General features: G+C 43.3%; 1 protein-coding gene and 1 pseudogene across 1 annotated transcript; both read left to right on the plus strand.

The window, feature by feature from the left end:
- Window positions 1–1,271: 1,271 nt before the first annotated feature.
- On the plus strand, window positions 1,272–81,658 carry RNF144B (ring finger protein 144B). Its single transcript, XM_047102700.1, has 8 exons — window positions 1,272–1,524; window positions 13,113–13,310; window positions 40,538–40,642; window positions 52,555–52,615; window positions 70,765–70,969; window positions 73,002–73,146; window positions 76,510–76,599; window positions 77,990–81,658. Exons 2-8 carry the CDS (start codon window positions 13,146–13,148, stop codon window positions 78,128–78,130), a joined length of 912 nt encoding a protein of 303 aa, XP_046958656.1. The 5' UTR covers window positions 1,272–1,524; window positions 13,113–13,145; the 3' UTR covers window positions 78,131–81,658.
- LOC124528390 (60S ribosomal protein L32-like) lies at window positions 62,020–70,848 on the plus strand (annotated as a pseudogene).
- Window positions 81,659–144,179: the final 62,521 nt, after the last annotated feature.

Here is a 144,179-nt window from a genome sequence, read left to right on the forward strand (position 1 = left end):
TATTACTCTGGGTCCCTCCTCACTTTGTGTTCTCTTACTGTCTTATTTCCCTTGCCTGCCTTCCCTTCTTCCCCTACTAAGGGACTGGTCCAGGTCTGTCCTGCCATCACCCACCTAGATAGCTGTGTTCTTCAACACTTGGATTCGACCTGGAGGTTTTCTTGAACACAGAGGGCTGAGAAGCAGTGTACTTGTGTTGGCTGGCCCGGAGCTCACTGCCACTACTTTGTTGGCACGCTCAGATCCCTTCCACAAAGGGCGTGTGGGTCCCTTCCTTTTAGGAAGCACATTCCTGACGGCCTTTGTAAAAGCACAGTGAGCTTGAGTCTCGAGTACCGAAAGATTCCTGAATCAGAGCAGCGACATTTCTAAATTGCAGCCGTTCGACAGATTTGGGACTATGATTGTGACCTGGGCTGGGGGTGGGAGTGGGGGCGGCCTGGTTGGCAGGGACTGAACAGATAGATCATCATGTTTTCCACATCACACACAGTAAGTGTCCAAGGTTTGGCAGTGAGGAAGGCACACCATAGCATACCCTACAGTTTCTGGATATTTGTGTCACCTTTTCTTTAACGTCATACAACCTGTTAGGTTACAATGGGCTCCCACATAATTTTTCCGTAAAGCACTTCAAGCAAAATTATAGTCATCAAGGCGTGCCTCTAATTTTAGGAGGTAAGCGAAGCCTGTGCTGATTCGATTTGCCTGCGTTCTGACTTCCTCACCGGCCCCCAAAGGCCAGAATCAGGTACAAGGTGTTTTTTGAGAAGACGCGCGCGGGGAAGCGTGTCTATACAAAACCGTTTTCTGGGAAGGCAGGTCGGGGGTTCCCGGCAGCAGAAGAAGGCGAGTTAAAGAGCCGGGGCCGGGAGGGAGGGCGAAGGTGTCCCGGCAGGACAGGCGCAGAGAAGCAACAAGCTTGGGAGGCCAAGAGGGGAAATGCCCCGGTCTGGGCAGGATGAAGGACGCGGAGGGCTGCAGCCCCACTCCCTGCCCCGGATTTCGGCGGCAGCCGCCCCAGAAGGGCGAGCGGCAGAGGTCCCGGGGCGGCGGAGCGAGCGCAGGAGGGGCCGGCGGCGGGGGGTGGGGGGCGGCGCGCTGGGGGCCGGGCCCGCACGGGGTTAAAAGAGCATCACCTGCGGCTCCAGGGCGACCCAGATGGGAAGTAGGAAGTGCCGCGCTTGAGCTTCCTGTATAAATACACGCGCGGCTCCCGGCGCCGCCGCTGGTGAGCTGCGCTCCACGCTCCGCGGGGCCCGGGGCGTCGCGGCCGCTCGCCGGGGGGCGGGGGGGGCAGCGGGCGCCTGTCGGACCTCCTCCCCGCCTCCCCCCTCCCGCCCGCGGCTGCACCCCCCCCCCCCCCCCGCCCCGGTCCCGCTGCCGTCCCGCGGGGTGCAGAGCTGGGGCCGCGGAGCCCGGAGGACCGCGGAGGGAATGAGCCGGCTCCGCCTCCCCGGGGCGCGCGGGCCAGGCTGCTGAGAAGCCCCGGCGGCGCCCGGAGGAACCGAGCCCTCCCGCCAGGTAGGTGTCGCCGAGCGCTTGAGCCGCCGCGGGCGGGCGGGCGAGGACGGAGAGACCCGGACTCCATGGTCTGTAGCTTTCTTTTCTGCCTCCTCTGCTTAACAGCGCACAGAGTGGGATTCCTTCCGAACGCCTGAGACACCTGTTAACTTTGAAAAATAGACGCCCCTGGAAAAGGTAGAAGAGAAACCGGTGTCGTTTCCAGTAAAACGGCCTCTGCGAAATGTACCGATTGGCAAATGCAAGATTAGGTCAGACCTCCCCGGTGTCTTTCTTAAGGGGAGACCAGAAGTTGGCATCATCTCAGATGTTGACCTTCCGTTGTTTGGAAACGCACACAGCACGGTGTTGACGCGCGTAGATGGGAATGAGATGGGATCTTGGCCATACGTTATAGCGATTATTTTGTCAGGCAGTTGCTGATAAGACAGAGTGAAACTCGGATCCTGTATTGCCGTTCCCAAGTGTTAGGTTAAAATGAAAGGGATTCCTGTTTCAGCAGAGAAAAGGGATCTTGAGCTTTCTCCTCTCGGGGCACCTTTTGCTTTCCTTGTGACTTTGGGGGGTCCTGCTGTGAGTCTACTCCTGATGCATGCACGTCTTACATTCAGATTTCTCAGAAATGCATTTCCCTGTCTGGGAAAATGTCCTCTGTCTTCATGCTCTCACTACCGTGGGTCATTTTATTTCTTTCTGCTGCAGGTATCTGATTAGACGTTAGCTGGGAGTCCCCATAGGACTATCAGTGTTCTAAGGTGGCATTTCTGGATGTTTGTTTGAAGTCTGCAAGGTCTGAATTAAAGAACAATGTATCTCACATTTATGAAACAGCAGATGGGGCGGGAGGGGGGTGGGGTCTAGGCCCAGAAGCAAAATAAATGAACTTTGAGATGACTCAGTTTTTAGGGTGTGGGTAAGAGGAAAAAGGAACCCAGCCAGCCTTCACAGAGTTGCTGGCTAATTAAAGTATCTGGCTGCTGCAGTGTGCACTGAGATGAGCCTCCGGGTCCCTGGTCCCTTTCAGATCTCACTGCTCTGTTGGTCCCTGCATCTGCTGACCCTGTCCCCTCTTCCCAACCCTAGTCCTTTTCCTAAGTAGCAGCCCCGTAACTATTTCTGAAATGATCTTGAAGAGGGGGAGGGGGCAAGAAAGATAGATGTAGCAGAACCATGGGCCCCATTGGGATAATTGTATTAAACCCAAGGCCACGTTTTCACAGCCCTCCTGTTTTACCCTGGCACACCTGTGACTGGTCTTTTTTTTCCCTTGTGGTGGGCACACACTTGGAGAAATAGGAAAGAGAAAAACCCTTCTGTTTCTAAAGTAGCCTCTGATGAATTGAAACTGTCGTGATGAGTAAACAAATACAATGTACACATGTATATAGAGAATGTAAGTGTAAAACAGATGTCAAGTCGCGGAATCGGGCTGCTTGAACTTTTCATTTAAAACAAACAGGAGAAAACATAACCCCCCAAGCCCCCAAACCAATCACCCTAGATAACTTGCTCCTACACTACTGTGCTGGAAGTGAGGTGTGAGTGTGGTCAAGCACTGTCCATTTACCCAGAGTTTTACAAATATTTATAGTCGTCTGTGCCAAATATCTTTGCACTGAGCCCCACAGAACATTCTCAGCATTCAAAAGCTCCATTCTCATGAATGGCTTTAGTTCATTGGCAATTTAAGGGCATCCAGGCTTTCAAAGTAGGTCAGTTTAAGACACGTCTTTTTTTTTTTTAATAATTAGTTTTTGGGTCTCCCAGATTGTGAACCAGGTTTTCTGAGCCAAACTTGACAGCAGAGAGAAAAATTATCCTTTATCTAGAAAGAAAGAGGAAAAAAAGCTTGTTTTATCTATATAATAAGACCACTTAGCTTCCTGAAAACTACCTTTCTCTTCAAGAAGATGAGTACTTTTAATCTGAGAAGGTAAATTTAAATTTTCGATTTTGAGAAGCAGGTTTAATGTGTTAAGTATTTAGGAGCATTTATAAGGACCTCAGAATCATTGCTCCGTGGTGTTTCTGCTAATTCTGGCTTCTGTGTTTCCCGTGGCCTTGACTTATGACATTACTTTCTTGTTCAGTGAGGTTCTTCGTGTTTGAAATCACCAGTTTGAGGTAGAGGTCAGGAATCATGCTGAACCCAGATGTTGGTGAAGGAACAAAGTCCAGACAGTTTTGGGACTAAACCTACTTTGTGCAACTGATTATTTTGGATATGGGAAAGGAGCCAAAATGCCACACAAATCCTCCTTTCCACTTTGAGCTTTGGGGAGTAGGCATCTGCAGTCATTAGTCCTGAGTGCTAGGACTGTTTTCCAGGGATGCCTGCTTTAATTTCTGGAAGCTTCTATTCAGTCATGTTGTTTTACCCGAGTATGTTAGATGTTTGTCATCTTGACTTTTTTTTTTTTTTGGTAATGTTTCCCATATGTCATCTGAGTGTTAAGTAACCTGAAGAGGCGTAACCTCACCAAAGTTAATTTAATTATTTAATTTTTAATTTGCTTTTTCACCTTTAGGTACAGGCAGGAGGTCTGTACTAATGTTCTATTTTTATTAACTTTGGCATTTGCTTTTGCTGGGTCGATGCATATTTCTAAACCCAGCACATCGCATTTCAATGGTTATTAAGACACGGAGGCTATACATTAAAGAAAGTAAAAGCGGCCAACGTTTTTGCAACACGGAATGAGAAACTTCTCGTTTACGAGGAGACCTCTTTCCTTGAACTGAAATCACAACAACCTGAGTGCAAAATACTTCTCTTGTTCACAGCTGGGGATACTGCTGATCACATGGCTTTTGTAGCATCTGTTAAAGAACATACTCTTAAACCCGTGTCTCCTTGGTTCCCATCTCCTCTGCAGTCATGAGTTTGAGGGCCAGACTTTTACTCAACTGGTTCTTTGTCTTTGGGGGAAGAAAGAACACATCATCTCTCATTTGTCTCTTTGCTGGACTTGTGGTCAAAGCTTCATAGAAACCCACAAATTGTCCTCTGTTATCATTATAGAACATTATCTGTTGACAACCTCCTCAACAAGTTTACTCCTTGTAAGTGGAGACTGGGTTCGGTCACCTTTACATCACTAGCACCTAACGTGTGGAATTCAGAATTCAATTCTTTGTGGGGTTGACTTTGTTTCCTACATTACTGGGTTTTTGAGAAAAGGATTTGGCAAAGGCGAATGAAAACATACCTGTTTAGTGTGGGATGCACCTTGCTTAGTGTGGGATGGAAGGGAGTCCTCTCCCAAGCTGCTTTTAAATTTGTTTCTAATTAAAGTTTCTATAGGAAACTTCTGACATTCAGAAGAGAGGGTAATACAGATACATGTTTGTATCCATTTGGAGCAAACATTTTGATTTAGCTATGTGTGCCTTAGCAATTGTAGTTTCCTGGTAATGTCACAACCCAAGAAGTCAGCCCATCTCTTTCTTTCTGTATGGGGCTTTCTGAAATAACACGTCTCCTTGATCTGTTCATTACATCATTGTCTGACCTGCCTTTAAGTGGCGTTCTTCCTGCTTCTGAGCTTTGTTGTTATGCCAGGCAGAGGGAAGACGAATTATTCAGCAGGGCTGCATGAATAATTGTGGGAGGCAGGGAAGCACTGATTAAAAAAACGGGGTGGGCAGGGCACTCTGGCGGTGTTGAGTGGGGAGCTCCCACGAAGAGTGTAAAATTACAGTGCCGAAAATATCACGGAGCTGTTATTCTCCTATTCACGCCTGCCTTCTCTGATAAGTTTTCATTGTTAGAAAAGCCAGGGACGGATTTTCTCCTCTTGGGCCTTTCCCTGTAGCGGTAATGAGAATGTGGAAACAGGGAAAGAAAAAAAGGAATGTACTTTTTAGAAAAAGGATCAGCATTGTGCAGATGTTAGAATTTGCCGTCCCAGATGCCTGTGCCCTGAAGGATTTAGAGTTAGTCATCTGCTTTGTTAGCCGTTGTCCCCATAAATCTTTCCGTGTATTTCTCCTGAATATTTTGTAGGAAAAAACATAAAAATCAGATATTGTTCTCACCATAAAAAATTGTAACTGTGTGAGGTGATGGGTGTGTTAACTAACCTTACTATGGTAATCATTTTGAAACTTGTGTAGACATATGTGTATATACACACATCTGTGTCTCATCATTACACTGTATACCTTAAACTTATACAATGTTACATATCGATTATATCTCAACATAGCTGGAAGAAAATTAGATCTTAGTAATAGCTGTAACAGACTTTATACATAACAATTTCAAATAGCAAAGAGACTGTTTAGAAAACAATGCTAATAATATTATTTGCTGATTTCGGCTCAGGTTATGGTCTCGCAGTTCATGAGTTCGAGCCCTTCGTTAGGCTCTGTACTGACAGCACGGAGCCTGCTTAGGATTCTCTCTCTCTCTCTCTCTCTCTCTCTCTCTCGCTGTCCCTCCCCCCTACCCAAAATAAATAAACAAACATTAAAAAAAAAAAAAAGATATTCCTCCTAATGGAGTGTCTGTCCTTTTAACCTGTATATGAGTTAATAGGGATATATTTGCACATTAGTTCCATTTTTAGAAGATTACAGTCTCCGGGTTACACATTTATAATCTTGTTGACATCTTGGTAACTGTTGGGATGAATATGTTAAAGCTAAGGAATTACAGACTGAAGTACTTTTTCATTTCCTGGGGGAAGAAGACGTAGTCCGCTTTCCTATTGCACAAGGCACGATGGTAAACAGTCTTTTACAGCAATGCTGCTGCCTCACAAAGCCTGAGTAGGTGAATATTTGCTTCCATCACACCTAAGAACTAAGAATGGCTTGGATTTGTTTATACTCAAGAATAGTGTCTAATCTGTCTTGTTTTTGCATATAATGATAAAGTGTCCCATATGTGATGCCAGGTATCTGTTGTTGGCCTTGGGTGTTACTCTTTCAGAAAATAAGTAGGGGTGCCTGGGTGACTCAATCAGTTAAGCGTCCGACTTCAGCTCAGGTCACAATTTTGTGGTTCGTGGGTCTGAGCTCCACGTTGGGCTCTGTGCTGACAGCTCAGAGCCTGGAGCCTGCTTCGGATTCTCTCTTTTTCTGCCTCTCCCCTGCTTGTACTCTGTCTCTCAAAAACAAATAAACATTAAAAAATAAGTAGATAGAAGATATTTGTTTCTCTGATATCACTGGGTTTGTACTGGTCCATCTAGTCCCCGAATGGCCAGAGAGCGGGTCAGGGATGCAAACAGTAGAACCACAGCCCTGGCCATGAAAGAGGTCTGCCCTAAGTCCTTACCTCACTAAGCACTAGTACCCGTTGCCCTTGCTACTCTACCAGCCAGCTGGTCTACCTTCCATTCCAGACTATACTTAGGGTAGCCAGCTGGTCTACCTTCCATTCCAGACTATACTTAGAGTAGAACTTCAGCAAATGGCTAGTGACTGATGATGGTCAGCACTTCACTAGACTCAGTCTGTACCATTTGAGTCGTTAATAGCTTCTGTTGAGAACACGAACTGGCGCTAAATAGTTGCATTGGGCAGAAGTGCCAGGGTCACCACAGTACTGATTTTCAGATTATGTTGAGTGGAATCTGGTTGCCTGACATGTCGTTCTTGGTTGGTGTTGGGAGAGCTTCCTAACAAGGCAGAGATGGGAACTTTGGATTGCTGTTTCATTCTACTCGGTTAGAATATTGGCTTCCTGAGAAAATCTCTCCATTATGAAGGCAACACTTCAGACGTACCTTCCCCACCACCTACTCTTCTTGAAAACCTTTCCCTTTGTAAGCTTTCTCTGAGTCATGCTTTCATATCTTTTATTCCAGCTACCTCACAGGAATGACTCAGTGCCTTACATGGGCATGGAAACACTTTGAGAGTATTCCTGTGTCTCCTCTTCTGTTTTGTCCCTTGTTCTTGAGTAGATCTTAGACTTCCGTAGCAGTTTGGAATTAAGACCTCAGCACAGATCAGCTGGCTTTTTACACGCATTCATATTCTCTTCTGTCAGTAATATCCAGGTGATTCATTCTGTTTATTTTCTATTTCTCTGGGTCTCTTTAATTCTGCTTCATCCATTTATCTGAATTTTAAAGTTTTTGCTGAATGGTGCAAAAATTCCTAAATAACTAGGTAAGTATCCCGGTGAAACATTGTCCCTTCCGACTACATTATCCTTTTGTGCTGTGGAACGATCACCGAGACTCTGGGTAGTGAGGCAGGCGTAGACAACATTAGTTAAAAATACTTTGAATGTTGGCTCTTCCAGCCTCTGCATTTTTGGAGCAGATTGCTTTTCCAGGCCGCCAGCAGAATACGAAAAGTCCTTCTACATCCTGTGCTTCTAGCATGCCGCCCCGTTGTGTGGTTAGTTATATTTAAGCAAGTGGTACTTGTAGAATCTGGGTGAAGTCCGCCCTCGCCGCCCCACCCCCACCCATGCCATTAACTTTAGCGAGTTTAAACCTAAAAGCAGCTGTCCGGTTTCTTTTTTCTTCCCCAACATGCCCCTTGTCCTCTCTGCCAAAATTCTTTCCTCATTGGGTTCGGCCGGGTCACATCTGCCATAATGGTAAAAGCTGGGATCCTCGTTACCGTTTTAAAACAAGCAGGAGGGTGGACCATTCAGGTCACTTTCTTCTTTCAGGTGAAACGTGAGGTATGAGGCAGAACCAGTTGAGCAAGGCAGTGAGATGAATTACCGGCTCTCTGGGTGGATAGCTTTCCCCAAAACCTAGAAGGGAGCGGGTGTGAACCGTCAGTGCACCTGCGGAGACATGGTGCTGTGAAAGGGTCGGGAGCTGCCAGCATGTGTGTGCGTGTGTGTGTGTGTGTGTGGGGGGGGGGGGTCAGCTTCCTCTGGACACCCCTTCTGAACTTCATGCTGTTTGCTTATGGTCTGGGTGGGTGGCTTAATTTCTTCTCTTGGTGGTTCCATGCTGCGGAGACTGGGGGATCTGAATAAGATGTAAGTGGGGGCGCCTGGGTGGCGCAGTCGGTTAAGCGTCCGACTTCAGCCAGGTCACGATCTCACGGTCCGTGAGTTCGAGCCCCGCGTCGGGCTCTGGGCTGATGGCTCGGAGCCTGGAGCCTGTTTCCGATTCTGTGTCTCCCTCTCTCTCTGCCCCTCCCCCGTTCATGCTCTGTCTCCCTCTGTCCCAAAAATAAAATAAACGTTGAAAAAAAAAAATGTAAGTGAAAGGACACTAGGACACCTGGGAGCCATTCCCGACATCTCTAAGGAGAGAACTTCAGGACTGTCCTGATTGTTCCTTGAAGAGCTCTGTATGTAATGAATCAAGGGTGAAAGGATTTTCTGGATTCATATTCTTTTCATGAAGCGCTCAGCATGTGTCATTCATTTAAAAAAAATTTTAATGTTTATTTATTTTTGAGAGAGAGACAGAGTACGAGTGGGAGAGGACAGAGAAGGAGACACAGAATCCAAAGCAGGCTCCAGGTTCTGAGCTGTCGGCACAGAGCCCGACACAGGCCTTGAACTCACAAACCACGAGATGGTGACCTGAGCCAACGTCTGGATGCTTAACCGACTGAGCCACCCAGGTGCCCTGAGTCATTCATTTTTAAAACCTTTATTAATTGATTTTGCCCAGAGTGAAAACTCGAAGAGCAGGTTTTCAGACTGTGCCTGGTGAAGCCTTGAGCATCTGTGATGGTGCCTGGCAGATGCCCAGGGACAGGTCCAGGGGACCTGGCCTGGCTCTCCCTGTCCTCCTCCACCAGCGCTGGCCCACCTTAGCTCCTTTACACGGTGGCAGTTTACTCCAGATTTTGTTTTTGTAAAATTCCATCGCCTTAAACATGTTTGAATGCCATCACTTCAGGGAGTCGGTGTTGTTGCCCACAGAAAAATAAATCACTTCTTTTTGAAGAATCATTTTGAATTGTGCACATCTCAGAGATGAAATATGTGACCTCCTTCCTCTTTCTCAGTCACAAGTACGGCCTTGTTTGGAATGCTTGGAATTTTTGTTGTTGTTGCTTTAACAGAACAGGTATCTGCTTTGGAAAAGGCTTTTATCAAAATATTTTTACAGATAAAATATACTTTAAAAAGTTGTGTACATGTATATATAGTAAACCGCTTAATTGAGGTATGATTGATGGCCAAAAGCTGTATATATTTAATGTATACAACTTGATGAATTAGGAGATACATATGTACCTCAGGAACAGCATAATGCCTGTACTTAACAATGCTACATTGTATGCTTAAAATTTTGCTAAGCGGGTAGACCTTTTTTTTTTTGTTTTAAGTTTATTTTGAGAGAGAGACAGTGCAGCAGGGGAGGGGCAGAGAGAGGGAGAGAGAAAGAGAGTCCCAAGCAGGCTCTGTGCTGTCAGCACTGAGTCTGATGCAGGGCTTGAACCCACAATCTGCAAGGTGAAGACCTGAGCCAAAACCAAGAGTCGGGCGCTTAAGCGATTGAGCCACCCAGGGGCCCCACTAAGAGGGGAGATCTTCTGTTAAGTGCTCTTACCACACATACACACACACATACACACACACATACACACACACATACACACACACACACACACACACACATACACACACACATACACACACACACATACACACACACACACACACGGAAACACTTTGAGAGTACTCAAAATATGTACACACACACACACACACATACACACACACACACACACATACACACACATACACACACATACACACACACATACACACACACATACACACACACATACACACACACATACACACACACACATACACACACACACATACACACACACACATACACACACACACATACACACACACACACACACACACATACACACACACACATACACACACACACACACACACACACAAATAATGACAAATAAAGTGGACAGGAAGAAACTTGGAGGTAATAGATATTTAAAAATTTTTTTTAATGTTTATTTATTTTTGAGACAGAGACAGAGCATGAACGGGGGAGGGTCAGAGAGAGAGGGAGACACAGAATCTGAAACGGGCTCCAGGCTCTGAGCTGTCAGCACAGAGCCCGACGCGGGGCTTGAACTCACAGACCGTGAGATCATGACCTGAGCCGAAGTCGGACGCTTAACCGACTGAGCCACCCAGGCGCCCCGGAGGTAATAGATATTTTTATATTTTTATAACTTTGGTTTGTAACTCACAAAGTAAGGAGTGCAAACTTACGGATATGGCAGGTGGTAAGACCATGTTTCACTATTAACTTTTTTTAAATATTTATTTTTGAGAGAGAGTGCAAGTGGGGGAGGGGCAGAGAGAGGGGGGACAGAGGATCTGAAGCGGGCTCTGCGCTGACAGCAGAGAGTGTGACACAAGGCTCGAACTCATGAGCGCCAAGATCATGACCTGAGCCGAATTTGGACGCTCAACCAACTGAGCCACCCAGACGCCCTCAAAAGACCATTTCTAAGAGATAATCTAAGGAGTATGCAATTATGTCTTCATTTTGTGAGTGTCCTATGTCTCTTTCTAAAAAATGTTATAGGGGCACCTGGCTGGCTCAGGCAGTAGAGCATGAGACTCTTGGCCTTGGGGTTGTGAGTTCAAGCCCACATTGGGGGTAGAGATAAAAAAATTTTTTTTAATTTTAAAAATTAAAAAAAATGTGGTTTGAGACTGTAAGAAATAATTGATTTGCTGAAGAATTCCTACATCTCCTGCTGTGTTGGAACAGCAGGACTTACCTGTTCCTAACAGCTTCCTCCAAATGGGCTCTTCCCGTAATTGACATTTGTGACATGGGGAGGTTCTGGTCTGTGTCAGTCTCCTCTTCCCTCCAGAAGCATTTACTGGCTACATTTCTTCTTCTTTGCTGTGGCCTTCTCCACCTCCTCTCACCCCTCCTCCTCCTTCCTTTAAAAAAAACTTTATTAAGTTTTAACATTTTATTTCCAGTGTAATTAACGTACAGTGTTATATTAGTTTCAGGGCTACACTGAAGTCACTCAACAGTTCTATACGTTACTCAGTGCTCATCAGGCTAAGTGTACTGGCTGCATTTCTTCTTGATGTTTGACTAGGGATTTCTCTTTTTGTGGGCAAAGATCATCAGAATATGGTGTATACACCATGTTGGGAAGATAGAAATGTGAAGACAGCACTTGGATGAAATTGGTGATGTGTGTGTTACTTGGAGAAACAAACAGGTGATGGTTGTCTAAGCATCACCTGGAAAGAGGAGAGAGGTAAGACCACTAAAGATAATCTGAATAAAAACAAGTAGAAGGGTTTCAGTTATAATTTTTATTTTTCAGTGTAGGAAAATCCTATTGTCTTGCCATATTTAGAGACAGATTTTACTCTGCACAGTTTCAGTGACCTTCGATAGTTGTAGTCATGGGCTGTTTGTCTCTTTATCTCTTTGTCTCGGGTTTCCTCTCTCCCTACCCCTTCTAACTTCTTTCTCTCCCCGTTCCATCCTTCCACATAATATCCAGTCTCTGGTGTAAGGGGCCAGGACTGGGCTTGGTCTCAGAAGATGGAGGTTCGAATTTTGCTCTGCTCTATGCAAGCTCTGAGAACCCAGGCAGATTATTTAACTCCTCTTCAGAAGAAGTTATGATTGCTTAGCATCTCTATAAGATGAAGGAAATAATCATCATGGTTGCAAAAGAGTAAATGAAAGGACATATGTGACAGAACACAATTAGCACTGATCCCCCCTTCAAGAAAGTTGATTGGTATGAAACCTATAGAACATAAAGGGTACCATTTCAGTTGTTGTAAGTGTGTAATTTGGTGGCATGAAGTACACTCAGAGTGTTGTGTAACTATCACGTTCTCCATTTCCAGAACTTTGCCATCATTCCCAACAGAAACTTTGTACCCATTAAATGGTAACTCTCTATTTCCCCCTCTCCCAACCCCACCTTTCTACTCTCTGTCTCTCTGAATATGATGGCTCTAAATATCTCCTATTGATGGAATCATACGATGTTTGCCCTTTTGTGTCTGGCTTATTTCACTGAGCATAATGACTTTAAGGTTCGTCCTCCTATTCCCTTTTAAAGGTGAATAATACTCCGTTGAATGTTCACATCACATTTTGTTTATCCCTTCATCTCTTGATGGGCATTTAGAGTGTTTCCACTTTTTGGCTAATTGTGAATAATGGTGCTGTGAGCATTGGTGTGCCAAGTATCGGTTTCCATCCTGGTTTCAATTCTTTTGGGTGTATGCTGAGAAGCAGAATTGTTGGATCTCATAGTAATTCTTTGTGTAATTTTTTGAGTGGGGCATCCTATTTTCAAGTTGTTGTTGTGTTTTTAAATCTGTTGGATTATAGTATGCAACTCCTAAATGGCGTGTTTATTCCTTGTGGTCTTTTCGTTCCCATAATTTACATTATATGAGTCAGGATGGTGAGGTCACCTTCAATTTCTCCAGGAGCACCTTGCCAAGGTGGCAAGCTCTATAGGCCATGGCTCTCAGAAATGCCTTTGATGTATGCCTAGATATCCCGGAAGGTGAAGGTTTGCTCTGTTGGTGCCCAAATGTGTTGGTTAAACAACAGCTGTATTAATGAATGCAATATTTTCTGCTTTGGACCTTCCTGTAGGGGTTGAGGAGACTGAAGAAGGCTGATGGGCTGATGGGCTCAGCTGGTAGGTTCCACTGTCTCACCATGACCACCGAAAATCCGACGCCGGGAGACCTGGCTCCGTCCCCCCTCGTCACTTGCAAACTCTGCCTGTGTGAACAGTCCCCGGACAAGATGACCACACTCCAGGAATGCCAGTGCCTCTTCTGCACAGATGTAAGTTCTCCTTGAAGCTTTCATCACGAGCGTGAGAAAATACAACGGGGAGAACTGTCAAAGCACAGGATAGATTTCGGTGGCTTTCTGAGAAACCAGGGTTTGCTACAACAGCCTTCTGTTTTGGAGAGCAATTCCACATTTGGGTCTGTTTCCAAATAGTGTCTGGAATGGTAAATCCCGTATTTACTGTTTTTTAGGCAAAGCATAATGTATACGTGATCTTTAATTACTGGTTGAATAAGCAGGATCTGTTCTTAAAGTGCTAGGTAAGAAACAAAATAGAAATATTTTTCACACATCTTAGTTAACTCCCATCTGTAAGGAGCTCATCCAGTGTTGGATGATAGACCAGGTGGCTGTTAACTGAATTTTCTTTCATATACTTTCTCGTCTCTTACAAAGCACATGATACATAACTCTTCTACTTTGTGCTTATCTCCCCCCTTTTTTTTTTCTGTCTTCACAATATGCTGAATGGTACTTATTCCTCATAATAAAGAGAGTGTGTAGATAGATCTCCAGGAGTGGGCCTTCCTCTTTTAGTGTGACACTTGGTGTCAATGGTCGTGACCTTGATGGCGCATTTCCCTGGAGTCTGGTTGATTAAGGTGTGAAGATAGGAAACAGACTGTTGAATTCAAGGTGGCTACTGCAAGTGTGAACCCAGTGGTCCTATTCAGATTTTCATTTATTCAAATATCTTTTGAGCTCCTACTGTGTGCCAGGCACTCTGCTGGACGTTGTCCCATAGGGAAGATGGACTCATTGAAGGAACTGTCCAAGTTTGGCAAAGTCAGGGGTAGCTAGATGTGGTATACCAGCAGACTGTCTCACCTGCTTGGGGATGGGAGGGGGCATCCTGGTGGCAGTGATCTCTGAGCTGAGGCTTTAAACAAGAGTTGCAAATTGACGCTTATGGGTCACGTCTGGGCTCAACACATTTTTATTTGGATCCCCAATTGGGAAATTTCATGAAAAAATGAAAAAGTGGTAAGATCTAGCTACACCATCCAGGCCTGTATTTGTAGGCCCCAAAGAGACGATCTTTCCTCTGTTTATATTACCTTCCTGTCTCCTGTATGTATTTGAATCAACTACTCTTAAAAGAATTTTTTTTAATGTTTATTTATTTTTGAGACAGAGACAGAGCATGAACAGGGGAGGGGCAGAGAGAGAAGGAGACCCAGAATCCGAAGCAGGCTCCAGGCTCTGAGCTGTCAGCACAGAGCCTGACGCGGGGCTCAAACTCACGGACCATGGGATCATGACCTGAGCCGAAGTCGGAAGCTCATCCGACTGAGCCACCCAGGCGCCCCATGAATCAACTACTCTCTTAAACCGAGGATGAATTAAGAGTCACGCGGGATGCAGACTGGCATCTCAGCATGGCAGAGGCCTGATGTCCAAGTTATAATATTTACCTTTTATCTGTGCTTTGGTAGGGCCTCGTCTGGGCAGACTGTTATTATTTATTAGACAAAAAGTGTAATAATCACCAGACAAATCTAGGTTTCATGCCCTGACTAGAGAAGGAAATTGAATAGTTCAGGTATAGTGACCAGTGCTTAAATCAAGGGAAGCAAGGACAGAGGAATCATTAAGGATGTAGAGTCATTTATAAAGCGGTGTATTTACGAAGCATACTTTTTTAAAAAATAGATTAACAATTTAAGGTGAAATAAATTTTGCTCTTTCTTGTTAATTTCATCAAAATGTCATGTTCTCAAGCTCATTTATATTGATTAAAACACTTTTTTTGATTGAGGATTAGGGTAGGGAGAAGTCTTGGAATGATTTTTGGGTAAAAAGGAAAGTGACTAGGGATGGCCGGGTGGCTCAGTTGGTTGAGCGTCTGACTCTTGATTTTGGCTCAGGTCATTATCCCAGGGTGGTGGGATCCAGCCCCATGTCAGGCTCTGTGCTGAGCCTGGAGCCTGCTTAGGATTCTCCCTCTCCCCCCTCCCCCCCTTCCCCTCCCCCTCCCCCCTCTCCCTCCCCCCTCCCCTATAGAAAATGAAAAAATAAAAATAAAAAAGGAAAGTGACTATAATCCTTTCCTTAAGTTTTGAACTCTGGGATCCAAAGATGACGAGTGTCCCAGGATCTGTGCCAGCCACTGGGATTTATCAGTTTGAGAAACAAAGCCAGCAGAGGTCCTCGCTTTTCGGGGCTTATATTCTATCAAAGGCAGTTGCATAATAAACAATAAACATAATCACTGGGTGAGTTACAGAGGATTGGGCAACAGGGCTTAGAGAAAAGGCAAAGCAGGGCCAGGAGGGTGGAGTGCAGGTGGGGGCTGTTGCAGGTGTAGCAGGCTGTGAAGAGGACGCCTTGCTCAGTGACGTCTGTGCTTGGTCCTTCCTCATGTCATCAGTGTGTGTTGCTTAAGGAAGTGACCTTGTTGTTGAGGGGCGGCTTCGGTTTCCTTTGGTCTTGCTTTGCTGCTGAATGCTGTGCTTCTGAAAGGATTCTTTCTGACCTTCTCACATAATTTTTGGACCCTTGCTAGTCTTTGAAACAAAGGAGTCAGAAGCAGCGTTTGGTTAAAGGCAGGAGGGAAATTTTTGTCTGGGGGTTACTGATGTTTGAAAAGCAGGAAACGGAGTTCAGGTTTTGCCATGAGACCTAATAGTTCAGGATTCAAGTTTGTGCTTGTCAGTGCTGAGTAGAGGGTCCACAGGCAGAGGTGGTACCTCATATTGACAAGGAGTGCACGCTGTCACGAGGATTGGTGCACGAGATCTCAGTTCCCAGTTAAAAACAACACAACGGCTTCTCGGTTCCCCTTTGGCAGTTTGAGGGTAGGAGTTAGGACAATGAGAGTATTCTGTCATCTATGATCAGACTTCCTCATTGTTGGGGAGTACTCCAAACCAGAAAGTCAAATGGCTTGGTAGTTTTTATATCCCTCCGACGCTGGAACTTTTAAAAAACTATTAAAAAATGTGTCCAATCCCGCACATTTTAATTTGCACTCCAGTATAGACATTCAATGTTAATAGTAAAGGTATCAGATGTGTTTTGCGTTTTCAAGGCTGCAGAGAAATATGTGACACATTTGAATCAGCCATATACTACTAATTTCTGACTTTAAATATGATTGCATGACATCTTCTAAGTATTGGCTGGGAAAGACTTCTCGCGCATACCGTGTCTTTGAGATGGTGTTGCTAAGATCCTTCTCCCTCCCTTCCTCATTATGAGAGGGGTCAAATGGAATGGTCCCCCTGCTGGATGCGGTACTATACTGGTATACTTTCATAATTTAATAAAGCTTTTTATACATTCTGTCCTTAAGAATGTATAAGGACATTCTTGTTTTCCCTAAGAAGTATCCCTGACCACGTTGCTGTGAGCTTAAATTCTCTCTGTTCCCAAGATCAGTGTGCTCTGGGAGAGCAGTGTGGATAGATGTGGGGTGTCTGACCTGACCATTGGATGTGAGCCAGGTCATTCCCTATCTTTAGGGAGATCGGGCCTTCCGATAGGTGCCCCCAACCCACGTGCATTCTGTGGACCTCTAGTGCTGTGAAACAGAGGTGATCCTTGACTAAACTGTCCCATGGTCCGATTAGCTCAGAAACTGGTATGTTCTCCATTCCTTTCTCGGAAGGATCATAATGCATTCTAGAGGCTCTGTGAAATCTTGTGGTTAAAAGAAAAGCACGGGGACCATGTTTAACTTCTCCTGAGCAAGCATTTCCATTTGACCACCCCACCTTTTTAGGGGACTACCCATTAACTTCCCCACAACTCCGGCTCTGGAGAACACTGCTTCAAATTATTCCCTGTAGGTAATTCTTGATTTAAATGACATCCAGAGAAAGGAATGTGATGGACTTTGCTTCAAATAATCCATGAGTATAGCTCGTTTCTTGTTGAAGGAAACTTAACGTGTTCTATTTCTGATGACAGTTTCTGTTAGACTCTTTGCTCAGCTGTAATATACAGAAGAAAGTGTGGCATAAAGCAAGGAGCAAGGAAGGCTAAATATACAGGACAGAGATGGGCCTAGCTCTCATTAGCATGGCTGAACTCACAGACCATTACGTGCATTGTGGAGTCAAGAAGTTGATATTGTGGGGTTATGGAGAGAGGTGTTGCAAAATTACTTGCTCTTGTACTTGAAGGTTAAATATCCCAGGGATGTTCGTCTACTAACTAATGATATGCAAAAACTCTCTCTTTCTCTCTCCTGTGGATTTAAATAACTCAAACATGAAAATTCAAAATTTCCTTTTCTGGCATTTGCAACATACTCCTCCAGATAATGATACCACACAGTTATAATTCAAGTGGAAGAAAAAGAATTCACAAAAGTCCATTATCAAAGGAGGGAAAATTTGTGGGTTTGCTCCCCTGTGAGCAATTTTTGCCTCTCTGATTTATTCTGGAAGCTATTTCTGTCAGCCACGAATTAAAGCATAATGGAGACACAGTTGTTGCTTGTTTTTATAACCTAGATAATTTCACCTGAAAAGAGTCGGTATGTTGGGCATGGCCTATTTACCTTTCAGATTAAAGACAGGATGTGCTGAGCAAAAAGAAAATAACGTCCAGCCGTATTCTTGACTTTTTTCCATTACATTTTGTTGGCTCTAAGTAGTTAGAACTCCTTTTACTATTCATTTCTCTGAGCCAAATGGATTTTCCAATGTTTAAAAAAGTGAGAGGAAATATAAAACTTTTTAGACCAAGCCCTTCTTTTCCTTGGGGCCTGTTGAGTGACCTTTAAGAAAAGCCCACATATGGCCTTGGAGACATTTACAGTTTGGAAAGATTTGCAGTGCGTGCGTGCGCTGGCGCATGTGTGTGTGTGTGTGCGCGCGCGTGTACCCGTGCACACATGTGCACCCGCACGGGTTGGTAGCTTCCAAATGAAGCAGAGAACCTGCGGGTGTTTGTGCCTGGATTCTAACTGATAACTACATTAGGATTTCAGAAGGAATGACATTTTTCGACTACCACCTCCATTTTCCCTTTCCAGTGCAGCGTGGTGGTTAAGAGTGCAGATTTGGGGGTGTCTGGTGGCTCAGTCAGTTGAGCGCCCGACTTCGGCTCAGGTCATGATCTCATGGTTTGTGGGTTTGAGCCCTGTGTTGGACTCTGTGCTGACAGCTCACAGCCCGGAGCCTGCTTTGGATTCAGCGTCTCCAGTTCTCTCTGCCCCTTCCCCCCCCCCCTTTCAAGAATAAATAAACATTAAAAATTAAAAAAAAATTTAAACATGAGTGCAGATTTGGAGGTAGGAAGACCAGGCTCAGGTTCAGGCTTTCCCATCAATGTGTGTGACTTTAGGCAAGATCTTGGGCTTCTCTGAACCTTCCTTTCCTCTCCTGTGGGGTGGAGGGAGGTAGGGGATGATCATCCCTATCTCAGCGGTAGGAGGCATTGAGTGAGAACTCCAGTCAAGTGCTGAGTCTCTTTTAAGTTGGGGCTGTTTTAGTCCTTTCTTTCCTAATAAGTTCTACTGTGTGCTGAGCTGTTCTGTTTTTCAGTAATGTTTTAGAGAAAGGAAATCCTGTAAAAAACTAGACCGGCTTCCTCTTTAGCCTTTTATAAGAAGATGGTTTTATAGGTGATTTCAACCTTACTACTATTCTGAGACACCCACAGACTGGCAATTAGGGTAGAGAGAGAGATTTCTCTGTTGGATTTGTCCAAAGATTGGCTAATGGCTCGGGGCTTCGATCGAAGAGCGAGAAGTAGGACTTCGAGGAAAACCAGCACAACTTTAAAAGTGAAGAGATGAGGGTATCTCCCCAAAGAATATGAAAACACTAATTTGAAAGGATATGTGCACCCCATGTTTATTGCAGCATTATGTATAATAGCCAAGCTATGGAAGCAGTTCAAGTGTCCCTCAATAGATGAATGGATAAACAATGTGGTGTATATACATGAGGAATATTATTCAGCTATAAAATAGAATGAAATCTTGCTATTTGCAACAACATGGATGGATCTAGAGAGTATCCTGATAAGCAAAATACGTTGGTCAGAGAAAGACAAATACCACATGATTTTACATATATGTAGAATTTAAGAAACAACAAATGAACAAACGAAAAAAAAAAGCAAACCAAAAAAAAAAAAAAAAAAAAACCACCAGACTCTTGACTACAGAGAACAAACTGGTGGTTACCAGAGGGGAGGTGAGTGGGGGATGGGTGAAATACGTGATGCGGGGATTAAGAGCACACGTGTGATGAGCCCTGAGTTGTGTATGGAAGTGTTGAATCACTGTATTGTACACCTGAAGCTGATATGGTACTGTCACCTATACTGGAATTAAAATTAAAATAGTCAAAATAAAACGTTCAAAAAACCCCATAACAGTGAACAGTTACGCACATTTCTGATGGATGTAAGAGATCAGATGGCCCAGTATCTCAGGCTACCATTTATTTAAAAGCTGATTACCCCCAATAGGAATATAGTAATAGAATAACTTGTTGGCTTGATATGTATAGACTAGTATCATTTTAAGTATTTTCTATTGAGAATTCTCTGGAGCTGCAGGAAATAACAAGGCATCGTACACCAGCAATGTCACAAACATTTTTTTGTCCCCTCCTCTAGTCGTGGCCTGAAGCACTAAAATTCTCCAGTTCTCCGCCTTCCCGTCTTGTAGTACTATTAAATGCACAGAAGTAAATTCTGCCAATTTAAGGCCTTCTCTGATTCCGTTGGTTTCTGCTACTAAAACATTTCAGTTTACAAGGTTAGTCTTCGGCTTTCCCTTCACTTTACTTTGGGGTAAAGTGAAATTATCTGTGCCAGGTTTTCAGTGACTTCATCTGACATCGTTTATTTGTAAATGACTTCAGTATTCTCACTGCTGAAACTTAAAAGGGTTCTGAGGATAATGACTTTGACTTTGTATTAGTCAAGTCACTGATTTGAAATGCAAATTCGATACTCTATTTTCCTACCGTGGAGGGAGCTGCTGCAGGCCAGATAGCATCGGAGAAACAGGAGCAAATTGTAAGAGCGTGAGAAACCGAGTCAGGATGACTCAAGAAGGAGTTGGCTTTCTGGACCCATGATCTCATCCACGCCTAGTGCTCACCACTCACTTACTCAAGGCAAGTGGTGAGCAGCAAAAGGAAACCACACTCTTTGGGCTGAGCATCTCTGTCGTAGCTCCTTTCTGGATGCCAGGATGGTTTCACATCTGAGACTGGGTCTCAAATCTGGTTGCTTGGGCTCCATTGATTCAACAGACACAAAAATATTTATTGTGCCACGGATCGTTCTGACGGTCAAGATATGGTCGTGAGCAATTGGATCAAGGCCTATTGTTTAGATAGCTCAGATTTTAGTGCGGGGCACAGATACTGACAAGCAGGTACTTGTTGGTATGATGATAGATGCTCTGAGTTAAAGCAGGGCAAGGGGATAGTGAGTGGTGCAGGAGAGGGGTTCCTACTATGCATTGGATGGTCGGGGAAATTTCACCAACAAGGTATTATCTAGGCAGAGACATGGAGGGCCTGGGGAACCGGCTGTATACATATTAGGCAGAAGAGAGTTTTGGGCAGAGGGGAGCAGTGTGGCAGTCTGAAACTTGGGTTGTGTTTGGTGTTCAGGTACAGCAAGGAGGTGTGTGTGTGTGTGTGTGTGTGTGTGTGTGTGTATGTGTCTGTCTGTCTAGCAGGGGGGACTGTAGGAGATGAAGTCGGAGAGGTAGTGGGGTCTGTCTGGAGGACCCTGCAGACTATCGTAATTATGGCCTCAGTCTCATGTGAGAACAGGAGCCTTCGGAGGATTTTAACCCACAAAGTTAATGTGATTTAATCATGTTTTAAATGGATCACTGTGGGGCGCCTGGGTGGTTCAGTTGGTTAAGTGTCTGACTTTGGCTCAGGTCATAATCTCACGGTTCATGAGTTTGAGCCCCACATTGGGCTTTGTGCTGACAGCTCAGAGCCTGGAGCCTGCTTCGGATTCTGTGTCTCCCCCTCTCTCTGCCCCTCCCATGCTCATGCTCTGTGTCTCTCTGGCTCTCAATAATAAATAAACGTTAAAAAAAATTTTTTTTAATGAATAAACATTAAAAAAATTAAAAAAAAATAGATCGCTATGTTAATAAGGGTTATCCAGAGAAACAAATCCAATAGGAGATAGATGTACATATCTTCAGTATGAGATTTTGTGTGTGTGTGTATAGAGAGAGATTTATTATAAGAAATTTGCTTGTGCAATTATGGAGGTGAAGTCTCATGATTTGCTGCTTACAAGCTGGAGACTAGCTGCAGGAGACCTGATGGTATAGTTCAAGTCTGAGTCTTAAGGCGTGAGAATGAGGAGAACCCCTGGTGTAAGTTCCTTCCTGAGGGCAGAAGATCAGTGTCTTAGCTCATGTGGTCAGGCAGAGAGAATGAATTCTCCCTTCCTCTGCCTTGTGGTTCTGTTCAGGCCCTCAGCTTATTGGATGAGACCCACTCACATCAGGAGGCAGTCTGCTTTCCTCGGTCTACTGATTCAAAAACCAATCTCATCTGGAAACACCCTGATAGATGCACCTAGAAGTAATGTTGCCCAAATATTTGGGCACCCCTTGGCCTGGTCAAGTTGACACATAAGATTAACCATCACAGTCACCCTGGCTACTGCATAGAGAATTAACTATGGGAGCAAGGATGAAAGCAGAGAAACTAATTACAAGACAAATATAATAATCCAGACCAGAGGTAATAGGGCCTTGGACCAGCAGGTGGTAGCCACTCATGTCTTTGGGTCCATTTTCTTTTATATAACATAGGGATAATAATAAATCACCTAAAGTTATAGAGGAGATTGCAGTAGCTATTCTGGGTAAAGCATTTAGACCAGTGCCCATAATGTAGCTAGTGTGTATGTAGCTCTCTACATAGTCTGATCATCAAAATTTTAGTCTGGTCATCAAGATTTTGCTTGGAAACCTCCAGGATAACACTGACTATTCAATTATGGAATCTTAAACCCTAAGCTGTTTTTTCTTCTACATCCATTTGAAGCCTATTTCTTTAAAAAAAAATTTTTTTTTAATGTTTATTCATTCCTGAGAGAGACGGAGACAGAGTGTGAGCTGGGGTGGGACAGAGAGAGAGGGAGACACAGAATCCAATGCAGGCTCCAGGCTCCAAGCTGCCGGCACAGAGCCCGACATGGGGCTCGAACCCCTGAACCGTGAGATCATGGCCTGAGCTGAAGTCGGACGCTTAACTGACTGAGCCACCCTGGTGCCCCGAAGCCTATTTCTATATAAATTCTACCTATTAGTGCTGGTTCTGTTGAAATCTAATTTGCATTCTACTCACCAGCTCTGTAATGTTCGAATGAGGCTTATCTTACTGTTTAGGATAAGATTACTCATTAAAAAGCCCCACAGTGCTCCATCCGTTGTGGGAATATTAATAAATAGTACTTCATTCCCCTCCCTCCACCCCTTTTTGTTGACACAGGCCTTGGAACAAGATTCATTTGCACAACATTCTTGCCTTTGATCATAGGTTGAACAAGTACTTCAGGCTCTTCTATATTCTCTTAGGAAAGCATATGGTATCAGGATAGGGGGGCGGTACTAGAATCTGGAACAAGATTTGATTTCTTTTTCACAAAGAAGGTTATAAAAAGATGGTATGTTGGCAGTCTGTGTTGGTATGTTATGGAGACTCTCTCTTTTTTTTCCCAAAGCATACCTTGCCAAAGTTTAATTTTTCAAACCACATATTGGAATGCAATAGGCTGGCCAAACATGCAAATCACCACCAGAGAGAGCAAGCAAAGTGGGAGCACAATGAGAGAAGTTACCCTTACATCCACTGAGTCACCCAAGTTTATCTGTTTGTTCTTTTGTTGTTACACCTTTATTCCAATTTCCCCCAGGTCTGTTCCCATCTTGATCTGGTGCTATTCTTCCATTTGACACTGGCATGTACCAGCCACGGTGCTGTGGGCATAGACACATGGGTGCCGTGTGCATCCCCCATGATTAGTCTGGCTCGCATGGGGGAGTATGGTGTGCTATGGGAGCATCAGGGAAGCCACTGAAACCAGACCTGGGGAGGTGAGGAGGGTTTCCTGTATGGCTGAGACCAAGAGAGGACTAGGGGGTTGCTTGATGGCAGTATTGGCGGGGCTGGGATAGGAAGAGTACCATAGGGAGGAGACGCAGCCATGTATGAAGGCACAGAGCCAAGAAAGTGGGGCATACTGAGGCACTGAACTGACAGAAAGCCCTGGAAAGTACTGTGGGAGGCATGGGGTGCTTGGGCATGAGGTTGGAGAGGCGAGCAGAGACTGGATGGGGAGGGTCTTGTATACCTTGTTACAGAGCATTATGGAGCCACAAAAGGCTTTGTCTGGGAGTGGGGTAGGGAAGCTGGCTCTGGAACAGAGTGGATAATGGTCTGAGAGGGAGCAAACGGGTAGGGTGAAGGAAAAAGGCTGGTGAGAGCTCAGAGAACACCCCCCTCATCCACACATGCTGCGTTGACTATGGTAGACTGCCGTTTTGAGGTCTGGAGTATGAAAGTTATTTTCGTGTCCCAGTTTCTCCTTCCTATGCATTTGGATACTAATGTCAGATTTCTTAAAATGTTGCTGTCAAAATGCCACTCCTGTTATTCCTTCATGTGCTCCTGTTTGAATCATCTTCCTCGGGGCTGTCACAAGTTCTGTCGCACAACATCCATTCAGACCACCTTCTGCTGTGCCTCTCACATGAGGTATTGCATACCTTCATGTCTTTTCTTTCCAGAATCTTCGTCCCTTCTTCCTTTAATTCCTAATGCAGTCTCGTTGCCTGGTCAGGGCAGTTACAAGTCAACAAACACTTATTATGACAAGAGAATACTAGATTGGGGGCATTTATTGGTGAAAAACTCAAACATGCTTCTTACCCGGGTGGCATTGGCTACCCTAGTGTAAAACGAGCATCTCTTTCCTGAGGGCATTCAGTATTAAAATCGAATTGAATAGATTTCATACAAATCTCCGCATTGCCTTACTTTCCAGCCATCTGACCGAGATCCATTTTATCCCTCCATCCAGATTCAAAGTCCACTGAGGACAGAAGCCCAAGAAGAAAGGCATCACCAATGATCAGTGTTGTCATAGTAAAGTAGCATGCACTCACCCACCTTATCTTTTCAAAGAAAAATTTTTTTCATGTTCATTTTTTGAGAAGAGAGACAGAGTATGAGTGGGGGAGGGGAAGAGAGAGAGGAAGACACAGAATCTGAAGCAGGATCCAGGCTCCGAGCTGTCAGCCTAGAGCCCGACGCGGGGCACGAACTCAAAAATGCGAGATCACGACCTGAGCGGAAGTCAGACGCTCAACCGACTGAGCCACCCAGGTTCCCCTTACCCACCTCATTCAGTGCGAGGCATTTCATCCATAAAATGATGACCCAAATCAGTCATTAAAAAATATCCCTACTTTAAAGATCATGAAGTAGATATACAGTAATCCCTTGTTTACTAGTGTAACAAATTTTGGGGTTTGTGCGTTCACATTTTGAAGTCGACTCAACCCTCCCTCCCAAGCAAATCATTTACCCGATTGCCAAGTCCCTAAAGTACTCAGGGCAGGGACATTGACCTTGCCGGAAACAGAGAGCTACTCTGGTTAATGTGACGACTTCTGCAAAGTTTGCAGTAATTTCAGGGTGGGATGTATAGGGTTTTAGTTCCTCTGTTTGTGTCTTTGTAGAAATAGGAAGTCAACAGGCAAATGAAGGCCCCAAGGGACAAGTCAGAAGGAGAGGGCACATGGCTGATTTCTCACTACTCTTCTGTCCATCCAGAAGGGCTTTTGGTCCCAGACTTTGACTTCAACTTAAACGCAAAGGTTTTGGTGACCAATCCCTTGTACGCTGATGGGGTAGAGAATGTAACTAGAAATATGGTGAAACCTCAGTTTCTGTTTTTCTTCCTTCTCACCCCATTTTTCCATACCCTCTCTCTCTTTTTTTTTTTAAGTTTATTTATTTTAAGAGAGCGCACGCGTGTAATCAGGGGAGGGACAGAGGGGGACAGAATCCCAAGCAGGCTCTATGCTGTCAGCACAGCGCCCCACACGGGGCTGGATCTCACAGTCCATGAGATCAGGACCTGATCCAAAATCAAGAGTTGGACACTTAACCCACTGAGCCACCCAGGCGCCCCCTATTGTGGACATGCTTCTACGTAATGACATATAGACCCACCTTCATTTTTAAGTGTTATATAGTGTCCTGTGGGATGACTGTGTCAAAATTTATTTAATGAGGCCCTTCCTAATGGCCAGTGTTTGCTGTTATAAATAAAAACGTTTGTACTTGTATAAATGTCGAGCTGTACCTATTAAGGAAAAATTCCTAGGAGTGGAATTACCTAATAAAAAGGCATGTGTATTCTAAGCTAATATGTATTGCCACATTGCCTTCCCAAACTGTTGTGTCAACAGCCCCCACCAGATGGGTAGGAAAGCCCCCTTCTTTGACGCTCTGGGTATTTTCAAATTTTTTACCTTCCCTAATCTGAGACGTGCAAAGAACACATCTCACTGTTGAATCAGGGCTTCCTCTTTTAAGGAGGAAGCAAATTGTGGCAAAAGAATCCTATCTCGTGAATCCATCTTTAAAAAATACACGGTATGTCCAGTGCCAGTACAGTTTCAGCTGATTTTAAACCATGGTACTCACAGTATTGTTAGAAAAATGGGTCCTATCAAGAGGAGTATATTCTATGTCGGAGACATGAATGAATGAGAAGGCATTATGCTTATAACATTGGTCCTCAACGTTGGTGGGATGCATTATACCACAGAAGCATTTACCTGCAGTGATAAGATGTTGCCATGTAGGACAAAAGAACTTATAAAAATTTAGACAAGTTGAACCCAAAGAGGTTGTAAGCTAACTACAAAAGTTAGTTAACGTTAAACCTCCATTTTCTGGGTATTTAAGTGTATCAACAAGGATTGGTTATGCGATGTTTTTCAGATATGCCTGGCACCTCTTGGAATCAGGCTAGACCCAGTCGGTGCCTCATTTCCATGGAGATAAATGGCTCTGTGTTCGCCAAAAACCTCAATGGTTTTGAATCATTTCCCAACCCCAGTAGGGCGATCCTTTTGGTTTGACTCTTTTGGTAAGTGTTGGTGAGTTATTAGCCACTGGAATGTAGGGTTTTTATTCAGTCTCTTTGATCCTCAGTTTATTCATCTATTAAAAAAAAATCAAGGAGGGGCACTTGGGTGGGTTAGTCGGTTAAGCATCCGACTTCAGCTCAGGTCACAATCTCACGGTCTGTGGGCTTGAGCCCCTTGTCGGGCTCTGTGCTGACAGCTCAGAGCCTGGAGCCCGCTTCTAATTCCGTGTCTCCCTCTCCCTCTGCCCCTCCCCTGCTTATGCTCTCTCTCTGTCTCTCAATCTCAATAGTTGATTAATAGTAAATCAACATTAATTTAAAAAAAATCGAGGAAAGACAAGGCATTTAAGTACCTGCCATGTAATAGGTATGAGACTATTTTTTTCCCCTCATTTACTCTTACTCTCCAATTTACACATTAAGCATCACAGGATTGAGCCCCACATCAGGCCCCTCAATGACAGTGGAGCCTGCTTGGGATTCTCTCTCTCTCTCTCTCTCTCCCTCCCTCCCTCCCTCCCTCCCTCCCTCCCTCCCCCTCTCTCCCCCTCTCTCTCACTCTCTGCCCCTTTCCCCTGCTCACTGTCACACACTCTTTCTAAAATAAGTAAAATGAAGAAAAAATAAAATATATAAATCTAACCCTCTCTATTTACTAGTCATTTGTGTGAATGGGGAAATACTAGTCCCAGAGTTGCTGTGAAGAGTAAATGAGATAATTTTAAGACCCCTATCACAGCTACCACTGGAGTTTGACAGATACTGTCATCCCCATCAAATTCGTTTCTGTAGTCGTAGGCCATTGGTTCCCAAAGGGTAGTCCTCAAAGCAGCAGCTGTGAACTTGTTAGAATTGCAAATTCTTGGGGTGCCTGGGTGGCTCAGTCAAACATCTGACTTCGGCTCGGGTCATGATCTCACAGTTCTTGAGTTTGAGTCCTGCATCAGGCTCTGTGGTGATAGCTCAGAGCCTGGAGCCTGCTTTGGATTCTGTCTGTCTCTCTCTCTCTCTCTCTCTCTCTCTCTCTCTCTCTCTCTCTCTGTAGCTGACCCCCATCCTCAGCCTACTAAAACAGAAACTCTGGGGGTGGAGCCCAGTGGTCTGTGTTTCTGTCCATCCTCTAGGGGTTCTGATGCCCTGGCCTGGGGGTCTGTGCAGAGCTCTCTTATGGTGAAGCACAAATGAATTGCTCACCATCATGTACTTTCAAATACATTTGCTCTCTCTGTCTCATTTGTGACCACTGACACATTTCTGAAACAACTGGTCATATGGCTTTGACTTACGATGTTTGCCTAATCTTCTAATTTGCTAGAATATGGTGCTAACTCAGGATATTTGGAAAGTGGCTGTTGAAGGATCGTAACTGGGTTAGATTTTTAACAAGACAGTCAAGGGCAGTCTTGGCTGTGCAAGCCTGTGGATTTACTAAGTGAAAGAAAAGGAAGACTGGTTCCAATTACGGCAATTAATGTGAAGAAAAGTAAGCACCACGTACAAAATCCCCAGATTTCTAGAGACTTGCTTTTCAGGAATGTCGAAAACATTCACGTTTTTGCAGAATAAAGTCTTGGGGAAAAATTATGAGATGAGGAAATGGTTGCAACCTGGTACCACTTCAGTTATAAGTAGAAAGATATTCTGATTATGTGATGCAGTGGTTGAATTACATCATCTGAATTAATTTTGAATATTACAAGATTGCTCATATTCAACCTAGTCACCGTTAATCCAAGCTTTTCTACTTGTTCAGAGTTCACTTTTTTTATTTTATTTTAGAGAAGGGCGGCAGCGGGGAGAGGGAGAGAGAGAGAGAGAGAGAATGAATGAACGAATGAATATATCTTCAGAATCCATGCTCAGCACGGAGCCCGATGTGGGGCTCGATCCCACAATCTTGGGATCATGACCTGAGCTGAAATCAAGAGTCGTACATTCAACCGACTGAGCTACCCAGGCACCCCTGGAGTTCACATTTCTTAAATCTAATAAATTCTCTTTTGTAAATGTAGCCAAGGAAGTTGGCTTAAGGTTTATGTCTCTTCTAAACTGATAGTACATTGTTTCTCACTAGTACTCTATGCAGAGAAACGATATCCTCTTAAAAAAAACTAAGCATCACTGTTATCAAACCTCTGGTCATTGATGTGAACTCTTTTGCATGCTGGCTTTGTAGGTTATACCCTGTAGAAAAAAAAATGTAGCTCATAATGAGTTAGCTTCCTTATCTCATTTATACAAATGTAAATATTTTTGAAAACTTTCAAAAATTTAGATAATATTTCTGCCATTGATTTTAATTAAGATTGCATTTCATTCTAATTTATTCAAACTCTGGTTTAAATAGTAATACAGATACTGGGGTTTTATATAAACTGTAACACAGATGATTCTAACTTTAAGGAACATTAAAATATGTTCACCAAAATTAAAATTTGGTGAACGGTGTAATTTGTTTTCTTTTTAACGTAAAAATTTGTACAACAGGGGCGCCTGGGTAGTTAAGCCAGTTGGTTAAGTGTCCGACTCCTGATTTTGGCAAGGTCACGATCTCACAGTTCATGAGATTGAGCCCCTTGTTGGACTCTGTGCTGACATTGGGGAACCTGCTTGGGATTCTCTGTCTCCCTCTCTGTCTGCTCCTTTGTCCTCTCTCTCTCAAGAATAAATAAACTTAAAAAAATTGGTACAACAGTTTGTTATGGAACTTTTCAAGCGTACAACAAAGGTGTACAGAATTTTAACAATAAATATCCATATTCCCACCATATCTTAGATTCTAACATTAAATTTTTACTCTACTTGCTTTATCCTTCATCTATCCACCCACCCATCGTATGGATAAATGGATACGGATGCTTGTTGTTAATTCTCTAGTAAAATGTGAGGACCACATTCTTTACTAGGCTTACTTGGATTGGTTGAATATTTTATGCAGATAACTTGCATAGCCCTATATCATGGGTCAAGGTTTTTTTGACCCTTTATTAATTTGGTGTTTGCTTCTTTCTGTATTGCTAAAGGCCTTATGTGTGTTCTGGGAGAGTCAGAAAGGCTGCCTGAGAGTTCAAGTAGGGACTCTTTAGGTACACAGGAGGAGGGGAGGAAGACAGCGATAAATGAGTTCAGTGGAATCTCCCGATGTTTCATCCGGGCTGTGTTTATTCTCACTGCCTGTCTTAGGCCTGTTGGCTGGGACCTCGGGGCCAGCTGAGGGCTGGCAGTTCTGAGGGCTAATGTTTCTTTGGAGGAAATGGAAGGATGTAAACTTGGCCAGGCTTCTTGTTTTCTTTCTCCTGGAACCATTGGTTGCTTTGCTGGGTATACGGGTATAAGGTGTGAGAGCACCTGGCACAGACGGATTTCTTTGGAACTAGTATGAAAACTGGGGCTCCCTCCGTTAAAGGTAACCCTGGGCGGAGAGAAGGGAAAGCCTCTGAGAGGTCAGTCGGAGAGTTATTGGATTACTTGTGCTGAAAACAGATCTTTACGAGGCTAATGGCTGCTCCCTGCTATGATCAAAAGGTGCTTACAGTCTAGCAGTTTGCATTCACTTCATTGTGCAGCCTGGATCGGTCTGCAGCATTTCCAGTGCATTTCTCTTCAGGGCTGTTTCCATCACTGAGTTTCTTAATTTAGGTGTTTCATGGTCACCTGATGTAAAGATAGAAGTGTTTGATCACTCTTGCTTGGTGGGAACTGGAGGTACTTTTTACTGGGGGCCAGACTTAATCTCCCATATTGAATGACTGTTCTCAAACTTACAAGGTGGATCTCAGTACCCTTTTCCCAAAACAGGAACAGCACTATTTTGGGTTTAGTATTTAAAGGATCTCAATTAGAGCTTTAACTTTTGCACATGTAACTTCCTTCTTAGGCTTCCTTTACTGTTTCTTCTGGAACTAGCTGAATGCAGGTATTCCCTATGGACATGTTGGTTAGAAAGGATTCTTTCAGTGGGTGATGGGTATTGAGGAGGGCACCTGTTGGGATGAGCACTGGGTGTTGTATGGAAACCAATTTGACAATAAATTAAATATTTAAAAAATAAAAAGCAAAAAAAAAAAGGATTCTTTCCTTCCTGTGGAGCTCATACTTCTGAATATTACAAAATAACTTAAAGGCAGTGATAATGGACATCTCTTCCTTGATTAGACTTGAGAGCATGGGTTGAATTGAACTAGAGGTTTTCAGACTTGGTTGCATTTTGGAATCACTGAGAGTTTGAAAACACTGATGCCAGTTTAGCAAGACTGCAAGATCAGTACACAAAAATTGGTTGTCTTTTTGTACACTAGCAAAGGATAATGTAATGGCACATTAAGACAATTATTGGCAATAAGTTCAAAAGGAATAAAATACCTAGGAATAAACTTAACGAAGTACAGAATTCATACTCCGAAGACTACAAAACATCACTGAAAGAAATTCAAGAAGACTAAACAGACACTCAATATTCATGATTAAGAGACTTATTAATACAGGCATACTTGGGAGATATTGCACATTTGGTTCCAGACCACCACAACACACAAATATTGCAATAAAGCAAGTCAAACAAATTCTTTCATTTCTCAGAGCATATAGAAGTTATGTTTACACTATACTGTAGTCTTTTAAGTGAATAGTAGCATTGTATCTAAAAAAAAAAGCTATGCACATTGCTTAATTTAAAAATACTTTATTGCTGGAGCATCTGATTCTGGATTTCAGCTCAGGTCATGATACCAGGTTCGTGGGATTGAGCCCTGTGGTCGGGCTCCACCCTGAAAGTGTGGAACCTGCTCAAGATTCTCATTCTCTCTCTGTCTCTCCCTCCCTCTCCCTCTCCCTCTCCCTCTCCCTCTCCCTCTCCCTCTCCCTCTCCCTCTCCCTCTCCCTCTCCCTCTCCCTCTCCCTCTCCCTCTCCCTCTCCCTCTCCCTCTCCCTCTCCCTCTCCCTCTCCCTCTCCCTCTCCCTCTCCCTCTCCCTCTCCCTACCCCTCCTCTCCCCTCCCCCCCCTCCACTTTTCCCCTGCTTGCACTCACACACTTTCTGTCTCATAACAAAACAAGCAAAACAGCAACAAAAATACTTTATGGAAAAAAATGCTAACCATCCTCTGAACTTTCAGCAAGTCATAATCACCGATCACAGATCCCCATAACAAATATAATACTAATGACAAGGTTTGAAATAGGGCAAGAATTACCCAAATGTGACATAGAGACATCAGGTGGGCAAATGGTGTTGGAAAAATGGCACTGATTGGCTTGCTCGGTACAGGGTTGCCATGAGCCTTCAGTTTGTAAAAAATGTAGTATCTATGAAGCACAATACGCGAGGTATGCCTGTATTGTTAAAATGGCAGCAGAATGGATCTGCAGGTAGGATTCCTATCAAAATCCCAAAGATCTTCTTTGTGGAAACTGATAAGCTTATCCTAAATTTCACATGGGAAATTAAGAGTCCTAGAATAGCCAAAACAATCTTGTAAAAGAATAAAGTTGGAGAACCCTCTTCCCAGATGTCACACTTAACTGTAGCACTATGATAATCACAACTATGTAACACTGCCTTAAGGATAGACAGGTCGATCCATGGAATAGAATTGACAGTTCCAGAAATAAATTCTCATGTTCATTGTCAATTGAGTTCCATCGAAGGTGCCAAGGCAATTCAAAGCAGGAAAGAATAGTTTTTCAATAAATGGTGCTGGGATAACTGGATGTCCATTGGCGAAAGAATCAAGTTGGACTGTTTCTTCACACCCTGGACAAACATTAACTCAGATAGATATGAACAAAAGAAAAAAATTGGACTTCATCAAAGTTAAAAACCTTTATGATGGACATCCTCAAGAACATGAAAAGATAAGCCACAACTTGGGAGAAAATATTTGCAAACCATATCTGATACGGGACACCTGCAGAGTATACAAAGAATTCTTATAGCTCAATAATAAAAACTCAAATCACCCAATTAAAAAAGGACAAAGGATCTGAATAGACATGTATCCAAACAAGTCTGGATCAAAGAAGTCTCCCAACTTTGGGTGCCAGTCACAAGCCCTGGTTGTTAACTGCACTTTTGATTGGACATGAATCAGAGGTTCCCATGACGACCTCCTTGGCTTCAGTGGATTTGCCAGAGGAACTCGGAGAAGCATTTTACTTACTAGATTACTGGCTTATGATAAAAGGCAGAACTCAGGGACACCCAGAAGGAAGACACGCACAGGGCAAGGTGTGGGGGAAGAGCATGAAACTTCCATGGCCCCCGAAGTGCATCACTCTTACCAAATCTCTGTGTGTTCACCAACCAGTAAGCTCTCTGAAACCAGCCTTTTGGGTTTTCATGGAGGCTTAATTACATAGGTGTGACTGATTGAATCAATCAATCACCAATGGCCAATGATGTAACCTCCAATCTCTCTCCCCTTCCTGGAGCTCGATGGGTAGGACTAAAAGCTCCGGCCCTCTACTCATGGGGTTGGTGCCATTAGCAACCAGCCCGCAGGTGACCCAGGGGCATCCCCGAGTCACCTCATTAACAAAAAGACACTTTTATCTCTCTTGCTACTCTGGAGATTCCAAGGGTTTTAGCAGCTCTGTGCTGGAAATGGGAAGAATGTATTTGTGTTTCTTATTATAAATCACAGTATCACAGCAGCCCTTCCCATCAGTGTCCACTAGTTTCCAGTGTTTCTTATCCACCAAAACATACCTGTCTTTTATCCTTTCAAAGCTTTGCCCTCTGCTAAGAAACTACTGCCTTATCTGACTAGCCTGTGTTAAAATCCTCCTGCCCTAATTATTTGTGAATGGTGACCGGATCATTCTAGAGACAAGGTTTTCATGAAAGAAATGTAAAGGTTGAAATTTCTTGTAACGTTGACAAAGTGAACTGTCAATTCTGAGTGGAGAGAGTGAGATTTTCGTAGGTATGCAATTATATACACCTAATTTTTAAGTCCTAATTGTAATGAGTGCTACAAAGGAGACCTAAAGAGTGTCTTCAGTCTTAGAAGGTTTTAGACAGGTGACAGAACGGATCAGATTTAGATTTTTTTTTTAAGTTTGTTTGAGAGAGAGAGAGAATCTGAAGCAGGCTCCACACCAGCTGGAGCCCCGACTCGGGACTCGATCTCATGAACTGTGAGATCGTGACCTGAGCCGAAATCAAGAGTCGGACGCTTAACTGACTGAGCCACCAGAGCACCCCTCAGATTTAGATTTTATAAAAGTTCCTTTTGATGTCAGTGTGGAGAATTAACGAGAGGCAAAAACAGATATGTGAAAACTAATAGACGAACTAAGGCCGAAGCCCAGGTAAGGGGTAATGGAAAGTGGCCTAGGGGCGGGGCAGAAGAGCTTGAGAGATTTGAACAGTCCTAATCAGTACTTGAGAAGAGGGATGGGTAGGACTTCGAAGTGTGTTTAGTCATGCAATCATGTGTTCTGTAAGTACCTTCTACGTGTGTTTTCTTTTTGGATCCATCAGAGAATAAGACAGTGTCCCTGTACTTGGAGCTGAATTTCTAGGGAGCCAACAAGATGATACACAAGTAATATTAAGTGCTGTGAAGAAAAACCAAGCAGGGTGAGAAGGCCTGATGGGAAGGAAAGGTGGGCCTTTTTAGCCAGTGAGGCCTATCTGAGGAGGCACCACTGAGCAGAGTCCTGAAGGACGTGAGACCGAGCTGTCTGAGGGGAAGGGCATCCCAGGGAGAAGACATCAAGAGCAGGTCGGACATGTAGTGAGCAGATTCCTATTCCCAGAGTAAAGGAATGTGATAGAAATGAGCTCAGAGCAGTAGCTGGGAGTTAGAACAGGTAGGACCTTGTGAACCGTGGTAAGGAGTTGGAGAGGCCATCTACATGAGATGCACACTCATTGGAGGGTTTGGGGCAGGAGAATAAAACATGATTTATATTTTAGAAAGGCATGGAAAGAGCACCTTGGCTTCTGTGTGGAGCAGAGGCCAGCAGGAAAGCTATCGCAGAGGTCTTGGAAAGGGGTGACTGTGCCTTGGGAGTGGTGAGAGATGTTTAGATGTAGGACACGTTTTGGTTGTAGCATTTGAGAAAGAGAGGAATCCGGACGTCTTCGTTTTTGTTCTGGCTGAGTAACTGGGTACTTGGTTCCATTTACTGAGATGGGGAAGACCGGGGATGTGGGGCAGCAGGTCAGGTGGGGAAGGGGGATTCGGAAGCTCTGGTAGCTGTGAGGGCGTGGTTAGACAGCCTGATGAGGACATCTCCTGGGCATTTACCGGATGCAGGGGGTGAGAGAAAGAGGTGCCATAGAGGATCCGTACGTTGCTGGGGTGCGGCTGGGTGGAATCACGTGCCATTCACAGAGCGAGAGAATGCAGGGCAAGGACAGGATTTGGGGGAGAGAACAATCCTTATTATTACACATGACGCTTCAGGGCCTGAGAACGTTTCTGTGTTCTACCACATTAAGTGGAATGTCGACTATTTCAAAGAAAAAACCGTTTCCTTTTTTGGGTCATCAGTATTTTCAAAAAGTACTGTTTAAAACATTTCCCTTAGAATTTATTAGCTGTTAGGAATATTGCATATTTAGGCATCTGTTTAATGTTATTACTTAATGGAATGTAATTAAAAAAAAAAGTAAATGAGAGTTGATTGCATACACTGCAAAGGAGCAGTGGGCAGGACAGCAAAGGAGAGATGGTCTTCCAGGAGGCAGAGGTGGTGGGGCTGTGCTTAAGGGGAGAGGTGGGGGGTATGGGAACATCTGGAATTTTCCTTTTTTGGTACCAGTACCCGGTTGCAAGTAGCCCATTGGTCAGCTAGGGCCTCTGGCTGTTTTGAGGGGGTCACTTAAGGAGCCTGTTTGCGTTCAGCTCAGTGGTCACCGTGGGCACTTTTCTCTTACCCAGGTTTCCACTGCTCAAGCCTGTTGCCTAAGGCAGTCTCCGCGTTCCCCCCAGACAGATGGACAATGACAGATCTTTGGCATTTGGGTGGAGGTCTCCTCTTCATAGCTGCTTCATTCGGGAAGGGGGCGGGGATGTACACACTATCCCTCCCTAAATGTGTCCATCCACCAAGGGTTCTGTGCAGTTAGAGACCAGAGCATGGTAGGTATTAGATTAACGTGCTGATAGGCGAGCTAGGTGAAACTTTGTGGTGCCCGGGTCCGTGGGATACAGCGGGAGGGGACCCTCATGGTGTGGGCTGGTATCTTTGGTGAATCTTCACTTGTCTGTGGAACTGTGGGATTCACTCAGATGTGTAGGGATGATCTTGCCCGTAGATTAAGATGGTGGCCAGATCCGTGGGGGGTAAAGGGAACCTTGGGGGCCCAAGTCAGCCATGAGACCACAGCGTGTGTGGATTCGCCCTGGCTGAGCTGCTCTTGCCAGCTGGGAATGGAGCCCTTGCGGGTGGGGGTAGGGGGAGAAAAGGGGTCTTTGACCCTCACAGGCGGGGACAGGCTGACCTGTTTGCTCTCAGACCTTCAGGCCACACCAGGGAGCTGCCCTGGCCAGAGACCTTCAGTTGTCTGAGGAGGACTAGGGGGAGGCCTAGGAAGGGCTGCAGAGAGAGAAAGGAGAGGGAGGGAAGGATCCCTCTGAAGGGGAAAAGGACCAAACCCTCACCCTTTTGGGCCTGGGCATCAGGGTGGTTCCCCCTGGGGCTTCAGATCCTCACCCAGGAGTAACCGTGGTGGGAGGTGGTCAGTTCTGCAAGGAGTGCTACAGTCCGGCCACCAGAGAAAGTCCCCAGAACCGGGGGAGAGCCCTGACCCCGTCCTGGCAGAGGTTCCCCGGGAGGACCCCCAGATGTGAGGTGACCATCCAATGGAGGCCCGAGTCGTGGGTGGTGAAAGAATTCACCTGAGGCAGGACTAGGAGATAGAAGTTTGTAGAATACACCGTGAGGGAGCGGCAGGCAGGATAGCGGAGGAGGGGCTGTCTGCCTAGAAATGTCGTTTTTGTTTTTTAATGTGACTCCATGGTGGTAGTTTTCTTTTTTCTCTTTCTTTCTGCCTTCATTTACAGTCTAGATGCTTCAGCCAGAGGTCTTGAGGAAGAGAGGGAGGGTTTGAGGTTCAATTTTTAGTGAAAGGTAACGAAAGACATCTAACGAACTGAAGGCACTTGAAAATTCAATAAGAAACAACCACCGGGTCTTGTCCCTCTTTGCCTTTGACTAGAAATGCAGGCTCACAGTGATGGGGAGTCAGGTTCTGTCATCGCAACACTTGGCAGCTTATGGTACTTACCTCCGTCTCAGACCAGTGTTTCTCAGAATTAAAAAAAAGGGCGTGTAGGGTATATACGTATATATTATACCCTACAGTCAGTGTATACAGCTGTAACTTCTCTCCTAAAATCATGGTTCACGTAGTGTTGTGGCCACAAGAGTTCTTGATGGCAGCTTGAGAAGTCACTGGGTTTACATGTCGTGGCTGCCGTACCTAAGAACATGACATTAACAAATAGAATATCTGTTGCAGGGGCGCCTGGGTGCCTCAGTTAAGCGTCTGACTCTTGATCTTGCCTCAGGTCATGTTCTCACAGTTCGTGGGTTCAAGCCCCGCATTAGACTGTGTGCCGACAGTGGGGAGCCTGCTTGGGATTCTCTCCCTCCCTCTCTCTGCCCCGCCCCTGCTTACTTGCTCTCTCTCTCAAAATAAATAAACTTAGAAAATTAAAAAAAAAAATCTGTTGTAAACTCTTGGGAAAGCTTATAGTTCAATTTTACAAGTTTGCAATATACATTGAAATGATTTTTTTTTTTTTTTTTTGCCTGTACAGGCTCACATAGTCTATCTATAGTTTGTATTTAACTCTAAGCTTTTTCAGTAGATGCAAATAGTTCTTTTTTTAATTTTTTTTAATGTTTAGTTTTGAGAAAGAGCATGAATGGAGGAGGGGCAGAGGGAGGGGGGATACAAAATCCGAAGCAGGCTCCAGGCTCTGAGCTGTCAGCACAGAGCCCAAAACAGGGCTCGAACCCACGAACTGGGAGATCATGACCTGAGCTAAGGTCGGACGCTTAACCAACTGAGCCACCCGGGTGCCCCTGGATGCAAATAGTTCTGAGGAGAGGCTTGAATAGAGGTATGTATGATGTTCTGTTACAAATAGCTATTCTGTTTACGGAGCTTCTGTACCACAGTGACTTAACTGGTTTTCTGAAGGGAGTGGAGAAAGGGTAATGTCAGAAGGTCAAAGGATTAACATTTCCCCAGAAAGCTTCCACTAGAAAGTCTAAGATCATGTGGAGGTAGAAATAAAACCAAATACCCTGCAATTTAAGAATTTTCAAAGGGTTCCCGTATACAGTATTCCAGGTTTGTGTTTGTGTGTATGAGGGTTTTTTTTTTTTTTTTTTTTTTTTTTTTTGTGTATGAGGGTTTTAAGCCCTGTGAGGTAACCATAACAGGTATTGTTGTTGCTTGTTTTTTCAATTAAGAGAAGCGAGTCTGGGGAGCAGTTTAAGTAACTTTCCTCTTGTCACCTGATGGAGTGGAACCATGGTTAGGGCCCAGATATTCTGATAGGTGTTCACGGCACAGTTCACTCTGTTTTCTCAGATACCTCCCCCCTGAGCCTAGAGACCGTACATTTTCAGAGTCTCTCTGCTCAAATGTCAAGGGGCAGCTGTGGGTATCAAGGTGGTCACACTGGAGTCTGTGTGGCACAGGGATGGCAGACAGGTCCTTAGGAGCAGAGCCGGTGGACAGGCCTTCGCATCGTTGATTCACTCGTCCCTTGGTGTGGCCCTCCTTTCTGTGAGCCAGCTTTGCTGCTCCTCTCGAGTTTGGCCTGTGCACTGAAATTCTTCCCCACATTTCCTTGCTCTGGCTCTCCTGTGTTTCCCTTTCTTCTTGTTACAAGAGACCATGTTAGCACAGTAACTCCTAGAGCAAATGATCGTTCACCGTTGTCTCCAACAAGAAAGTAAGAGCTAAAATACAGTACCTATATGCAGTCCACTGCCGGAGGAACTCCTTAGAAGGACCCCTGTTCCCAGATGTCTTTATTCTCCAGTTCATACCAAATCATCTTTTCTTTTCCAATTCATACTGAGCATCTCTCCATGTCTTTAAACACCATTTGAAAACATTTTTCATGATTCCTCAGTATTCCATTGTATGAATTTAGCATAGTTTAAAGTGGTGATCATTTATAATTGGGTTCAGAATGGGTTCAGTATTACAGCATCAGTATTCTGACCATAGAATTTATTTAATATTAAGCTTTTTAAAATTTTTTTACTTTGTTTTTTTTTTTTAATGTTTATTTTTGAGAGAGACAGAGCACGAGTAGGGGAGGGGCAGAGAGAGAGGGAGACACAGAATTTGAAGCAGGCTCCAGGCTCTGAGCTGTCAGCACAGAGCCCAACGCGGGGCTTGAACTCATGAACCATGAGATCATGACCTGAGCCAAAATCAGACGCTTAACTGACTGAGCTACCTAGGTGCCCCTATTAAGCTTTTTTTTTTTTTTTTTTAATGTTTACTTGTTTTGAGAGAGAGAGAGAGAGAGCGCACCTGTGAGTGGGGGAAGGGAAGACAGAGGCCCTGGGGCGGTGCGTGGAGAGAGAGAATCCCAAGCAGGCTTCGCACTGTCAGCACGGAGCCCAACATGGGGCTCAAACTCACGAACCCTGAGATCATGACCTGAGCTGAAATCAAGAGTCGGATGCCTAGAAGACTGAGCCACCCAGGTGCCCTAGTAGTTAAGCTTTAATAAAAGGTTGGTACAATAGCAATATTTGTAATGAGACAGGTTGATACATAAGTGTATAAATTTGAAAAATCTGAACTCAGTTTTAAATGATCACCACTTTATAAGAATCATTAATTCATCGACTGGCTTATGTATTTTTTCGGTGTTGTCCTCCAGCATGTGTGCTTGACCTTTTGTCATGCACACACAGCTCACCAATTATGAGCAAATTAGTAGAAATTGAGGAGTCAACTTCTGGATTTCCTAAGAGTTCTGTCTTCTGGAACGGTGGCCCTCAATCTCCTGTGGGTGTGTTGGGCTGGGTTGGGAGGGAGAAGGGGGGAGTTGGAGTTTTCCCTTAATGCTGCCAGCCCCTCTCCTGCCTTCTCAGTCTGACCCCGTCTTCATCCACTAGCCACGATCCAGGTACAATAGGCAGTGAGAAGACTAAGTTTGTTCTTGGTATTATCCCTCTTCTTTCTGGGTTTCTTTTTTCAATCCAATTTCTTCTTTCCCCAGGTTCTACTCAAACCTCCTCACCAAAGCATCCACCAAAGCCCATAGTTTTGGGAATGTCTCATTCTCCCAAATTGTCTTTGACATTATATTTCCCAGGTGTATTTACTATTATGAGTGTTCCTACATAAGTCAGTGCCTTAATCTTACAATTGACCCTTGAACCACACAAGGGTTAGGGGCCCCGACACCCCTCCCATGAAGTTGAAGATCTACATATAACTTTTGACTCCCCCAAAACTTGCCTACTGTTGACTAGAAGCCTTCCTGATAAACAGTTGATTAGCACGTTTTGTATATGTATTATATACTGTATTCTTGCAATAAAGTAGGCTACAGAAAATATTAAGAAAATCATAAGAGAAAATACATTTGCTGTACTATACCGTATTTATTTAAAAAAACCTACATATCAGTGGGCCCATGCAGTTCAAACCTGTGTTGTTCAAGGATCAGCTGTATTTTGATTCTGTCTGGCTCTCTCTGCATGAGAGTCACAGGGTTCTACTTTAGGGCAAAGGACTACTAGGTAAGAACGGAATTAGGAAGTCATAGAAGTTAAAAAAGAGAAAAAGTAAAGAGAAGGCATTTGCCATTAGTGCAAAAGAGTGGTTCTTCTTTGCCAAACCTGTGGGGGATGAAATGTGTGAGCTTACGGGAGTTTGACTTGTGGCCTTGAATAAACTCGATATTGAGGTCATACATAATTAATCGCCTGTCTTGCCTTCTTTCCAAAGTGATGGCTCTTACTGTTCACACTTGGGATAACTGATGTTTCCTGAGTCCAAGAGCCCCAGGACTGCCAAGGAAGGAAGGAAGAGGCAGCAGCAGTTACATAACCTTGGTGCTACTGTAACGCGATGGGTAATTGTCTTTTTTCTTCTTCTAGTGCTTGAAGCAGTACCTGCAGCTGGCAATCCGAGAGGGATGCGGGTCTCCCATCTCTTGCCCCGACACGGTGTGCCTCGGCCGCGGGATCCTGCAGGAAGCGGAGGTACGGATGAGTGCCGTGACCTTCCCCCTTTCCTGTTGACATTATTCTGTAGGATCTTGACTCTTTATGTACTTCCCCACCAGGGAGTCTAGACACAAAATACAGAGGCTAACTTTTTAAAGGAGTACTTGATTTCTGCATACCTATGGATCCTTCATATAAGGTGTTAAAGCTGTATCTCAGATCTGTTTATAAATGCCGTCTGAGTGTTGGAGAAGCTCTAGAATGGGCGAAGGTGCTAGAAACCACATTTACCAAATGTGTGCTATGGAGGCTGAGTAACGAGGAGTCTTGTGATCTTTAATACTTTAAAGATAAACAGATGACAGATTTCAACCAGTTATAGACATTAGAAATGGTGCCATCCTACAAAGGTAGACTGAGTCGGACGATTTCCACAGGAGTTTTGTTTGATCTTTGTCGGGCATCAGAAATGTCTTTTTTGAGTGAGTTCTTCCCCCATTTTCTTAAGACTGTGATCTATCTCTTTGCTTCGTTTCTTCAATCCCTGATCATTAGCTTGCCCTTGAATCTGCTTTTAATCTTCAAGTCCTGCTCACTTTAAATCAGAGGATAACCAGCTCTTGCCCATTTTGGGGAAGTTTGTAAGCCTGGGAAAGAGGGCCCAAGAAACAGAGGAAATCAGTTATTCGTTCGGCAAATACAGTATGCCTGCTGTGCATCAGGTGCTCTTCTGGAATCATTCGTAGCTGGTATACCATCCAATCCCTTCACCAAACTTAGGAAATGGGAGCCCAGAGGGTTTAAGTAATTTTCCCAAGAGTGCATATCTAAAAAGTAGAAGAGCTAGAATTCTAATCCAGTTCTTTCTGGCCACCATAACTATTTGGCTTTAAGAGTGGAATGAAGTAGGGGCGCCTGGGTGGCTCAGTCGGTTAAGCATCCAACTTTGGCTCAGGTCATGATCTCATGGTTCACAGGTTCGAGCCCCACGTCGGGCTCTGTGCTGACAGCTCAGAGCCTGGAGCCTGCTTCGGATTCTGTGTGTGTGTGTGTCTCTCTCTACCTGCTCCTCCCATGCTCATGCTCTGTCTCTCCCTGTGTCTTGAAAATAAATAAACATTGAAAAAAAAAAGTGGAATGAGGTAAGTAGATGATATGATAAAGGACTTGGAGACTCAGTGGTATGTATATGTGTATGTGGAAATATATACATATATATGTGTGGATATGTATGCATGTGTGGATATGCTTTGTTTACAAATACATATTCTTTTACATATATATCCTTTGATCTGTAAGCTAAACAGTCCAAAAGATGTTAATAGACCCTTTGTAACCATTCTGCATCTGGGTCTCCCATGTTCGGCTTATAGACTATCACTGAGGTGGTGCAAGTAAGCTTGACGTGGTTTTTAGGGAAAAATGAAAAGAACACATAATGGTTTAGAAGTGATTCGTTTTAGGAAAACCATGAAATAATTGAATTTTTTGATAAAAAAGTAATATTGAATACATAATCCTGAGGTGAGAAATCTTGGTTACTTTTGTTTGAGGAAGGGGTGGAAGGAAATTAAAGTGGAGAAAGATTGAGTTAGCTACCAAGGATACTATTGATTTGTACAACTTGGAAATGGGTTTTAAAATAAGCCTTGGGGGTTCAGGAGCATCGTTCTATGCACAGTCCTTCTAGAAAAGATGCTTCCTCTTTGATTTGCTTCTCTGATACTCTCGTCAGCGAGCAGTGTTTCCTAAGCATGCAGTGACCTGTGTCAGGCCAGGATAGAGACGCGAGTAAGCCCGGCCCAGCGTTGCCCTCCTGAAGCTTCTGATCTAGCAGAGTGGCAATTAACCTGGTGACAAGTAAGATAGTTCTAGTAAGTCAAATGCCTGACATGAAGCAGGCAGCAAGAGCTGTGTCTCATAGGAAATCCTAGTTAATTTATGTATGCAAAGTCTATTAAAAATAAGTGAAATGAATAGTTTGATAAAGTTTCAAAGGCATTTGAAATGAGCCACATTCCTGTGTTCTGGACCTTAAGCTCTCCAATCCAGTAGCTGCTAGCTCCATGTGGCTGCTTACATTAAAATTAATTAAAATTAAATAAAATTAAAAATTCATTCCTTTGGTTGCACTAGTCATGTTTCAGGTGCTCAGTAGTAACCACACGTGGCTCATGGTGGCCCAATTAGACACCACAGAATACAGCATCTCCACCATTGTGGAAAGTTCGGTGGCATGGCAGGTTCTAGACTTTTAAGTGGATGGTAACCACTAGCCACGGAATCTTGGGTTATCAAATGTTAGAGCCCATGTGTTTAGGCGAGTGAGTGAAGACGGTCCGTGGTTTGTCTTGCCGTTCTCTAGAACAGAGTTCGACTTTTCTGATTTTCTTAGTATAGAATTTTCTTTTCACACTCCCCTGCAGTTCTCACCCCTGTCTTATTTCTTACCCTTTTCCTGTTGTACATCCTCATTCACACTTCCCTGGTACTCTGTGTACCCAGTTTGACTCTCAAAACGGTTTTAACTTTTAGGCTGTACGGAAACCAAACAAACCCATAGTGTCTCTTAGAAATTACCAAAGGCTATTTGACAAAAACCAGAACAAAAACATCCTCTGAACTAAAAACTATGGTTATTTCTTCAATTCCTTAAAGTCTGTTTCCCATTAGGTGAGCAAGAAGGCACCCAAGGCATTAAAGGACCGTTTCTGTACCCACTTGCTGAAGAGCCTGACTAAAGATGGGCACGGATGTGTAGTAATCAAAGTTCCTAACCAACTGGCCACTTGTGTTTTCCCACAGAGTACAATATTGTGAGGGTAGTAGTGACAGTCTCTCCTTTTGAATTGAGACATGAATAGGGTATTATGTTAGAGATATTTGGTAGCTTTATCAGTTTATATGGGGCCACTTGTTTTTAAAAATTAATTTTTAATTCATTGATTAATTTGGAGAGTGTGAGCAGGGGAGAGAGAGAGAGAGAGAGAGAGAGAGAGAGAGAGAGAGAATATCTTAAGCAGGCTCCATGCCCGATGCAGAGCCCAACGTGGGACTCCATCTCAACTCTGGGATCATGACCTGATCCGAAATCGAGAGCTGGATGTTTAACCTACTGAGCCACCCAGGCATCCCTGGGACCACTCCTTTCAAAGCAGATACCACATACACGTGAACTTGGGCTGGACCATCTTCCTTTCTGGCTTCATTTACATCAAGCTTTCTCTTACATAGTTATTATTATAATAGATCTTAATCCAGATATGATCAAGTATATCACAATGCCGTCACCCAACTCATTGCTTGACTGGATTCTGTCTCTATAACTACTTACTCTGCCTTTAAAAAAAATGTTTAATCATACAGGTAATGCGGAGACATACTTTGCATGTTAAAAATGATAGTTAAGACTCGAGTTCCCTTGGTGCTGCTGCTGTTTATGTTTCCATGTGCGTGGTTCTTCATCATCCATTGTCTTCTAAGATGCATGGTAGCGTAACATTTCTTTACCTTCAGGGGACGCCAGCAATTTAGGCTCTTTTCTCTAAATGCTTTCCAGTGTAGATCTCACTCACATGGTTGCCTGTGCTCCTGGCGTCCGCCTCCTGTTCGCTGTGGGTCCTGCCTGCCTTCCTACCGCTTCCTATGAGCTCAGCTGTGGCTCTGCCCCTGCACTTTTGTTTATCAGGAGTAGCTTCATTAGCAAGACACTTAATGCCCCATCCAAGTACCCTTGGCTTATGGAGGAAACAGAAAAGGCATCTTTTCTTGCACGTCACGCGAGTTGGTGGGAGGCGGTGGCTACAGGTCACCCCGCTGGGGGCCCCGGAAGAGTAAAACTTGGCCTTCCTTGCACCATCAGGTACTGCCGGCCGTGGCAGGACTCTCCTCACGTGCTTGACCCAGGAATCGTGCCCAACATGGACTTACGAGAGGTGGGGCGCAGATTGTTTGCTCATAGCTCTACTTCAGGCAAGTCCTCCCCTGGGAGTTAGTAGCCCTGTTCTAACGGCGATGACTAATGGAGCCCTTCCCTCACAGTGGAAGGGAAATAGCACCCGCCACTTGCTGGGGGAGCCCGAGCCGTGTGTCTGGGGCCTGTAAACTTGGAGTGGTGAGCACATACCTACCATTACATGGCCTGAGTGATGGAGCTTCCTCTCTCTGCCAGCTGGCAGTGGAGGGCCGAGAACAGCTTCTCAACAACCAGCCCTCCCCCTAGCTCCTGGGGCATTGAAATGACCCGCCTGCATTTGGCTGCTAGAGCCCCCACATGCACCAGAGCAAGGATGCACCAAGAATGGGGGCTGCAGAATTTCTACAGGAGGGGCTTTAGGGTGAGGCACCGTGGAGGACCAGGAGAGAGGAACGGGGGGCAGTGGCGTGCTAAGGAATTTGAAGCTACGTTTGCAAAATAAATACGGTTTTTACTCCTGTTGCGTGTTTATTGGGGTGGTTTCGGTAAAGGTTGCTGGAATTAGAGCGATCCGTGTGTTCCCCACAAAGTCCCTGTCAGCACAGCCCCCACTTGCCATCTCTTCTCACACTCTTCCTTCGTATCATCAGTGTGAGGTGGGGCAGAGAGGGAGGAGGAGGACGCCCAGGCAGGCAGCCAGAGCCCTGTTGCTGCGGTTGAAAGATCTGCACGGGAAGGGACCAAAGTGTGTCTGTCATAACCTTTGGCTGCGATGCATGTTAGCCCGAGAAGAGTCGAAACGTGGGGTGGCGACAGATAAATCTGCTATGCCGGCGTTAATAGATATTCTTGAGATTCCCAGTTGAATTTTATTTCGGAATGTATTTAAGGCTCTGCTTTAAAACTGCGTATAAATGGGGGTGCCTGGGTGGCTTAGTCGGTTGAGCATCTGATTTCCGCACAGGTCGTGATCCTCGTGGTTTGTGGGTTCGAGCCCCACATCGGGCTCTGTGCTGACAGGGCAGAGCCTGCTTACGATTCTCTGTCTCCCTCCCTCTCTCTCTCTCTCTCTCTCTGCCCCTTCCCGACTTGTACTCTCTCTCTTTCTCAAAAATAAACATTAAAAAAAATTAAAAACCAATTATAAATGGAGAATAACGTTTCTGATTCTGAGCTTTTCCTTTAAAGGCGGCTATAAGAAGAATAAGCAGCAATGGGATGAATGTGCCACATGGATGTGCTCATGGGCATATCCCTTTTACCCACAGAGCAGGCGGGGGAGAGAGGCAGGGGACGGTGTGGGAAGGTGCACGGAAGCCTCTGTGGACAGGTGAATAAAGAGTAGCAAAGGCAGCCCTCTTGAGGGAATTGTGAGGATAATTCTGGCCCTGCAGTTCTAGCTTCCGCCATCTTTTCCACGTCCCCAGAGGGCCCTGCCTTCTGGTTTCTCAGACAGTTATACCCTCTTGTTTTTTCCAGCAGGTTCCGTATCTTGTATGTAGGGAAGGAGATGTGAGCTTGGTTAGTACACTCGATGGATGTGCCATTTTTCCTTTTTGGGTAGAAAGTGCGGTTCTTATTTTCTGGGTCAAGATAAGAAACATTGGTAATTTTTGTGTAAGTGTGATAAGGCACTTATCCATAAAACTGGGACTGGTTTTTTTTTTTTTTGCCAGCATTTTTGCAAGTCATAGCCCCTCAAAAATTGCCAAGGTCTTGACATGCTATAATGATCTCGTGGTCAATTCCATCTTCAAATATACTGGTCCCTTGCATTCTTTGTTGGGTCTCTTTGATTTTTTAAAGCAACTGTAGCAGAAATATGATTTGAAAGGCCAAACCCAAGTAAAGACTAGGCTTTTCTTTTTTCTTTTTCTCTTCTCACCTGGCTTTCTAGACCTTGATGAGAGGTACTTACATGAAGCCCACCCCTAGCTTCGATGTTGGAACCATTTCATTTTCCTGACTAAAAGACAATATGTATTTTAATCATATATAGTATTTTATTTGCAAGATATTCAACAATTTTCAGTATTATGGGAATACACCGCTTTCGGCATAAATGTTTCTCTGGCAAACAGGCTCCGCTCTCTGCCCCCCTTTTTCTTCTTTGGCTTTTGTAGGACTAATGTCGGTGTAGGTGGTGATGTCTGCTCAAATATTATAATCATAGTTAATATAGTAAACGAGGGGGTGCCTCACCTTTAATTTCTTCTCAGTTGTGAATGTTAGGTCTATCCAGTTAACCTTCATGTGTAACATTTCTAGCACCCCCCTGACGTGTATGTATATCCTGAGAGCCCTGGTTATGCTCGGCTACAGTTGGAGTGGAATGGAAAAGTGAAGACTTTCAGCAAAGTAGGACCTGAATCCTCTCAGGTTAATTTTTACCAGAAAAAAAAGATAGAGATTATGGGCAATTAGTAGCTTTTGTTCTTATTGTTCTGATGTTACTGCTTTTGTTCTGTTAAAATGAAACTGAACTTATTTTATCTTTGAATTAAATTTTCTTTCTTTTTGGAAAGAATTTCTAGAATGATGAGGATGAGAAAAAGTGGTTTTTCATAGGAGGAGAGAGAAGTTTTTCTTTTTTCTTGAACAGGCAGATTAATATAAATTTCAAAGGAGAAATAGCAAAAAAAAAATCACTTTAAATCAAGGTAAGAATTTTTTAGTAGTTGATCTGAGGCAATCGTCCTGTTGGTGGTTGAGAAGATACTTAGGAATGTTTGTTTCTACAGCTTGAATGTGGGTCTGGTTATTAGTGGATTAGAACCCACTGAATAAAAAAAATATCAGTAGTCCATACTGACCTGAATAAATAAATGAATAATAAATGGGAGAGAAGGGACTGATCTTTGTTTTTTTTAAAATTAATTAATTTTTAAGTTTACATCCAAGTTAGTTAGCATATAGTGCAACAATGGTTTCAGGAATAGATTCCCTAGTGCCCCTTACCCATTCAGCCCATCACCCCCGCCATAACCCCTCTAGCAACCCTCTGTTTGTTCTCTATATTTAAGAGTCTCTTATGTTTTGTCCCCCTCCCTGTTTTTACATTATTTTTCTTTCCCTTTCCTTATGTTCATCTGCTTTGTATATTAGATTCCTCATATGAGGGAAGTCATATGATATGTCTTTCTCTAATTTCGCTCAGCATAATACCCTCCTGTTCCAACCACGTAGTTGCAGATGGCAAGATTTCATTCTTTTTGATTGCTGAGTAATACTCCAGTGTGTGTGTGTGTGTTTGTGCGCCCACGTGTGCACACATGTATATGTACACACACACACACACACACACACACCACATCTTCTTTATCCATTCATCTGTTGATGGACATTTGGGCTCTTTCCATACTTCGGCTATTGTTGATAGTGCTGCTGTAAACATTGGGGTGCATGTGTCCCTCAGAAACAGCACACCTGTATCCCTTGGATAAATACCTACTAGTGGGTCGTTTTTTGAGGAACCTCCATACTGTTTTCCAGAGTGGCTGCACCAGCTTGCATTCCTACCAACAATGCAAAAGAGATCCTCTTTCTCCGCATCCTTGCAACATCTGTTGTTGCCTGAGTTGTTAATGTTCGCCATTCTGACAGGTGTGAGGTGGTATCTCATTGTGGTTTTGATTTGTATTTCCCTGATGATGCATGATGTTGAGAATTTTTTTGTGTGTCTGTTGGCCATCTGGATGTCTTCTTTGGGGAAGTAAGGGACAGCTCTTTCTTTCAGTAGAAATTCTAATTTCTGAAATTTCTTTCAGTAGAATTCTAATTAACAAATACAGAATGAAGGGTAGAAATAGAAAATCGTCATTAAGCAATTACCACAGTAATAACTATTGTAGGCGAGAATTATCAATAGATACAACAATAGTGGAGCAAAGGTACGATGAGAAAGAGGATATTTGCAGAATCTCAAAATGTATCCCTGCGAGAACCTTTGCTGATGACAAAGGGTGAAGAAATTTGGTAGACACCACCTTGACCAAGCTAAAAAGTCAACACTGCCAGTAATGAGATGGGTGTCCTCATGTACCTCCTGATGGCTCAACATCACTTCTGTGATATTCTTGCCAAAAATGCACAGCCTCAACCTAATCATGAGAATGCATCAGACAAACCCAAATCAGAGAACAGTGTACAACATAACTAGCCTGGACTCTTCCAACATGTCAAGGTTGTGAAAGGCAAAGACAAACTGAGGACTTGCCACAGATTGGAGAAGGCTAAGTAGAGGCACAGCAATTAAATGCAATCCAGGATCTTGGACTGAAAAAAAAAAAAAAAAAGACATAAGTGGAACAGTTTTTGACCTTTGAATAAGACTTGCAGTTGTTGTTTTGTGTCAATGTAAGTTTCATTATTTTAATTATTAGCCATGGGATGCCTGGGTGGCTTAGTCGGTTAAAGTGTTCAACTCTTGGGGCGCCTGGGTGGCGCAGTCGGTTAAGCGTCCGACTTCAGCCAGGTCACGATCTCGCGGTTCGTGAGTTCGAGCCCCGCGTCGGGGGCCTGGAGCCTGTTTCCGATTCTGTGTCTCCCTCTCTCTCTGCCCCTCGCCCGTTCATGCTCTGTCTCTCTCTGTCCCAAAAATAAATAAACGTTGAAAAAAAAATTTAAAAAAATGTTCAACTCTTGATCTCTGCTCAGGTCATGATCTCACAGTTCATGAGTTCGAGCCCTGTGTTGGGCTCTGCGCTGCCTGAGTGCAGAGCCTGCTTGGGAATCTCTCTCCCCCTCTGTTGGTGCCCTTGCCTCTCGAGCGTGCTTTCTCTCTCTCTCTCTCTCTCCCTAAATAAATAAATAAATAAATAAATAAATAAATGCATGCATGCATGCATGCATGCATGCATGCATGCCATGGTTATGTAAGGTGTTAACAGAAGGAAAAGTTGGGAGGATGGGATTTAGGAACTCTACCTAAGTTTTGCAATTCTTTGTGAGTCTAAAATTATTTCCAAAAAGAAAAGTTAAAAAGGAACATTCTGATATGATTGTGAACAATTTGGAATTTCTTTTTTGGCAGGAAGAGGAGAGTGATATATCAAAAGACACCTCTTTATAATCTCTTCTGTTGGGGTTTCAGTTTTGCAATCAGTTTTAGAGTAATTGTGATTGTTTTGGGTTTTGTTTTGTTTTTAAAGCAGTAGCCCTTTAACCTGTGACCTGATAGAGCCTTTAATAATTATCCTCACATATTCATTTCCAGGTAAAAAACCTTGAGCAATGGTGACTTACTCCCAATGGCAATGGAACCAGGATTTTAATTCTTTGGGTCATCTTTTTTTTTTTTTTTTTTTTTTTTTTTAACAAGGTCTGGCTTTCTCTGACCTAAAGCCATGGGTATAATAGAAACATTTCAGAAAACTAGTCTAATCTTAATATCCAACAAATTGTAAGATCAAGATGTGGATTTTTGTTCCCCAAGGAGCAGATTAAAAAAAGAAAACCTTATGTGTCTGTATTGCCTTCTGAGTAATTTAAGTTCCTTGAGGGGACCTTCTGGGTCTCCTTTCCTCATCTGTATCCCTGGCTTCTAGCCAGTGCTATACTGTTCCTGGATCATGGAGCAGAATATGGAGAAAGTGCAAATCTAAGTGGTGGGGGACTGGGAAGAGAATGGTGTGATGGAACTAACTTTTTTTTTTAATCACAAATTTCAATAGAAAAAAATTTGATTTACCTTACTAAGGCTTAATTCCATAAAAATCTTTGATCTCTGAAAAATGATAGATTCAAAGTAGAGTAACCAAAAAAACCCCCAAAACAAATTAGAGACCTCTGACTTTCCCGTTGGCAGTAATGTGTCCCCTGATGACATTTATTTTTCTAATTTAAAATTAAACATCCATCTCTCCTGTTGTTGACTTTTTACTGCATTAATTTGTGTCACTTTTTCATTAGCATTTCATCTGTGTCTAAAATACTTCATCTCCTGTTTGCTTTGTCTTCCAGAAACTGTATTTGACCTTAGCTGTTACATAAATTGCATGTCATTAAAAAACAAACAAACAAACAAACAAACAATTTTTAAGAGTTGACTTTGAGGGGTTTGAAGAAGTTCTTCATCAGTCCAGAAACTATTTTAGATGGAGGCAAATTGAGTACAGGACTGTCCCATAGAATGAGATCTTTTTGGGGGGTGGGTGTTGAAAATAGAGACACAGATCCTCACCGAGGTCTGTTGGGTCCAGATGACAGCATCTCCAAGTCACCTTGGCCCGAAGTTGAAGTAATATTAGATTATTTGTCCTCTGCCTACAATGAATCAACAACTAAGGAACTAAATTCAGATTCCTGAATGCCTCTCCTGCCTTTGGCTGCTTATGTCTTCTGTCCCCAATTCAGAGGGGGTTTTTTTGTTTGTTTGTTTTTTGTTTTTGAGACACCTTTGTCTTTTAGGAAAGATGCTCAAGTGGTATGTATTCTAACAGATGAAACAAAACTGGCTTCCAATGTAGTAAAAGTCTAACACCCATCATATAAAATTAACCATAATTTTTTTTACAGTGATTTCTCAGGAGCTTTATTTAAGGCGGCAGATGCAAATGCAACCTTCCCCGCTAGCTGGAGAAAAAAATTCTGTAATTAAGTTAAATTAATGTTTTACCATACTTGGGATGGAGAAGACTGAATTTGCCTGTTTCGTGGTCCTTCATACGTTTTAGCTAACTTAGTTTAATTCATTTGCAAAGTAAACAAATTGATTTTTTGTGTGTGAGAAGGAGGATTAGATTCTGGATACCTTTTCAAAAATATTTGTCATGTACAATTTTAAACTGCCTCATTTTTTTTTTCACTCTTGTTTTCTTAACGCAGACTTCCTTTCATTAGTTGAACTAATGAACTTCTGTCTAGATATATTTTATGCCAAAGAATATGCAGTGTGTTAGAGTCAGACTTGCTAAGGCTAAGACTGTGTCCTGTATCAACTTGCTAAATGTTTAGAAGCCTAGTATCACATCTTTTGGTTTTCTCAGTTATGTATCTTTTAAGCAACGTCAATAGAGTTGACGTCAATGGAACTATTATTTTTAGAATGCCAGTTTAAGAGCATTTGGCTTTTCCTGCATTTGACTTTGAAATGCAATTTAAGAAGATTAATCTGAAATGTCATTTGGCCAGGTATGAATCATTGTCATTTACCAGTAAACCTTTGAGTTCATATTGCCATCTGAAATGGAAACGGAGGAGTCTAGCCACAAGAAATAGCTGTAGCATTTTAGCATCTTTAGCATTTTCTTTCCTTTTTTAAGACGTGTTTATTTTTGAGAGGGAGAGAGAGAGAGAGAGAGAGCGCGCGCGCGCACGCGCATGAGCGGGGGAGGGGCAGAAAGAGGGAGACAGAAGATCAGAAGCAGGCTCTGTGCTGACAGCAGCAAGCTTCATGCGGGGCTTGAACTCATGAACTGTGAGATCACGACCTGAGCTGAAGTTGGATGCTCAACCAACTGAACCACCCAGGCTCCCCTTTAGCATTTTCTGCCATGGCATGGATGGCAATCAATGAAACCAAGGGCCCCATGAAGTGATTTTTGCCTGAAGGAATGATTTTTATATTGCTTCAAAGGTTCTATTCCCCAGGAAACTAATGAGGTTTTTATAATTCCTGAGGCACTACCTACCTGATCCTAGTTTTTAGGGGTTCTAAAGCTAGGACTATAATCTTTTAAACATTTCTTAAATGAATGTGGAGGGGAAAGGAGCATCTTTTGTATACGTACACAAATAATTGAGGTGGTCCAAAAGCTTGGTTGTCTGGTCTTAGTAGCTGTTGATGGAAGAACGGAAGCTGACTGGTGGGTCCGGTCATGGGTGCTTTGAGTAGCGACTCCCAGCCATGGCAGAGGACTGGGGCCGATGTCAGAATTGCTCTTTGTGTTACCATGTGAACTGTGGGGAGAAAAAGCAGTTGGAGATCCACTGGTATAAAGTCAGCCAGATGAGAAGGAGAGGTCCTAGAAGGCTGGAATTCTGGGCTCCACTGATGACAGAGGCCTCATCTCTTTAATATCTCTGGTTTCAGATTGCCTGCTTGGTACCTGTGGACCAGTTTCAGCTTTATCAACGGTTAAAATTTGAACGAGGTATGTATGCATGCTCCTGTCTATCCCGATGGTGGGTTGTGGCTTTACAATATGTCATCTGCGCACTAACCTGAAACCATCGTGTAAGGTTGGGGCGGCTGTGGGCTGTCAACAGAGCCACAAGGACACGCCAAAAGGGGAAAAACTGTAATTGCAACACAAAATTTCAGCTTTCTCAGCCAGAGGCAGAAAAAATGCGGACGAGCAGGAACTAGAAGCTTCCTTATTTTGGTTGCTTTATATTTTTAATTTGGCTCACGTGAAGAGAGGTTCTACAAAAGCTGGGATAGTTTCACAAAAGAACATGTTCCTTAAAATGGGTTTTACCATCCATTTTCCCCTCCTGAAGATCACTTCAAAACATGAATCAACCCAAACATTTTTACTGCTGCTTGTGATACTCACCATTCATTCCTTTGATACTAGTAATCATAGTGATAGCTGAGTGTGTCCTTCCCATGCGATCTACAATGCATCAGACTCATTTTCTTTCTCACTTTGGCCTTGGGGTAATTGATAGGGCTTTTTTCTTTGTACTGTCTTTTTACCTGTAGGATTCATTCATTCATTCATTCATTCATTCATTCATTCTCCTTTTGGCTTCTTGCAGATCTTTTTCAAGGAGCCCTTTCCCTGCTGTCACACCCTCTACGTTTTTTAAAAAAATTTTTATCGTTTATTTTTGAGAGATAGAGCACGAGCGGGGGAGGGGCAGAGAGAGAGGGAGACACAGAATCTGAAGCAGGTTTCAGGCCTTGAGCTGTCAGCCCAGAGCCCTACGTGGGGCTCAAGCTCACGAACCGCGAGATCATGACCTGAGCCGAAGTCAGTCACTCAACTGACTGAGCCACCCAGGTGCCCCGACACCCTGTACATTCTTGAACTAAATGGTCTGTTTTTCCATATCTGGGAAATAGGAGAAAATTGCTTTTGGGTCTCATTGAGTACCCAAAATAAACTCTCATACAGCATGAACATACAGTTTTCTATTGATAACTTTTAAATCTGTGTCAGTAAAGTCTAGATGTGAGGGTAGGGGGAAAGAGGTACAGTTATGTCTCTGGTGCCAGTAAGTTTGATAAACACAATTACCTTTACCTCATTTAGTTTTTGCAGTCACCCTGACAGATGATTCTTACATGAGAAAAGAAGACCATGCAGAATATGAGGGGACAAGAGTAGACCAGCGGGGGAGTCATGGGATGGCTCTCACTACCTAGGACCAAGGTTTGGCCAGTTTCATAGGCTAATTTTTTTTTTTTTTTTTTTTTTAGCAAGCCAAAAGCAGATTCATCTCTCCTGGGCAGATCATTTAACTACATTTTTAAGGCTGAAATATTAAAATCGAAATTACTAAAACAATTCTTGGACTAGATTACTTGAATTACATTTTTGCCTCATAGGAAGATGCAGATAACGGGTGAGGAAATAGTTAGGATGTTGTTGAATGTGGAATCTGAACCAGCAAAGTCAGGTGAATTTTAGGTTTGATTCATGAAGACACAGCCCCGTGAATCAGTCCTGTGTGGATTCTCAGCCAGCTGGAGAAGTTAATGATGGGGTACTTTACATCTCAGATCTAGCCATGCTGGCTGATTAATACAGCCCGGGGTGCTTATTGGGTGTGATGGCCAGAGATGATAATGTCAAACACCTGGCCTGCCATTCTCCCACTTTATCCCAGTATCCTCTGTTATAAAGATAAATTACTGTGGGAACACAGACATTCCAACTATTCACCCCACACATGGATGTGGCTGTAGCCAGTGCAATGATTTAAGGGGTCTCTCCTGGAGAAAGTCAAAGAAGTTAGACTGCATTTTCAGTCTTCTTAACTGGTGAGCTCTGTCAGTCTCACTAGTCCTACTCAGTAACCGGGGCTCTGCCCATTGTTGGTATGCCCTTGGCCTATACGCACCTCTGCTTTCTGCTGCCCTGGACCTCCTCCTCACCTGCCTGCGGCCCCATCTGTCAGGGGCAGGCCTCATTCCTCATTGTTTACATTTTACAGACTACTTACTAGCTGAAGTGTCGTTTTGTAATTCATGAGACAAATTCTAAGAGTACTAGGAATTAAAACTTTGTGTGAGTTGGTTCTCACTGATGAATATAAGCTTTTAGTGTATTTAAAACATAGTGGCTAAGAGCCTCGGCTGGGAATGCAGGCCCTACGGCTTACCAGCTGCGTGACCTTGGACGAGATACTTAATTTGTGTACCTGGATTTCCTTGGCTGCAACATGCGGATGATGTTGGTTCCCCTCCCATGTGGTTGGGGTGAGGACTAAATGAATTAAAACATGTAAAGCACTTCCTTGAGTACTTCCTCTCCGTGTTCAAAATGTCAACAGCTGTTGATAATAAAAATACTAATAATTTCAGAGGGGCACCTTTTACATTGACGCATATGCAGTGTTCTTGTCTTATTCCCCAAATGGGATAATCTTCACATTCTCTAGGAAATATCCCCATATTGAAATAGAGAATAGGGGCGCCTGGGTGGCTCAGTCGGTTAAGCGTCCGACTTGGGCTCAGGTCATGATCTCGCGGTCCGTGAGTTCGAGCCCCGCGTCGGGCTCTGTGCTGACAGCTCAGAGCCTGAAGCCGGTTTCGGATTCTGTGTCTCCCTCTCTCTCTGACCCTTCCCTGTTCATGCTCTGTCTCTCTCTGTCTCAAAAATAAATAAACGTTAAAAAAAATTTTTTAAAAATGAAATAGAGAATACAATTATCTTGTTAGTGGGATTAGAACATGTGAAGTTAATTGGCCACATCGTGTGTGTGTGTGTGTGTGTGTGTGTGTGTGTGTGTGTGTACATACATTCTTGAGTTCGGACAAATTGATGACACACATGTGCCATTGCAGTATCACACACAGCGTTTCACTGCCCTAAAATTCCTCTAGGCTCCACTTACTCATCTTTTCCCACTACCCACTGGCTGCCACTGATCTTTTTAATGTGCCCATAGTTTTGCCTTTTCTGGAATGTCCTACAGTTAGAATCATGCAATATGTAGCCTTCTCAGATTGGCATCTTTCACTGAGCAGTACGCTCTTCAATGCTACATCCGTGCTTGTGGTAGGAAAAGCCTTGCTGCGGGAGAGGTCCACATGGAAAATCATCGGCCAGGACTCTCGTTCTCCCCCAGAAAGCTTGGATAGATGTCCTCACACTTTACTTTGTGATTGGGACTTTTTGATGTTCTTGTAGTGTTCAGCCCTACTTCTGATTGGCTTATTTATTCATCAGGTGTGTTAATATATTCGGTCCAGTTACAGTCAAGTTGGGGAGGCCTTAGAGCCAGTTTGTAGGTAGTCTTGCATATCTTTGCTTTGATGCATTATAAATTGATCAAGCAGTTTTACTCATACACGGAATTTATTTTTTCTCACAAGTTCCAGGTGGATGTCCCATTACCCATCCCACGAATTGATAATGAATTTTATTATTCCTACTTTGTAGATGAAGAGAGTGAAAACTGGAGAGGTTGAGACTTGCCCAGCATCACACAGACTGTGTCTAAGCTTCCTCATCTATAGATTGTGTGTTGTGTTGATTGCATAATTTTTTTCTAGGGTAATATGTATCTGCAAAACATAAAACTTACCATTTCATCCATTTTAGGTGTACAATTCAGTGGCGTTAGGAACACACACAGTGTTGTGTAACCATCACTACTGTCTATTTATCACCCCAAGCAGAAACTGGAGTCATTAAATAATAACTTCGCATTTCCCTTTTTTCCCCGGCCCTTGGTAGCTTGTAATCTGCTTGCTGTTCTGTAAACTTGCCTAGTGTAGATATTTCATTTAAGTGGAATCATACACTATATTCCTTTTGGGTCTGGCTTACTTACCTTAGTATAATGTTTTGAAGGTTCAAAACATGGTGCTGTGTATCAGCACTTTTTATGGCTGAATAATATGCCACTGTATGGATATCACACATTTTGTTTATCCATTCATCTGTTATAGGACACTTGGATCGTTTTTACGTTTTGCCTGCTGTGACTAATGCTACAGGGAACACTGGGGACCAAGTATCTTTTTGAGTCCTAGCTTTGAGTTCTTATGGGTGTATACTTAGAAGTGGAATTGCTTGGTCATGTGCTGAATTCTGTATTTGGTGTTTGAGGAACTGCCCAAACTCTGTCATTTAAATATAAATTAATTGTATATTTTTACTATCATAAAGTATGGAACCACAATTACATTTGGAAGTATGTTAAATCTGGGAGTTTGATTCAACTCCCTTGTTTTATAAGAAAGGAAACCAAAGTCCAGAGACATTTTGATCTGAGGTGATTTGGGAAGGCAGTTTATAATTATTTATTTATTTATTTATTTTAAAGTTTATTTATTTATTTTGAGAGACAGAATGAGTGGAGGAGGCCCAGAGAGAGAATCCCAAGCAGGTTCCGCACTGTTAGCACAGAGCCTGACGTGGAGCTCGAACTCATGAGCCATGAGATCGTGACTTGAGCCAAAGTTGGACAGATGCTTAACTGACTGAGCCACCCAGGTGCCCCTATAATTCTTTAGTATCAATTCATGCACTTTTTCTTTATCCATCCATGATACAGAGTTATTAGAGAAAGGCATTCCAAGTAGGAGTAAGTTTAAATCAATACAGTGTTATGGAAGGGAATTTACTTGATTGGGATGATCTTTATCTAAATTGTATATCTTGTTTTTACTCGATAGATTTCATATCTACCTTGGACTCAAGACTTACCAGCTAGGTCACTTTGGGGTCTATGCCACAAAAAATATTTTATGTGGAACTGTTTACAAGGGGGTCTTGGGATGCTTTAAATACTGATGTGAATGATCTAAAGAGCTAACTTGTGGAAAGTAAAACTCACTGACTGGGCTCTCAGAGGTGTAGAGACTGTCGTTGCTCTGGAAAAAGACTCAGATTAGTGGTGGCCTTGTATCTTAGTTATACACATTTCCATTAGTTTTGCCCCATGCTTATTGTCTACCAAGTTCTCGGTTTTTAGTCTGTCATCCGTGTTTTAATTGTCTTCTGCTTTATGTTACATATATGATTAACTTGCCTTTTATAGCTTTGTTTTCATCTGAGTCTTTGTGGGGGAAAAATATTTTGAATAGGAACAAGCCTAAATCATCACTGTTTACATAAAGCAGAGAAACAGCATTTGGCATAGATGGGTTATTCGACGAATCCACTTTCCTTCCATCTGTGACTTTCTGTTGGCTACTACTGTGTTTGTGGCTTTCCCTTTCCATGTCAGTCTTCCGATATTAACAAAGAAAAGAGAATACTAAGTTTGGTATGTGTTAGTGATCACTGTTGTACTTTCTACTGGTCCTCAAAGCACGTGCCTGATGATTAATGCTAGAATTTTGTCTCTCGAGTCTGCTTGTCTGGAGTCTATGTTTTCAGAATGTTTTTCTTAAATTGGATTAAGATTTTCCATCTCTAGTCCTTAAGCACTCTTCCTATTTTTTGTGACCCCTTTTTACTTATTATAATTGCACGTTGCTTCAATTCCCTCGTGGTTGATGGGTCTGTTCTTGGCTATTTGTATTTTCAGAGTGGCTGGAAACTCTTAGAAATGGTGCCAGCGGCACACTGTTCTCTGTTGGAAAAAGTAAAATAGGAATTTATTTTCCTGTTATCTGTTAATCCTACTGCCTTCACTCACGTATTTAATATCTACGTTTCTGTGGACTGAGAATCTCTTGTGTGCCAGGGTCACTTCCTGATGCTGCTGTAAGCCGCGGTCCCGTCTTTCTCCAAAGCCCGTCTGTTCTCAGCATTTTTCACAAGCCTCCTTTCAACACTGCAACAAAAGTCTCAACCTTGAAGATGGGGCTCTTTGAGTTTCATCTCGCTCCTTTACTTGTCTTTGGTGAAATGCTCCCCGCCCCTCCTTTGTGTTTAATCATTTAAGGTTTTATGTCACCAGGGCTCTGTGTATAGTTATTTGGTTTCTCTTGGCATTTTTTTAAAATTATTTTTTAATGTTTTTTTTTTTTTATTTTTGAGAGAGAGACAGAGCACAAATGGGGGAGGGGCAGAGAGTTGTCAGCGCAGAGCCCGACGTGGGGCCCGAACCCACAAACCGCGAGATCGTGACCTGAGCCCAAGTCAGACGCCCAACCGACTGAGCCACCCAGGCGCCCTGGTGTTTTTTGTTTGTTTCATTTTTGTTAGGGCTGTGCGATACTTCCATGACCTTCCAAAACCTTCAGTTTTATTTTTCAACAGTTCCCGTCTCTTATTAGTCATCTTACTTTTCATAGTTTCTGACCCTAAGCCCATTCTTATCATGCATGTGCGTGCGTGTGCACACCTGTTCTCCCTTTGAGCCTGCTTTTTGGTGTTTTGTGGTAAATGTATGACTAAGTTTAGGGTTTCCTTACAAAGCTACCCTGTGCCTCCAGATGGTAACATTTTCTCCCCAGCATTCTGCTTCCTCTCCTTTACCATCAACTCTTTCTTGCGGGTCAGTTCTAAATCTCAAACAGCGCCCTCTAGGTGGTTCAGCTTTCCTCTGAAAAACTAAAGTGTCCGTAAGAGACCCTTATCACCAGATAGGGTGATTTTTTGAAAGGGGCCCTGAGTGACAGGCACAGTCTTGCCTCTCCCTGTGTGCACTTCCACCTGCACCTGTAACAGCTGGAGTGTTGTGAAGAATGAGTCAGTGTTGTGTGTCTGTCACTGTGTGTGCTCAGTAAATTATTGCTGTCGTTATCGTTGTTGTGGTTTTTGTTGTTCATCACTGTTGCCACCCCATCTTACCTTTGTCCCAGTGGTTTCTAAACCAAACGAAAAGAGCATCTTCGAGAATCCAGATCATACCTTGGACTGAGGGTATAGCACAATAATACGACTTTTGTCCTCTTTTCATCTTAACCCGTATCTTTTTCAGCATGTTTCCATCCGCATTGTCCTAGATTCTAAAGCATCATATGGCACCATCATACAGTGTGCTGTTACTTGAATCATGAACCCACCTTCCCCAGCACCTCCAAGGAGATCATGACTTGCTGACCCAGAGCGTGCAAAGTGGCTGCTCTAAAGAGAAAACGTTCCCATGCTCATAGTGGAAATGGAAATCTATTTAACAACATGGTTATGCGTTTACATAGAGAATGGTATTCTAGGAGGAAAAAAGGCCGGATCCCAGCATATACTCATGAACTGCGGGTTATGCACGCTTCTAGCTTGTGTGGGTCATAATGTAAGAGCGTCAGACTGGATAACCTCAGAAGTTGTTTCCAGGTCTGAAATTCTGTTGGTTCTCCTCAGCAATCTTGACAGAGGGCTGCTAAAGGCCACGTCTCTTCGACTTTATTTACTACGGCAGATGTTAATTCTGATCAGTTTAATTGCATTTTAACTATCTACAGAAGACCTTTGTTCCTTGAGATATCAGAAAGCAAATTAACTTTGGCATAATTAAAAATGCAGAGGGTCATGAAAGTTAAACCAGTCTGATTTATTTCAGCTGATAAATTAGCTTGGATGTATGATGTTTCCAACTATAATATGAAATCATGGGATCTCTTTTCTGGCACAGCTTCACACTGGCAGAGGATGGCAGAAAACCCACTTATGTTAGTTAAGAGAATTTACAACAGAATAAAAGCCAAGCTCTACCTATGTAATACTGATGGCTTCCAGTGGATCTCGAGATCAGGGTTTGAAAACTGAAAACAGTCGCTGGGGTCAGACATGCTCCTTAGGGCTCAAGGCAGTTTTATTCTCTTAAAATGTTTCTATTTCTCAAGAATTGTCAGAATACAGAAGTAGAGATAGCTTTACATAGCATTTCCTGCCTTGCCTAATTTCTATGAACAAGCAGTCTTAAGACCAAACAGTCATGCAACTTTACTTCAGTGATCAGTGTTAATTTTCTTAAGTAAATCCTGGCTACAGTTGGTGAATTTGTCTGTCTCTGATGTAAGTATGTTACGTTTAATGACTGCTAAATCACGTTCATGGTAAAGTGTTGGGAATACCCCTAGCCTGTGTACAGGCCCCTGGGCTCTCTTTTTATAGATTCCTGAACTTTTCCCCCATCTCAGAGCTACATGAAGCTTTTGTCACCGCGGATGCAGAAAAAATTAGCTGAATATGCATTAGTGCATTTTCCTCCAGCTTTGGAATGGCAATTTGAAGGGGGAAGAAACGAAATCTTACGTTTTTTTGGATGTGCGCATTTTGTTTATCTCCACGGTAACTGTATCTCCTAGGCCAAGAGCCAGGAGTTAGAATTGAATTCACTCTAATAGTAATCAAAAGTGTTTTTAAAAATTTCGCATTAACCCCGTACAGCTCCCCTCCCTTCAGGCTCCTCTCAGGTCAACGGGGTGGGAGTCAGGCGTGAAGGGGAGAAGCTCTTGTTCACGGACATGATTTGGCTTCCAACTGGTGTCCATCAGTCGGTTCCTCTTTGGCGTGGGGTTAGGATTGCTAATATGTGACACCCCTTTAGCGGTTTTTCCTCTAGGAAAAAAACCATTTGTGGTACACTCTATTACTGACGGATAGGAAGCAAAATTGTGCTCTTAATAGCATATTGGAATTGTAATCATTCTTTTTTAAAAATGTTTATTTATTCCGAGAGAGAGAGTGTGTGCACACACGCATGTGAGCAGGGAAGGTGCAGAGAAAGAGGGAGAGAGAATCCCAAGCAGGCTCTGCACTCTCAGTGCCGAGGGGGGCTCGATCCCACGGACTGCGCGACCATGACCTGAGCTGAAATCAAGAGTTGGACATTTAACCATCGGAGCCACTCAAGTGCCCCTGAAGTTCTAATTCTTAAAAAATAAAAATGCCTCTCTTAGCCTCTGTGGATGTTTACTTGTAGCTGCTCTTCTAGGAGCTGGGCCAAAGCACAGTCGTTAGGGGAGATGCTGTGCTGTGCTCAGACACCTCTTCAGTGTAATCTGGCCAGACTTGCGGGTGGGAATCCCTGTTCTGCTGGGGGATGCTCTTCTCCCTGAGAGTCCAAGAAACCCTGTGCAATAGTCTCTCTGAGCGGTTATTCCTGTTCTCTGGAAATATCTGAATGCAGGGCTGAGTAAGACAGAACCTTGCTGTGTAGACCGTCAATTATCCTTTATTACCACGGGGAATTGATCTACAGATAGCATTTCTTACACTTCTGTTACGTTTTTTCATTCATTTATTCAACAAATACGAAGTTTCAGAAAGCTTTCTAGATCACTGGTTGTCAGCTTGGGATGACTGCATCCAACTGCATCCTCACTAGGAAATCTTGACGGTTTCACCTTCAAAATATGCTCCAAATTATGAGTACTTCCACTTCTCACCTAGAATCCAGTGCATCATCTCGGATTAGATCGCTGCTCTCTGTCATCACCCTGTGCCGCCACCAGCTCTACTCCCTACGGTAGCCAGAGTAATCTGAGAGTGGTCATCGCGTCACGGCTCTCCCCTCATCACAGTGGCACTGCCCTCTCTTCCTCGGCACTGCCTGCGGGGGTGGCGGCCATCTCCTGTTTGGCATCGTGGCCGCCCTCAGACCTCTGGTTCACCAGAGGTGGTTTCCCAAGATTGCGAAAAAGAGGACCAAGAAGTTCATCAGGCACCAGTCAGACCAATATATCAAAATTAAGCGCCACTGGCGGAAGCCCAGACGCACTGACAATATGGCGCGCAGAAGATTCAAGGGCCGGGTCTTGATGCCCGGCGTTGCTTACGGGAGCAGCAAGAAAACAAAGCACGTGCTGCTTGGTGGCTTCCAGAAGTTCCTCGTCCACAGTGTCAAGGAGCCTGAAGAGCTGCGGATGTGCAACAAATCTTACTGTGCAGAGATTGCTTACAATGTCTAAGAACCACAGAGCCATTATGGAAAGTACGGCCCAGCTGGCCATCAGACTCAGCGCTCCCAATTTCAGGCCGCATAGTGGCGAACGTGAATAGACAGCTTATGTGCACATCGTATTTATGTTATACTACCGAAAAAAAACCCAGCCCCTCCAGCGGCTTCTCAGCATGCTTAGGCCTTATCGTCATCCTCTAGAATCAGGTCCTTTATGACTATCCCCACATTATGTCCTGTGACCCTCCCCTCTGCTCACTTAGCTCCTTGTGAAATTGCCCTGCCCTATTACACGTGTAAGTCTCTTCTTCTGCATCATTTGGATATAAGTTGGAAATCTTTCAGATCAAAACCATGTGTAGATTAGCTGCTTGTTCATGGTTCTAACCTATTGACTTCAATGTGTTTTTAAAAAACATACAGCTATAAATAACTTTCAAAACCAGAAGTAATGTTTGCTCAGAGTCATCTGGTTCTCACACAAATGTAACAATCCCAGAGGCTTATCTCTAGCAATTCTAACCAAATTAATAGTTACCCAGTTGAGAGAGCAGAAAGTGTGCATTTGAGCTGAGAGGTCTCTGCCATAAAACAAAAATGAAGGCGGCAGAGAAAAAAACAAATCATTTAGGTATTCTCTATATATTCAGGCCCAGAAGTATGAATATACATTTTCTTCTCATTCAAATGTCCTTTGTGAATTTCTACAGAAGGCTTGCGTGTACTGTTTGACTGCAAGCGATAAATCTCTTTAGTCCTGTCTCCGTCACCAGTGTGAGAAACTGAGTCACTACTCCTTTGAATGTTAACTCCTTGTTAACTTATTCAGCTCCTTTCGTTAACACAGAAATATAAAGCTGAGGGGACTGTCAAATTTGGATAGATTTGTCTTTTTGCCTCAGAATAGTTATTTGCTCTTAATGCTTTACCAAGAAGACAATGGCATAACTTCTTTGACAAGTGTCCTTTAATTAACCAGAACAGTGTATGTATTTTTTTATTATTATTATTATTTGAGAGAAAGAGGAAGAATGAGTCAGGTTGGGGAGAGGAGCAGAGAGGGAGGGAGGGAGGGAGGGAATATATCTCAACCAGGCTCCACGTTCAGCATGGGGCCCGACATAAGGCTTGATCCCACGACTCTGGGGTCATTATTTGAGCCAAAATCAAAAGTCAGACACTCAACCGACTGAGCCACCCAGGTGCCCCACCAGAATAATATTTAAAAGGTGTAGAACAAGCTCAAGTACCTGTGTAAAAAATAGCTGTGCCCCAAAGCAAACGTTACATAAACACATGGTACTATATTGTTACTGTGGGTACCTCCTGTACTGATGGAATTTTCTCCAGGCTTTAATCATGTCAGATTCTACCTAGCAGCGCTTTCCATTTATTTAGATTCTTTAAAAGAATGGCTGATGGGAGAAGGGGGGGCTCTGTTCAAGAGAAGGAATTGGTTTAAATTAGTAGATATCTGTTCTCTGTTTTTGTTTTTTTTTTTCCTGTGACCCTTTGTATTTATAAAGGAAAAAATTTCCATCTGCTGGGTGGTCAGGAATGTACTGAGTGCATCCCATATGACTGGCATAGCGAGGGGTGCTTAGAGGTATGGTGGGCAGACCCAAAAATACGTACTCGTAACATACATACACATGCTGTGGTTCTGAGCAGAAGAAACAGCCTGTCTTCTAGGAGAGCTCTCACTGGAGTTGATGATCCCAGACATATGTACAAGAAGCAATTAACCAACAATAAGCTAGAATATATAATCAAATAGCAAACACTCTTTAGAAGATGTATACCCGTGGGAGACATGAGAGGATCACTTCAGATGTAAGTACCTGTCTGTATGCGGGATGTTCAGGAGGTAGAAAAGGCTGGTCAGCAAATATGGCTACAAGAACTGTCACTATTGTAGTTTTCACTTCTCTTCTCATGCTAAGTTCTGTTCTTCGGTTGCCCGCTGTGTGCCCCACACTTGACTATGCTGAGGTAGGGTCTCTACGTCTATGTTTTTACTCTCAAGGTGGACAATGTTCAGGGATGTGTTGGCAAACGGTTTTTTGGTGGGGGCAGGGGAGGCTCTGATTTACAGTGTTTGCCGCTTTCTGTGGTGTAAATACTTTACCGTGGTTGATTTCTCAAGTAGCCGATTCATGTGGTGTCACTGAATGCAGTGTTGGGACGAGATGGAGTAGGTTGTGAGCTGGTGGGACCCTGCTTCAGGAGGCGACCGCCAGTGTCCTTGCTCAGTGTTTCCTTAAGTGCAGAATCTTTATTCCACTATCTGGAAGGAGACTGTCTTTTTCCTTTTATGCCTTCCTGACTCTGGCTGCCTGCAGAGTTGCTATTACAGGGATTGGGTTTTTTTGTTTTTCGTCTTTGCTTCTGTGGTGCTTTAGCTCTAATGTAATTTCTTTGTGTTTTATCTCAGCATGTGCCATCTGCTTTGTACTGTGGTTAGGAGGGACCAGTTTTACCTCATGATTTTAGAGCTGATTAAAAGGAGAAACTTCATTATGGATACTTGGGATAAGAGAAGCATAAAATATTTCTGTATTAAAAAAAAGCTTCTGTATATCAGACATTCCTTACCTCCACCCCTAAGAGTTGCTCACATTTATTTGTTAATAATTTCATTTATGTTATCTTGTGGGGTGCTCTGTCAGTTATTGCATTGCTTGTGTTTTTTTTTTACATTTTATTAATTTTGAACATCTCTGGTTCTTTTCGCGCTGAGATTTCTGAGAAGTAAACCTCTATTTTCTTTTTTTTTTTAATGTTTATTTCTTTATTTTGACAGAGAGAGAAAAAGTGAGGAGGGGAGGGGCAGAGGGAGAGGGAGAGAGACAATCCCAAGCAGGCTCCACACTGTCAGTGCAGAGCCCGATGTGGGGCTCAAACTCACAAACCATGAGATCATGACCTGAGCCAAGATCAAGAGTCGAATGCTTAACTGACTGAACCACCCAGGTGCCCTGCAAACCTCTATTTTCACCTCTTTTAGAGCCCATGATCTCTAAAAAGTACCTGACATTGATCAATTGTTGAATGACCAATGCCTAGTTTTCAGGCATATCATCACAAGACATGAGGCCAAAAGAAGTTTGAAATAGTACAAATTAGAATGAGATTGAGACGTAATCATGGCAAGGGCTGTGTAAATAAGTCAAATAATGGAGAAATCTAGGGCCAAGTCTTAGACACCATTCATAGATGGGACCAACGGAAGCAGTTTTGATGCTAAAGGAGAAGGAAGGTTTGGGGAAGAAAATAGGCCAGTGCTTTATGGAAGAGGGAGCTACAAGAGTATCTGATATAAGTTGCATTAAGAAACACTTGCTGGGGCACCTGGGTGGCTCGGTCGGTTAAGCGTCCGACTTCAGCTCAGGTCACAATCTCGCGGTCCGTGGGTTCGAGCCCCGCGTCGGGCTCTGTGCTGACAGCTCGGAGCCTGGAACCTGTTTCAGATTCTGTGTCTCCCTCTCTCTGACCCTCCCCTGTTCATGCTCTGTCTCTCCCTGTCTCAAAAATAAATAAAACATTAAAAAAAAACAAAACACTTGCTGGATATGAGTAGGGGCATGGCAGTTTTAACTTTCAGAGAGCAGTTTATTAATGAGTTGGGAATAAAAACTTGACTTTAGAGATTTAAGGAGGGCAGAAGGGGATAGGAATGAGAATCAGTGACTCTGGATCACTCATCCAAGGACTGGGATGAGAGAAGAAGTGAGATGGATGTTAGGTACAGAGAGACAGTAAGTAGGGGTCCAGTAAGGGTACTTATTATTCCTTTTGAAGTTAGAAAATTTTTTCATTGTCACCCTTAATAAGTGACATTTCATAAAGGCAGTTTAATTTTGAAACTGCTGTATGTAAAGTTCCATGTTTTGCCAAGTTGATGTCTTTCCAAATGCAGAGAGCCATAATTCAGGTGGGTGGAGATCTAGGGTCTACAAGATGCTGATTCTGTGACATCAAAATTAAGACAAGTACACAGTAGGTCCTTGAATGAAGGTCCTTTAAGGGGGGGTAGACTATAATTTGGTAAAGAGAGAGGATTTTTAAGGGGAAGGAAAAACATAGTATGAGAATTGTATATATGGAGAATGTGAAAGGGGAAATCTAAATACGTTTCAGTGTTGCAAAAAGTAGATGATTTTCCAGGGGACAGCTTAGATGCAGAATTATTTTATTAGTCTGTTGTTCATATACCAGATTGATAGTAGCCTTTTCCAATAAGCTTCTAGGGGCGCCTGGGTAGCTCAGTTGGTTAAGCCTCCAACTCTTGGTTTTTGCACAGGTCACGATCTTATGGTTCTTGGTTCAAGCCCTGTGTCAGACTCTGCACTGACAACGCAGAGCCTGGTTGAGATTCTCTGTCTCCCTCACTTTCTGTCCTTCCTCTCAACCCCCCATTGTGTGCACGCACTCTCTTTCTCAAAAGGAATGTAAAAAATAAAAAAAAAAAAACTTAGCTTTTAAAAATTATAAAAGTAGTATTTGTTCCTGTTTTTTAAATTCAAGTTTAGTATTAAAGTAAATCTTTGCTTCCTTCCCCAACACCCCCCCCCCCGCCTTTTACTCAAGGATAACCATTTTCGTGTTTCTTACGTATTCTTCTGAAAATGTTTTTTTTTAATTTTTTAATGTTTATTTATTTATTTTGAGAGACAGAGACAGAGACTGAGATAGAGACAGCAAATGGAGGAGGGGAGAGAGGGAGAGAAAGAATCCCAAGCAGACTCCATGCTGTCAGCACAGAGCCCAACACTGGGCTTGATCCCACAAACTGCAAGATCATGACCTGAGCTGATATCAAGAGTCAGATGTTTAACTGAATGAGCCACCCAGGTGCCCCTGTTGTTTTGTTTTGTTTTTTAATGTTTATTTATTTATTTTTTCAGAGAGAGAGCAAGTATGAGTGGGGGAGGGGCAGAGAGAGGGGGAGAGAGAATCCGAAGCAGGCTGCAGGCTCTGAGCTGACAGCAGAGAGCCCGATCCGAGGCTTGAAGTCACGAACCATCAGATCATCACCTGAGCCCAAATCAAGAGTCTCACGCTCAACCTGACGAAGCCACCCAGGCACCTTCTTCTCAAAATGTTAAAACATATTTTTATAAACATGGTTCATTTATACTCATCCTGAATCTGCATTTTTTAATTGGTAATATATCCTTGGGATCTTTCCATATTGTCACGTTTGAGTCACCTTATTTTAAAGTTCGTAGTGTTCAACTATATGGATGTACATTACTTGTCTGCTGAACTACACAAAAACCTTATGGATCTGGCATAGTGTGTTAATTTTTAAAAAATTTTTTTTAACGTTTATTTATTATTGAGAGAGCATGAGCATGGGAGGGGCAGAGAGAGGAGGAGACACAGAATACAAAGCAGGCTCCAGGCTCTGAGTCATCAGCACAGAGCCTGACGATGCGGGGCTCGAACTCACACCCGCAGGATCATAACCTGAGTCGAAGTCAGATGCTTACCCGACTGAAACACCCAGGCACCCCGTTTTTTAAAAAAACTTGAATAATAACAAAAAAAATTTATTATGGTACATACGTTTTCCACAGGATGATGTGTGTCGTGTGTATTTTTTTCTGTACGCGCATTTCCACGTTCCTCACCTACAGAGATGATAAAATCCTGGGGTTGGAAAGGACTTTAAAGGTCGTCTCGGACATGCCGCGTTCATCCCCTTTGTACAATACCTGCTTCCCCAGGAGGAACGGTCCTTGTTGGAAGTGGGCATTTGCTCACTATTGCTAGAGGTGGCCTTACCACTTGAGATGCTTTCATTCGCAAGGAGCAGAACGCCGGACTTTGAAGAGCCTAAACAGCGAGGGTAGTGAATTACCTCACACACACAGAATCCAGAGGTCGATGGTTGCAGGTTTGGCTGATGAAGCCGCTCAGTTTCTCTACCTCATGTAGTTTTTCCTCACAGTTTTCCCAGATCATATTCCCGGACATCCAACTTCAGGCGGTCGTGTTCAAGGTGGCTGGACGGAAGGGCAATTCTTGCCCGCACATCAGGAAGGAGGCCTTGTCCCAGAAGCCCCTTGTCGGATCTCTCCTCCCCTCCCACTGGCTAGACCATGTCACGTGATCAAGCTACGGTTGCGCAGTAGGCTGGGAAAGCGAGTGTCCGCCATGTTCTGTGTCTGAAGAGATAAGACGAGTGTTCTCAGCAGGTTGAAAGGGGTTGGGGCAGATATTGAGGGACTCTAGAAGTGGCTAGAGTGGCCAATATCACTTTTGGATAGAGTAAGAATCTATTTCTTGGTAACCCTACTTTGGGTGTTAGTTAAGTTCTATAAGCTATCCTTAAAGAACAACGAAATGAGTAGAAAGCTGAAATGTGTCCCTTTGGTCCCTTCCTCCACGCTCCTTCGCTTGGTCATTTCTGTGCTGTCAAAGTGGAAAAAAATACACGAGATCACGGTTTTCTGTGGCTCAGACTCTTTCCTTGCTTTTTGCTTTGGGCTCTGCCAGCGCATTGCTTCCTCAGATTTTTTTCCTTATGGGAATCTCTCGAAATCTAACTGCTGCCATATTTATTGACCTGCTTTTATTGTGACATCCCAGCTCCCTGAAATAATAAGTTGGTAGGAACAAACAGGCCATAATGTCTACCAAATAATTTGGATTAGACTTATGTGGACAATTTGTATGCTTGTATCTTTTTAGGTTGATCTGCAGGGGTGCTATAAATTTCACGATGTTATGTATCTTTCCTTTCCTTTTCCTTCTTTATCTTCAGACTTTTCAAAGACCCCTGATTTAGAATGGGTGGTAAGTAGGTATGTGATGTGGGAGTCCTTAGCTCTAATTTACATACCAACCTTCATTTCTTTAGTGTTTTAGTGTTTAGTGTTTGTGAAGCAGTTATAAGAGTTTGAAAGAAAATATAAATGGTGTGGAAGTTAAAGGTCAAGACCTTGGAGCATGTGTGTGTCACTGTCCCCTTGACTTTCTCACCAGGCTGTCCCAAAGTTTTAGGGACTTCTCAAGGATCCATCTCTCTTGGGGTTTGAGGACCTGTGAATCATAATAGGCTTCTCTTTTCTGATTATATTTGGCCTATAATTCTCCAACCCCAGCTCCCCCCAAATTTTAGATAAGACACTATGTGTAAGGATGCTCTTTTTGAATAATGAGCATAGATCTGATTGTTGCATTTTCTAGATGAGAGATTAATGCAGACGGTGTTTACTTGAACATTTTGGACTTATTTCCCCTGATACTGAATTTGTAAAATTATCACCTTTAAAACTAAGCTCAGACTTAATGCCTTCATTTCCTTTTTGCACCACTCTCTGGGTCTGTTTGCCTCCAGTGTAGAAATTACAAAGAATCACAAGCCTTGGGAGATTTAAAACTGGAATCTCATTGGTTTAAAATTTGCAAAATACATTGGTTCAGAGAAAAAAAAAAAACGGGCCACTCAACTACTCAAATAACATCATTTTTTGCATGATATGTTCCCTTAAAGGTCACATTATGTGACAAGAACATGGGGTCTGTTAGGGAATAGAAAATAGAAGACTGAACAAAATTGTAAACATTTGAATAGAACGACAGTGGCCTTACCCCCAACTCCATATGCTTTCCTACATGCCACGTGGATCTAGCTCATGTGTAGTATATAACCGACTATCATTTTATGGTCTGTGAAAGTGCATACCTTTTGTTTTTGGAGCATGTGAGTCTTTTACAAATGTCTCTAGCATATGGCAGGGCAACGGAATATACAAACTGACAGGTAATCTGACTTTTTTGCTAAGCCACACCAGACAGATGCTGTTTGGTCCCTAAACTATTCGATTTCTTCCTTGTGCTTTCATTTCCCTCTAAGAAGCAGAAGAAACTTAACTACTTATTTCTCAGTGCCTGAAAGGACAAAATCCTTTGTGTATTTTTTTTTTCTTTTGCCTTGGTAGGCCCTTCAGGTCCAATTTTCCTCTAAGATGATACCCAAAATAATGATAGCAGGGACTTGAGATGTTTGCTTACTTTGAGTACTGAACGAACGGTGAGAAGTATTCCAAAAACAATTGCAGATTTTGGTTGGTGAGAACACTCCTTATCTATTCAGAAGGGCATTCCATTAGTACCTACTTTGAGAAATGCGGCAGGGCTGAGTGACCTTGTACGTTTGGATCCATTCTGAAGACCAGTGGTAGAAATCACTGCCCTTGATTTTACCAAGCTTCCATAGATGTTAGCCTATAACAGAGAAACGTGAAGGGGAGGAAAACCGCAAGCCTGCGTGCAAGACAGGTAGACCATCACATTTTCTTTTTTTACACTCTAGAAGTTCACCTGGACCCCCACCGAACATGGTGTCCTGTCGCAGACTGTCAGACAGTGTGCCCTGTTGCATCAAGTGACCCGGGACAGCCCGTACTGGTGGAGTGTCCTTCTTGTCACCTGAAATTCTGCTCATGTTGCAAGGATGCTTGGCATGCAGAAGTCTCCTGTAGAGATAGTCAGCCTGTTGTCCTGCCGACAGAGCACGGGTAAGAAGGGAAATGGCCTTGGGGATTATTCACTGGTTTTCTCAGAAACCCCAAATATGTCTCTTGGCAAAGGAGTTATCTGGTGATGGAATGTAGAGATCAGTCACTTCCCCGTGGAGCTTCCCTGAGAAGCGTCTCAGAATTGGTAAGTTGTTAACAAACAATAACGAAAGAAGAATTTCTAAAGGGAATTTAGGTATTTACCCCTGGAGGATCTTCCAGCCACTGCTGAAATTAGAGCTTGCATAAATTTTGATTTCTTTTTAGGCAGGGAGGCACAGGGACCACTGGTTTTCAGTAGGAAGTCACGGCTAGTCCACAGCCATTTGCCAAGGAGTGCTAGCCACCTGCTAGGGACAGACCTCATTCTTCTTGCTTGCAAAGTGGTGCTGGGATTATTTTCTTACCTGATTATGCTGCCAGCTTGTGAGGTGTGCCAGTCACGTCAAAGAGAGCACAGCAGTAGAAACAGCAGCCCTGCAGGGCAGTGCAGTACTCAATTCCTAGGTCCAAGAGGAAGAGAACTCATCTCTCGATACTTTATGCTCTGAAAAGATGGCACCAAGGTTCAGATTTTGTTACAACCAGCAGCAATTAAATCTGTACCTTTCAGTATTTTTTACGGCAGCAGAAGGGCCCAGAGTGAGAGACCTTTGTGCTTGATCCCTTGCTCTGCTCAAGGCTATGGCTGTTCTGCATCGGTGAGAACAGACGTACCAGTGTTAAGAGTCCAGTTGGCTTACTCGCCCCGCACCCTCCGAGTGTGTAGAACCATTCTTCAGGAATAGCAACACTACCTGGCTATGATGCTGGGCTGGAATCTTAGACCAAACAAATCAAGAGGAAAAATAGATCTTCATGCACTTGGCAGGCGTGGACCTTCCTAGCCAGTACCTTCTGCATTTTCACTGCCATGACAGTAAGGTCTGTGGGTGTCACAGGACAGTGCAAAGATCCCAGAGGAGAGAGGGGTTGAGATCTGACGTTGTCACTTGGTGCCTGTGTGACCTCATGTCAGTCACTCAGCCTCTATGAGTCTGTTTCTCTATTTGCAAAAAAAGGGGGAGGGTAGGAATTAGTAACTGTCCCAGTGCTCTATAAGGTTATGGTGAGCACCAGCTCCGATCCTGGATCTAACAACACTTTGTGAACTTGATGTCTCCATGTGCTGGGTGCTGGTTTTAATGAACAGTGGCTGAAGTACAGCGCCGGGCTGTGGCTTCCCTAACCCTCCCACCTCAATTAGCTCCACTTATTTCCTGTGCCCCTTAAGGCTGTGAGCCTGTGTTGACCTATTCATCCATCTGGAGCAGGTCTCTTGAATGATATTGGGCATTTATTTTATTTTATTATTTTTTAAAGATTTTATTTTTTTTTAAATAATCTCTTCACCCGGTGTGGGGCTCGAATTTACAACCCCAAGGTTAAGAGTTGCATGTTGTACCGACTAAGCCAGCCAGGCACCCCAGGTGTTTCTTTAAAGTATTGGTCACTGACTCCCTCAACCTCTGCCATTTGTTTGTCTGAACAGATCACTAGATAAGAGGTTTATCTGTGCCGTCTCAGATCCTGAGCTTGTGTTTCTCTTGTATAGCGGACTGCTTGCATTTCTTATTTAGACAGTGTGTGCTCGGGGAATGAAATACTCCAAATAACGAGTTAAGCCAGGTGTGGAAAATGCAATTATATAATTCACTTCAAGCCAAAGATAAATAAAGGTTCTCTTCTGTTTGGAGTTATCTGAATGACTAATAATCTGTGTCTCTCCAATTTTTACCCCCACCCCCTTCCATGGAAGTGAATTCAGCACGGATAAGGAAGGGTTCCCTACCTACCCATCAGGAGCCCCAGGAATTCAGTTGGTGACCATAAAGTGGAATCTAGAAAGGTGTTAGTTAACTATTTAATTCTTTACACTCAGCGCACTCTTCCCCGGCTCTGGTAGTCTACCCCCTTGTGGTTCTAGCTTTTAAGAAACTCAGGCAGCATTCTTGATCCACACCCTATAATTTCTCATCCATTTTGTTTCTAGGGCCCTCTTTGGGACAGACACAGAAGCCCCCATTAAGCAATGCCCTGTTTGTCGGGTTTATATCGAACGCAACGAAGGCTGTGCTCAGATGATGTGCAAGAATTGCAAGCACACGTTTTGCTGGTACTGTCTCCAGAACCTGGATGTAAGTTCCACTCGGAAGTCTTCTCACGTGGTCTTTCTGTATTGGTGTGACCACCGGGACCCTACAGCCTTTCCTTTTGAAACAATGAGCCTCTGTTTGTCCTGTAAAAGACATTTCCTGTTCTTAGTGATACTCTCCACTTTAGATGTCTATAAAACCTCTGATTACCTTCACTGTGTCACCTCAACCTTAAAGGCAAGCAAGCTTTTTTTTTTTTGTTTTAGGGACATTTCCTGTTTTGGGAGCACTGTCTCCTCTTGTTCCATAAAGAATCATCCGTGTGTTCATTTTACATTGCTGTTGTAACAAATCACCACGAACACAGTGGCTTAACCAACACAGATTTATTATCTTTACTTCTAGAAATCTGACATGGGTCTCACCGGATTAAAATCACAGGGTCTTTAGGGCTGCATTCCTTTCTGGATTCTAGGGAAGAATCTATTTTTTTTGCTTTTTCCAGTGTCTAGAGCCTGCCTGCATTCGTTGGCCTGTGGCCCCTTTCCCCATCTTCAAAGCCAGCCACATCCCATCTGTCCGACCCTTCTTCCAATTTACGGCTCCCTCTGACCACAGCTGGGGAAGCTTCTCTGCCCTTCCAGGCCCTGTGATTAGGTTGGCCACATCTGGGTGATGCAGACTACACTCCCCGACGAAGGTCGTAATGTAATCACATTCGTACAGTCCCTTTTGCCATGTAAGGGCAACATATTCTCAAATTCTGCGGATTAGGCCACGGGCGTCTGTAGAGGAGCCGCCATTCTGCCTACTGTACTTTGGTTGTCTTCTTTCTGAATTTAAAGAAAAAAGCCACTCAAATCCATGAGATGTCTTCAATAACCACTTCATTCACTGCCATGACAGCAGTTTTGCTATTGTTTTGTTAGGGTTGCCTTCCCAGACACAGGGGTCTGCCCCCCTCACTCTGTTCCCTCACCATTCGTGAAGCACGTCTTGCCCAATTCGAGTACAGCTCATTCCGTCCCGGGCCAAGGCTAATGGTAACCCCAGAGGTAGAAGGTGATGTGAAGGCTGGATGAGCAGATCTTGCTTCAGTTCTAGCGTTTACTCTAGCACATGTGAGCTACCCCAGATAGGAAGAGATATTCACTATTTTGGCAATCCAGACGAAGAAGATGCGTCCATATCCGTGTGAGCCTCCGTCATGTTGGTGGCGGGCAGGGACCTTCTTTTCTCAACTTCTCATTTCGTTGGCTTAGTTTGCTTCAATTCGATCAGCAGTTAGTGTGGGGCTTTAGTGTCACACACACCCAGCGAGTCCGTGTGCAGTGAATACGGGATGCGTTCCACCCCCCACATGCCTGGGTTTTAACTGAAAACTAGATAGGTTGTTTCAGACGACATCTGTGAGTAAGAATTTTAATCAGCCCGATCTCAGTGTTTCAAGCAGAGGTATAAATTGGGGAAAAGAAAGTTGACATTTTAGACTTCAGAAGCTCAGTAGCTCAGGTTGAAAGAAATGTTTCCACTTAAAAAAAATTCTATCATAACCCCCCGAATTACAATTAAGGGTGATATTTGAGAGCTGTCATGATTCCAAATGTGAGATGTTGTGAGTGAGGTTCTCACTGACTGCACAGCCCTCATGTTTTACAAAGGGAAGAAATCTTCTCTGTTTTCCTTCAGGTTTAACCAGAATATTAATTGGGTTCATAGCCACAAGGAGGCTGAGCCCATGAGGTTCTTTTTAAGCGGCAAGAATGTAAGGGAATAAATATGTGTGCCAGATCTGTCCATTCTTTGGCTGGAATATGTCTGGGGTATGGCGTTGCAAAGGACACACTGTTCTGTTACTTGGACTGTTCTGACGCTCGAGATGAAATGGTACAGATGTTAAAAGGCTGGATACACAGGCTTCAAATACTGAAGCATCTTTTTCTGGTCATTGTTTCTTGAGATCCCATTTTCTCGGGTTTAGCCAGGGGCATTGGCCTGTTGGTAATGACGTTTTCCCCTCGACAAGTGTTCTGTGTCAGATGGTGGTGTTGATCTTTGTTTGTGGGAAAGTTTCAGAGCAGCGGGTCTGGGAGCAGGATGGTTGTCCGAGAGCCAAGCGTGAGACAGACAGCCACCCAGCGTGGTTTTGAGCTTTACTGGGGTGTTGAGTTTGCTCCTGCCTTCGTCCCCATCCCTGCTGTCTTCAGAGGACGAGGTGTTCTTCATGTTGTGCTGTGGGTACCTCAGAGACCTGTCCCCTTCTGTTACCTCTTCTCTCTCTTGTGACTTCAACTTCCACTAACATCACATATGCAGCTGTGTCCCATTTGAAAACGAATCACACTTTTCTCAAACCTGTGTGTCTCCCATACTCCCATTCTCCCCCAGCCTCCTCTTTGAACCAGGCCTCAAAACAACATAGTCACCTCTTGCCGTTGACGCTGACTTAACTCCGGGCGTTGAAGTACACTCAGCTTGCCGCATTGTCACTCCCCAGCTGTATTTTTCTAAGGCCTTGAGTGAAATGCAAGGAATATTTCAGTCCTCATCCTCCCTAAACTGTTTCAGTGATGACACCTCTTCTGGCTTCCCTTCTGCATTTCTGGCCACTTCTCCGTTTCCTTCCCAGGCTCCCCTTGACCCATTCTTTGTGACCCAAATGTTTGTGACCAACATCCTCTTTGCTCTCCAGTCTACACTCTCTCCCGGGTGATCTCATCTACTTCTGTGTTGTTTCCTGCCCCTCCCCCCAACATCTGCCAGTACCCAAGGCCCTCCCCCAAAGTTCAGATCTGTGGAATCAGCTGCCTTTTGGACAGTACCACTTGGATGGCTCAAGTGTCTCTCAAGTTCAGCCTGTCCAAACCGTAGCCGTCATCGTCCCAACAAAGTTCATCTCTCCGTTGTCATTTCTCTTGGCCAGGCTCCTGCTTCTCCCCAGTGCCTTTCCCCTCACCTGTGATTTCTTCTCCTTCTTCCCCCGCCTGGTCAGTTACCTTCTCAGTATCTCATGCCTGCATTTCCCACCTCCGCTGCTGGCATTTTTCCTCCCCTGCTCTACTGTGGCCGCCTTCCAGCCGAGGAAGACTGTCCTTCGTTCCACATCGCACCTGCTCTAGAGCCGCCTTTCAAAGAGGATCGGTCAGGACACGGAGCCTTTCAAGACTCAGTCAAGAGTCTCGTTGATCACAATCTCTTTCCACTCAGCGCTTTGTAAAAGTACCGAGATACATCGTAAAGATCGCGGCCTCGGGATTCGGGGAGGCTGTTCATCAGTATCGCCCGAAAGAGCGTTTGCTTCCACCAAGCAAAATATGGTTTGCGTTTGTTAGATCCAGTGTGGTTAGTATTTGTCTCTCAATTCAAAACAGCGTGTTTGTTGAGACCTCTCTCCTTGTTTTTCAGAATGACATTTTCCTCAGGCATTATGACAAAGGGCCGTGTAGGAATAAGCTTGGCCACTCGAGAGCCTCAGTGATGTGGAACCGAACACAGGTACCTTGACCCTTAAGGAAGCACGAGATACACTGGACTTGGGAGGGCTTAGAAAGCCCACCTGTTCTTCCTCCCCACCCTGTTGTCTGCTTACGCATCCATCCCTGGAGGTTCTGGGGAGCCCCTGAGCAGGGCCAGGGAAAGGGAATGCAGCAAGTGCCTGAAGTTCATGAGCATGGCCCCCTTGCGGATAAGTGGAGGGGCAGGGCCCGGAGCAGCTGGGTAATTAACAGCCACCTGCAGAATGAAGGCAGGTCTTCTTTCCTCCCGAAAAAATGGTAGAACGACTTTCCTAAAACCCTCTAAGTCCTACTTTCTATAAAAGGCAGTGCTCTAAAATCCCATGAGCCGCTGCTGGGGCTTAAATCCCTCTGTACCTGCCATTGTGTTTCCGTGGCAGGTTCAAAGGAAGTCCTGGTTTATTTTTAATAGCGTTTCATATTCATTAAAGGCTGTGTTCCTTTTAAGGGTGCCAGTGTTAATAGCCTAGCAATCATTGTTAATATCCCTATGAGACTATTAGGAAACTCAGGGAGAGAGCCAGAGCGCCAAGAGCAACAGTTTGGGGTCACACAGAGCTTTTGCTCGAGTTAATGTCTGTTTTGTTCCCTCCCCTCCGATCTAGTTCTTGCCATCTCCCTGGTTAGTATCCAGTTCAGATCATGCAGGCACTGGGCTACAAGGTCCTATGATTGGTAACTGTTTTGCGTGCCTGAGGTGGTGTCTTAGTTCAGGCTCTAGAATAAATTATCATAAACCGGGTGGCTGAAAAAAAATAGAAACGTATTTCTCCCTGTTCTGGAGACTCGAGGTGCCTTTATGGTTGGGTTCTGGTGAGGACCCTCTCTCTTCCTGGTCTGTAGATGGCCTTCCTCTCACTGTGTCCTCACATGGCAGAGAGTGGCGAGAATGGAAGCAAGCTCTCTAATATCTTTTTTTTTTTTTTTAATTTTTTTTTTCAACGTTTATTTATTTTTGGGACAGAGAGAGACAGAGCATGAACGGGGGAGGGGCAGAGAGAGAGGGAGACACAGAATCAGAAACAGGCTCCAGGCTCCGAGCCATCAGCCCAGAGCCTGACGCGGGGCTCGAACTCACGGACCGCGAGATCGTGACCTGGCTGAAGTCGGACGCTTAACCGACTGCGCCACCCAGGCGCCCCTCTAATATCTTTTTTTTTAAGGCACTAATCTCACCGTGAGGGCTCCACCCTCGTGTCCTAATTACCTCCCAACCACCCTCCTTTCCGGATTCCATTGTATTGGAGATTAGGGTTTCAACATATGAATTCTGGGGCTGAGGGGGAAACACACTCGGTCTTTAGCAGATGGCACAGTAGACATATAGGAAGATTTAACTGCTGAAGTAGCCTTTTCTTCCACATTTCCAGGTGGTGGGGATTCTGGTGGGATTGGGCATCATCGCCTTGGTGACTTCACCCCTGCTGCTCCTGGCCTCCCCCTGCATCATCTGTTGTGTCTGCAAGTCCTGTCGGGGCAAGAAGAAAAAGCACAGCCCATCCACAACCTAGAGGTCTCTGCTCACGTCCACGTGCCACAGATGTCTGGGGTTCTAACGAGAAGCACAGTGAGAAAGCCCCACTTAGTGCACCTGCCTCCTCCTTGCCAACCTTTGAAAGTGCCTGTGTCCAGACTTTGAACTTGCCTTTGGCACCAAGGCCCAGCCCTGGTGCACATGTTCCCGTGTGAAGAGAACCGGGCTGTGCGGTCTAGGCTGTGTCTGTGGAGCACGTCGGGAAGCTTTGGGGTTGCTGAGAAGGAATGGGTTGCTAACCCATCATCATTTTACGCCCCCGGAGGATCCCACCGGACCGTTCAACTGCTGACCAGATTCAAGGAGCCCGAGTGAACCTGTAGTGTAATAAATGTGTTGTCGCGGTTGGCCACACACATCACAACTGAGCACCAGCGTCCGTTCTGTGTCGATTTGACCACCAAGAGATACGCGGGAGAGACCCCCATGGGGGAGGGAAAGAATAACACCGGTTAAGAGGAGATTGTTGTAAGAGCTGCAAAGCAGGCTGCTTAGCTCAGGAGTGGGTACTTGGCTTCGGCCTTGGCCAGCCACCGGGTGTGCTGTTGCCGGCATTCCCACGGTGACTTGGCAGAAACACAATGGGTTTCTCCTTGTGTGATCTCAGCTTCCAGCACAAAACTGCTGTGCAGAGGGAGGTGTCTTTTCCCAGTGCGAGGGCTACAGCCTGTAAAACAGTGTGGTCTGATGGAGCGGCTCTCCCTGGGCAAGTGCAGCTTGGCGAAGGTGATAGACTCTCCTCCAGCCAGTAGCTGTGGTCTGCAGGATTGTCTGATGTGAAATACGGGTCAAGGGGCAGAGGTTCAAATCCTTCACCGTAGATAACAGAGACCTTTCCTGATCCCTGCGTTCTTGGCGCCCAGCACATTTAGGACTGGACCTGAAAGTCCATAGCAAGAGTGACTATCAAAGTCCCATGTGTACATCTAGAAATCCATATAATTTGCCACCTACCTAGACCCTCCGTCCACTGGGCACGTGCGAGTATTTCCCGTGGTACACACAAAACAAATGTTTCCTCAAAGCCATTTTGTCTTTCCTTCTGGGACTAATACACTTTACTAGAAATCAACCTAATGATTTTTTTTTTGCATATTACATATGTAAATTTTGGTTGCAAGTTCCTAACTTAACAAAAGGTATAGATTCATAAACCCAACTCTTTTAAAACAACCCTAGCACGGTGTCCTGTCATGTCAGTGTGTAAAAACACTGATAATCAAGCTAGTTACCTGTTTTCAAACGCAGTGCAAGCAGCTCTCAACAAAGCTTAATATTGCTCTTGGAAGCCTCTGTTAGGGCGAGCCAGATACTTCCTGTGTGTACAAGGCACTGATCAAACAACAAAAAATGTAATAAAGAAACTGTAACTGCTTTACGTATCATAAATAGTTTAGGTTGGTATAGCCCCTTAGTTATATACTTGCGACTTAGTTTTCCCGTCATCCGTTAGTGAGATTTCTGAATACACGGGTTTTGAAAAGACAATAACTTTTTCTCCAATGACAGGATGTCATAATTGCCATTAGCAACGTAGTCTGGTGCTTTGTGGGAACATGTAAAGTGCTCCTAGAGAGCTGTCCTTGGAACGAGGGACAGTGCGTTGGGACTGTCTGGACCTATGATGTTTTCCCGAGGTAACTGGGTAACTAGGTTGTTAAATTGCTGCTATCCTGGACCTATTATTAAGGAACGATCCTTTGCCTGTGTAATGGAATGTGTCCTAAGTGGGGATGTGTACATTTAAGGAACTTTGGTTCCCACATACATGTTGATAGCTGATATATGTACAGTCCATCCCTACGTCGTGTACACTTTTATTTACCGTTTGTACAGAACATAGATGTGGACTCTCGGAAAACTTTCAAATGGCAACCAGCCCAAAGCATTTTTAATCATTTTTATTTGGAAACTTCTCAATGTTAAGCGTCTTTCTTTTCCTTTGAAACTCTGAACATGGCAGAACAAGAATACTCTCTTCGATCAATGTATTCCCTATTAGTATAAGTAGAAGTGTACATATATTTGAGTGATTTGCTTTGTCTTAACACTGCCTCATTGTAGCACAGGGCATTTATAACTGCTCAGGGGATCACGGGAACTCAGCTGAAAATGAATTTTTGTATCAAGAGTGTCAGGAATGGCAGTTTACCCTGGCATGAGCGAACTCTCGAAGCTTCTATTCCGCAAAGAATCTCTAAAACAGGGGCTGATTTCAAGGAACCTAAAATCCTGTGTTATCAGAGGCGGAACTCCTGAATTTGGAGTTAAAGGTAGGAGAGAACATCCATACTGTTTCCTTGGCAAAATTGAAGGAACTTGTTTTCTCACAGAGATACTGTAACAGAAGCAGCTCCCCTTTTTTTTTTTTTTTAATACAAGATAGGGTGTGGGGGGTTGCTTTTTTGAAACAGATTTCAAACAACTGGATTTAAGTTTTTAAATGTTGAAAAGTGCCTGGAAAGTAGTGACTTCTTCCTTAAATAGCTACATGAATAGGCCTGTGTAAGACTGTCAGAATCAACAGGAATAGGTTGGTAGGTTAAACCTCAAAGGGTGAGTAGCAAGCCAGTCTAGAAACTTTGTTTACAAAGGAGGGAACTGACAACTTAGATAAAGAGACTGATGTTTTTGTTTGGCATAACTGGCCAGTGAGACAGTTTAACCTGTCTCCTTCCTCTGTCCATCAGCTCTGTCTTCCAGGGATTCTCTTTCCAGACTAGGAAGAGATATGGGTCTACGTGACAATGTTTGGATGTTGTGGCAAAAATTCTTGTGTTTGGAGTAGTGTAGTTTTTTTGAAATAGGATCAAAACTCCTTCACCCAGTTGTAATCTGGATGTAATAACTCCCCATCCGGAAACGCTAGCAGGTATAAGGGGACGACAACTAGCTGTTGCCCCTTCTGGGAAGTTTTTTCTTATCCGGTAGGGAGGTGAGGGGGAAAGCCACAGGGAAGCAAATTTTAGAATCATAGGCATTCTGTTTGTTCACACAATGGGTGTTAGCTCTGGACTTGAAATCTCTATATAGATAAAGAGGCCTTTGAAAAACAAATAATTCACAGTGTGAATTTTCTTGTAGCCTGCATCATGAAAATTTTACCTATCCAGATTTGCAAAATGTACATGTTTATTTGAATGTAAATCACTGTTTCTTGAAACCCCAAATTGTCTCTTAAAACTTATTCAAAATCTAAATGCGTCTTATTTTACCCTTCTCTACACAGTGCTTGACTTTTGTGTTCATGAATGGATGCCTTTATGTATATAGACCCATGTATATATGTGCAGCTCTGAAGATAATTTCATAATGCCTTAGATGAATGACATTTTATAAAGCTGTCAAGTTGATACCTATAGACTATTACATCTCATGTTGATTCACGATCCAGAAAGTTTTGTTATGTATTTAAGAAATTGCTGTTGTATTATATTTTTCCGATTATTTGAGAGGAAAATAGCTGTTTCAGTCTCTGTTGCCCCAATAAACGTGGAGCAAGAAAGCAAGTGGTTAACCTTTGTTGTACCGCACGTTTCTAGACACGTTTGATTTTATCCTCCAGGAACCACCAAGCACTATTAAATCCTAGGTTCTGAATTTACAAAAAGCACCCAAATCTGTTATACCATTCATGGAAATAATTCTTGCTACTTTGTTTCTTAAAAGAAATGAGAAGTATAATGCCTTCACTCGTTGCAGACATTTTTGTTGTATGTGCGATATCCCACACCGTCACTGCATGGGCATTGGTAATTATCCAGAGAAACAACCAATAATTTAGGGCTTTGATCATTCTAATGAATGCTGCCAGGGATCAAAGTTCTATAAAATGAGGGTTGGACTGCCTGCTCTCTGTGGTCCGCTCTCACCTTTCACAAGTCTGTTGGAGGAATGTATTTCTTCGTTATGAATTTTAAAGGATTTACATTAGCGTTAACTTAAGGTCATTTCCATTTGATTAGTATTCAAGGCAGGACTCACCAAAGGTTGAGTGCTAAAAGTTGGTTAACAACTAGAACTTGTGTTTATGCAAAACCGAAAGCTCACATTCCTGTCTCCTGGGGTTGATGCCTTTCTATTGAACATTGGTTCAGTGGTTGTGATTGGATACCTGAGTATAAAGACTTAGGACTGACTTACAATTCAAATTTCACTTTGTAATCATTCACTTTTGAGGAAATCAGTAAGATCATATTAAAAGATTTTCGGGTTATGGTTTCTTCGTTTCCTTAATCATTTCCTAAAATGTCGACATTACTTCATTTTTAAAGTGTCATTGTTTGCTAAAGTTGAATTTGTATCCCCAAAGAATTATTGAATGAACCACTTTATACAGCGGTGATTTTAATCAGTGCCCAACCAGCAAACTCATTGCCATGTAAATTATAAGCCTAGTGAATCTGAAGGAGAATTACAATTAGGTTTTTCTGTAATTCAATTATTTTCATTTGTAAGATAATAAATTTATTTTTTTAGACCCCAAAGATGGTATCCAACTCTACATTATGAGCAAGAAATGAATTTCTTCAAATAATTCAATAGCAATTATAATACGATATAGATAGATAGATACATTTTTTACATGTTCCTTAAAGGACTTTTGAAAACAATCCTATGAGATAAGTGGAGTAGATATTGGATCCATTTCATCAAGGAAGCAGTGGTTTTATGTTCATGTCTGGTCAAGGGCCACACTACTGATGAGCAGCAACCAGAAAATGAACGTAAGACTCACTTGAGATACTTTTGTACTTTCATCAGTTGGTAATTCTGAGCTTGCCTTCACTCCTGGATCTGTGAGTACCAAGAGAATGAACTGCACCCTCAATTACCTGCCTCTGGAGGTATATGTAAGAGAATTATTTATTAGTTCAAGTAATCACTTAGAGCTTGTGTTTTGGTGTGTCTGACAGCCTGCCTGGGGCAGGTGGCCACCCCTGCGACCAACCCCAGTCACTCCCTGGGGTTTGTGTATCTTGCTAACGTTGGAACTAGAATCACAGGTGGGTCTGTGTACTTACCTCAGATGCCAAAATGTTTGGCTCTTCTCCACAATAGAAAGTATGGTCTCACAGTTTCCTTTAATATTTACAATCAACACCCAACATGGTTGTTATTTCAAATCCAAATTTTTCCCTTTTAACATTACCAGCTTAGGGGCATCTGGGTGGCTCAATTGGTTAAGCATCTGACTCTTGATTTCAACTCAGGTTATGATCTCATGGTTCTTGAGATCAAGCCCTGCATCTGGCTCTTGCTGGCAGCATGGAGCCTCCTTGGGATTCTCTCTCTCCCTCTCTCTCTCTGCCCCTCCGCTGCTCTCTCTCTCTTTTTCAAAATAAACAAATAAACTTTAACATTGACAGCTTGTGCTATAATGTGTATTTGTGACTTATTAAATCAATCAATTGGCAGTTTTAAAAATGAGAAATGGGGCTCTAAATGATGAACTTATTGACTGACTTTCTGATGTGTCTAAAGTTGTGCTTTGAATTCCATTTTCTGTCTTTATGTTTTTGAATTTTATCAGTACAATTTTATCAGCTTTCCTTTTTTTTTTCTTTCCTTTTTTTTTTTTTTTTTTTGTATATTGGAAGTAGAATTCAGGCTTTAGGTGAGAAAGGAATTAAGTCTAACGTTCGCCATTTGCAGTTCCCTAATGATCTGGTGTGATTGGAGGGGCAGATTTTCTTTTTGGAGACTACTGATTATTGATCCGTCTGGACTTATTTTTTTGAGGCCAGCCTGTTTGTTTAACTAAAGGCAAACAAGTCCAGAAATCCACACACTGACCTGCATGTTGTGTGTCCCAAATTCCAGCCTGGCCCTGGGACTTTGGTACCACAAGGGCACGTGAATGGAGAGTTAGGAGAGGGTTGGCAAATCTGATGTCACCCTGGGCACAGAACAAGCAGGTGGTGTTCTCTCTTCTCCCTGCCCTCTACCGGTCTAGACGGTGTGGGCTTAGGGGACAGATATCCAGCTTGCAAGAAGATGACTGCAGTTCTAGGCGTCCCTTTGCTCTGGGTCGGTGGTGTGGTCCAGGGCCAACCATTTATCTACAACGTCATGTCATGTCATGGCTCAGGCATAGAGGGTCAGATGAGATCATGAATGTCAGAGGGACATTGTTTTTTAGGAGGTGAGTGGAGGGGAGCCATTGCACTGTGTGTGTTATGGCTGTGAGTGTGGGTGACGAGTTTGCGACCAGACACTGTTCCCAAAGGAGAAGACGGGGGCTAATTCATTTCAAGCTTGTGAGTACGTGTTGAGGGAGGAATGGCCTCCTCAGAAAAAAGATGGTCTTTCTAGATTAAAAAAATTCCTTTATGTTGGGGCGCCTGGGTGGCTCAGTCGGTTGAGTGTCCAACTCTTCGGCTCAGGTCATGATCTCATGGTTCATGAGATCGAGCCCCACATTGGGCTCTGTGCTAACAGCACAGAGCCTGCTTGGGATTTTCTCTCTCCTCTCTCTCTGCCCCTCCCCCGCACTCTCTCAAAATAAATAAAAAATGTTAAAAAAATTCCTTTATGTTGCTTTTTCACAAATATTTCACAAACATTTATTTGTATGCTCAATTAAAATGGAGGCTATGTAGGGGCGCCTGGGTGGCGCAGTCGGTTAAGCGTCCGACTTCAGCCAGGTCACGATCTCGCGGTCCGTGAGTTCGAGCCCCGCGTCAGGCTCTGGGCTGATGGCTCAGAGCCTGGAGCCTGTTTCCGATTCTGTGTCTCCCTCTCTCTCTGCCCCTCCCCCGTTCATGCTCTGTCTCTCTCTGTCCCAAAAATAAATAAACATTGAAAAAAATGGAGGCTATGTGAAGAGAGGCAGAATTCATATCAACACAATAATTTTTGGCTGGGGGGGTTACTGTAAAAACTCACATTTACACAATGCCATATGGTATGTAAAGTATTTATTTATTTTTTTAAGTTTGTTTATTTTTGAGACAGAGTGGGCAGAGGAGGGGCAGAGAGAGATGAAGAGAGAGAATCCCAAGCAGGCTCTGCACTGTCAGCACAGAGCCTGATGCGGGGCTCGAACTCACAAGTTGGGAGATCATGACCTGAGCTGAAACCAAGAGTCAGACGCTTAACCGACTGACCCCCAGGTGCCCCTGCAAAGTACTTTCAAACACATTTTCTTCTGCTCTTTATACTACTCTGGCAAGTACATATTACTTTGGCCCTCCCCCAGGTGACAGATTGGGGGTGAGATTCAGAGGCTAGATGATATAGCACAAGGTCATACGTACAATGGGTTGGTGGCAAAGTTAGAAACATCTTTCATGAGCCAGCCCAGAACCTCTTAGCCTTATTTTAATTTTTTTTAAGCGTCTTGAAAGAACACAATAATTAACCTCAGCATCTGTACACCGGAAGTTTGTCATGATGTGGCTGGGCTCTCTGCTCAGCAACTGGCTGGACTAAAGATCAAGGTATTGGCCATGTATGTCGTCATTTGGGGCCCGGAGTTCTTTTCCAAGCTCACTGATGGTTGGCAGAACTCAGTTCTTTCTCATGTCTTCCTCATGGTCCCGTGTACCTTCAAGCCATGTTGAGTGGTCAGAAGTTCAGAAATAGCAGAAGAAAACCAATGAGTCACCAAAATAGTAACTACTAAAAGTTTATTGAGTGCACACCAAAAAGTTTGCAAACCGGGGCACTCGCTGAAACCAAAGCACGGAATGAGGTTATACTGTTGTAAAGCAGCTTTTGGGTGAGAGAGCAGTTACGAATCTTCACAGAGATTGGTTCTCATCTTAGAATTTCTTTAAATGAAAATGAATTGGTCAGTGGTTGCCTCATACCAACCTCGGGAGGTAGTTCAAGTTTGCATGTAATTTTCAGAGGTATAGGCAAGAAATGACTCAGGTCAAGTTAGTCTTGCAAGATAAGCTAAATTAAGCTTTGTCTGAATGACTAAACTGGTTTTAAACTGCAATTCAGGGAACTTTCAAGACTGGTCTCTCTTTTTTTATTTTAACAATTCCCCCTGTTGGTCATTCTCTCAGCACAGTGTTAGTCCCTATTAGCACTGTTGATGTGGTCAGGCTGAAGAATCACACATTCGATGTTTTCATCCAGTTGAGTTGTCAGGCCAAGGGACCACATAGTCAACATCATCATTTTTGTCCTTATTGTTGATTTCATCCAGTTGTCTGATCTGGACAGATCCAGTTGGCACGTGAGTGGCTGTTGACGGATGTTTAAAGCTCTAGAGGGGCACCTAGGTGGCTCAGTTGGTAAAGCATCGACTTCGGCTCAGGTCATGATCTCACGGTTCGTGAGTTCAAGCCCCGCGTCGGGCTCTGTGCCGACGGGCTGGGAGCCTGGAGCCTGTTTCAGATTCTGTGTCTCCCCCTCTCTCTGCCCTTCCCCTGCTCACCCTCTGTCTGTCTCTCTCTCTCAAAAATAAATAAAAAACATTAATTTAAAAAAATTTAAAGCTCTAGAGAATACATACCACACTGGAAAGGTTGATATGATGTCTACAAAAAGAATAATAGTCAAGGATTGAAAAATTCTCCAGAGCAGAGATTCCCAGGAGCCAAGATCTAGCCAATTAAATAACTCAAATGGTTTATAATTTTTCAACTTACTTACATAGGCACAACATGATGTATTAGCAATCAAATATCCTCATGATTACTTAGGGCAGGATAAACATGAGGATGTTTTATTTCAGGAGGTGGTATTGTTGGTAGCCCCCCTCCCCCCAGGCTCCTAGATGTGGGCAATCAGGTAATTTAAGGAGAGACATTTCTATGGGAATAAAAGGTAAGCAAAGGTTAATCGTTAAAGCAAATTATAAAATTGATTTCTGAGTTTGGAGAGCAACCCATTGAGAAGATTTCTGGATATTGGATTCTAAGTATCTTCAGATGGAGTGAGAGTGGGCAGTGGTGATCTGTCAGATTTTCAGGTTTGCAATGTGAATGTTTCTGATCATTTTTCTGAGTGGCCACATTGCAACAGGCACGAAGTCTGCCCATAAGCTGTTGTGGTGATTTTCTCTGAAGTTTCTTTCAAATACTCCAGCTTTAGCTTCTCTGGTTTCAGGGAAAGGGCAATTTTAATTCCATAGTATTTCCAAGTCAAAAGAGTGGGAGAAAATTGGATATGTTAACTTTTGGAAAGTTCTAGCTAAATGTTGAGGGAGAGTGGGGAAATTCAGAATTCAGCCCTGTTTATAGGTAAGAAAACCTCAAAGACAATGAGCAACTTCGAATCTGATATCCATAAAGGTGTATTACTGAAACATAATTTTTCTCTTTGTACTCATCCTTGTTTTCATCAAAGATAACCACAGTAAGTCTTCCTTGTCTGCAAATTAAGTCTACTTTCAGTAAACTTGTCCTGGTTATTATTTTTTAAAATATTTTTAAAGGTTTCTTCATTTTTCAGAGACAGAGACAAAGCGTGAGATGGGGAGAGGCAGAGAGAGAGGGAGACACAGAATCCAAAGCAGGTTCCAGGCTCTGAGCTGTCTGCACAGAGCCCGATGCGGGGCTTGAACCCACGAATCGTGAGATCATGACCTGAGCTGAAGTCGGATGCCCAACTGAGCCACCCAGGTGCCTATTGTTTTTATTTTTATTTATATAATAAATTGTGTCATGAAAATAAGAATATCTAATAAGAGTTTCTGAATTCTTTTTTTTTTCTAATTTTTTTTTCAACGTTTATTTATTTTTGGGACAGAGAGAGACAGAGCATGAACGGGGGAGGGGCAGAGAGAGAGGGAGACACAGAATGTGAAGCAGGCTCCAGGCTCCGAGCCGTCAGCCCAGAGCCTGACGTGGCGCTCGAACTCGCGGACCGCGACATCGTGACCTGGCTGAAGTTGGACGCTTAACCGACTGCGCCACCCAGGCGCCCCAAGAGTTTCTGAATTCTTCATGGATCAAGTAGGGAGAAAGAGATAAACATTTCAACCTTTGTTGCAAACATACGCTTTACCAAATTGCTGTTAAGTTCTAGAGAGCTTAAAAGAGAGGAGAAAAACGGGTCCTTTAAATCTGTAAAACAGGGGCACCTGGGTGGCTCAGACAGTTGAGTGTCTGACTCTGATTTCTGCTCAGGTTTTGATCCCAGGGTTGTGGGATTGAGTCCTGTAACAGGCACCGTGCTGAGCACGTAGTCTGCTTAAGATTCTCTCTCTCCCTCTCTCTCTCTTTCGGCCCTTCCCCCGCTGATGTGCACACTCACGAGTTCTCACTCTCTAAAATAAGAAAGTAAAGGGGCGCCTGGGTGGCTCAGTCGGTTAAGCGGCCGACTTTGGCTCAGGTCATGATCTCGCGGTCTGTGAGTTCAAGCCCCGCGTCGGGCTCTGTGCTGACCGCTCAGAGCCTGGAGCCTGTTTCAGATTCTGTGTCTCCCTCTCTCTCTGACCCTCCCCCATTCATGCTCTGTCTCTCTCTGTCTCAAAAATAAATAAACGTTTAAAAAAAAATAAAATAAGAAAGTAAAATAAATCTGGAAATCAAGCCATTAAAGAACTGGCAATGTTTTAAGTAAAATCCTAAAAAAGTTATAACCATCTTCAGTTTATTCTGTCTCCTGTAATCATTCTTGTGTTGCTTCATTTTGGGTTAGCAGCTTTATGAATCGGTTTTCCATCAGAGTTTTAGAAATTCTTACCCAGTTTGGTATTCTGATCTTCAAGTTATCAAAATCCTGCCCTTTAGAGTACTTTTCAGGGTCTTTCCCATGAATCTCTTTGAAGACTCATACTTTTGTTTTTAGCTCATTGTATATGCTCTCAGAGAAGAATCAAGAGTAAAACAATAACTATAAGTAAATGACAGAAGGACTTAAAAATGACCATGGTTAAAGATCTGATGAGAGTTCAGTATAATGCAGTTATTTGGTTGTTTCTGTGACATACATCTTAACATTATGACTGATAACATTATACCAGGACACATCAGATTTTTAGGAATTTCATACAAACACCCCCTACAGAAAGTTTAGCATCACTTCTTATTTATTTCCTATCAAATTTAACATGTACAAAAAATTACATAGCTGCAATAAAATTTTTTTAGCTCTTTTAATAGAGAAGACTCCGTTTTCCTAAGTAATCAAAGACCTGACAAAGACAGAACACAGAATCTTGGCTTTCTAGCAGATGACATTGAAGGTAAAGAAAAACTTTGTGAGGCGTCTGGGGGGCTCAGTCTAAGGTTAAGCATCCGATTTGGCTCAGGTCATGATCTCACTGTTCATGGGTTCGAGCCTTGCACCAGGCTCTGTGCTGACAGCTCAGAGCCTGGAACCTGTTTCAGATTCTGTGTCTCCCTCTCTCTCTGATCCTCCCCTGCTCATGCTCTGTCTCTCTCTGTCTCTCAATAATAAATAAATGTTAAAACATTTTTTTATTAAAAAAAAGAAAAAACTCTGTTTGTAATTTCTTATTAAGAGAAGACCAATAATCTAAGAAAATTTTGTCCTTTTAACAGAGAGAAAGCCAAATTCTAATTTTACAGCAGGGTACCTTCAACATTAAAACTCTCCTTTTTTTTTTTTTTTAAACTTAAATAAAGCCATTCAAATCTTAGACTTGACAGCACATAAAATTCCTTTCTCAAGATTCCATTTCCACAAACTTTCTACAACTTTCTATCCATTCAGCTCTTGTCCTCTTTTTCTTTTCTTATTGTAGAACAAGCATTTCACTTTAGGACAAAATTGCTTTCTTTTTTCCTTTGCCAAAAAAAAAAGCAAGAACAAAAAACAAACCTCACGCCCTTCAGACCTATCCTTATATATAAAAAAAAAAAAGTCTGCTTTCCTCACCTGCTTTTCATACATAATTGTTTTCTTTCATTTTTATTGTTTCTAGTGATCTTATTTTTACATATTGATTATAAATTTTAACTCTTAGTAATGTTCACTTTCCAGAGAAACCTTGGAAGCAAGCAACTGTGCACTATCATATATTAGCATCCTGTGGTAGATTAGCAATTTATAAATACATTTCATAATTTCTAAAAGTGTGTTCTTTCTCATAATAACATTTTCAGTGTGGCATAAAACATGTTTATTAATAAACTCAAATGTCTTTTGTCTCTCTCTGTAAAAAAAAAATTAAACCAAAATTAAATATACTAATGTTTATCATTTACTGTTAATCTTTTATTTATTTATTTATTTATTTATTTATTTATTTATTTATTTATTTATATTTGAGAGAGAGAGTGAGCATGGGAGTGGGGGAAAGAGGCAGAGAGAGAGAAAAAGAATCTTAATCAGGCTCCATACTCAGCACAGAGCCCAACGTGGGGCTCAATCCCACGACACTGGGATCATGACCTGAGCTGAAATCAAGAGTCAGTTGCTCAACCGACTGAGCCACCCAGCCTCCCCATTGTTCATCTTATTTTTAAATGACTTAGATATTCAATAGATATATGTTATTTAGTTCAACTTAGTTTTTCTTCTTGCATTTTTAAAATTACTTGCTTTTAATAATTATGTTTGCATTAGACATTAAACAGCTAACCATTATCTTAAGATATTTTTCTTACTGACAAATTTTGAAGACATGCCTGCTTTATGAAACCAATAAAGTTAAACTACCTTTTATTTACCAAAGATTATTCCAGATCATATGAACTTGAAAAACATTTGGGCTAGTTTCTGTATTTCTGAGAATATACTAGATTTATATAAACACTTAATTTTCTTTAAGCCAATTAGGTAGAGCTCTTTACAAATAAATTTTGGCAATGTCATCTAGAGGTAAAAAAAATATCATATCTATAACACACATATATAGACATACCTAAACATACAGACAAATGCAAACAGAGATCTTATAGCTTTTGTTTTAAAAGTTTTAGCCATGTCCCAGGTATAAAACTCCAAAGAATAAGTTGTATTTAAATTGTTTTCCAGCAGGTAGACTAAGTTATGGTTACCTGCTCAGATGGTCAAAAAAAAAATTTTTTTTTTACTACTTTTATTTGCATGCTGTAAGGTTTTATTTGGCTTTATTTTATTTTCACACTGTAAGGTTTTAGAGCTGTTTTTAGAGTCATTTTGTCTTTTAGAAACCTCCATACCAATCAAAGACTGCATTTCATTGTCTCTGAGAGGTTTGGAATTCTATCTTTTAAGGATGACCTTTAGGGGCGCCTGGGTGGCTTAGTCAGTTAAGCGTCGGACTTCAGCTCAGGTCATGATTTCACAGCTTGTGAGTTTGAGCCCCGCGTTGGGCTCTATGCTGACAGCTCAGAGCCTGGAGCCTGCTTCGGATTCTGGGTCTCCCTCTCTCTCTGCCCCTCCCCCACTCACACTCTGTCTCTAAAATGCATAAACGTTTAAAAAAAAAAAGAATGATCTTTATGGGGACTTACTTAAAGGCTCCCCAGAATAGCTACTATGTACCCAAAAGTTCACCCATTTTTCCAAAAAGGCACAAGATCCTGGTCCATCGACAGATGGAATCCATCTCTGTCTTTAGATACCCTACGATGTTTTAACGACGAGGAGCCCTGTTTCCCAACAGCTATTACAAAACACAGGGAATCACGTGTTTCCCCCATTTCTGGACAGAAAAGCGTGACTTCCCAAGAAACTTCAACAAACGAAATCAGAAAGCAAGCATGCACAGTAAAGTCGGAGCCTCAGAATGCAAAGATAGTGGAGCTCAGATCCAAGAGAGACTTACCTTCAAATTCCAGGGTTGACGAGAAAGCAGAGAGCTGATGGTGGGCTTTCCGGGTCCCAGCACCTGTTGGCTCACTGGCCGGAGGTCTTTTGTGGATCCCACTTCTGATGCCACCAAGTGGCAAAAGCTTAGAAATAACAGAAGTAAGAACAGTGAATTGCCAAAGTAGTCATGAGTGAAAGTTTATTATGCACGCGCCGAAAAGACAATTTGCACACCAGGAGCACTTAGACTAAAACATGGAATGAGGCTAAGTGGTATGTTGTTATAAGGCAGCTTATAGCGCAAGAAAGCAGTGCTTGGTTATAATATTAGAATTTTCTTAAATGATAGGGAATTGGTCAGTGGTTACCTCATATCAACCTCAGGAAACGGTTTAAGTTTTGCTTATGACTTTCAGAGGCAGAAGCAAGAAATGACCCAGGTCAAGTTAGCCTTGCAAAATAAGCTAAATTAAGCTTTGTTTGTATGACTAAACTGGTTTTGTCTGCTGGGGGCGTTTTCAAGACTGGTTTCCATTTGCATTTTGTTTTAACCCACTGTTTCTCATCCTCCAGATCTCTTTGGCTTTCTCTTCTGCTGCGTCTCTCTGACTTCCATCATTTCAAATTTGAAAGTGGTGAACATGTTTTTATGTTGGTCATTCTCAGTAGGAAATTTAGCCTTTTGCTGTTCGGTTTCCCTGCTCCGTGGACCCACACGGTCTGCAGATATGATGGTGTCCACTGAAGAATCCACAAACTCAGGGAAGAGTTCAGAGCAATAGGGAGCTTCCTGTGAGGGGACCGTGGATCCAAAGTTTCAGTTGAAAACGTGATGCAGCCAAGGTGTGAACGGCATCGCAGCCTGTGGCTGGGAGGGCCATTTGGCCTTTATGTGACACAGATTTTCCCAAATAGACTTAGAGGAAACCCTGATCTCATCTTTTGCAACAAAAAAGCTTCAGAATCCAGGATTGGATTGAATCTTGTGTTGGTTTCAGAAGGGACAATGCCTAGTAAGAGCTGGTTTAAACTACATGATGGTGTTTTCACTCAAGTCACACCATGAAAGCAAGGGATTGGAGTGAATCCATTGCTGCCTGTAATCGAGGGGTCTGTGCCAGAAGTCAAGGCCATCACCTCCACCCCACCCCTTTCCTGACCCGTGCAGGAATGCAGACCCCAAGCAAGTGCTTTAGATGTTTTAAGCTAGAGTGGCCATTCTTCTGAGTGGAGATGGACGAGTAGAAAATGTGAGAGCTTTGGACAATATACAAGTTATCTTGGCCCCAGTTTCCTCATCTAGGAAATTGGAAGTGATTGTTCTCTAGGTCCAATTGAAATCTAACTTTTTGTGTAAGGTGGAGGAGATCACCTGCACCTACTGTGAGCCTCGTATGCTTGAGAGTAGTTAGCACAAGGGAATTTATTTTTTTAAAGTTTATTTATCGAGAGAGCGAGAGAGCAAGCGAGCATGGGAGGGGCAGAGAGAGAGAGGGAGAGAGGGAATCCCCAGCAGGTTCAGTGCCGTCAGCACAGAGCCGACTTGGGGCTTGATCTCACGAACTGTGAGATCATGACCTAAGTCAAAAGCTTCACCGACTGAGCCACCCAGGCGCCCCAACAAGGGAACTTATAGGCAAGGAACTGGTAATTGCCAGAAGAAGCTTCCAGGCACCAAATGGTGGATGGTTCCAGAAGCATGGGAAAAATATTACCAGTTTATTTAAAATAAGCAAATTTAAAGAACAATGGTTGAACTTCATGGTTTGTTTACAGCTCTCCATGGCTGAAAAGGCTTACAACAAAAGTTGCCGGCAGAATTTCCAGGGATGTGTTTCCTCTAGTATTTATATTAGAGACATCAGAACCTCATCCTTATTTGAAGCATACAACGGATTATCTATTCTGAGTGTGTCAGTCTGAGGAGATTTTGAACATCCAGTTGCTTGCTGTTGATTAATTTTTCTCTGTTTCTGGTGCACATTGTATGTTCTGTGAATTGAATTAAATGTAAGGTATACATGTACATGTGTTAATGCATAGGATAGTATGTGATACTGTGTGTGTGTGAATGAATAGTAAATACATGGATGGATAGGCACATCTACATCTACTTAGGTACAATGACATTTTTGCTCAGGCTAAAATAATACATTTTATTTTCAAAAGTAGAACACAAAACTGCTTCCGGATTTCAGACAGTAAATTAAGAAGTAAAAGCTACATAAATACTTTTAAACACTTTAAAAAACATTTTGATTTTTGAACTAAAATGTATTTATTTTTCCATGGGTTGCTTGAAACCCGCAATAAGCTGTTCTTAACAGACGATCGTTCTCTTTGTGACAAAATGTTTCCACTTAGGGCTTTTAACATTTGATAGTAACGTTGTTAAGAGTGGTCGCACTAAACTTCTTTGTAGCTTTTATATCTGATGTCACAAATATATCATAACTGCAATCGAACCAATGTGAGTTCCCACTTTGCTGAGTCACAGACACAGCAGGCGGAGTTGTCCCACAAAGGAGACTTTATTTGCAGCAAATAGGATCACCGGGAATACCTTCCAAAGCTGGGACTCCCCGAGCAAGGCTGTATGGGTTCCTCTTGTAGAGGGTTAGGGTGAATATTTAGACGGGGAGCCTTGTACTCAGATGCAGAAGCAGGTGGAAGGCCGCGCATGCGCCTTAAGGAAACGTGCTTACCCATACGTGGCCCGTTATGTGAACGAGGCTTGCGCTCCTCCTTGGGCGGAGATTTTCGTATTACGACGAGGTAGAGGTGGTCACTGGTCTTCTGAAGGTCATTCCTTGGTTGGTCCATCTGCGCAGGCGCGAGCCAGGGGTTCTGCGCCAACTGGGGTGGGAGGCCCGGGTCAGCTGGAGGTCCCCTCAGGGCGGAGGCCATCGCCGGAGGCGCGGTTTTACTTTGCATTTGCCCGCGTTCAGAGGTAAGCTGGCAAGAAGAGGGTAAGGAAACCAGTGGCACAGAGGTGGGTGGGAATTAAAAGTCAGGTCTTGGTGTCTCGCTGGTGACAAATTCCTCCTGTAGTGTTATTCTGCTTCTCGTTCTTGAGGGGCACGAGGGGAAGGTCTGTTTTCTGTAGCTACTTCGTGCCGGACGTGGACAGGGTCATAGGAATTGGCAAAGGAGCAGGATTACCCCTCGGCCAGTTTTAGATACGTCTCAGGGTCACCAGTTTTCACTTTGCTTTGTTTCCCTTTGCTGTGGTCCTACCGAGATTTACCAGGGAATTTAGTTCGCCAACATGCTCCAGCGTGTTCATAGCTTTTTGCATCTCTAGGATAATAGTGACCAGGACTAACATCAGGGAGGTGTTCATTGGAAAATCAGACCAAGGTAGAGGGGACTAGAGTATTGTCTGTTTTGCCACGTACTGACAGTAAGCCGTGGCGTGTATTACCGAAGGGTCAAGAGACAATGATTTAATCTATTTAACGGGTCTGGCAGCAAACAATAAGGCCGAAGAAACCAGAACAGGAGAACAAGTATTACACGGGTAGCGACTCTTAGTTTAAATCTGACGATCCTTATTTAATGAGGCTTTACTTATCTTGTGAGTTGGCTCCGTAATAGAAGTTTCACGCCGGGGAGTGGTTCACGGGAGTATTTGCTGCCATGTGGTGCTGGCGTTTCCTCCCGGGCCTCTGGTGCAGGTAGATGCCTTTTTACTCTAGTCTGGTGGATCCAAGGTGTAGCTCTGTCTCATTTTAAGGAAGAGTGTGTGGTTAATAGCACTAGGCAGGGCCTGTCCATATAGGATATAGTTGATCCTGGGGTGACCCATTTGTCTACATTTTGATATATATCGCGTGTCCATACAGGTGAAGCTTAATTTCGGGAGGCAAAAAAAATTTCCTTGTTTGTTGAATGCCCCCACCAGCTGTTGGAGATTAATTGTATGCTTAATGGCCACAGAAATCTCTGGAGGTTAGAAGGAGTCAGAGCCTTTTGAAAAGGGCCTCACATAAGTCATTTCAAATGCGCTGGGCTTTTGCCCTTTGGGGCAGCTCTCATTCTAGTGAGACCTATTGGTAGTAACTTTAACCAATTTTCCTGTGTTTCCCCGCACAGTTTTTCCAGGGGTGTTTTTCAGGGTTCTGTTAGCACCTTCTGTCTTCCCAGGACACTGAGGCCTCCAGGCAGGGTGTAATGTCAACTTGATGTTTAAGGCCTTGGTTACTTTTTTAGCTCTTTCTGTCCTACAGGGAAAGGCCTTTCTCCATCCCGTAAATATATCTACAAACACCAAAAGGTATTTGAACCCTCCAGGGGCCTTTGGCATTACTGTGCAGCCTGTTCACCAATCCTCCCCTGGCATTTGACCCCCAGATTTGAGTCGCTGTAAATCGAGTGGTGCTGGCAGTCTGCTTTGTGCTTTGGTCTACAGTAGGCAGATTGGTTTGTTATTTTCTCAATAATTCCCTTTGTTGCTGGGTGCTCATAATCTTTATTGACAGTGGGTATGAAACTTCCTTACCCTAATGGGTTGAGTCATGTGTACTCTTAAGAATCTCAGTGATCTGGGGCGCCTGGGTGGCGCAGTCGGTTGGGCGTCCGACTTCAGCCAGGTCACGATCTCACGGTCCGTGAGTTCGAGCCCCGCGTCGGGCTCTGGGCTGATGGCTCAGAGCCTGGAGCCTGTTTCCGATTCTGTGTCTCCCTCTCTCTCTGCCCCTCCTCCGTTCATGCTCTGTCTCTCTCTGTCCCAAAAATAAATAAACGTTGAAAAAAAAAAAAAAAAAAAGAATCTCAGTGATCTGCTTACGTACCCAGATTCTTCCATTGTTGCTTATCACTAATCCGCTGACTGTTGGAGGCCATTAATAGCCCCATTTTACAGTCTTTTTTGTTTTTAATCTCATCCTGGAAGTAGGATGGAGTGAACGTCCACAGCAGTAGAGAGGGAATTAGTGGCAATTGCAGAGTCCCCCCAGACCTGGCAGACCCTTCCCCTCCATGTGGCTCCATGGGCTTGAATTACGGAGAAGGCACACTTAGCATCAGTCTAAACAGTGAACGCCCTGTCCTTACTCAATTCTAATGCTCTGGTTAGTGCAATTATTTCTGCCTTTTGGGCTCAGATGCCTGGAGTTGTCTTTTTGTCTCAGTGAGAACATTTAGGGATATTAGTGCCTATCCTATCCTGACCTTAGTCCATTTTCCACGGACCTGCTGCCATCTATACACCAGATTTCCTCCTGCTTTGAACAAAGCTTCACTCTGGAGATCTCGAGTAAATTTGATCCAGTACTTCATGAGTGGGGGGTAGGGTGGCAGCTCTCTCTGGGTGGGTATCGGTCAGCATGGCCTGCTGTTGTAGCATTCTCTTTTGATTGCAACAGACTTGAAACACGGCATGGGGTCCAAATGGTCATAGGTTGGCTGATAGTTTTTCTGTTCCTTCTATCAAGAAGCATGTGGCTGCCTTAGCTCGTAGACAAGGGGGCCAATCCCTGGCCGCTGTGTCCAGTTGTTTAGAAAAATAAGCTACTATCCTTTTTCAGGTCCCCGGCCTTTGGGTTAACACTCCGACAGCTAAGTCTTGTCTTTCTTGCACATACAAATCAAACAGCTTGTGAAAACCAGGTGATGCTAAGACTGGAGCCTTCCTAAGTAGGGCTCTGTGTTTTCCAGCTTCAGTTTGCAGGGCTTCGGGAAAAAAGGCAGTTTTAGTTGTCAATGATTCCAAGTCAGATGGAATCGGAATGCCGAGTCAGAGCCAGATATTCAAGGAAACTAGGAGAATTCAGGAGCCAGCCCAGTTTTATTGGCAAACAACAAATAGTAAGATAATCAGAACTAGAATCTAATGTCCAAAAAGACGTGTTATTGAAACATAAATTCTCTAAAATCGCCCTCATTTCCAACAAAGATAGCCAAATGAAGACTAATTTGTTTGTAAAACAAGTCCAGTTTTAGCAAACTTAGCCTAATTATTTATATAAGCTTGGGAAGAATAGTGATTGACCATATAAGTGTTCGAAATCTGCTTTGCTGGAGGGTGCCTGGCTGGCTTGGTTAGTAGAGCACACAGCTTTTGATCTTGGGGTCATGAATTCGAGCCCCATGTTGGATGTACAGATTACTAGAAATCCAACAAACAAAACAAACAAGCAAAAAGCCGAAACCACACAAAACCATGTCTATTTTACTTTACCAAAGATTATCCCAGATCAGATGAACTTGAAAAATGCTTGGGTTAGTTTTTACCTTTCTGAATTTTAGAATGCCCAATTTTTACAAGGGCTTATCTTGTAACCAATGACGTAGAGCTCTTACCTGTTCCTGGTGCATGCTATCCAAAGAGCTGTTGCCTCCTTCTGCTGGGGTCATAAGGGAAGGAGAAAGGGCACAAGGCCAGGCAGCCAGCATGGATATTTCAACAGGGGACAAGCACAAACAGGACAACAACAAACAGACCAGACAACTAGGTGGGACAGAGATTTCTTTCAATCTCCCAGACCCTAGACTAGTCTCTGTTAGATTATTCCCATTTCCCCAGGATGGAACATCCAGGCTTCTGAACGGCTGGGTCTTGTGTGATCTTTTGTCACCCCAGGGCTGTCTAGACTCTATACTAATTGAGTGTTCATCTGGCAGAGTGTTTGCCAGAGAGGCCCTGTGTACCCGGAGTATTCTGACTGTTATGCTCAGACTTTGTGAGACTTCTCTAGTTTTATCTCCAAAAGCTGTGCCCTGGATCTGGGGTAAGTTATCCCAAAAGAAATATTTCTGAGTAAAAGCAATCAGAGTGGCCGCTGGATTTCAGGTGAGGACAGAACTCCAGGCCAGTGGTCACAAACACTGAGAATGGAGAGTCCTCTCCAAGGAAGCTGCCCTTGGACCCTGGAGCTTGAACTGGTGATGCCCTGTGAGCTGTCACTGCCCATTGCTCCCTCCATTGGAAGCCAGGGAGCCGGAGGTCAGAACCTCGGAAGGACCAACAGTCCCATCTGGGTCACCAATTTGTAACTGAACCACTGTGACTTCCCTCTCTGCTAAGTCACAGACACAGCAGGTGGAGTTGTCCCACAAAGGAGACTTTATTTGCGGCAAATAGGATCACCGGGAACACCTTCCAAAGCTGGGACTCCCCGAGCAAGGCTGTATGGGTTCCTCTTGTAGAGGGTTAGGGTGAATATTTACACGGGAAGCCTTGTACTCAGATGCAGAAGCAGGTGGAAGGCCGCGCATGCGCCTTACGGAAACGTGCTTACCCATACGTGGCCCGTTATGTGAATGAGGCTTGCGCTCCTCCTTGGGTGAAGATTTTAGTATTTTGACAAGGTAAAGGTGGTCACTGGTCTTCTGAAGGTCATTCCTTGGTTGGTCCATCTGCACAGGTGCGAGTCAGGGGTTCTGCACCAACTGGTGTGGGAGGTCCCATTAGGGCAGAAGCATCGCTGGAGGGGTGGTTTTACTTTGCATTTGCCTGCGTTCAGAGGTAAGCTGGAAAGAAGAGCTTGAGGAAATCTGTGGGACAAAGGTGGGTGAGTGCAAGCAGTTGGGCAGTGAAGGTCAGGTCTTGGGGTCTTAGGGTCTAGCTGATGCCATAACCAAGGAAGTAAAACAAAGACTTGAAAAAAGTCTTCAGATTTAATTTCATACATAATTTTTTTATTTTTAATTTTTTTTTCAACGTTTATTTATTTTTGGGACAGAGAGAGACAGAGCATGAACGGGGGAGGGGCAGAGAGAGAGGGAGACACAGAATCGGAAACAGGCTCCAGGCTCTGAGCCATCAGCCCAGAGCCTGACGCGGGGCTCGAACTCACAGACCACGAGATCGTGACCTGGCTGAAGTCGGACGCTTAACCGACTGCGCCACCCAGGCGCCCCTCATACATAATTTTTTAAACTTTATTTAATTATTTTGAGAGAGAGAGAGAGAGAGAGAGAGGAGAAAGGGACAGAGAGAGAGGGAGAGAGAATTCCAAGCAGGCTTCATGCTGTCAGTGCAGAGCCCAATGAGGGGCTCAAACTCATGAATGCAAACGTGAGATCATGGCCTGAGTTGAAATCAAGAGTCTGACACTTAGCCAACTGAGCCACCCAGGCACCCCTCTATTACCTACCCCTTTTAATGAAAACAAAAATCTGTATCAATTGCATCCTAAAATGGAAACAATTTAGAAAAAAAAGGGAAATGATTGTATTCTTTCCCGATTACGCATTCATAATCTGCAGGGTATTTCTCAGATGTTTCCATATAAACACCCTTAGCCGGTGTAGGAACACAAATTCACCCCTGGAAGAAAGAGGAGGGGACCCGGAAGTATTGTCCAAAGTGAATCACTGAGGCCTAGAAACTCACTTAACATCTCCGGTTTTGTTTTCTAATTTTATCGTCTTTAAAAAAAAATATTTTTTTAATGTTTATTTTTGAGAGAGAGACAGAGTGTGAGCAGGGGAAGGGCAGAGAGAGAGAGAGAGGGAGACACAGAATCTGAAGCAGCTCCAGGCTCTGAGCTGTCAGCACAGAGCCTGACACTGGGCTGGAACTCACCAACCGCGAGATCATGACCTGAGCCAAAATAGGACGCTTAACCGACTGAGCCACCCAGGCGCCCCTTGATTTCATTTTAAAGATAACATTGCAAATTATCAAATAAAATAAACTTTTTGAAGATGCCTCATGTTTACCTTGTTTCCTCTGGTACCCACTATGGATCCCTGGGCTGCACCAAAGCCCGTTTGAGAAGCACGGACCTATGACCGAACCCACTGGAGAAGGCAAGCCTTTCAGACTCCCCTTCTAATTATGAAGCACATATTCAGAGCCTTCTTTGTACAGACCAATGTGTGGCCATTACTCGCCTCAGGTGGCTGACTCGTTTAGGAGAAAAAGCACACCGGTCATGCCTGATAAATGCCAGGTGAGTGGCAGAGATACGTGCAGCACGCATGTGGAGGGGCACAGACATCGCTGAAGCTTTTTGGTCAGGGGTTCACAGAGCTGATACCTGGTCAAGGCCCTGAAAGATTGTTAGGATCGTGATTGCAAAGAAGGGGACAGGGCATTTCAGAGAGGGGGCATGGTGACAGCAAGGTGGTTTGGGGTGTGATAAATAGCCTAATTAAGGTAAAACAAAGCACTTGTAGGGCCCAGGAGAGCTAGATGCAGGTGAGAAAAGAGATTTGAGTCCCAGACTCAGGAGTTGGTGGGAGCCATTTAAGGGCTGTAAGCTTGAGGGGTGTTTTGTGCAAAGGTACACATTTGCTGGTTAATCTGCCAGCAGCGTGTTGGTTGAATTTTCAGGGAGTAGCTGGAACAGTTGGAGGGCTATGGCAGTCATGCAGGTATTATTTAATTGAGGCCTGGTCCAAAGTAGTGTCCACAGAGAAAGGTGGGGCAGCAGGTGGGGGGGGGGGCGGGGGGCGGGGAGCAAATGAGAAAGATGTTACATACATATAACATTTAATAGCATTTTGGTGATCATATCATTTACAGATAGGTGCCTTTTAAGGGTATTCTGTTCTATTCCTGTTTTCTTGCTTGCACATATTACTGAATGAAACCTGAAAGTCCCCATGCAGTTTCTCTCAGTCTTCACCCAGAGCCCACTTAGAAGGGTTTTGTTACTGTGACGCTCACTCATGGGTTTTACCTCTTACGTCCATTTTGGAACAAAGCAGAGAATAAATAAAATTACCCATGAGGCATGAGAAAGGGGCAACCAACAGTTGTGTGGGACATGGATTTCTACTTGGTTTCATAACTTTTCTTGATTCTTACGAAGTAAGGGGCACAGGAAAATTTCTTGTATTAATGAATTCACTAGTGTTTAAGAAATGGCTTTCAACCCAGCTACCTTCTCCTTTTTTGGGGAAAGCTGGGAACACTGTAGTACACAACCAGCCTAACAAAGACCGGAAATGGAGCTGAGTTCTGCAAGTGCTCTGAGGAAGTCAATTGACCATGTTGTTTTCATTTACTTGGAAAGGAATTCCCTTTGAAAGTGCAGTAAAGTGTGTCTTTCCCCTTACATGGCTGCCGTTCTGTCTGCTAATAGGATAAACGGATGTAATTTTAGGTTATATACGTCTGTCTTGTATGTGAAAAACTAAAGTTTATAGCAATACCTCTTTTTAAAAACTTTTTTAGTGTTTATTTATTTTTGAGAGAGAGGGAGGAGCATGAATGGGGGAGGGGCAGAGAGCGAGGGAGATGCAGAATCCGAAGCAGGCTCTAGGCTCCAAGCGGTCAGCACAGAGCCTGACGTGGGGCTCGAACCCATGAACCGTGAGATCATGACCTGAGCTGAAGTCGGACGCGTAACTGACTGAGCCACCCAGGCGCTCCCCATAGCAAAACCTCTTAACTCGGTGATTCTATTTTATAATTGATGATGAGCCCATCCTCATTAGAGTATTCTTTTGCCCTTTGCCCATTTAAACCATTTGCTGTCTGTACGTCTGACATAGTAGCTATGGGACCTCTGTTTAATTAGAGCTGAACAGAGATCAGGGAACAGAGATGAGGAACACCGAATTCTGGCCAAGTTGGATTCTGTTAATCAATACCCATTATTTTAGGAGGAAAAAAAAAGGGAATAGTTGCATAAAATGATCAAAGACCTACATGCCCTTCCATATAACAAATAGCAGAGCTCAGCTCCCCATACCTCTGTGCTGATCAGTTGATGAGCAGGGAGGAAAGGTGTAACGCAGAGGAATGTGTGGACTCTTATCCTAAGGTCATCCGTAGATATTGGCACACACAAACGTTACTCTATCAATTCTGCTAATACTGTCGTTGTAGTGAGAGGGTGAAGAATTGAGTCATACAGAGAAGACTTTTTTTCTTCTTCCAAGATTTTATGTAAATTCAAGTTAGTTAACATACAGCATATAGTATTGATTTCAGGAGTAGAATTTAGTGATTCACCACTTACATATGACACCCAGTGCTCATCACAGGTGCCCTCCTTAATGTCCATCAGCCATCCTGCCCATCCCCACACACCTGCCTCCATCAGCCCTCAGTTTGTTCTCTGTAGTTAAGAGTCTCTTGTGGTTTGCCTCCCTCTCTGCTTTTGCCTTATTTTATTTTTCCTTCCCTTCACCTATGTTCATTGTTCTGTTTCTTAAATTCCACATATGAGTGAAATCATCCTGTATTTGTCTTTCTCTAACTTAGTTTGCTTAGCATAATACCCTCTGGTTCCATACATGTCATTGCACATGGCAAGATTTCATCTTTTTGATGGCTGAGTAATATTCCATTGTGTGTATGTGTTTGTGTGTGTGTGGGTGTGTATATATATATATATATATATGTGCATATATATATATATATACACATACATATATACATCTTCTTAATATATACATATTACATCTTCTTTATCCATTCATCAGTCAATGGACATTTGGGCTCTTTCCATAATTTGGCTATTGTTGATAATGCAGCTATAAACACTGGGGTGCATGTACTCCTTTGAATCTGTATTTTTGTATCCTTTGGGTGAATACCTAGTAGTGTAATTGCTGAGTTGTCAAAAAGTTAAAAACAGAAGTCTTCTAACTAAAAAAACCTCTGATTCTCAGAATGATGCTTTTATCTGGTTTCTTCTCTGTAGTTTCTTTCTTTTCTTTTCTTTCTTTTCTTTTCTTTTCTTTTCTTTTCTTTTCTTTTCTTTTCTTTTTTCTTTTTGAGTTCATTTATTTATTTTGAGGGAGAGAGAGAGAGAGAGCACAAGTGAGAGAGGGAGAATCCCAAGTAGGCTTTGCACTTGTGCAGAGACCAATGCAGTGCTCGAACTCATGAACCATGAGATCATGACCTGAGCCAAAGTCAGATGGTTAACTGACTGAGCCACCCAGGCACCCCTCTTCTCTGTTCTTGCTTAATGATCAGACGTTTGTCTGTTTTCTTAGTTTTTTCAAACAATGAATTCTTGGATTATTTTGCTTTCTAATTCATTAATTTGTTTTTAAATCTTTGTAATTTTCCTTCTGCTTTATTTTTTTTAAGCTTTTAATTTTTTTTCTTTTTTACTTCTTGGGTTGAATTTTTCACTTATTTTTATTGTTTCTTGTTTAGTTTTAAAAGCATTTAAAACTAGGAATTTTCCTTTCCATATAACTTTAATAGAATCCAACAAATTTTAATAAATAATGTTGTCATTGTTGGTTTTTCTCTACAATATAGTCACCATATTGATTTGATTTTTTTTAAGAATTAAAAAAATTTTTTAACTTTTATTTATTTTTGAGAGACAGACCCATGAGCAGGGGAGGGGCAGAGAGAGGTGAAGACACAGAATACGAAGCAGGATTCAAGCTCTGAGCTGTCGGCACAGAACCCAACGTGGGGTTCGAACTCACGGACCATGAGATCATGACCTGAGCCAAAGTCGGACACTTATCTGACTGAGCCACCCAGGAACCCCATCATATTGATTTCTATTTTCACTCGATAATGGTTTGGTAAAGTAGTTTTGGTTTCCAGCTGTATTTTGTTTTTCCTTAAAATTATGACAAATTTCTAGGATTGTCTTTGCATTGGGCCTGTACAACCTCCACTTTTGGGAGTTTACTGAGAATTTCTTTGTGGGAAATAATTAGAAGATATTCCATAAACAAGTGTTTTCTCTGAAATATACAAAGCTTTTTACTTATTCAATTTCAGCTTTATTGAAGCACAATTGACAAAAAAAATTCCAAGATTTGTAAAGTATATGTGATACTGATATATGTGTACATTGTGAAAGGATTTCCTCCCATTCAGATAACACATCCATCATTTCACATATTTATCTTTTTGTGTGTGTGAGAGAACATTTAAGTTACACTCTCTTAGCAAATTTAAATTATACGATAGTCCCCTTTATTTACATTAGATACTCAGAACTTCTTCATCCATAGCTGAAAGTTTATGCCCTCTTACCAACCACTCCCTCCTTCCCCAACCCCTAGCAACTACTTTTCTACATACCATTTCTATGAGCTTCGACTTTTTAAAAAAATTCCACATGTGATACCATGCGGTATTTGTCTATCTCTGTTTGACTTATTTCACTTAGCATAATTCTTCCAAGATCCATCCATGTTGGCAGGATTTCCTTCATTCTCATGATGGAATAATTTTCAGTGTGTGTGTGTGTGTGTGTGTGTGTGTGTGTGTGTGTGTGTGTGTATTACATCTTTATTCATCTGGTAATGAGCACTTAGGTTGTTTCCATATTTTGGCTATTCGTGAATAATACTGCAATGGACGTCGAAGTGCAGATATCTCTTCAGTATCCTGTTCTCTTTTCCTTTGGATATCTACCCAGAAATGGGAGCATTGCATCATACGCTAGTTCTATTTTTAAGTGTCTCGAAAAACCTGTATACTGTTTTCCACAGTGGCTGCACCAATTTACATTCCTGCCAGCAGCACATCAGGGTTCCCTTTTCTCTACATTCTTGCCAACACGTGTTATCTTTTGCCTTTTTGATGATAGCCATTCTAACAGGTGTGAAGTGATAGCTCATTATGGTTTCGATTTACATTTCCATGATGATTAATGTTGTTGAGCCCCTTTTCATGTACCTGTTCATTATTTGTGTCTCTTCTTTGGGAAAGTGTCTATTTAGGTCCTTTGCCCATTTTTAAACTGTATGTTCTGTTTTTGTTGTTCTATTGAATGTAGGAGTTTTTTTAAAATATATATATTTGGATAATAACCTCCTATCAGAATAAAGATGTTGCAAATATTTTCATCCATTCTGCAGGCTGCCTTTTCATTTTGTTGATGGTTCGCTTTGCTGTGCAGAAGCTTTCTAGTGTGATGTAGTCCTACTTGTTTGCTTTTGTTGCTTTTGCTTTTAGGGTCAAATACCACCCCAAAATCATTGCCAGAATGGACATGTGGGAGCTTACCACCTGTTTTTTTTTTTCCTTGGAGTTTTATGGTTTTAAGTTTTACATTCAAGTCTTCCTGCCTCAACTTGTACCTCTAGGCCAGTTCCATAGCTGTCATGTTGAGACATCTCTTCCCGCTCCTGGTTCTGATCTGCTATTTCTTGAATCCCAGGTCTTCATTTTCTTGGTTGATTCCCTTGTTTTGCTGGAGTACATCTTCAACGAAAATATATGCAGAAGGCAAAACTTCTGAGCCCTTCCTTGCCTTAATTTGTTTTGTTTGTTTGTTCATTTTAGTCTTTCCTCACTTTTAATTGAGAATTCCGCTGAGTACTGAATTTTAGATGATAAATTCTTCCCGCTTGGAATTTTACGTTAATTCCATACCTTCCGATATCTCATTAGTTTTCAGGAGATTTGTTTTCTTCTGTTCTTAGCTTTTTCATAGTCGTGTTTGTAGCTATGAGTCCTTTTGGTTTTGTTCCTATTAGTTCATAAGTCTTTCGATGGTAAGACAAGTCTTCTTCTTGAGCTCTGGGAGACTTCTTTGCCCTCATTCTCTCTCTCCAACACTCCTATCACATACTGAGTCCTCTGTGTTCACCCTACGTACTTCTCCTTACCCCTCATATCATCTACATTCTCCTTCGCGGGAGACTTTCTCCATTGTCTTTCAACCATTCCATTTTAATGGGAGTTTTGACAATTGTTTTTAATCTCCAAGAGCTTCTTTTTATTTACAGACTTTCCTTTTCCACAGCATCCTGCTGTGGAGGCTATATCTATTCTAATCTCTCTGAGGATGGTAATTAGAATTTTAATTTTAAAAAAGTTTGCCAGAGCCTCCAATGCCACAGGCTTCTCTTGAATGTTTGATGTTTCTTGGTTGTCTGTTCATACTTAGGATGAGTGAATTGGATGATTAGGAGCTGGGTATGTATGGCTGAGTTCTGTTGACTGAGAGGCTTCTCTGAGCTGAGTGGTCAGGGAGTTGACGTTAACATTGTAACTTTATGAGTGCTAAATTATGAGTTATTTCTCTAAGGTACCAACCTCCACCCTAATTGCCCTATTTCTCCCCTGACATTTTATTGGCTTTGTCTAGAGAAGAATATGCCTGTCTATCTGTCTGTCTATCTATCTATCTATCTATCTATCTATCATCATCATCATCTATCTAACCTATTTGTTTTGGCCTCAGGGTAAATGCCTTCTTCAGCTGCTTCTAGCAGAAGTGGGGAAGGCAGATAGTGAGCTGTGGTTGGCTGTTCCTTACACAGGTCTGCAACCAATTTCCCTACATCCGGATCCAGTTCTGAGACCCCATCTCTGTTGAATGTGCTGCTTCTCAGTCAAAATCCCCTCTGGCTTCCATCAAATAAGGTAATTCCCTTCATTGCAGGAGCACTTTCCCCTCTTTATTTATATATCAATTGGCTACTTTTGCTCTGTTTCATCGATTGGTCAATGGATGTTCTGTTCTTTAGCAATTTATTGAACTCTCTTCTGCACTGATGGCCTCTTCTCATCACTCTTTATTTTGGAAGGCTTATACTTTTAAAAATGACTGCTTTAATTTTAGTGGGTTCTTAAAAAAAAGAAGGGAAGGGATATTTCTATTTCTGCACGCCTCCTGTTCTGAAATGAAATTCTGGTTTATATAATTAAGCTCACACATCTACTATGTTTATTGCAAAACATTTATGACTGTCACACCTACCTTTACATTCTACCTAATACAAAAATAATATAGCTTTTGTCCCCGTGAAGGTTTGTCTGCCTTGAATTTAACTTTGCTATTAATATTGCAGTTTTCAATTTCTTTTTGTTAAGGGCTATAATTTTTAAATCTTTAGAGTTTCTTTTATTTACTATGTGTATAGTAGAGGGTACAAAGAGTTTTTCTATTCCCTTCCTCCCTCATACAGAGTTTCGTCTACTATTAAATCTTCAGAGTTTTCACATGAAGGTAAATACAACATCTGATCAAGATGGTATATGGTTTCTAGCAAATAACCAGGGAAAGTTCAGTAATAATATTCACAGGAAAGAATGAACCCAAACCAATTTGGAAGAGGAGTCCAATTTTAATGATAGAGAAGACTTAATAGGGGGTGTCTGGGTGGCTCAGTTAAGTGTCTGAGCCTTGATCTCAGCTCAGGGCTTGATCTCAGGGTCGTGAGTTCAAGCCCAGCATGGAGTCTACTTAAAAAAAAAAGAAAAGAAAAAAATAGAGAAGACTTAATATATCACCCATCCCAGAGTAATTTTAATTATAGAGTGTCAATTTCCCTGAAAATTGAAAGGATAAATGTTAATATGGCTTTGGAAAGAGGAACAGGATACATTGGTTCTGAAATTAAGTAGTTGTTTTACCTTGGACAAATTGCTTATGGAGCTCCTAGTGTGTACTAAGCACTTTCCTCGGTGTCTAGGATACAACAAGTAATATATGAGTCATGCCCTGAACCTGCTCCAAATGGATAGACCTATAATCAAATAATTTAGTGCAGTGTTGTAACTGTAATTGTATTCTGGGTGGAGTGATGGTACAAATAAGGGAGTCATCAATTTTCCTTGAATAGGCCCAGAAGTCACTTAACATAATTGTGCCTCTAATTTTCTATCTTGATTGCAAAGATTCTTGTATTTTCTGGCATGCTAGGTCTGTGGTACTGTACCTGGGAGAAATAGCACCTTACTGCCTTAAAACAATGGCCTTTGTGCACCTGAATGAATTCACAGATGGTACCCAAATAGATAAGTCAAGACCCAACCAGAAGACAGAGCCACACAGTAATTAGAAAAAGGGAAGTTTAACATAAAGACTTAGAATCTTTTTATTTTTTAATTTTTTTTTCAACATTTATTTATTTTTGGGACAGAGAGAGACAGAGCATGAACGGGGGAGGGGCAGAGAGAGAGGGAGACACAGAATCGGAAACAGGCTCCAGGCTCTGAGCCATCAGCCCAGAGCCCGATGCGGGGCTCGAACTCACAGACCGCGAGATCGTGACCTGGCTGAAGTCGGACGCTTAACCGACTGCGCCACCCAGGCGCCCCAAGACTTAGAATCTTTGATAGAGGATTAGAGTAATGGGGAACTGGCCCTAAGTAGAGAGAACTCAGCAGAACTCAGAAATCAGCTATAAGGGGCAGTCATTACATGTAGGACTGAGATGGGGCATTCCCTCTCCATCAGGGCTGAGATACAGACTTCTCTAGAGTGGGCACAGCTTTGGCTCCCTGGAAAATGAAAGAGTCACAAAGATGCTGTGCTTGTGGATCTTGCAGGAGATCTGCCCTCTAAGGCACTGGGGAGCCATCCCCAAGGGAGTGCTGTGTCCTGCAATTCACTGCAAGGCCAACTGAGGGAGTGCTGGCCTTGAGTGCTGCTGGCTGCCCCCATGCACTTTCGGAGCCAGGTGCTGAAAAAGCCATTCGTTCCTACAACGAATGGCTTTTTACGAGCTGGTTATGCAGAAGCCAGGCACTGCAGGTGCCCATGCTGGAGAAATCAGGAGCTGTAGGAGCCTGGCAAAAGGAGCTTACCAAACCATGAAAAGAAAAATATCTCTCTTCCTCCATTGGATCTCTACCTCCGTCCACTGGCAAAGCTTGATGTTGTGCCAGCTGGCAAACAAGAAATATTTAAAGGCCCATATCCATTTCTGTAGAACGGACAATGAAGGATGAATTTGGAGCTTAGAGGCAAGTAAATTGATAACTGACACAATAGGATAGATTTTTGTGACTCTTTCTGACATGGATCTCTTTGAAAATTCACATCACATTTCAATGTTCATCCCTTATGTTCTACAGATGGTCTACTTTTTTACTTTCCTCCAATATTTGCTTAGAAAAATTTTAACCATTCCATTTTGGCATTTCTCTTGAGGACTAAAATTTAGAGACATGTATGACTTCAAGGTGATGCTCTTCTGCCCCCATAGAATGATGGGATTTTGTGGTTTTCTATTTCTATAATCCTAGAGTTGTGGTTCCTTGGTTAGCTAGTCCAACTTCTCACTGAGCACTTCATTGTATCTCTGGTTGTCATTATCTTTCTTTGGTCTTTCCCCTCTCATATTTGTAGCCTTAGTCATCTCAACAGTCCAAAAAACCCAGGACTTCTCATGGGTAGGAGTTAGAATTAGTTTATAGTCTCTCAGGATTGACTTTAATTCTCTAGAAGTATTTTATAGAATGGAACACATTCTAAGTGTGGTGTCTGGTGTTGAATATAGATATGAGACAGCCTTACTTCCTATAGTCAAAATACTGTAAATTTCCTGGCAGTTGGATTTTTTGTTGTGGTATAAATTTGTCATTTCTTGGTTTCAAGGAAGTTTAGCAGGTGATGTGATCTAGTATGGAGTCACCTATGTGTTAAAAGCTACCTTGTGACATAGAATATTTCAATGATGGAGAGACTGAAGTGGAAAATATGCAATGGCAACTTGATTCAAAAGGGCTTTCTTGAACAAATATAGGAGCCAAGCCATTGATGTCTTAGAAGAGGGAAGATGGCAGACTTTAAAAAGAAACAGAATGGCATTCATGCTGAAAGAACCTTCTTAACCAAGGAGAAATTTCATAGTGATGAATGACTAATAATCAAAGCCCATTCTGGAAACAGTAACCCAAATGAGGCTGTTAGAAGAAGGTCCAGAACTGTAGAATTGAGCCCAAACCTCCTCTTTGGCATTTCCCCCAATGCTTGTGCAATACTTTGGTAATATGTATGAATCTAGTAAGGGTAGGGATATTGTAAGCTCTTTTAGCAGTGACAGAATTAATGTTTCTGAACATTAATTAATTAATTAATGTTTCTGAAGAATTAATGTTTCCCATTATTAACAGTAGTGATAATAATAGTAATGGACAATACTTGAATGTCCACTGTGTTCCAGGTGCATTGGCATTACCATTTGAAACAATATGTACTACCATTTAACAAGGTGGAAATTATAATCCAAGTGTATTTTTTATGACAAAACCAAGTCTTAGAATATCTTCAGATAACTTGATATGGCAAATGTAGGGCCAAGCTTTGAACCTGGGTATAGAAGCTCTGTAAAGGCAGAAATCACTCGGTACCCCTAGTACCTTGAAAGTGCCTTTCACATAATGGGTGTACAGCAAATATTTGTTGAGTGAATGAGTAATTCCCATATTTGAATGCTTTCCATTATCTTCTTTTCATTGTTTTGTATCAAGGTTATCTAGGAGTTTGGGCCATAGCCCTCTTAGTTCTGTATAGCAGATATTCCATGGGGTTCTGAGGCTGGGAAGGTACTAGAAGAAGGTAATAATCTTTGGCTGGTGAGCGGGAGGTCCTTGTACTAGCAGGCAATTGAAAATGACTGGCATAAATTAGAAGTAATGACAGACCTACATAGGTAAACTATCACTTAGCAAATAGTTTTGTCCTTCTGTTTAATATATTTGATACAGGAATCTTTAATTTAGGAAGTAAAATCTAGGAGGTATAGAGCCCTGGGGAATCCCTGGGAGGTCCTCAGGAAGTCTGTGAATACCAAAATTGTGTGCAAAATTGTGTTGTGCATGTATTTATCTGAAAATAAAGTTCTGTAACTTTTATGGGGCTGTGACACTAAAAAGATAAACAGTGTTCAATGGGAACATTTATCATTTAAGTTCTTGGGGGCAGGTATTTTTGTGTAATGTTGGAATTAGAGAGACAGATTCTTTTTGTTGGGTTTTAGTAGAGGGAGAAATTTTGTTTTCTCCTACAAATAATGGATTCAAGAGCACTTTTCAGTATAATTGACATTCCTGGGCTTCGGGCTGGGGCATAGTTCTTATTGAAAAGTCTAAGTCACTCCTTATGTCAAAGTCCAGAAGAGAATATTAATTAATTTCCAATGTACTTTGTGGCAGGATAGAAATAAGTCGGTCTCTCTTTCTGGCCACCCAAGCTGCCAGCTACCCTGAATGCTTTTTCTTGTTCCTTCATGTTTTGGGTCCAAGCTAGCTAAAACAGGGTCTTTTAGAGGTTTTCTTGAAATAAGCTGGTGAGCATTTACCTGTCCCCAAACAAAACCCACAGACCTGCTCGCCTGATTTTGGCAATCCAAGCCCTGTGGCCTGCTATAGCAAGTTTGTCTCTGCTTTGATCTGTGATGTGTATGACACTATATTTTTTGGCTGCTCTAAAGCAGACTGCCAATTAGATCCAAATGTGTCAGACGGCCTTGGAGAAGGTACTAGTGGCCAAGTTTCCATTAGTGGTTACTACTGATTGATGCCTGCAGCATTCTGTTCGTTTACAAATAGAAACCTATTCCCATCTTTAATGTTGGGGCTGGGAGTTGAAGTAATGGGGAGGAGAAGGTCCCAGAGCACAGTTAAATCTCTTTATACCTCTCAACTCTTAACTTTTGTTTTTCTCTTAACACAGGAAAGACTCAACAATAGGAGATTGTGATTCTCTTGTTCAGAGTAGGGTGTGCTTTTTATTTTCTCATGTGGCGAAGGATGATGGGAAGAGAAGGAAAGCCGCATTTATTTATTTTTTAATTTTTAAAATGTTTTTATTTATTTTTGAGACAGAGAGAGACAGAGCATGAGCAGGGGAGGGACAGAGAGAGAGGGAGACACAGAATCTGAAACAGGCTCCAGGCTCTGAGCTGTCAGCACAGAGCCCGACGCGGGGCTCGAACTCTCGGAGTGTGAGATCATGACCTGAGCTGAAGTCAGACGCTCAACGGACTGAGCCACCCAGGCGCCCCTAAAGCCGCATTTATTGAAATGCAGCACTGTGCCTGCAACTGTGTTAGATGCTGTCGGGTGGGACCTCATTAGATTCTCTAACAACGCGAGAAAATCGGAATTCACGTTCTGCATACTGCTGAGGAAACCACGGTTCAGAGAAGAAACATACATTCTTCTGTATTGTGTACATTATAAGTGGCCAAACAAATTCACGCAGCTGTCTGTTGGATTCAACAGACTGTGTGCTCTTTCCACCCCACTGTACAATAATGTGAGTGATTTTGGTGTTAATCCCTTTGGAACCTGAAATGAGCTTTGAGAAAGCCTCAAGGACACAATGGAAATCAGGATATTTAGGGTGGAAGCTAACCTGTGAGTCACCATAGACCAACATGGAAAAAACCCACCATAGACCACCATAGACCAGGGACTTAATTTCTGGGTTTCATCTTCTGCATTCATACTGAGAAGTGGGCTGGTGTTTCTTCTTCCCTTCCAGTCCTAGGCTATAGTTTCTTGAAATCAGATCACTGTTCTGAGAAATGAACTGCACCAGGGGAAAAGATGGAGGAGAGAAAAACCAAACCTCTCTTCTTTGTTAATGAGTCATATTGTCCACACTTGGTTTCTCGCTGATACCAGTGGGGATGGGTTTTGCCTGTCTCTCAAGGAGGATCCCGATGATCGTTCATTTGCATCTCATTTGCAGCACCAGTTAATTCTGGAAACTCAAAGTTCGTTCGAGCGAATATTTGTTTAAAAACACTTTCTTTTTTTCTCCCCTGTGCTTATTTTTGAGGTGTGCAATTTGATATTTGGGACTGTGTTACACAAAAGTTGATGAGGTATATACTTCACTACAGGGAAGGAAGGTATATGGTAACTGTAACTTTCAGCTGTGGTGAATAGCCTAGAGCAGAGGTTGGCAAACTTTTTCCGCAAAGCTCCGGATCGTCAATATTTCAGACTTTGCAGGCCACGTGGTCTCTATGGCAACTACTCAATTCAGCTGTTATAGGGCAAAAACAGCTATAGACAACTTGTAAACAAATGGGTACAGCTGAGTCCCAATTAAACTTACTTTCAGAAATAGGAGGGCCTATGAGCTGTAGTTTGTCAGACCCTAGCCTAGAGGATATCTCAGGTTTGTCCCTAGATGCGACAGCTACTGCCAAGCACATAATGAACACTCAATAAGGTTTTCAAAGGACCAAATGCAGATATATGAAGGAGCAGCAGAACTCTTTGACTATGGGTTGAAATTGTGTGTTGGAAACCCAATGCCTGAAGCAATGGTATTTGCAGGTGGGGCCTTTGGGGGTGATTAGGCCATGAGGGTGCAGCCCTGACGAATGGGATTAGAGCCCTTATAAAAGGGACCCCAGAACACATGCTTGCCTTTTCTACCACGTGAGGGCCCAGTAAGAAGTCGGCAGTCTGCGGCCTGGAAGAGGCTCTCACCAGACTCCAGATCATGCCAGCACCCTGCTCTTGGACCTCCACTCTCCAGAATGGTAAGAAATACAATTCTGTTGTTTATAAGCCACCCAGTCTGTGGTATTTTGTTATAGCAGCCCAAACAGACTAAGCTATCTTTCCAGAGTTTATTCCTGTTACCTGTGTTATAAGTTAGGAGTTGGTAGGAAGAAACTCAATTTATAGTTAGAAAAATGAAGCATGAGAAAGTAGGAAGGACCCCAAAAGTTGTAGGCAAATTTTCATTTAGAATTCAAGCTGCTTTTAGTTTTTTTTCCCCACACTTTCGCCTTACTGTTTAGTTTTTAAATTGAGGTTTAATTGACACACAATGTTACATTAGTTTCAGGTGGAAGCTAACCTTGAGCCACCATAGAAAAAACCCACCATAGACCAGGGACTCAATTTCTAGGTTTCATCTTTTGCATTAATACTTAGAAGTGGGCTGGTGTTTATTTTTCCCTTCTAGTCCTAGGCTATAGTTTCTTGAAATCCAATCACTGTTCTGAGAAATAAACATAGTGAGAGATGACATAGTGATTGACAACTCTGTCCATTATGCTGTGCTCACAAGTATGGCTACCATCTGTCACCACACAACACAATTCCAGTGCCATTGACTATATTCCCTGTGCTGTACCTTTTATCCCCGCGACTTACTCTTCTACAACTAGAAGCCTGTATCTCCCACTCCCCTTCCCCCATTTTGCCCATCCTCCCCCCCACCTCCCTCCCTCCTGGCAACCATCGATTTGTCCTCTGTATCTGTGGGTCTGATTCTCCTTTCTTGTTTATTCATCTGTTTTTTTTTTTTTTTTTTTAGATACCAGATACAAATGAAATCAGATGGTAGAATTCAAGCTTCTTTTTTAAAATGTTAAAAAAAATTTTTTTGTTAATGTTTATTTCTGAGACAGAGCATGAGTGGGGGAGGGCAGAGAGAGAGGGAGACACAGAATCCAAAGTAGGCTCCAGGCACCGAGCTGTCGGCACAGAGCCTGACATGGGGCTTGAACCCACAAACTGTGAGATCATGACCTGAGCTGAAGTCGGTCGCTCCACCGACTGAGCCACCCAGGTGCCCCGAATTCAATCTTCTTGACTGTATTTAATGCTGCCTTTACTAACTCCCCTGGGTTTTATTTTGTCATTTATTCTAAGGAAACCTGCTTTTTTCGAAGAGAATACTATTAATTTCTGCTTTATCAGATAAGGTGCTCTGGCAAGAGATGGAAAATCCAGTTCAAACAGCATTAAACAATATGAGGAATTTGTTGGCTGACATCATTAAAACTTCTAGATATAGGATATGTTCCACTCAGGTGTGGCTTAGCCACTCAAAGTTGCCAAGAAGCCACTCCTGCTTTGCTGCTTTGTTCGGCCTACCATGTTAATCTTCGCTATCAGATTCCACTCTGTGGGACACCCCTTAAACTTTTCTTGCCTGGGAATGGTGGAGTGGGGAAAATGAACTTCTCCTCAAACTTCTGCTGACCTTGGCTGGCCAAAGAAACAGAGAAGAATGGACTGACGTGTTCTGGTTTGGGTGTGGGGAAAAAGAATGCAACTAGGCAAGTCGGTTGAGTATTAGGAGCTCTTAAAAACCGGGAACTAACCAGAGAGGAGGTGCATTCTGGGGAAGGGAACCCCATTGGAGGTGTGCACGAGTCTTGCAGCTATGCTCTGCCCAAAACCAATTAGAGTCCCTGTAGTCACAGGAGAATGGGAGATACAAGCGTGGGTGGACAGGTAGGGAAGGACTGAATCCCGAAGTCCTCTGAAAAAGTCAGTCTTTACGTTAAATGGGGGATTGCTGAAGACCATTGAGCAAGGGAGTGAGGAAATCCGACTTGAATGTTAGGAAAGTTACCATGACAGCTTGGTGGTAGGAGGTTCAGGGAGAAAAGCAGCGAACCTAACATGGTCAGCTGGATGTGGCAGTGGCAGGCAGGAAAAGGGAAGAGTAAGAGTCACGTAGGTGGCATTAACCCACTGGATACAGGGAAAAGTGAAGCCACGGGAATGACTGGTGGGCTTCTATTCTAGCAACTGGCTGCATGGTACAACAACCGTGATGGGTGAATAGACCTATTCCTGCACCTTTGTTTTGGGAGTCGGAGGAACTGTGTATTTTTCAATCTGGGATGTACGGTGTATCCTCCTATGGGATGAAAGGCACTGTAATAGAGGTGACAATTCCCAGATAGTCTCCTACTTGTTCGGGGCGGGGAGTGGGAGTCTCTCTGCAAGTGTCTGTAACCAGGTTATAGTCTTGGTTCCTACTGTTTCTGCGAAACAGAGGGTGCTGGCCCCTTCAGATTACTACTAGGTGGGATCATTGTGGAGGGACATTGGGCTCTCTCTCTAATCTTCTCTGGCTGCGCTTGCTAATGGAACATGTTCTAATGGCCAGAGCCACCATCAGCCCTAGAGGGAAAAAATGGCTCTCTTGTGCTTTAGTAAAGAGCCTGGCCTGCAGGTTCACTGTATGCAGATGCCTTAGGCATCCAATGGGTGAGGGACATGAGGGGGCCAGTCCAGAGCCCTGTGTCCATCTGGGACTCAGCCAAGCCTCATAAAGAGCATTCTCCAGACCTGCGGGGGAAGAAAGGGAATTGAAAGGAGCCTTGTCATTGTTGTGGCTGTGAGAACATCTGTCAAAACCATTGCTGCAACTGGGGCAGAAGGGCTCCCAGCGTTTCTTCCCAGACAACGTTCTGCATTAGACTGGTGACACTAGCAGCTGCTGGGCCAGTAGATGCACCGAGATAGTGTGGGCAGTCACGACCCTGCAGGCCACCCTCTCCTCCTCCAGGGTCTCTGCTCCAAAGACCAGCATGTTAGGAATTGTGGGTGGGGGAGGGGCTGGCGGAACCGATGATTTAGTAAAGGCTGGTTCTTTAGTTAGAAAATGCTTTGAGACCGTGGTAAAAAGGAGTCTAAATTAAAATGCAGTTGTCATTCTCATTAGAGATCCAGGAAGCCTTTGAAAGCTCCAGTGTGGGTGAGCTGCTTTTCAGGTAAAACCAGTCCCTCCATCCTGGCTGAATGGGTAGCCGGGTGGGTGCAGCAGGCAGAGATAGAAAGGGCTGTGAATGGTGCAGAAGAAGGCTTTTCAGCTTTCTCTCTGGCTTCCTTTCTTCCCCGGCCCTTCTGTTTCTTGGCTGTTAATTATTTGCTCTCTCTTGATTGGGGCAAAGCAAGACTTGCTTTTAGATGCACGTATACAGCTGGAGAATTCTGATCAAGCCAATTCAGCCTATATTGGATGTTCATGATGGGCCAAGCATTGTGTTGCAGCTGAAGGTCATGGGAAGGGTGATAACAAACGAGATCAAGTCTGCTGTCAGGGTGCCCACTGTCTAGGGCGGGGGTGAAGGCATCTTTCTAAGTAATTGTTTCACCTGTCAGAACATAGTGGTGGGGGGTGGCTCACTTGTGCCTGGGTGGCTCAGTTGGTTAAGCGTCTGACTCCAGCCCTGGTCATGAACTCGTGGTTCGTGAGTTCGAGCCCCGTGTCAGGCTCTGTGCTGACAGCTCAGAGCCTGGAGTCGGCTTCGGATTCAGTGTCTCCCTCTCTCTCTGCCCTGCCCCACTAGCGCTCTCTCTCTTTCTCAAAAATAAAAAGAAACATTAAAAAAAAATAATATAATCTGGGAAAGGTATAAACAAAATAGCGGGCAGTGCAAAGACGAATACAAGTATTTGCACAGGAGACATGGGGAAGGTTTCAGGAAAGAATGGACCTGGAGAGAGTGTGTGAGAGAAAGTTAGCAACAGTGAGAACAGACAGTATTCTTGCTGGCGAGGAAGTAGAAGGTTCGGAGAGGGTGGTGTTTCTGTGCAAACTCAGCCAGGGTGGTTGACCACCTAGCATTAACTTGCTTCCCTCAGGGTTCTGGAATTCAGGACAGCGGGTTCTGGAATTCAGGACAGCTGCTCTTTCCTAGTTAAAGAAGTTTAACACCTGACAGAGTTTGAAACCAGCTAAGTGGTGCCTGATCCTTATGGTAGGCTTGGGGGGGGGGGGGCGGGGGCGTGGCACAATGGCAGCCGGTGGTTTCCATAGGAACAGATAAAAAAGTCTCTGCTTTAATGGCTAAGCCAGGAAAGAAGATTAGAGTTTTACTGGTCGGGTTTTCATTTGTTAATATTTATTGAGAGTCCTTCCTGGGTGCTGTGGAAACCTTCTGATCACAGGGAGCATAGACCCAGATGCAGGTGATGCAGAAGTCATTTTAGTGCTTAACATAGGACCCTGATGTTTTTTAGAGACCCCCCCAAAGGCACCGAAACCATCAAACGAAATCTTTCCCTTAGGCTTCTCGTCTGTGCCAACCAAGACAAATACCTGTTCTCGATGTCTTGTGTCACATATTCCTTGAGAAATGTGTTTCCAGAAGCTCGAGTAAATTATATGCCCGCCTTGTTTTGATTCAGTGACCGCCCCTCAGATGACTTGGTCGGATTGTTAGGGTGGCATTCTCAGGGTTCGCAGAGCTCTTGCTAAGGAAAGTGGAGAAATGCAGAGGTGACCCCACAAGCCCACAGAAATGCTGGTTTGGGGGTGGGGAGTGTGGACAGAGGAGGAAGTCCCATCTATTGAATATCTACTGAGACCCACTGTGTTCACTACTTTGCAGGCACTATTTTAGTTAGTCCTCGGGACTCCTGAACGAAATAGGCAGTATGCCCAGAGCATGATGAAGAAATGGAGACTCGGAGAGGTTAAGTAACTTGCCCCAGGCCTCTCTGCTCAGCAGTGATGCAGTCATGACTCACAGGCCGGAATCCAGGGCTCACACCGCCCTCCTCTGTTGCAGGTCGAGGGCTGTTCTATCAGAAAACAAACAATGCTGTTCTTTCATTGTGCTGATACCGGGAAAGGGGAAAGTGCAAACGGTACTGTGCCACCAACAACCTTGCTGCTGCCAGGGCAGAGCTTTCGCACTTTTTTGCCCACTGCTGTGGCAAGAAATAGATTTGACAGGAAGACCTGGGACAGTTTCATACATAAAATTTCATGAAGCCATTTTCCACTTCCTAAGTGTGAAGTGCTCTGTTCTATTGAAGTAAATCTGTTCTGTTTGTTCAACTTTTAAACAATGCTGGTCCTGACTCTCTAATTTGGAGGTTGCCTGCAGAGTGAAAGCACTCACTGGGTGTAACAAATTGGAGATTTGTTCGTAGCTTTGGACAAAGGAATTTTGACAACCGCCTTCCTTTTTTGCATACAACCCCTTTGCCTAAGGACACGATGTTATTCTTTCATGGCTGGCTTTTCCCATAAAAGCTGTCTGGTTCTATTTATAAAAGAAATAGGTAATTTATCTGTTTCTAGGAGATTTTCACTCTAATCTGCAGGCAGGGTTATACCCCAGGATTGACTGTTTCTGGAACCTTCCTGGGGACCAAGGACTCCAGCTCGCCCTCAACCAAGGAGTTCTGAATGTGAGGAACCTGACCGCGCCTGCAAGAAAAATTCTTGTTAAGGCACTTAGAGATTCTCCCTTAGGACTCCTACCCGTGAGCAGGTAGATGTTTTAAAATGGCACTCTTTTACTTCAACCATGGAAATTTTGCTAGCTTTGGTTGTCTCAAACCTGTAACGTTTGAGGGGATTGGAGAAAGACAGGTGATGTTTGGTGAAGTGGGCTCGATGATCCCCTCCACCCCGAGAGTCTCCCGTCTGAGGATCGTGCTTGTCAGATCTGTGGGAAGAAACCTTCGGGAATGTCTGAAGGTAGTGTGCGTGCTGTGATAGGAGCAATTATTGCTATTAGGTGTAATGATGAGGAAGAGCAGAGATCTTTACCTTTTCTGCAAAAGAAGGCGGACCTTCTCTTGACACAAGCAACAAATGGCTCACCAGACCACCAAAGTTGTTGCTCTTTATTTGACCAATAAATCGTATGCATATCGATTCCCTGTTACATGGTGAATATTACGCCAAGCTTTGTGGAGGCTGGAAATAAATGAGATGTGGTCTCTGCACTTAAGGTGCTTAGGATTGATCTTAAGGGAGGAGAGTGATTACAAAAACAAAACATATGAGAAGTCCATAGCCTGTATCCCAGTGCTAAATGGTGTGCTGTAAATCACGGGGTGTGGAGGGGGGAAGCCAAGTGGTAGATTAGTCAGGAGTTCAGACCTGCCTCGCCGACTATCTAAGAACCTCCATGTTAGAAATTAAAGGCAGGAATGAGGAGGCAGCAGATGTCGGTTTATCTGGACAATGCTACTTGGTAACCTGTGGCCTTTGGGATTTGTTTAGCCTGCTTCGTGGTGTTGATTAAACTCAGGTTTTGAGACCTCCCATGCACCATAGCATGCACCTGACGCCTTGGTAGAGCACTTAATTGAAGGACATTGACCTCTGAGTCTTGGTGGATTAGCTCAGGCTGCCATAACAAAATACCCCAGGCTGGATAGGCTAAATAATAGAAATGGATTTCTTGGAGTTCTAGAAGCTAGAAGTCCAAGATCAAGGTGCTAGCAAAGTAAGTTTCATTCTGAGTCTCTTCCCTTGGCTTGTAGGCAAATGTCCTCTCCTATGACCTCTTTGTGGAGAGTGCTCTCTTCTTACAAGGGCATCAGGTTCATCATGGGAGCCCTACCCTCATGCTCTCATCTAAACCTTACCCCCTAAGGGCCCCCTCCATTAATATGGATATTAATAATTAATATCCCATTAGGGGTTAGGGCTTCAACATACACATTTTGGGGGACCCAACCATTCTGTACGTAATACTTGGCATGCTCAAATTTTGTGATGAAACAAGAAAAGGAAAAGCATAACAGCTTCTACCTCCTCTGCTGTCTTTGAGCTTTGCAATAGATAGAATGCATCCTAAATGCTATCATTTGATGTGTCGCCTATTTCCGAGGTCACACTGACTGCAATATTTTTGCTGTATTTGAAATTGAGACTCTGAATGTTAAATTGGAGGACTGCCATAGTTCATGCACCAAATTATGTGTCGAGTGCGAAGGCCTCTTGAATGCGTGCATTCGAGAAATGTATACTCTGCTAGGCAAATCCTACAACTTACCCATCAGCTTCCATAATTAACATGTAGATAGTAGAGAGACCACTGCTCCATTCCTTCCCAAATAATTGCCTTGTCCTGACTTCTTGGCACTCTATTTCTTTGGTTCTTCCATTCAGTATTTCCTATTTTGACCTTTCTCCTCTGCCTCTTCATTACTTAGAAAGACCTCATTAAAGTAGCCAGGAGTTGTTTGTGTTTTTATTTTTCTGGCTTTGGACCAGGAGGAGACATGCCTGGTACTTTCATTTAAGATAAGCAGGGCTGGGCTGTAGTTAAGTGTTTATTTAAAAAGTTCCAAGGAAAACTGTGTGTGTGTTTGGGGGGGGGGGATGGTTGAGGCAGGGTGAGTACCCTCTGAGTCAGTATCAGAAGAGGCCCCTGTTGTGTTGGGTGAGGCAAAGTTTGGGCTGTGAGAAGAGAGTCCCCCAGCCTCAATAATGGCCCATGGCTACTGAGCTTCTGAGGCTTTTCTTCCAAGGAAAGCAGGGTCCTGGGAAAATTCCAAAGAGACCCTATTTTTTCAATATTTTTTCTTAACATTCAGTTTCTTAAAGTGCTTTGCCAATGTCCTATGGAGGCATGTCTTCTGGATGACCCAACCTAAGTATATCACTCAGGTTATTAAGGGATGTCCTTATGATTACATGAAACCATAGAAATGTGAATGGGAGAACTTTAGGGATTGTTAGTCCCAAGTTCTTGATTTCCAGTAAAGAAAGCAAGGCCCACAGGGATGGTGTTTTGTGTCCGTAAAAGAGCTGGAACTATATTGAGGCCTCCTGCCTCCTACTCAGATCACTGTTCATTATGCCCTAGCTTGGAAAGCTTGGGTGTGTGTGTGTGTGTGTGTGTGTGTGTGTGTGTGTGTTTGAGATCGACTTCCTTTGAGGATTGGTGTTTTAGCAAAATGCTGGGAATTTTGTAAGCTCATGGTTTAATAGGCAAGGTTGGCATTGATTTCCCATCTTTAGCAGGGCAAGTGGCAGACCTAGAGGTAATAAAGTTGAGACCATGTTGGGATACAAATGTCTTAAGCCAACACGACTAAGTCCATGTTTTGTTCAGGGCTCTGAATTTCCTGGCTAATTCATTCTGGTGTCAGACTGAACCACTGCCTTCTTCTAGGCTGTTTTCACGGGCAGTTGTAGAAGAGATGCTCTATCTTCTGGCATTGCGATGTATATTGGGTGGGGTGGATGGATGGGTGCGGTGGGAGAAAGAGAAGTGAACGGTGTAGGAATTGGAAATGGCACTTGTCAGGAAATTCATTTCTCTTCATTTTTTTTATTGAAATGTAGACAGTTTCATGTCTTAAGGCTTGTTCTAATAAAGAAAATAAAGATTAATGGTACATTTTATGACAGGTTGTGTGTTCACAAAAGGTCCCTCAACAGGAAGCCAAGAGACCAAGTAACCTCGGCTATGCCACTAAGAAGCCAAGAGCATCCAGTAAGAGAGATCTCCCCCTTGGACCCTGATTCCTTTATGTCACGAAGAGGTGAATTAGATGAATTGACTTCTTTTAGCGCCCAAATGCTAGATCATTTCTCTTGGCAAGATCCCCTGTTCCTGAAATCATTCTGATTGGGTTGTGTATTCTGCCAGGCTCTACAGCAACTGCTCATACATACAGTCCAAAGCCTGTTAGTTAACACCCTGAGAGTCGTGAGGAGGAGGCCTCTCTCCTTCCACAAAAAACCCATTAGCAAGACTGTGCAATCTGGGGATAGAGGGGATGTCCGAAAGCATCTCGCCCAAAGAATTCTTTCATCCCTTGCCTCAGAGGCTGGTTGAAAGTCCCCAGCTCAGTGTCTGGCACTGAATGGTTTCCTGGGAGTGTAGATCCCATTCCTGTCAGAGTGCTACTTATGGAAGTCAAGGAGGGCTCTTGGTAAGTATTTCTGATTGCTTGAGACAAGACTTCAGGTTGCCTTAAGTAGAACGGACCTTGGGACATTCTTTGATGGCTCCGCGCTCAACCACTTTACTTGGGCCCATCTATCGGGCTTTTCTGGCTTCTCCTGGGAACTGCCTGATTGTCTCAGCTGCCTCCACCTGCTTTTGAGTGGTTTCTTCTCTCTGTACCCCCCAACACTTTCCTGTCCTGTCCCCTGTTCCTCAGGTTGTAACCACTCTTCGCATAACAGCCAATGATTTCCTGCCCCCAATCCCATCTGTATCTGTACACATGTATCTGTGTACATATGTAAATACTTAGTCATGAGGGAGGGGAACACAGTCTACAAATTCAGTCTGTGACAAGTCAAAGAAAAACAGAAACGTCAAAGCTTCCACCAGATGCTAAAGGTGATGAACCTTATGTTTAGGAAAATATTGAATGGAACATTTTGGCTTTAAAAAAGGGGGGGGGGCAGGAGTTAAACCTCCCAGAATGATCTACAGGAGAAGATGAAGACCAAAGTGCTCAGCTGCTTTGTGTAATGAAATTGAGGGAATGTGAGCTTTCTTGGGTGGAAGCTGGGTAGGAAGGTGGTGAGGAATTCCTGGACCTATGACAGAAGTAAGGAATCTAGAAATGTCTAGTTGGATACAGTAAGCTAGAAACTGTTGATGATTTAAGGGAAATGAACAAACCAGGCAGTGGGAATCCCCTGTGGCAGGACTGAGAAACTTCAAGAACGGTGATGTCTTAGTATTTAGCGGCAAATTTCCCTTTAGGAGCTGTAGTCTCCTTCTATGAAGCTTCTAGTAAAGGTTTGTTCTCTGAAACAAGGCTGATGATTGCATTGGGTATTGGAAGGAGGCGGGAAGGTGGTGGCCAAAGGTGAGGGGATGGGCTGAAGAGCCTCTGCAGGAAGCAAGATGGCGAGTGGGACTGAGAAACTGGCAGTATTGGGGATTTAGGGTGAGATGAACCAGGAGTACATGCTTCTGGGATGCCTCAAAAATACTGGGGAGGGGAGTGGATTGCTTACCATATGTTAGATAGTAACTCCAGTTATTTTGTTTGAATATTCATGAAAAGAGTGGCCCTTAAGTAGCTGGTAAACTTGAAGACCTTGAAGTTCTGTAAATGGACATCTGCACACACAAAAGGTACAAAATGATCTGGTATCTGGTGGACGGTACTCCCATCCTACCAAGTCCATGAATGCACAGTAAAATCCTACATGGAGCTTTAAAAAATTACTTTTCCCTGTCTACCCCCAAACAGTTGCTTCAGTTAGCCAGGGTGAACCCCAGGCATTGACAGTTTATAGTTGTTTAGGAATCTATTCACTTATTAGTTTATGCAACAAAATTAGTTCATTGAGCACCTACTCTACCAGGTACCGTGTTAGGTGATTCAAAGAGTGAACTCCTTGAGGGTCGGGTCATGTCTTACTGATGTATCCCAAGCACTGTCTGGCCCAGAGAAGCCAGGTATGTTCTTACTTAATTTTGAGAATAACTATGAGGTGGGAATCCCTCATCCCCATTTTATAGATGGAGAAATCGAGATGCAGAGAAATTAATTGACTTGTCCGTGTCCTGCAGTTAACGCGAGGATGCCATCCCTGGTCTGTGTGATTCCAAAGCCTCTTTCCACCACATCATGCTGCCTCTCCATTTTGGGTAGGCATCATTTGGTTCAAAGAGCATTCTACAGTAAGGCATTGATCTATTTAAAAAGATCCTCAGTTGATTCCTAATATACAGGTCGGGTTGAGAATAGTAGACCAAATAGCCATTTTAAGATAATCCAAATGATTTTGCTCATTTCTACTTTGATTTTAATTACAGAGGTAAAAGTGATCTGTGAGGATATCAACAAAAATAATTTTTTTCTTTCTTTCTTTCTTTCTTTCTTTCTTTCTTTCTTTCTTTCTTTCTTTCTTTCCTTTTTCTTCTTTCTTTTTCTTTTTCTTCTTTTTCTTTCTTTCCTTTTTCTTTCTTTTCTTCCCTCCCTTGCCTTGCCTTCCCTCCCTTGCCTTGCCTTCCCTCCCTTGCCTTGCCTTCCCTCCCTTGCCTTGCCTTCCCTCCCTTGCCTTGCCTTCCCTCCCTTGCCTTGCCTTCCCTCCCTTGCCTTGCCTTCCCTCCCTTGCCTTGCCTTCCCTCCCTTGCCTTGCCTTCCCTCCCTTGCCTTGCCTTCCCTCCCTTGCCTTGCCTTCCCTCCCTTGCCTTGCCTTCCCTCCCTTGCCTTGCCTTCCCTCCCTTGCCTTGCCTTCCCTCCCTTGCCTTGCCTTCCCTCCCTTGCCTTGCCTTCCCTCCCTTGCCTTGCCTTCCCTCCCTTGCCTTGCCTTCCCTCCCTTGCCTTGCCTTCCCTCCCTTCTTTCTTCTTCTTTCTTGAGAATCTTAAGCAGGCTCCATGCCAAGCACAGAGCCTGAGGCAGGGCTGAAACCCACAACTGTGAAATCATGATCTGAACCGAAATCAAGTGTCAGATGATCAACCAACCGAGCCACCCAGGCGCCCCTCCACAAAAATAATTAAGATAGATTTACAAAACATTGAAAGCTTACTAATTATAATGAGTAATTTAATAATTACAATATGTAATAATTGTACAATTATTAAGCAATATCTTTTAGGTGCAGGATGACCCCGAATAAGTCATTAGATCGGGAGTTTTGGTTCAAACTGGCACAATGTATTAGAAACTTAATTTTGTCATCTGCCCAATAGGGGCTAATTTTAATTTTATCTACCCAGTCTCCCTTGTGACTTTGGAGTGAAGGAATATAGTAACAGTTGCAAAAACTTCTCATAAAAGGTAAGAGAGCTTCCTCAAAGTGTAGGGTATTGTTTCATCCTTTGTAGTCCATCTTTAGCACCTTCATGAAGGGTTGCGTGTGTGTGCGTGTACATGTGCACACATACACACATGTATGTATGTACACGTCCATGCAACATCCCCGTGTCCTGCAGAAGCCAGGGTACGCTAGGGCAGTATTCTCCATGCCATAGAGAAACCGCTTCACCATAGGCGTGCAGGTCCCAGGGCAGCCATGACCTCAGCCTCCTCTTTGGGCTGTCAAGGCTTCCTGACACGTTCTTAGGGGGAGTGAATGAGCTTCGCGTCTTGTTTCGGCTTCTGCCCTTGGACGCCTTCTGTGGATGTCCTTTCTAGGTATGGGATGTCACTGGGGAGTGGGTGGCCCTGGAGAGCCATGACCACTTCCCAGCTCTCAGGTGAGAGTATTTCATACCGATGTCAGTTTTTTTTAGAGGAGCCACTGGCAGGATATAGCACCCTCGGAGGGTGGGTGGCCCTTCTCAATGGCTCTCTTGGATTCCTCTTAACCCTCCTTTACCTCCTTCCCCACGTTGAAATGTTCAGGACTGAAAGGTGTTGTGGGCGCCCCGTTCCTGCTCCAGGGTTGGGTCTCTTCCCAGTGGGGAAGGGCTGCCAACTCTTACAAAGGCTTGACTGTGTGTGTGGCAGGACTGGGCTGGCCCAGAAGGGGCATGCAGCTCTGTGCTGCCAGAGAGGAAGCTCTAGGAGGAACGGTCGAATGGGAAGAAAGGCTGTCCCTGAGTGTGCTGTCGAGTCCTAGAAGGGGATTTCAGTCAAAACACGAAAAGTAGGTTGTGGTGCCCTTCTGTCACAACAGCCTGGAATGCACTTCTCACGGGGGATGTCCTCAGGGAGGATTAAGAAATCTGGAGTCAAGAACTTGGTTTTACCATCCAGATTTCTTTGCTTTTGAGAGGTCTTTCCTCCCCCATCTCGTGGTGTTTTGAGATACCTGAGGTCCAAGTCTGAATCTGGGATAGAAGAAGATGCCTCTGAGACCTGTTCAGCTCAGGCGGGAGTTTGTCTTAGAGCTCTCTGATTTTCTTAAATATTTAACAGTGGCAAGGGGCTGAGATAATACATCTGTTTTTGTTCTGTCTCCCACCCCTGAGAGTGAGCTTATCAATGCTGACGGTAGATCTGATTTGCCTTTGATCTGCATGGGAAGTCTGTGGCCTGGAGGTGAGAGTATGGGGCATTTCCATGGCAGTGTCCTTCTGGTCTTAGAGATTTGTTCCTTTGGATGAAATATTGTTCTTTTATTACCATTCTCATTTAAATACAGATGTTTCTGGAAAGGGTAACATGTTAAGCCACCTATTGCTTTTTCTGTTCACTTTGTATGCTGATGGCAATTAATAAATGACCTACCTGTTTACAAAGGTCTTTCAAACCCATTGTATTTGGTGTCCACATGTTTCTGTCAGAAGATAAAATTCTAACTGTAATTAGTATTTGAGGAAATGAGAACTCAGATTTGCTTGGAAAGTCCGAGTCGCCTTGAAGCCCCATTGCTGGCTCCTCGCATTAAGTCCAAACAATGGCAGTGAGAATGGTAGGTGTTTTTGGTCAGAATATCCGCTTTTGTTTCTTTAGCTCTTCTCTGAGGAAAGTGACCAGTGAGGACACATTTGAAGCACTGGGTGTGAAATGCTTGAGAAAGACATCAGCCAAGGCCGCTGAGGTTACTTTTCTGTGGCGGGTCTCTAGTGCCATCTAGTGCTTTGCTGACGTCATGGCAGACGAATGGCTCTTGGTCCCAGGAAGGTGACGGTTGTCATGAAGTGAGTCCTTAAGGTGACAGAGTTGTTTGTGTCAAACTGGGGTCTGTGGGTCGTATTAATTTCCAGAGGTTTGTGAGAATTATTTTCATTAAATGACCTTTTCTCAGATTCTTCAGGATGGGAAAGAAAGACCTGATGAGAAAATCCCCATAGCATACCATGTTATATCCAGGAACAGTTGTATATTAACAGGTGTACAGAGACAGAACAATAATTGACCCCCCACCAAAAGGGATCCCCGTAATGACCTTGAGTCATTTGAGGGTAGGAACCAAGTTGGCCATTTCATGCCACTGGCCTAGGAGACACCTGCTACATAGGGGGCACTTGTAAATATGCATACATTCCATCCCTGATGGCATGATTTCAGGCACAGTAGCATCTATAGGAGGGAGATGTACATCCCACAGTCTTCTCAGACAGTGAGTTATGGGGTTCTTATTTCCATGGAAGCAGGTTGCCTGAGTATGGGTTATGTATATCCTTAAGAGACCAATACCAACTTGGTCCTTCTCTAGAAACAGGGCTGGATTTTGTTTTTAAAGTATAGTTAGGACCTATGGCAAGATAAGAGCATTTAAGATGTGAGACACCGAATGCTAAAAATTTATTTATAGCCCCCCTTAATATCCACAGTTAGGGTTAGAGCAAGGACACTAACTGGGGGACAGGATGTGTATGAACCCTATTTTTAGAATCATTGCCATTAGGGCACAGCTTCCTGAGATACAACTCTTGCCTCTAAGGATGAGCTACCGAAGACATACTTGGAAATAAATCTTTTGCTTTTTAGATATTAATTTCTGCTGTTGGTAGTCTTATGTGTAGGGCATTACCAAACATCTCTTGTCATAGGTTTCACCTGGCTACTTATGGTTGAGTTGTGGTGGGGTCATGTAGCAGTGTTGGCCAAGGTTACCTCTAACATCCACATGGAAAGGCATGTGCTTTGAGCCTTTTTGTTAAGAAATGAGAGTCAATCTAATAAGGTAGAGTCTACAGGCCTAGAATAAGACTGATGAGACTTACCCTTCATTTCTATTTCATTTTCTCATTTGCTTTTAGCAACAGCTGTGTGCTGAAAATTTGTGAGTCAAAACATGCTCTTACATCTGACTATATAAAGGAAACTATGGTTGGTTCTTTGAAAAGCAATGATCTTTTTTGCAAAATACAAAAAAAAAAAAAACCCAGAGAGTTCAACCTGATAATCTAGGAGTTGGCGAAGCTGTGTTCATTAAGGGACTCTGTTACTACATACATGTCATGCTTAGGGGATTACAGAAATTCATTTAGTCCTTGAGCAAGTAATGGATTGGCTTCTAGATCTTTATTGCAGCAAAAATGCACATCCCTTTACTTACGAAATTAGAAATCATGAGTTAGGTTTCCAGCTCAACCCTCCAAAATCTATTAAACCCATGATGTAGGTTAAATAGAAAATTTGTAATGAAACCAGTAAAGAGTACTGCTATGGGGTGCCTGGGTGGCTCAGTTGGGTAAGTGTTCAACTCTTGATTTCAGCTCAGGTCATGAGTTGAAATGAGATGAGCCTGTGTTGGGCTCCATGCTGGACGTGGAATCTACTTAAGATTCTCTCTCCTCTCTGCTCCTCCACCCCTCCCCTGCATGCTCCCACATGCACTATTTCTTGAAATCGAGTACTGCTAGAATATTCAAAATCATGAAGGATAGAAACTCAACAGAAATATATTTTTAGTTATCACTGATGTTTGAATAAATGCACTGTTAGAGAAATATGAAGAAAGACTTCTGTAAAGTTTGAAGGACACCAAGAATATGAGAGGTTGGTGGCATTGATTCTTGTGTCTAAATGTGTAACTTTCTTGGGTTTGAGTAGATCTGTCCTAGCTTTTACTTATCAAATGTGGCCATTTCTCCCCTGAGAATTGAAACAGAGTAAGAAGACCTTCTTCTGGACTTACTAAGTAAGATCTAGAAGGTAAAGATGGAAGGGGTACCTGGGTGGCTCAGTTGGTTAAGTTTCAGCTCAGGTCATGATCTTGTGGTTCGTTGGTTCAAGCCCTGCGTTGGGCTCTGTGCTGACAGCTCAGAACCTGGAGCCTGCTTTGGGCTCTGTGTCTCCCTCCCCCCTCCCTCCCCCTCCCTCAAAAAATAAGTAAATATTAAAAAAAAAAGAGGTGGAGGAATAGACTTGGAAAAACAATATGTATGTTGTGAAAGAAATGTCTTGACGTTATCCACTGGCCGGTAGGTAGAGACATTAAGAAAATCCACTCGTGGGAGTTTGTATAAATTCCCTGATCCCTGAAGGAAGTGAATCTCTGTTCACTGGCTCCTGTTTTGGCTGGCCTTTATGTATGACCAAAGGAAAACGACATTTTTAGATTAACTTTTGAAAATCATTTGCAATTTTTTTCCACACAGCAACATGATACAGTGACTTGGGAAAATAATTTCAATTAGAAGTTTTCTTTAAAATCAAAGTCTAACCCCCAAGGTTTTAGAATTTACTGTTTAGAGTCCTACTGCAGTGAAGAGCCTAGCTTGGCTTCTCAGGGTGACATCCTATTAAAATCCTGTGGCGAAGAAAGCTTTTCACAAGTATCCAGCTGGCTTTCTGTCTCTAGATGCGTCAGACAGGCAGGCAGCTGAGTCATCAAATACACATGGAGGTCATTTGGGAGATAATCTTTATAAGAATGAAAAATGGGCTCGAGTATTTATTGATTTCTTCACTGCAGCATGGAATGAGGAAGCTTCATCAAGTAACGTACTGGGTCCTTAAAGTGTGGTCCAGGACCAGCAGCATTCAAGTGGTGCACTTGGGAACTTGTTAAAAATGTGGTCCTGAGGCCCTGCTCTAGACCCACTGCACCAGAAACTCTGGGTGCAGAACTCAGAATTTTAGTAACATCCTCCAGGTGATGGTGATGCACACTCCAGCTTGGAGCTACCGACTGGTGTGTGAGTGAGGCTGGGAGAACTAAGGAGCTTGGGAGGGAAATGAGTTCAGGAAACTCCCTCTGAAACACCTACATTGTTTGTTATATGGCTGAAAGAAGGTTGAAAAGAACTTTAAGGATGATCTTCCTTGATGAGAAGATAAACCAGAGACAGCCCAAGGGACAGTAGAGGCAGATGGGAAGAGTCCTACTGGCTTTCTCTTGGGGTTGAAGCTGAAAGCATTCATAAAGCTCTCTAATCTCTTATCTAAAAACCCTAACATCACGAAGGCTCTGAAAATCAAGAATTTCACTGTAAGTTTGGCACCAGCATTTTGTTAATGGCAAAACCTGCCTGGAATTCATGAGGCTATTATCATCATTTTATTTATTCCACTTAGAGCCCACAGTTGTATTTTGCCTTGATAACACTTTTGATGATGGGGTGTGGTCCCAGATCCTACTAGAACTCTTGATAATGTAACCTATCTGTTCCCTAAAATTCTGAAAAATTCTCCATTCTGGAGCTTATCTGGCTCAAGGATTTAACTTAAGGGATTGTGGATCTGTAGGTTTACGAGCCTGTGGTCCTTTCTCAGAAGCAGCTGACGGAGCCAACTCCTTTGTCTCCCTTCTTGCTTTTTCCTGCAATGACCCAGCTGTCTGAAGTACAGGGGTTCTCCAGGCCAAGGTCTGATAGCTCCAACTCGAGTGCTCAGGACAATTAAGCAGAGGCAGTGGGTCTGGGAGCCACTTCTAGAGCTGAGAGATCCACCTTTGCGGTCCAGTGCTCCCCAGATGGCAAATTCCTCGAGTGCAAGGCCATAGTTACACTTCTTTGAGCCCCAGTACTATGTGTACTGTGTGTAGCTACTGTGCAGCCTGGTATGCTAAATAAATGGAAGAGGCCTTGTGATGGAGAGGTGCAAACTAGAGTGATGGAAGCGGCTCCAGGTGCCAGAGCTGAGGGTTCTGCTTTGCTGCCATCTTACTAGGGCTGCTCAACCATCAGGGCAAAGGGCCTACCTTCTTGTCTCTTTAAAAAAAAAAAAACTACCTAGGGCACCTGGGTTGCTCAGTTGGTTAAGCCTCTGACTTCAGCTTAGGTCATGGTCTCATGGTCCATGAGTTCAAGCCCTGCATCAGGCTCTCTGCTGACAGCTCAGGGCCTGGAGCCTGCTTTGGGTTCTGTGTCTCCCTGCCCCTCCCCTGCTCATGCTCTGTGTCTTTCTCTCTCTCAATAATAAATAAATGTTAAAGAAAAATTAAAAAAATTACCTAAACTGCATATTCTATTCAGATCTCTTTAATTTGTCCATAACATCCTTTTTCTGTTTGTGGATCTATCCAGGACACTACAGTACGTTTAGTCATTATCCAGCCACTCTTGGCTGTGACAGTTTCTCAGACTTCCCTTGTTTTTGAGCTTGACAGTTAAAAAAAATTTTTTTTTAATGCTTATTTTTGAGAGCAAGACAGAGTGATTGGGGGGGGGTGGTTAGGGTGCAGAGAGAGAGAGGAGACACAGGATCCAAAGAGGCTCCAGGCTCTGAGCTGTCAGCACAGAGCCCGACACGGGGCTCGAACCCACGAACCGTGAGATCGTGACCTGAGCTGAAGCTGGATGCTCAACCAACTGAGCCAGCCGGGTGCTCTGGTTATCGTGACAGTTTTGAAGAGCACTGGTCAGGTACTTCGTAGAGTTCCTCTCTAGATTCTGAGGTTTTTCTCCTGACTAACCTGGGGGAGGGGGTGGGCTTTGGGGAGGAAGACCACAGAGGTGCAGCACCATTCTCTTCCCATCAGATCAAGGGTTAGTCTGCCTTTTCACAAGTCTGCCCTAGGCTGTGGTTGCCCATTGCTTGTTATCTTCTTGTCCTTATAGCAGGATCCCAGGCTCTAACTCTCTGGGGTAATTCTCACCTCCACAGTGTTGGCTTCTGGCTGGCTCAGCTGTGCTTACCTAGGTGAGTATGGCCAGTGGGAAAAACCCAGCTCAAACTGAATTCAAAAAAATTTCTTTATTTTTTTTTTTTCCTGAAAAAACCCAGAAGGCTAGTTTCAGACATGGCAGGATCCAGAAACTCCATCACTGTCATTAGGAACCTGTCTCTCCTATTTTGGCTTTGTTTCTTCTGGGTTGGCTCCGTTTTTAAGCTGGCACTCTCCGAAATTGAGAAAAGAGAATTCCTAGAAACTTCAGAGTCTTGACATCATCTTTTGAGCTGGGATTTTAAGGGAAGAGAACGTGCTTTGATGAGAATCTATCTAGTGGAAGCCACAGGGGAGGGATTCCTTGTGTCTGTTTAGGTTGGCTATTTGTTCCAGAATTGGCAGCAAAGTCTATGCTGCCCTGATGGCCGGGACCCAGTTATATGTCCATTCCCAGAGCTTGAGGGGTGGAGCCAGCCCCATGCAAACCAAATGGACTACAAAGCAGAGAGGGGACAGAAAGGTATCATGCATTATCCAAGCTTGTTCATCAACATAGAAGTAGTAATATGTGCAGGGGATGTTCTGAGAACAAAAACAACAACAACAACAACAACAACAACAACAACAACAACAACAAAAACATTCATCCAGTGTTTACCATGGTAAGCCAGGTGTTTTTTCTAAGCATTTTACATGTACTAACTCAGGTAATCTTCAGAGCCACCCAAGGAAATAGACACCATTGTTAGCTTAATTTTTACAGACCAGGGAGCCCAGGCACAGAGGGAACTTGTCCACAGCCCTACTACTAATAAACGATGGAGAGGGCATCTACCCCGGTGCTCTGACCCAAGATGTTCTTAACCATCTTACAATACTGCCTACCGAAAACGCACTGAGCAGTTAGTGCAGTGGGTGCTGTGATGTTTATGCCCAAACCCCCCTCCAGGCAAGTCGTTCGCTCATATACTCATTTCTGCAGTTGCTGGAAGTGTTGGTTGCTCATTGCTTTTGGAGTCCCTTCTAAGTGCCCTCTGTAGGAGGGAGCACCCTAGCCAGGTCCACTCTGTCCTTGGGGGACAGCCTGTATCCAGGGACTAGATGATGCAGAAGTCCAAAGGCCTGGCCTCCGTAGGGCCATCCCAGCTCCAGAGCTCCCTGTAAGACTAGTCAACGTGTCCCTGTGCCCAGCACTGTTTCTTTCACTGTCTTACAACGTTTCCCGGGGCACTCCCAGTAAAACTCTTCCCTGCACACAAATCTCAGTCTGAGTTTGTTTCCCAGGGAACATGACTCAAGACAACTACTTGTTCTTCATCTTTGGGTCTTCCACAGCATAATGGAACCAACTGCCTGAGGTATTCCAAGATGAATGAGTGAAGATCTGCAGACATTCCTCTAGGGCTGTTAAGAAGAGTCCATTAACTGCATCTCTTCCCTGATGGAAGGACTCCCAGATACGTGAAATCTCTACTTAGTCTCTACTTATAAGTCACTCCATTAGCAAAGACTTTGTCTACCATCTAATATAAAATTCCACTCCCTCACTATACCGTCACTCTATCCTTCTTACTTTGCCTTAGTTTCTTGTAACATGTATTCTAAAGCTTTCCTTCTGTGTCTGTTCGTCTACTAGATGGATAGATAAATGGCTAAGTACAGATCTTTTATAGAAGAGATCTACAGATGATAGATAATAGGGATGTTTACAAATCTCTTCTATATTCCGCATGCACACATGCTTTTCTTTTCCTGTCCCCAACAGTATACAAATTCCATGAGAGTTTCCCCTTTGCTCCTGGTTTAATCCTCAGTGCTGACATGGGTCTCTGGCTCACTCTGGGTGTTCATTAAATATCTGTTGACATGAGTAAAAGATAAAACAAGCAGATTAAATAGAAGAGGCAAAAAGGCGGCTTGCAGGAAGAATAAACTGATGGCACAGGGAACCTCAGTTGTAATCCTGGTACTCAACACATGCCCCTTTGTGGAGCTCAGACGAGAGCTATGCCTGCTGGAAAGGGCTTGCACCCAATCTCAAGCCTTAGACCCTTTCCAGTAGACAACTTTCAGTTTGCTCATTATAAGGTATGTGATTCTAGATAAATCACTTACCTTTCAGACTTGCATATTTTTATCTGAAAAAATGGGGGTTCTGTGCTCCCATTTTGTTACCTGATGGGGACTAAATGTGACTACTATCCATGAAGTCCTGGGAGAGGCATGGGCAGAGTATATGCTCAATAAATACTACCTCTTCTAAGTTGTGGGGTTTGTGGCAGTAGGAGGAGATGGGTAACCTGTGGGGGATGGGGTTTATAGACAGGATTCGCGCTGTGGACTGGGGATTGGACATGATGATGGCTCAGTGTTTTGTTAATTCCAAGTCTGTGGCTTTGGGTGACCATCTGAGTGGAGTGGAGGTTAATTTTCTTTTACTAACTAGAGCAATGTTCTCTTTGTTTTGATCCGAGATTTCCTTAGAAATCTATAGAGGTTATTTTTCAATACAGCACAATGCAGTGCTTGAGTACGAACTCTGGAGCTAGGCCACTTGGGTTCAGTTTTTGGCCCTACAACACACTAGCTGTGATGCTGGGCAGTTATATAACTACCTTCTGACTTAATTTCTTTGTAGAATGGGGATTATTTAAAGGGGACTAAGTATGCTGTGCTTTGTTTTTCTTAGACCTCATCGATACCTATTTGGTACAAATACATGAACTGGTAATGTGACCACTGGCAGGTGACGGCCCATCTGTTATAACGTCTCTGGACAATAAAGCAAGACAGCACCAATGGGGTAGTGAATACATGCATCCCACCACGACAGACCTTCCTGCAGCTTGGAAGGGGCTGTCCTTGGACAGGTAGAATACCCTTGCTACCAGCTTGAGCCCATCTCCTATCAGAAACTGAGGAGATTTGAGATTTCTCCCTCCCTCCCCTACCGTCTCCCGAAGCTGATGTTCCCTATTGCCATCTTGGAGCTTTGTAGTAAACAGAGGTCTTCAGGATGTATGGGTTGAGATACTCGGTTCTCTAGCATTTGTAGGACCAGCTGGGTTCTAAGCAGTTCTGGAGTCAACACTTCTTGTCTCTCTGGCCATCCTTTCTTTAAACCCTTCCAAATGGAAGATGAGCTGCTAATTGGTGAGCGTAAGTCTCAGCCACATACAACACAGTGGGTGGAGTTATTCCTCCAAAGCGAGGATCTGACTCCAGTCTTTTCCTGCTTCTCTTGTAAAGCTGTAGGAAGGGTGAAGGGGCTTAGGACTGCCTGCATCCTTGGGGTAAGCAGATGAACAGGACCCCTTCAGCTGGTTCACCCTCGGGCCCGGATTCTTCACCAGGGCCTGTTGGGATGTATTAGGGTGACCTTGACTGCAGGTCTGGCTCTCTGCATTTCAAGAAGATGCAAGAAGGAAGCCCAGAGATCTGCTTTTCTTTTATGTTTTTAAAGTAGATGAAGTATCAGCCATTAATGGAGCTGATCTTCTGATCGCCATTTGGGTTGGGGGAACTTTGTGGATGTTCTGGCGGGTCAGAATTGAGAGGATTAGGAATGGGGGTGGGAAAGGGGTGTGGATTCCCTGATCTGTAGCACTTTGAGGGGTGTACTTTTTATTTTTTCATCTTAGGAGTGGCAAGATAGACTCAGGCTGGTGACCTGATTTGTTGAGGTGAGGTTAACTTTTAACACCCATGTTGGGTGTTTCTCTGAAAGAGGGGAAAGATACAAATTCATGTCTTCAAAATTCTAAGTGGCCTTTTTGTTGCCACGAGGCCAGCAGTATTGCTCCCACCTTGCCCACACACGTCTGGATAGTGACGGTGGCTAGGAATGTGCAGACAGAAGTGGGAGGGGTCCCTGGCTCTGAGGGGCTGTGACTGAATCCCAGCCACCTCTCGGGGTTCAGGATCTGCAGTTCTGTGTTGGGGGTACACCGAAGCGGGAGGCACAGATCTCCCCCTCTGTGAGGGGGTGTCTCTCTCGCCCTTGACAAGTCTGGCAGCGTTTCCTGGAACCAGAACTCTCTCCGGAGGTGAACCGACGCAGAACCATTAAGTTTGTGCCGTGTCTGCTGTGTATGAGTAGTACAACGTATGAGTAGTAAAAATATTTAAAAAATCAAAAGCAATGTCTCCGAAGGGTGATACTATTCCAAGAGGTTAGTGAAGATTTTTCGTGCATTCCAGTGTTGTGGAACAACAGTGCATTGCCACTTGTTTTTAGAGCCTGCCTGTCGTGGCTGTCAAGGTCAGGTTGCCCTTGGCGTCCCTCAGTGCCCATCAAAACAGTGCACAAATAACAAAGACCGCAGCTGCCTGCCTACTGTCTACTGCACCCTGGGCTTGCCTGGGTAAACTGCATTGCCTTCGTCCTGTGCAGCAGAAGATACTCCGGTTCCTCGCTTCTTAGAAGCCCAGGATTTGCAGTGGATGATATATCAAAGTGGAGTTGAAAGCATTGCTAAAGAAAGTTGAATTATTCCTGAAGCTCTCCTTCATTGCCTTTTCTCTAGACTACCGTGGCTTCTTCCGAAGTCTCTGTAGGGTCATGTCCATCCATCTTCAGGCACAGATTGCCCCTCTGTATTCAACTATTGTTAAGTGTTTGATACTTCGTGTTTCTAGTATTCTAAGATGTTTGAAACTGGTCTTTTCGTTAAACGTTTACTTTTAAGTAAAATAAGTAATTTTTACTATGAAAGGATTATGTGATCATTGAAGAAAACTTGGAACCTAACAAAGAAAAGCACCCAGAATCCCAAAATCCCTAAATAACTGGGAGAGGGGAAATTAAGACCTAAGAACACACCAAGTTAGCACTAGATGTGGAAGTGTTGTGGCTCAGTTTAGGTCTCTGCTGATCAGTCAGTTGCCTCCCTGTCTGGGCAAAAGGAATTTTACTTTCAGGAATGCCACACTGGAAAAAAATCATTACCTGGAGTCTCACTGGAGGGCAGGGATACTTTTCTTACACATTTTTCTCCCATAGATTTTATTTAATGATATTTTGTAGCTTTGAGGAATAATGGAAAAATAATAAACTACACCTATTTAAAGTATACAATTTGAGTTATATATGTATACATATATACATGTACTTGATCTTGAGGGTTTCACAGATACCTATATATACATATGTATACATATATGTTCATACGTATGTGTGAATATACGTATCTGTGAAACCATTACCATACATGATGTATGTATACATATGTATACATATTTGTGTGTATATAAACGTGTGTGTGTGTGAGAGAAAACATCACCAAAGTCAAGTTAATGAACGTAGTTACCACTGGCACAAGCTACCTCATGCCCTTCCCCTAGCCCCAGGCAACCATTGCTTTCTGTCAACTATAGATGAGTTGGCATTTTTAAGAATTGTATGGAGGGGCGCCTGGGTGGCGCAGTCGGTTAAGCGTCCGACATCAGCCAGGTCACGATCTCGCGGTCCGTGAGTTCGAGCCCCGCGTCGGGCTCTGGGCTGATGGCTCGGAGCCTGGAGCCTGTTTCCGATTCTGTGTCTCCCTCTCTCTCTGCCCCTCCCCCGTTCATGCTCTGTCTCTCTCTGTCCCAGAGATAAATAAAAAACGTTGAAAAAAAAATTAAAAAAAAAAAAAAGAATTGTATGGAATCTTCTCTTTTAATTACAATCTTATTATTCTGGTTTCTTTCACTCAGAATAGTTATTTCCAGATTCCTCCATGTTGTTGGGTGAACCCATAGTTCATTCCTTTTCATTGCTGAGTAGTATTTTATGGTAAGAACATCCCACAACTTTCCCAAGGGACATTTCGCTTGTTTCTGGGTTTTGGCTATTACAAGTAAAGCTGCTGTGAACATTCACATAGGTCTTTGGACCCGCACTTTGATTTCTCTTGGGTAAATACCGAGGAGTGGAATGGCTGGGTCCTAAGGTGGGTGTAGGTTTACTTCTTTAGAAACTCTTTTCCACTACATTCCATCAGTAGCGTATGAGATTCCCAGTTGCTCCATGTTCTTAAAAACACAGCATGGTCGGTCTCTAAATGTAGCCATTCGACTGGGTATGTAGTGGTTTTTCCCTGTAGTCTTACTTTGGACTAATTGCGTTAATGATTTAATGTTGTTGAACGTCTTTTCATGTGTCTCTCATACCTTCTTCAGCGAAGTCTGTTCAAATATTTCTCCTAGTTGGTTTTTTTTTTTTTAACAACTATGTTGTTGCAAGAGTTCTTTATATATTCCTGATACCAGTACTTTAGCAGATACATGCTTTGATAAAATTTGTCCCCCAGTCTGTTGTTTAAATTTTCAAAATCTAGATCTCCCTTGACATAAAATGAGGTTATGTCCTGATAAACCCGTCATAAATTGAAAATATTGTTAAGTCGTAAATGCATTTGAGACCTTGAACTTTGCAAACATCGTAGCTTAGCCTAGCCTACCTTGAATGTGCTCAACCTTGAATGTGCTCAGAGCACTTACCTTAGCCAACAGCTGGGCAAAGTCAATGAACACAAAGCCTATTGGATAATAAAGTGTTGAATATGTCCTATAATTTATCGAACACTGAACTGAAAGAGTGAAAAACAGAATGGTTGTGTGGGTCCAGAATGGTGGTCTGTGAATTGACTCTTCACTCTTGTGATCACGTGGTTGACTGGGAGCTGCAGTGGCCACTGCCCTGCATTGTGAGAGCGTATCCTGCCATACATTGCTGGCCTGGGGAAATGCTACAAATTAAAAATGTGAGGTATGATTTCTACCCCATGCATATGGCTTTTGCACCATTGCAAAGTTGAACAATTGTAAGATGAAATATTGTAAGCCAGGGACTCACTATAGAGGTATTTGGATGAATTTCAATTTATTGATTCTTTTTCTATTTAAGAAATCTCTGCCAAACTAAGATCATGAGGATTTTTCCTCATTTTCTTCTATAGGTCTTATAGTTTTAGTTGATATTTGGGTTTACAGTCCATTTTGAGCTAATTTTTGTATATGGTGTGAAGAATGGAAGTTCATTTTTATGTATACAGATATCTTACCAATGACTCTATCATATGTTGGAATTAATGGCAGAGGTGGGGGAAGTTGCAATTTAGAACACATATTCCATCTTGTGGCAACAGAATGTCTTCAAATAACAGCTTGCACACTGAAGAAGAGCTTGCAAACCTTAAAAGAGAGAGGACTTAAAGTTTCTTTTACTTGTTATGCAAGGAGTGTGAGTTCTTATGGGGAAAATTAAAAAAAAAATATTGTTTGTTTTTAAGAGCGTGACAGAGCACAAGCGTGGGGAGGGGCAGAGAGACAAGGAGACACAGAATCTGAAGCAGGCTTCAGGCTCTGGGTTGTCAGCACAGAGCCTGACACGGGGCTTGAACTCATGAACTGTGAGATCATGACTTGAGCTGAAGTCGGACGCTTAGCCAACTGAGCCACCCAGGAGCCCCTTATGGGGAAAAATTTAAAAACCTAATCCCACTATCCAAGTAAACATATACATCCACGTATTTTAAAGAAAGTAGAAATCAACGCATATGTGTGTATTTGTCCTTTTAAAGTTAGGGGCACCTGGGTGGCTCAGTCGGTTGAGCATCTGACTCTTGATTTTGGTTCATGTCATGATCCCATGGTTGTGGGATTGAACCTCATATTTGGCTCCACACTGAGCATGGAGCCTGCTTGGGATTCTTTCCTTCTTCTCTTTTTCTTTCTTTCTCTTTCTTTTTGTTTCTCTTTTTGTTTCTTTCTCTTTTTGTTTCTCTTTCATTTTGCTTCTCTTTTTCCTTCTCCCTCCCACACTCCCCCACGGTCCCCCTCCCCCTCTCTCCCTCTGCTCCTCTTCCCTGCTCTCTCAAAAACCAACTAACTTTATAATATGCAATTTTCCATATATTTAAATATTCAAGATGATTATTTTCATAACCTGTTACATGTATATACTTAGATAATTACCTGTGTTTAACATTTAGGTTATTTCCAATTAAGAATATTAAAATGATTGGAGAGATTGATATTTTTTTTTGTGTGTGTGTGCATTTGGGTTGTTTTCTTAGAATAAATACCCAGAAATAAAAGCATTGGTGAAGGGTCAGAAGAACATTAAGATTTCCGTATGTGTGGAAAATCACTGTCTGGAAAATTTGAAGTAATTTAGACTCCTAGTAACAGATAAGTTTTACCATTTTATCACATACTTGACAACAGTGGACATTATTTGAAAAAATATTTGCCAAGTTGATAGAATGAAATGTTCTTTATCTTGCACTTCTTCGATTACCAGTGATTTTGGACTCCTACAACATGGACTTGCTAGGGGCATTTCTATTTACTCTTTCGTAAGTTATCACTCTCTTCTGAGATCAATATTTAATGGTGGGTGGTTCATTATGGAACCATAATGGTTCCATTCCATGTGGAATGTTGCACAGTCAGCAGTGAGCAAGAGAGACCATCCCTGCCCCAATGGAATGGAATGCTTGATCCTGTCCTTTTTCTGATTAAAAAAAAAATGGAAATGGTTGACCTTCTTTCTTGACCTATAAGATCTCTTTATTTTTTAATTTAAAAAAATTTTTTAATGTTTATTTTTGACAGAGACAGAGCATGAGGGGGGAGGGGCAGAGAGAGAGGGAGACACGGAATCCGAAGCAGGCCCCAGGCTCCGAGCTGTCAGCACAGAGCCCGACGCGGGGCTCGAACTCATGGACCGTGAGATGATGACCTGAGCCGAAATCGGACACTCAACCGACTGAGCCACCCAGGCATCCCAATATAAGATCTCTTTAGACTAAGAATTTTAACTCTGTTGTGTAGGTGGCAGATTTCCTTAGCTTGTCTTTTACCTCAAAATTTCATTCATGGTTTTTGATGTGAGGAGCGATGTGCAGAATATAGGAAAATCGCTCTTTCTCAGGCTTATTTTCTTCCTTTAAAATTTTGCTCACAAAGATGTTCTATGTCTCAGATCAAAAATTCATGTGTATTTCTTCTAAGGTCTCCTGAGTATCGTGTTCACATCTACTATTCTAGCTCATCCAGACTGTATTGCCGTGTAACAGCTGGTAGTGATCTAGCTTCCTGAAAGAGTTAACTGGCTATTTTAGCACCATTTATTAAAAAATCCTTCTTCCTACTGCATGATTAGTAATGGTACCTTTATCAAATACTAAGTTTTTTTTTTAATGTTTATTTTGAGAGTGAGTGAGTGAGAGAAAGCGTGGAGGGGATGGGGTGGGGAACGAGAGAGGAGAACCCCAAGTAGACTCTGCATTGTTAGTGCAGAGCCCAACGTGGGGCTCAGTCTTACAAACTGTGGAATCTTGACCTGAGCCAAAGTCAAGAGTTGGGTGCTTAACTGACTGAGCCAACCAGGTGCCCCCTAAGTTCTTCTTGAGTAGATATGTATTAGATTCCACTTTTAGGTTATTTGATTATATGATCAGTGTTCTTCTTCTTTTTTTTTTTTTTTAAGTTTATTTATTTACAGAGAGGGAAAGAGAGAATCCAAAGCAGGTTCAGTGCTGTCAGCACAGAGCCTGATGCAGGGATTTGAACTCACAAACTGTGAGATCATTACCTGAGCTGAAACCAAGAGTCAGACACTCAACTGACTGAGCCACCTAGGCATCCTTAGTTACACGATCAGTTTTTATGTGTCCGCTACATTGTTGTGGTGTCTTATCCTGTTTTATTATGGGGGAGTTCAAGTTCAGTTAGTGTCATCCAACCTATTATAGTAGCTGCTGGATCTCCAGCTGCCCCGTGGGGGTGGTATGGCTTTTGTGAGGTCACTGAAGATATTAGTGTTAAGTATTGTACTATTTTTTCAAAATGAGCTTTGTTTTTCCTTCTGACTAGAATGTATCACAAGTTTGTTGTAAAGATTTGGACAATCCAGAGAGGCACAAAGCAGAAACTAAAAATCGCCCAGAGATCACCAGTTAAAATGTTTTGAGTCCCATGTTTCCAGTCTTTTAGATATGTATACGATACCTGTATTTTATGTTACCCTTCAGACATTATGCCTTTTATTCTGAAGTATCTCAGAGCATTTTCTATGTCACTGAATACTTCTAGTCTTCTAAAACAATTGTAATGATTTCATGTGATATATTGGATGTATCATCATACACTAATTAGTCCTCAAGATTGCACTTTTTTTTTTTTAATGGTGAGGTGATTAATTCTTGGGTGAGTGGGTGGACTTCTTTTCTTCTTTCCACCCCTCTTTTCCTTCTACCCCCAGCCTTTTTCTTTTGGTAAACTGGAGAAGAGTGGTCCTTTTGATAGCGCAAAGGTATAAAATTTATCCCTCCCAAACTTGTCAAGAATAGCAGGGTCATAGTTGTCATACAGGCCATGGGTTAGAGATGGAATTCTTGGAGTGTCTGGCTGGCTCAGTGGGTAGTGCATGTGACTCTTGATCTCAGGGTTGTGAGTTTGAGGCCCATGTTGGGTGCAGAGATTCTTGAAAAATCTTTAAAAAAAAAAAAAAAAGATGGAATCCTACTGCATCTTGGTTTATACTGCATCTTGGCTCTTGGCTTTGCCTTCCTAACTGGGTTGTCCTACCTTAAAGTGTGGATTATTGGGCGCCTGGGTGGCTCAGTTGGTTGGGTGTCTGACTTGGGTTCAGGTCATGACCTCATGATTCATGGGTTCAAGCCCTACGTTGGGCTCTGTGCTGACAGCTCAGAGCTTGGAGCCTGCTTTGGATTCTGTGTGTGTGTGTGTGTGTGTGTGTGTGTGTGTGTGTGTGTGTCTCTCTCTCTCTCTCTCTCTCTCTCTCTCTCTCTCTGCCCCTCCCCCGCTCATGCTCTATCTCCCACTTTCTTTTTTTTTTTTTTTTTTTAACGTTTATTTATTTTTGGGACAGAGAGAGACAGAGCATGAACGGGGGAGGGGCAGAGAGAGAGGGAGACACAGAATCGGAAACAGGCGCCAGGCTCTGAGCCATCCGCCCAGAGCCTGACGCGGGGCTCGAACTCACGGACCGCGAGATCGTGACCTGGCTGAAGTCGGACGCTTAACCGACTGCGCCACCCAGGCGCCCCTCTATCTCCCACTTTCAAAAAAAATAAACATTAAAAAACTTCTTAAAAAAATGCGGATTATCTGGTCACAAAGATTAAATATGAATTTCTTAGATCTGTGCTTGCAAAATAAATGTTTAAAATGATTTGCGTTTATATTAATATTAGAGGGAGAAAGTTAAAAGCACTTTTGAGGGTATTCTGTGAACATGCTTGTGGATTGAAAGTCACGTCCGAAAATCCAGAGAACTTTGAGGTTCTGCTAGCCTCGCTGGAGGCGGGGACATCTGGAAACCTGCGTGGAGGGCAGACAGCTAGAAGCAAACCTGATTTGTCCTGAGGGAGAAGGAGGAGGAAGACCAAGGAAATCAGGGAATCCACAAATAGGCATTGGAGGGGGACCTGGTTTTGAAAATCTTCGGGCATCTATTTGATTGTTGTTCACAGTAAATTTCTAGAAAGAAAAATGCTGAGTCAAAGGGTTTCGATAACTTCAGAGCGTTACGCTTTCTGAAATCTGACTTGGGAACAGCATGGCTCCTCAAGGATGCCACACTCTCAAGCTATGTTGGGAGCTGGTGGCTGAAAAATGGAAAATGCTGTCAAGAGGCCAGTGTGGCAGGGCATGGTGGCAGGGCGTGGCTGTGAAGTTCTCAGACCCTGGTTCTCACATCTGTATCACAAGTTCCCTGCCCCCTCCCTCAGGTTTGTACATGGTAAGGTTAAGAAGTTTAAGGGGCATCCTTCCCATTTATATTCCTTATTTCCATATATTTTTTGTACTTAAGTCTTTAT

The sequence above is a fragment of the Lynx rufus genome, unplaced genomic scaffold (genome assembly GCF_022079265.1).
Source record: "Lynx rufus isolate CCGP_SWC_20201006 ecotype Redwood Valley unplaced genomic scaffold, mLynRuf1.p SCAF_6, whole genome shotgun sequence".
Lineage (NCBI taxonomy): Eukaryota > Metazoa > Chordata > Mammalia > Carnivora > Felidae > Lynx > Lynx rufus.

What these genes read in the sequence shown, in the direction of transcription:
- RNF144B (XM_047102700.1), top strand. Translation starts at nt 13,146, where the DNA reads ATGGGCTCAGCTGGTAGGTTCCACTGTCTCACCATGACCACCGAAAAT. An exon ending in AGTGCCTCTTCTGCACAGAT is followed by an intron (nt 13,311 to 40,537) that starts GTAAGTTCTCCT and finishes TTCTTCTTCTAG; the next exon opens with TGCTTGAAGCAGTACCTGCA. An exon ending in ACTGTCTCCAGAACCTGGAT is followed by an intron (nt 73,147 to 76,509) that starts GTAAGTTCCACT and finishes CTTGTTTTTCAG; the next exon opens with AATGACATTTTCCTCAGGCA.